At 46.4% G+C, this 142580-nt stretch overlaps 11 protein-coding genes across 11 annotated transcripts; 6 read left to right on the forward strand and 5 right to left on the reverse strand.

Annotated features, from left to right (window-relative positions):
* Nucleotides 1-1278: 1278 nt before the first annotated feature.
* On the reverse strand, nt 1279-2484 carry LOC119943295 (putative olfactory receptor 56B2). Its single transcript, XM_038764128.1, has 2 exons — nt 1646-2484; nt 1279-1393 (listed from the first exon to the last, which is right to left on the reverse strand). Exons 1-2 carry the CDS (start codon nt 2482-2484, stop codon nt 1279-1281), a joined length of 954 nt encoding a protein of 317 aa, XP_038620056.1.
* A 7323-nt stretch (nt 2485-9807) lies between these two features.
* On the reverse strand, nt 9808-10767 carry LOC119943299 (olfactory receptor 56B1-like). Its single transcript, XM_038764141.1, has one exon. The coding sequence runs from the start codon at nt 10765-10767 to the stop codon at nt 9808-9810; it is 960 nt and encodes a 319-aa protein (XP_038620069.1).
* A 13211-nt stretch (nt 10768-23978) lies between these two features.
* On the forward strand, nt 23979-24935 carry LOC119922816 (olfactory receptor 52K1-like). The gene has a single exon (XM_038742449.1). It carries the CDS (start codon nt 23979-23981, stop codon nt 24933-24935), a length of 957 nt encoding a protein of 318 aa, XP_038598377.1.
* Nucleotides 24936-34000: 9065 nt separating this feature from the next.
* On the reverse strand, nt 34001-34957 carry LOC119943307 (olfactory receptor 52K1-like). The gene has a single exon (XM_038764155.1). It carries the CDS (start codon nt 34955-34957, stop codon nt 34001-34003), a length of 957 nt encoding a protein of 318 aa, XP_038620083.1.
* A 25831-nt stretch (nt 34958-60788) lies between these two features.
* On the forward strand, nt 60789-62527 carry LOC119943311 (putative olfactory receptor 52P1). The gene is made up of 2 exons (XM_038764170.1): nt 60789-61699; nt 62401-62527. The coding sequence occupies exons 1-2, from the start codon at nt 60789-60791 to the stop codon at nt 62525-62527; spliced, it is 1038 nt and encodes a 345-aa protein (XP_038620098.1).
* Nucleotides 62528-62555: 28 nt separating this feature from the next.
* LOC119943313 (putative olfactory receptor 52P1) lies at nt 62556-73831 on the forward strand. The gene is made up of 7 exons (XM_038764186.1): nt 62556-62592; nt 64304-64322; nt 64831-64833; nt 68982-69069; nt 69578-69899; nt 69983-70458; nt 73751-73831. Exons 1-7 carry the CDS (start codon nt 62556-62558, stop codon nt 73829-73831), a joined length of 1026 nt encoding a protein of 341 aa, XP_038620114.1.
* A 4516-nt stretch (nt 73832-78347) lies between these two features.
* Nucleotides 78348-79286, forward strand: LOC119943314 (putative olfactory receptor 52P1). The gene has a single exon (XM_038764202.1). It carries the CDS (start codon nt 78348-78350, stop codon nt 79284-79286), a length of 939 nt encoding a protein of 312 aa, XP_038620130.1.
* Nucleotides 79287-88288: 9002 nt separating this feature from the next.
* Nucleotides 88289-89236, forward strand: LOC119943316 (putative olfactory receptor 52P1). Its single transcript, XM_038764216.1, has one exon. It carries the CDS (start codon nt 88289-88291, stop codon nt 89234-89236), a length of 948 nt encoding a protein of 315 aa, XP_038620144.1.
* A 9679-nt stretch (nt 89237-98915) lies between these two features.
* LOC119943326 (putative olfactory receptor 52P1) lies at nt 98916-99854 on the forward strand. The gene has a single exon (XM_038764227.1). It carries the CDS (start codon nt 98916-98918, stop codon nt 99852-99854), a length of 939 nt encoding a protein of 312 aa, XP_038620155.1.
* A 12031-nt stretch (nt 99855-111885) lies between these two features.
* On the reverse strand, nt 111886-116013 carry LOC119943332 (olfactory receptor 52D1-like). Its single transcript, XM_038764239.1, has 4 exons — nt 115076-116013; nt 114584-114653; nt 112226-112317; nt 111886-111925 (listed from the first exon to the last, which is right to left on the reverse strand). The coding sequence occupies exons 1-4, from the start codon at nt 116011-116013 to the stop codon at nt 111886-111888; spliced, it is 1140 nt and encodes a 379-aa protein (XP_038620167.1).
* A 15586-nt stretch (nt 116014-131599) lies between these two features.
* On the reverse strand, nt 131600-132541 carry LOC119922311 (olfactory receptor 52D1-like). Its single transcript, XM_038742263.1, has one exon. The coding sequence runs from the start codon at nt 132539-132541 to the stop codon at nt 131600-131602; it is 942 nt and encodes a 313-aa protein (XP_038598191.1).
* Between the last annotated feature and the right edge of the window lie 10039 nt (nt 132542-142580).

Genomic DNA, 142580 nt, shown 5'->3' on the forward strand with positions numbered 1-142580 from the left:
TTACCAGTGTGCAAGGGAGTGACACATACACACTCACTCCACCACCCAAAGGTCCAATACCAGTCTGTGGTCAAAGGAGCCCGTTCTGCCAAAGCATCTTCTTTCGGCTTCCAAGTACTGCTCTCTGCTCCTGATGCCCCCCACACCACTATTCTGTTTCCAGCTACCCCTCTTTCAGCATGCCTCCTTGCCAATTCAAAGCAACCACCTTTTATCTGCCTTAGATATTGCAGTTAGGGCTTTAAATAGCAGTCATTGATTGGTTCAGGCCCGTTACCTGGAATAAAAGGGAGAGAAAGCCTGTCTCCCTCCATGATCCACCCCCACAGGCCTGCAATCACCTGCTTCGAGTAAAGCCCATCAGTGCCTTTGCAAAGTCTCTTCCATGCTGTTCACAGGATCACGAACAGTTACTTACTAGGCAACTTGCTGTGTGCTCCTTCATTTATCCAGCCTGATCCAAATACTCAGAGACAAATCTACCGAGGCATTATGAAAGATAGGAATTCCTTCCTACTTCTGGCCTGATGTGGAAGCACATGGGTATTCAGAATATTGTAATGATCATCAACTTTGGGCCTGCCATGCTACTTACTCTCTTGAAAATTCCCAATCAACCAATCAATGAATGGAAGATTTTTGCTTAGTGTGTAGAGCACTGTATTGGGTGCATGGGGGAATGCAATACAGTAGAGTTGGTAAACACAGTCTCTGCTCTCAAGCAGCACACAAAGGAACTAAATCATTCTAGGGCTTGTCAGTTTCAATATAGAATGAAAGGAAAAACAGAAGAAACTACAGCCAGTTTTTTCTAAGCTATGACACAGTTATGGACAAACTTACCATGACTTCAGCCCTGATGAAAGGAAAAATGGAAATGTCTTTCTGGGCTGGGAAGAGTCTGGAGCCTTGACTTCATGGAAATCACTGCACTGAATCTCAGCTCAAGACGGAAGTTTTAGATGTAAAGCTAGAGTTGGAAGGGATTAGATCTTGACTATCAGGAGGTCTGTTCAATCAATCAATCAATCAATCAATCAATCATATTTATTGAGCGCTTACTGTGTGCAGAGCACTGTACTAAGCGCTTGAACATATCCTGGTGCCAGCTGGGAACTGGGCCAGCACAGCAAAGCTATCCACCTGACTTCCCCTTCAAGAGCAGCCAGGAACCAGGCTTAGAAACTGGATCTTACTCCTTCCTGTGCTCTCCTGGACCTTGCACTGACACTGGGTGATTGAGTAAGAAAGTTTGTTGCCGCCATGGTGGACTCAGGGTCACTTTCTTGTGCCAGCCATCCTGATCAGCTTCAGGATCCCCACTTTGATCTCCTGAGTCCTCAAGGCATACACAATGGGATTGAGAGCCAGGGAGATGACACAGTGCAGAACACGGGCTTGGGAGTCAGTGGTCATGGATTCTAATCCCAATTCTGCTGCTTGTCAGCTGTGTGACTTTGGGCAAGTCACTTAACTTCTCTGTGCCTCAGTTACCTCATCTGTAAAATGGGGATTAAGACTGTGAGCCCCACATGGGACAACCTGACCACCATGTATCCTCCCCAGCACTTAGAACAGTGCTTTGCACATAGTAAGCACTTAACAAATGCCATCATCATTATTATTATCATTATTATTATTATTATTAAGGAGGACTGGGATGAGGGGCAACTTCCTCTTTGCAGTGTGGGTAATGAGCAAAGTGGCAACTGCTGCGTAGAAGAAGAGGATGAGGATGATGTGGGAGCTGCAGGTGCTCAGGGCTTTGGAGGCGACTTTGGCCAAGTGTGACTTCAGTACAGCCCACAAGATCAGGGTGTAGAAGACAATTATGAGACCCACGTCACTGCACAACAAGAAGCAAGCCATGGTCAACCAGAAAATGCTGTTGGCCTTCCTGTCATCACATGCCAGGTTGGTGACAGACAGTTTGGAGCACAGACAGTGATCAATCTCGTTCCTTGAGCAGTAATGATGTCTTGTGTCCAGGACAGTCACCAGAACGGCTAGGAGATCAATCTTGAACACCATGAACAAGGTGGCCTTGAGGACAAAGCCTTCTGTGATTGACAGAGGGGTAACAGAGGGGGTGGAGATGGCCACATACCTGTCAATTGCCATGCAAAGGAAGATGCCAGACACCAGTCGCACGATGACATGAATAGCATAAATCTGAAAGAAGCATTCTGAGAGGCTGATAGTGCAGGCATTAAACCAGAGCCTGGCCAGGATCCTGGTGGACGTGCTAAGACCCGCGTCCACCAAGGCCAGGATAGCTAGGAAATAGAACATCAGCTGGTGCAGAACCATTTCCTGCCGGATGATGAGCAGGATCATTGCATTGGCCAAGAGGACTGAGTGGTAGAGCAGGGCTAGGGGCAGGGAAAGCCAGTGCTGCCAGCAGTGAATACCCAGGAAACACATTAGGATGAACTCAGTGATGTGGGGATTGGAGCCTTTGGAGGCTCCAGTGGTTACAAACATCCTTTTAGAATGCCCAGGCTGTTGACAGGAAGTCTCTGAAATAACTGTCTTTGTATTACCCAGCTGTTCTAATTTTTTTGCACCAGGGTCCCCACTGAGATCTCTGGGAAAAAATAAAAACTGTTTGGTTGCCTCTCTGATTCTTGTGGATTTGGGAGATACTACCTATAAGGTTCACTGCTGGGAAAATGCAGGTCTTCCCAGAATTTGGGATGAGTGGGAAACAAAACAAGGGAAGACAAAAACAAGAGGCGTCGGAGGAGTTTCAGGCTATGCCCTGTTGCCAGCAAAATGGTGAGCAGAAATATTTTCAGTGCCAGTAGATAGCTGAACAGAGTTTAGCCTTGCTAAAGATGGTTAAGATAGTCCTTTCTTGGCTGACCCCAAAGGTAGCAGAAATGATCTGGAAAAAATAGAAAGGAAACTTTTGGTGCAATTTCAAATGGACAAAAAACAAATCATTTTGCCCATAGAATAGTAATAATATTAGTATTTATTAAACACTGATTTTGTGCAGAGCATTGTACTCAGCCCTGGGAAAATATACAGACATGGAATGAAACTTGGCCCTTGTTCCTTAGGTGGGTTAACAACCTGAAAATACAAACCGAGGAGAGGAGCCAGGAGACAGACATATTAGGAGTAATAAAACAATAAACAGCAAAACAGGGTAAAACATAATGCCAAATTAATGTAATGAACACAATAATTGGAAAGGTTCTGTGGCTAGAGGATCATTATTTCAGGCTCCATGTGGCTCAGAGTCAAAGCCTCACCCATAGCCACAGTGGCTGCCAGAACGACCACCAGTCTTCCTGGGGTTTTGTGGAAATCTCATGCTGCAGGTGCTGTTGTATTTTCCTCCGGGTAGTTGAAGGCATGTTGGGGTGCATTCTCCTCTCCCCCCAGAAAATCTAGTGCTGAAAAATCATAGCTCTTTTCAACATTGAAGTACAAGTCTCGGAGGCAGTGGAGGAATCCCGGGAAAGGTACTCGAGTATTGACTTGCAACCTTTGTGTGTCTGGTTCCTTTTGGTTCCCTATGAACTTCCCTCCAAGTTGACACTGCTAACCCCTGTACTCTGAGGAGGAGTCTGATTCTTCCTCTCAGGACCAGTCCTCTCCAAGCCAATCCTACCTGGGTTGGCTACTCACCAGTGGTCTGCTGTGTGGCTGGGGCTTCCCCTCTCTGACAGGGGCTGCGGTGGGTCTCTGGCTCATTCTTCAGGCTCCATAAGGGCTGAATTTACAAAGCTCTGGGAATTTACAGTGAGGCAGGGCAGGGAAGAGCCACTTTACAGTTGAAGGGGGAGAGCAGGCTGGGCCTTGGACCTACTTGGAACCCCAGAGTAGCACCTGGTTCCCAGAGCACAAGGGAGAGGGTCTTTGGTGACATCAGTTTTGAAATCTGTCCCTCAAGCATTCCAATATGTGTCCTTTTTACCTAGTGCCTGAGATGTGTTTAATGTCTGTCTCCCTTTCTAAATTGTTAGCTCGTTGTGGGCAGGGAATGTGTCTTTTTATTGTTATACTCTCCCAAGTGCTTAGTACAGACCTTTGCACTCAATGAGAACTCAATATATATGACTGACTGAATGAATGAATGTATGAATGAAAGGAGACAAGCTGATTGAATGCTTTCAAGCTAATAATGAGGAGTTTCTTGTTGATACCATGGTGGATGTATAACCACTGCAGTTTGGAGGATGGGGTTGATTTGGACTAAACATTTTTTTTTTAGAAAAATGATCCAGGCAGTAGAGCAAAGTCGGTCTAGTAGCGGAGAAACAAAAGGCAAAGGAGGCTGATGTAAGTAGCCAAGATGGGTTAGAATAAGTGCCTGTGTTAGCATAGTAGCAGTTTGAATGCTGAGGAAAGGACAGGTATTAGCAATGTTGGGAAGGTAGAACCAACAAGATCTGATGACAGATTGAATATGTGGGTTGTATGAGAGAAATGAGTTGAGGATAATAATAACTGTAGTATTTTTCAATAAATTAATCCATGGATCAATGCCATTTATTAATAAAAACAGTAATAATAATGATGATATTTGTTAAGCACTTACTATGTGCCAAGCACTGTTCTAAGCACTGGGGGAGATACAAGGTAATCAGGTTGTCCCACGTGGGGCTAACAGTCTTAATTCCCATTTTACACATGAGGTAACTGAGGCACAGAGAAGTTAGGTGACTTGCCCAAAGTCATACAGCTGACAAGTTGTGCAGCCAGGATTAGAACCCACGATCTCTGACTCTCAAGCCCATACTCTTTCCACTGAGCCATGCTCCTTCTCATTTATTGAGTGCTTACTGTGTGCAGAGCAGTGTATTAAATGCTTTTGAAAATATGATATAACAGAATTAGCAGACAGATTCCCTGCCCATAAAAAGATTACAGTGCTACTATGCACCAAACACTGTATTAAATGTTGGGGTATATACAAGATAATCGGTTCTCACATACAGCACACAGTAAAGTGGGAGGTGGAAAAGGTATTGCATCTCCATTTTGCAAGTGAGGAAACTGAGATGCAGAAAAGTTAAACGACTCTGCAAAGTCACACAACAGGTACATGGCAGAGCCATAATTAGAAGCCAGGTCTTCTAACTTCCAGGCCCATGCTCTTTCCTTTACGCCATGCTACAGGCTTGTGGGATAGGGAGGATAGCGGTATTGTCTATGGTGATGGGGAAGAATGAGGTTTGGGTGGGAAGGTATGGAGTTCTGTTTTGGACATGTTTAGTTTGAAATGTTGGGGGGGTCATTGGGTTAGAAGGCAGGAGGAAATGCAAGCCTGCAGAGAAGCAGAGAAGTCAGGGCTGGAAAGGTAAATTTGTGAATCATCTCTGTAAAGATGTATTTGAAGCCAGGGGAGTGAATGCAATCTCCAAGGGAGTGGGGGTTAGCCTGGAGAACAGGAGACCCAGAACTGAGCTTTGAGGGACCTCTGCTGTCAGAAGGTCTTGCCAGAGGAGGAGCCTGAAAAGGGGCTGGAAAAGAGCAGCCAGGAGAGGATAATGCTAATGAGTAATATGTACATAAGTGCTGTGGGTTGAGGGTGGTATGAATATCCAGAGCTTAAAGGGAACAGATCTGAGTTCATAGCAACACAGAAGGGAGAGGGAGTTGTGGAAAAGGGGCAAGAAATTTCTTCTCCAGACTAGTCTAGCTAAACTGGCACAGGAGACCACTGAACCATTTAATGCTAGAAAAAAAACAATGATATCATTAATTCCGTTACTTGTTAAGGTCTTCCTTTGTGCTGAGCATTGAACTAAGTGCTGGGGTAGGTACAAGATAATCAGGTTGAACATAGTCACATCTCACATGGAGTTCACAGTCTAAGAGGGAGTAGGATTTAATCCCTGTTTTACAGATGAGGAAGCAGTGGCACAGAGAAGTTCATTCATTCAATCATATTTATTGAGCACTTACTGTGTGCAGAACACTGTACTAAGCACTTAAGAAGTTAAGAAACTTAAGCACTCATGTACTAAGAAGTTAAGAAATTTGTCCAAGGTCACAGAGTTGACTAGTAGCTGAGCCTTTTTTAATGACATTTGTTAAACTCTTATTATATGCTAGGCACTCTACTAAGCACTAGGGTAGGTACTAGCTAATCAAGTTGGACACAGCCCATGTCCTGCGTGGGGATTACCATTTTAATCCCTATTTTATGGATCACAGAGAAATTAAGTGACTTGTCCGAAGCTAATGAACAAGTGGCAAAGCTGGGATTAAAACCCAGGTCCTTCTGATTCTCAGGGCAGTGCCTTTCCACTAGATCATGCTATAATAATAGTGAATTCAATATCCAAATTGACATTATTTCTCCAAATTGGATTATTATTATTAGTGCAAGTTGACTCTGTTCGCTCCAGGACCCCAGATCTGCAGTAAATGTCCAAAGCAAGTTGAGCATTTGGTCAAAGGAATCTCAGATATGGGAAGAGCATTCATTCATTCATTCAATTGTATTTATTGAATGCTTACTGTGTGAAGAGTACTGTTCTAAGCTCTTGGGAAGTACAAGTCAGCAACGTATAGGGACGGTCCCTACCCAACAATGGGCTCACAGTCTAGGGGAAACAGGGGGGAAACAGACAACAAAACAAAACATGTAGACAGGTGCCATAATCATCAGAATAAATAGAATTATAGCTATATGCACATCATTAACCAAATAAATAGAGTAGTAAATATGTACAAGTAAAATAAATAGAGTAATAAATCTGTGCAAATATATACAAGGGCTGTGGGGAGGGGAAAGAGGTAGGGAAGGTGGGGGATGGGGAGGAGGAGAGGAAAAAGGGGGCTCAGTCTGGGAAGGCCTCGTGGAATAGGTGAGCCTTCAGTAGGACTTTGAAGGGAGGAAGAGAGCTAGTTTGGTGGATGTGTGGAGGGAGGGCATTCCAGGCCAGAGGAAGGATGTGGGCTGGGGGTCGACAGTAGGACAGGCAAAGAGTATCAGTAGTCTAGTTTGCTTACAGCTGACCATTCAGCCTTGGATCCTAGCAGCCTTTCCCGCAGCCTTAAACTGGATTAGAGAATCAGATGTTCAATGCCAAATCTGCCCAGGAATTAGGAAAAACATGAGCCAGTAAATGCAGCATACGGAAGCATGATCACTGTGATGACCATCAACGTTTGTTTGCTGAAACTCTGTTAGAGCCCAGTACGGGGCTGTGTACTTCTTACTCTCTCAGAGATATCAGTCAATCAATCAATCAAAGAAGCATGGGCCTGGGAGTCAGAGGGCCTGGCTTCTAATACCAGCCACTTGTTTGCTGAGTGTTCTTAAGTAAGGCACTTAACTTCTCTGTTCCTCAGTCACCTCATTTGTAAAATGGGAATTAAAACTGTGAATCCCAAGTGGGACAGGGACTGTGTCCAAATGAATATCTTGTATGAACCCAGTGCTTGTAACAGAGTTGGCGCAACAGCAAGCACTTAACAAATACCATCATTGTTATTATTAGTCAATCAATGAATCGTATTAATCATATTTTACTATGGGCAGAGAACTCTACTAAATGCTTGGGAGAATACAATACAGTAGGGTGGGTAGACATGTTCCTGGCCCTCAAGGAGAATTTGATGGACCTGAATGACAGCACCACTGTCCTTCCTGTCTCACAATCCCATATCCTGAGGATTGTCCTTTGACTCATATCTCTCATTCAACCCACATTTTCAATCTGTCACTAAATCTGTCAGGTGTACCTTCACAACATTGCTAAAATCCACCCTTTCCACTCCATCCAAACTTCTATGTTGATCCAGGCACTTACCCTATCCCTCCTTGATTACTGCATCAACCTCTTTCTGCAAACCTCCCTGCCTCCTGCTTCTCCCCACTCCAGTCTATATTTCGCTCTGCTGCTCAGATGATCTACAAAGCATGTTTCCCCACTCCTCAAGAACCTCCAGTGGTTGCCCATCCACCTCAACATCAAACAGAAACACCTTACTTTAAAGCACTCAATCACTTTGCCCCTGCCTATGTTACCTCAGTATTTTCATACCACAACCCAGCACATTCCCTTTGTTTTTCTAACAACAACCTACTCACTCACCTCAATCCTTTTTATTTCACTGATGACCTCTTGCCAACCTCCTGCCTCTGGCCTGGGACTCCCTCCCACTTCATATCCACAGAGAAGCAGCGTGGCTCAGTGGAAAGAGCATGGGCTTTGGAGTCAGAAGTCATGGGTTAGAATCCCAGCTCCACCACATGTGTGCTGTGTGACCTCGGGAAAGTCACTTAACTTCTCTGAGCCTCAGTTACCTCATCTGTAAAATGGGGATTAAGACTGTGAGCCCCACGTGGGACAACCTGATCACCTTGTATCCCCCCCAGCACTTAGAACAGTGCTTTGCACATAGTAAGTGCTTAACAAATGCCATTATTATTATTGTTATTATTATCATTGTTATTATTATTATCCAACAGAGGATTGCTTTCTCCACCTTCAAAGCCACATTAAAATCACGTCTTCTCCATGAGTCCTTTCCTGGCTAAGCTCTCATTTCCCCTACTCCTTCTCCCTTCTGCATCACCCTTGCACTTGGACTTGTACTCTGTATTCACCCCACTCTTTGTCCCCAACCCTTGGTCCCATAGCAGTTATGTATATGTTCATAATTTATTTTGATATCTGTCTCACCTTTCCAACTGAAAGCTCCTTGTAGGCAGGGAAAATACCTACCAACTCTGTTATATTATACTCTCCCGAGAGCTTAGTACAGTGTTCTGCAGGTACTAAGTGCTTAATAAATGTGACTGATTGAATAGACTTAGTGCATGTTAACTTCTATTTGCAATGAAGGGAAAAACACAGAATAATAATAATAATAATTGAATTTGTTAAGTGCTTGCTAAGTGTGAAGCACTGTTCTAAGCACTGTCCTATGTGGGGCTCACAGTCTTAATCCCCATTTTACAGATGAGGTCACTGAGGCACAGAGAAGGTAAGTGACTTGCCCAAAGTCACAAAGCAGACAAGTGGCGGAGCCAGGATTAGAACCCACAACCTCCGACTCCCAAGCCCAGACTCTTTCCACTGAGCCATGCTCCTTAGAGCCACTTCAAAAAGATATAGCATAATTACCGAAGCACTTACCCTACATCACATTCAACCCCAAGCAAATCAAAGGAATTTGTGGAGCTCCTACTAGGTGAAGAGCACCACATGAAGCCCTTGGAAAAGTATAAACAACATCTGTGCAGGTGACTTTCTAGGTTGGAAAGATTTGAAGAGCTTTGACCTCATGGAGTTTGCTGCCCTGAATTTCAGCTGAAGGAGGTGGGTTTGGGAGGAAACTTTAGGGTTAGAGAGGATTAGATCTCGTCTTTCTGAATAATAATAATAATAATAATGTATTGGTTAAGCGCTTACAATGTGCAAAGCACTGTTCTAAACGCTGGGGAGGTTACAAGGTGATCAGGTTGTCCCACTGGGGGCTCACAGTTTTAATCTCCATTTTACAGATGAGGTAACTGAAGCACAGAGAAGTTAAGTGACTTGCCCAAAGTCACACAGCTGACAGTTGGCGGAGCTGGGATTTGACCCATGACCTTTGACTCCAAAGCCCATGCTCTTTGCACTGAGCCACGCTGTCTGCTGAATGTGTCCCAGTGCCAACTGGGAACTGGGCTGACACTGCAGACCTATCAACTTGACTTCCTCTCAAAGAGGGCCCCGGGAACTAGACTTTGGAATACTGCTCCTGCTCCTTTTTGTGCTTTCCTAGACCCTGCATTGCTGACATTGCATAGTTAGGAAAAAAAAACCCATTGTAGCCACACTGGAACAAGGGTCACTTTCTCTCCCCTGACAGCCTGATGAGCTTCAGGATCCCCATTTTTATCTCCTGAGTCCTCAGGGCATACACTATGGGGTTAAGGGCCGGGGGGATGACATTGTGCAGAACATTGAGGAGAACGGGGATGAGGGGCACTTCCTCCTTTGCAGTGTGGGTAATGGACATGACTACGATCACCGTGTAGAAGAAGAGGATGAGGATGATATGGGAGCTGCAGGTGCTCAGAGCTTTGGAGGCGGCTTCGGCCGAGTGTAACTTCTGTACCGCCCTCAGGATCAGGGTGTAGGAGAGAATGATGAGACCCACATCACTGCCCATTAAGACCCAAGCTACAGACAGTTGGAAAATGCTGTTGACCTTCCAGTCATCACATGCCAAGCTGGTGACGGCCAGGTTGGAGCACAGACAGTGGTCAATCTCGTTCCTGGAGCAGTAATGACGCCTTGCGGCCAGGACAGGCACTGGAATGGCTAGGAGGCCAATTCTGAACACCATGAACAAGGTGGCCTTGAGGACAAAGCCTTCCGTGATGACAGAGGGGTAGCGGAGGGGGTGACAGATGGCCACATACCTGTCAATTGCCATGCAAAGGAAGATGCCGGACTCCAGCCCCACGAAGAGGTGAATAGCATAAATCTGAAAGAAGCATTCTGGGAGGCTGATAGTGCGGGCATTGAACCAGAGCATGGCCAGGATTCTGGGCATGATGGTGGTGCTCAGACCCATGTCCACTAGGGCCAGCACAGCCAGGAAATAGAACATCGGCTGGCGCAGAACCATTTCTTGCCAGATGGTTAGCAGGATCATCGTGTTGGCCAAGAGGGCCGTGAGATAGAGCAGGGCCAGGGGCAGGGAGAGCCAGTGCTGCCAGCTGTGAATGCCCGGGAAACCCATTAGGATGAACTCAGTTACCTGGAGGATGGAGCCATTGGAGGCACTTGTGGACATAAACATCCTTTTGGGATGCACAGGCTGCTGGCAGGAAGTGCCTGAAGTTACTATCCTTGTATTACCCAACACTTCTACTTCCCCTCTATCAGGGGCCCCAGTCTGATTTTTGGAACAATAGTGGCTCAAATGCCTATTTTTCTGATTGCCTTGTGTATCTGGAAGACATTAAATCAAATTTCCACGCCCAAAAAATGACACACTGCTGGGGAAATTAAGGTTTTCCCAGATAGTGGGGTGAGTGGCAAGCCAAAACTATAAAGAAACAAGGAAAGAGGCAATAAAAGATGCTGTGCCATCTTGCCAGCCAATTGGTGGGGTGAGATATGTCTACTGTTTGAAAGATACAGATCAGAGTTTATTCTGGTGGGAGATGGTTATGCGATTCCCTTCCTGGATTATCTGGAAAAAAAATAGAAAAAAAACAACTTTTCGTACAACTTCAAATGGACCAAAAATTAATAATTTAATCTTGAATTTGGTGCTATAAATCATAGCTCCTTTCCAATTATAATCAGAAATCGTGGGGGCAATGGTGGAATCTGTGTAAAGCCACATTACCGTTGACCAGCCAACTCAGCAGCTCTGGTTTAGTTCAGTCCACTGTGACCCTCCTTCCAAGTTTCCTCCCTCCTCTGAAGGGGAGAAATTGGCTTCCTTCTCACTTCCCAATGCCGTTTTCACACAGTTACACTTCGGTCCCTCTCCTTCCCTATCTTTGAAGCCCATATCATCTGCCTCTACGACCCACTCCAAATACTAGACACAATCATCTACCACCCACCAGGACCCACCTCCAGATTTTTGAACCATTTTGATCCCTTTCTCATGTTCCTTCTCTCTCCATCTCTACATTGGTCCTTGGGGACTTCACTATCCAAATAGATGTTCCTGATGACCCTTCTGCTACGAACTTGCCATTACTTCTCAACTCCACTGACCTCCTGCTCCATCCCACCTTGCCCATTCACCAGCTTGAACATACCCTAGTCCTCATTATCTCTAGTCACCATACAATCTCTTCCCTCACCAATTTGAAATGCCTCTGACAACAACGTCCTCTCCTACCTTCTCTCCCATACACTTTCACTCCACAAATCTGTCTTGTTCCCACACAGAGACCTCTGATCTTTTGACCCTATTCAATTTTCTCAAGTTAGCATGACCCATTCAGCCTCCATACTCAAACTGCCTTTCTTTGATGACCAAATTGAAACCCTCAACACCAACCTCTCCACTGAACTCAACTCACTCAATCCTCTATTCCGTCATGAATCAGGTACCAGTAACCCACAGTCCTGGATTCACTCATTCATTCATTCAATCATATTTATTGAGCGCTCACTGTTTGCAGAGCACTGTACTGAGCACTTGGGAAGTACAAATCGGCAACATATAGAGACAGTTCCTATCCAGCAACAGGCTCACAGTCTAAAAGGGGGAGGCGGACAACAAACCAAAATCACAGTCTGCTTCCTTCACTCCTATGAATGAGCCACAGAGTGCTGCTGGCAGAAATCCAGATATCAAGCTGACCTCATCTACTTCAAGTTCAACTTTGCATTCTTTAACTCTGCCGTCTCCTCTGCCCAGCAACACTATTTCTCCGTTTGTATTGAGTCCTGTGCCCATTGCTCTTGCCAGTTGTTTCAGCTGGTAAACTCCATTCTCAAACACCCAACCTCTCTGCCTCCAACTCTTGCCCCTGATGAGCTGGGCATCTACTTCACTGAGAAAATTGGAATCACTAACATGATCTCCCTAAAAATCTCCCCTGCTCTTCTCCATTCCCTCCCTCCTGCCCCTTCTTCAACCTTCCCATCTTTCCCAGCAGTATCTCAAGAGTAGATCTGCCTTCTCTCAAAATTCACCCCCTTCACCTATGCCTCTGACCCCATCCCATCTCACATTAACAAAGCACTCCCTACCCTCCCTCTCAGACTGCCACCATCAACTGTTCACTCTTTAGAAGCAGTGGGCGAGATATAGAATCATCTCTCTTATTCACAAGACCCCAGCCTGCACACTTCACTCCTCTAATGCCAACCTACTCAATGTACCTCGATATAATCTATCTCAATGTCAACCTCTCACCCATGTCCTGCCTCGGGACTGAAATGCTCTCCCTTTTTTATATCTTACAGACAATTACTCTCCCCACCTTCAAAACCTTATTGAAGGCACATCTCCTCCAAGGGGCCTTCCCCGGCTAGGCCCTCCATTCCTTTTTTCCCACTCCCTTCTGCATCACCCTTACACTTGGATTTGTACCCTTTATTCACCCCTCCCTCAGACCCACAGCACTTATGAACATATCCATAATTTATCTATTTATAGTAAACTCTATCTCTAGACTGTGGGTAGGGAATGGGTCTACCAACTCTGTTACCTTTAACTCTTCCAAGTACTTAGTAAAGTTCTCTGCACACAGTAAGTGCTCAATGAATACTATTGATTGATTGATTGATTGAGCTGACTCCACAAGCTCTTTCAGGAGGAGTCTGATTCTGCTTTTCATAACTAGTCCTCCCCGGGCCAAGACTGCCTGAACTGACATACTCACCAGTGGCCTGCAGATGGGCTGGGGTTGCTTCTCTCTGACAGGGGGCTAACAGCTGGAATCCAGCTCATCATTGGGCTCCATCAGGGCTGAAGCTGTAGTGCTCTGTGCCTTTATTGTGAGGAAGGGCAGGAGGGAGTCACTGTGCAGCTGTAGGGAGAGGGCAGGCTGGGCCTTGGGGATGCTGGGAGCCCCCAAGGAGCTTGTCAATGGTAATGTGCCTCGTACCCAGGGCCTTCCTGTCCAGCACAACCACTTGCCCAAGGGAGAGCGTCCTGGGTAACATCACTCTTGAAATCTGGCCCTCAAGCATTGAACTGTATGAATCTTTTTCCTGGTGCACGGGATGTGGTAGGAACTAATTCCATGTTCATCCTGTCCACAGCAACCTGGGTGGGATGGTTGGAATAGGGAACGAAGGAGGGTGTGGTTGGTGCTTCAGGTCTGGGAAGAGAACGGGTTGGGGAGGTTCCTGGGTTTCAGGCTCCCATCTTCACCCTGAATGTCCAGTGGCCCAGAGTGGGAATGGACTGTGGAGTAGGATGTTGGCAACCAGGAGGGGCCCAAAGGTGGGTGTGCTTGTCTGTTGTTTCCCTTTGGTCCTGGGACAAAAGCATCTTCACTTCCCAATGCAAGACCAGGCAGAGCTTGTCAACTGATGGTCTAGAGCTTGTCAGTTTTTGTTTCCCATTCACACCCTATATCCTCAATATTTATGATTAAAACTAGGTTTATGAAAGACATCTTTTCCTGGAAAAATGAAAGGATGGTAATGTTTCTTTTTCTCCCACTTTATCACAATGTAGGAACCGCTCTATTTGTAGATGTCAAAGTTGGTCTTAAAAGAGAAATCAGGCTTGAGAGTGGATGGTCAAAACAAAGAACAGATCTGAAAATATGGGCTAATAATAACAATAATTATGATATTTGTTAAGCACTTACCATGTACCAAGCACTGTTCTAAACACTGAAGGAGATGCAAGATAATCAGGTTGGACATAGTTCCTGTCCCACTTGGGGCTCACAGTCTTAATCCCCATTTTACAGATGAGGTAATTTAGGCACAGAGAAGTGTAGTGATTTGCCCAAGGTCACACAGCAGAAGTGGACATGTGGTGGAGCCAGGATTAGAAACCACATCCTCTGACTACCAGGCCTGTGGCTCTTTCCACTAGACAACACTGCTTCAATTCATATTGATTAAGTGGGGTGATAGATTGTAAGCTTAATGTGGGCAGGGCTTATGTCTGTTTATTGTTAAATTGTACTCTCCCAAGAGCTTAGTACAGTGCTCTGCATACAGTAAACACTCAATAAATATAATTGAATGAATGAATGAATTTTGCAGATATCCTCTTCAGAGCCTCCTACAGTACTCAGCACATAATGGGAATTAAATTAAAATTGATGATTAACTGACTCAGAGAGATATTGAAAATGGTCAAAAGAAGGGTGGTCTTCTATTAATTCCTATACAATTGGAAATGGAAAAAGAGCATTATTCAAGTATTCTTAAATACTCTTCCCCACTCTTCCTCCACCCACCTTACCTCCAAGTCTTTCCAGGTGATATGAGGTAAGTTTTAAAACCTCCCACTGCTGGGGAATTTTTCTTCTAGCTCGGTAAGCACCCCTCAGATTGCCATATTTAACAATTATGACGTCTATGCTACTCTCTGTTTGGGTTAGATAGATAGATTGAACACTTATTGCGTACCGAGCACTGTACTGAGCATTTGGGAGAGTACTTGGGAGAAGCAAGTCTCCCCCTTGTAGACTGTGAGCCCGTTGTTGGGTAGGGACTGTCTCTATATGCTGCCGACTTGTACTTCCCAAGCGCTTAGTACAGTGCTCTGTACACAGTAAGCACACAATAAATATGATTGAATGAATGAATGAATGAATGAATGAATGAATGAATGTGGAGGTGGTTGGGCAGCCACTGGAGGTTCTTAAGGAGTGACATGGACATGGACTGAATTTTTTAGTAAAATGATTCATGCAGCAGAGTGAAGTATGGACTGGAAGTGGGAGAGACAGGAGGCCAGAAGATCAGTGAGGTGGCAGATGCAGTAGTCAAGACAAGATAGGATAAATTTTTGGATTAACACAGTAGCAGTTTAGGTGCAGAGGAAAGGGTGGATTTTGGTGATGGCATAAAGGTAGAATCAACAGGATTTGGTGGCAGATTGAATATGTGAGTTGGATGAAAGAGATGAGTCAACAACACCAAGGTTATGGGCTTGTGAGATAGGGAGGATAGTGATATCTATAGTGATGGGAAAGACAAGAGGAGGTAAGTGCTTGGGTGAGAAGGTAAGTCATTCTGTTTTGGACATCTTATTTTGAGGTCTAGTGGAACATCCAAGTGGTGATGTCCCAAAGGCAAAAGGAAATATGAGACTGCAGAAAAGGAGAAAGATCTGGATTAGACATGTAGATTTCAGAATCAATCAATCAACTGTATTTATTGAGCACTTACTTTGTGCAGAGCACTTTAATAAGTGCTTGGGAGATTACAATGTAACAGATACATTCCCTGCCCACAACAAGCTTACAGTTTAGAGGGAATCATCCACATAGAGAGGGTAATTGAAACTATGGTTGTGAATAATAATAATAATAATAATAATAATAATAATAATGGCATTTGTTAAGCACTTACTATGTGCAAAGCAATGTTCTAAGCACTGGGGAGGTTACCAGGTGATCGGGTTGTCCCACAGGGGGCTCACAGTCTTCATCCCCATTTTACAGATGAGGTAACTGAGGCTCAGAGAAGTTAAGTGACTTGCCCAAAGTCACACAGCTGACAATTGGTGGAGCTGGGATTTGAACCCATGACCTCTGACTCCAAAGCCTGTGTTCTTTCCACTGAGCCATGCTGCTTCTGAGTTCTCCAAAGGAGTGGGTGGGAATGGAGAATAGATGGGGACCCAGAATTGAGCCTTGAAGGACTCCCACTATCAGAGGGTGGGAAGCAGAGGAGGATCCTGCAAAAGAGACCAAGAAGAAGTGGTCAGAGAGAAAGGCGGAGAACCAGGAAAGGACAGTGTCAGTGAAACCATGGTTGGATATAGTTTCAAGGAGAAGAGGGTGGTCCACAGTGTCAAAGGCAGCTAAGCGGTTAGGAGGAAGCAGGAAGGAAAACCAAAGCACGGCTTCTTTGGCTCCTTGGAAGTCTTGTGTGTTCCTTGCCTGTGTTGCCTGGGAGGAAGACTGACAGTTAGCTCCAGGAAAAAGATGATAGACATAATTTAAAGGAGGGCAGCTTCCTATAAATTAATTTCCATATAACTGAAAATGGGAGAAGAGAATAATTCTTAAATACTCCTCGCCACCCTTTCTCCACCCATCATTCCTTCCCATCACACCTTCAGTTCACCATGGGGCCACCCCATTTTGCAAGCAGAGAAGCAGCACGGCCAAGTGGATCAAGCACAGGCCTGGGAGTCAGAAAGACCTGGGTTCTAATCCCAGCTCTGCCACTTGTCTGCTGTGTGACCTTGGGCAAATCACTTAACTTCTCTGTGCCTCAGTTATCTCATCTGTAAAATGAGGATTAAGACTGTGAACCCCACGTGGGACAGGGATTGTCCTACCTGATTTGCTTATATCCAAATCTAATAGTGCTTGTAGTACAGTGTCTGGCACATCGCCAAAATCCACCCACATCACCAAAATCCTCCTCTTCCTCTCCATCCAAACTGCTACCACAGTAATACAAGCACTTATCCTAGTCCATCTTGATTATTGTACCAGCCTACTTGCTGACCTCCCTGCCTTCCGTCTCTCCCCTCTCTGGTCCATACTCCATTCTGCTGCCAGAATCTTTTCCCTTCAAAAACATTCAAACCATGTCTCCCCACTCCTCAAGAGACTCCAGTGGTTGCCCATCCACCTCCGCATCAAATAAAAACTGCTCACCATTGGCTTTAAAACACTTAACCACCTTGCCACCTCCCACCTCACCTCGTTACTCTCCTACTACAACCTAGCCCTCACACTTTGTTCCTCTAATGCTAACCTCCTCACTGTACCTCAGTTTTATCTATTTCACTGCTGACCTCTCGCCCATGTCCTACCTCTGGCCTGGAATGCCCTCCCTCCTCATGTCAGGCATATAATTGCTCTCCCCCACTTCAAAACCTTATTGAAGACACATCTCCTTCAAGAAGCCTTCCCTGACTAAGCCCTCCTCTCCTCTTCCCCCACTCCCTTCTGTGCCACCCTTCCTTGCTCCTTCATTCATTCTCCCTCCCATCCCCACAGTACATATGTATTTATCCATATATATATATGGATATATATATGGATATATATTTATCCATATATATATATAAATATTATTTATCTATTTATTTATGTCTCCCTTTCTAGACAGTGAGCTTGTTGTGGGCACGGCTGTGTCTGTTTGTTGTTATATTGTATTCTCCAAAGAACTGAGTACAATGCTTTACACACAGTAAGCGCTCAATAAATATGATTGATTGGCCCATAGTAAGTGCTTAATAAATACCATAATTATTATTATTACTTAACTTCTCTATGCCTCAGTTATCTCATCTGTAAAATGGGGATTGAGACTGTGAGCCCCATGTGAGACAGGGACTGTGCCCAACCTGACAGCCTTATCCCTTCCCCAGAGCTTAGTACAATGCATGGCGCATAATAAGCTCATAACAAATACCATAAAAAAGCCCTATGTAGAGGTCTCCAAGTTGGCCATGAGCCATGGGGTTGCCCTGATCCCTTCCCCCAGCATTGACCCCCACAGTGGGGGCAGGAGGCGCAGGACATCCAGAGTCCTCCCCAGGACAGCTCCATGACATAGGCTCAGGGGACTTACTCTGTGCCATGCAGTCTCCTCTGCTGGGGACCTAGGACACTTATGGATTGCGTCATATGATAGATTCCAGGGGTAGACACTAGGCCAGCCTCAGATTGCATCATATGCCTGGCAGATGTCAATCATAGGGGACTTGATGCCCAGGATCAGGGAGACCACTGCTGCATGGCCTTGACAAAGTTCAAAGTTCAGAGAGTCTGTTTCTTCTCCTCCCCATTTCCCCTCCCCACTTGTAGATTCCCTGACCCAGAGGGGACCTGGCTGGGGTCTAAGGGTCCCAGCTCTGCCACTGGTGTGCCATGTGACCTTGGGCAAGTCTGATCCGTTCCTGTTCAGGACAAGACAGGAGCAAACTGCATCTGGAGGAATTTCAGTGGGAGAGGGATGTTGGACTGGGACCTTCCCTACAGCACCTGTGTATATGTATATATGTTTGTACATATTTGTTACTCTATTTATTTATTTATTTATTTATTTTGCTTGTACATATCTATTCTATTTTACTTTGTTAGTATGTTTGGTTTTGTTCTCTGTCTCCCCCTTTTAGACTGTGAGCCCACTGTTGGGTAGGGACTGTCTCTATATGTTGCCAACTTGTACTTCCCAAGCGCTTAGTACAGTGCTCTGCACACAGTAAGCGCTCAATAAATACGATTGATGATGATGATGATGATGACCGTGTTAACAAGGGAATTTGAGGAGTTTCCTTGTATAGGAAGCTCCCATCTGGCTAGGCTGGGTGTGCTGCAAGAGGCTGAAGGGAGAAGATGGATGAGGCGACTTTGGGAAGTGCTAGTCTGGACCAGAGACCAGTGATGATGGGGGGATTCCCCTGGGGCACATAGCTGTGAATCAACCCGGTCTCCACTGCCCCCTGTCCATCCCTCCTGGGGTCTATGCACTCTCTCTGAGTGCTTAGTGGGATGAGAGACCTGGCCAGGGCCCAGGAATCAGTGGTCTCAGAGGTGCTGCCCACATTATAAAGATCCTTCATCCCAGTCCCGGGGCAGAGAGCTCCCTGCCCTGTGCCTGGCTGGCACACACCACACACCATGGGAACCTGCTTCCAGTAGAGGGTTCTCCAGTAGGTGCCTGGGGATGGGGATGGGTCTTGGGCTTGGCATACAGGGAACCGGTCTTCAACACAGCTACTGGGCGGGCCTAGGGAACCCGCGTGCTCAAACGCTGAGGTGAGTCTGTTCATGCCCAGAATGTTGTAAGCAACCACTTGCAGAGTGCTACTGGTATCACTGGAAAAGAGGGCTCCTGTGACATGGGAGGAACACTGATTCTGGACAGATCAATCAATCAATCAATGTTATTCATTGAGTGTTAGCTGTATACTGAGTGCTTGGAGAATACAGTACAATAGATTGGGTAGACACAATCCCTACTGCCAAAAAAATTGCATGTATAAGAATATGTGCATATGAGCTGTGGGCCTCTGGGTGGGGTGAGTAATGAAGTCAGTAGGGGCCACAGACACATATGCAGAGATGTTCCATGAGGTAGGATGAGAAGGGTGAGAGTTCAGTGAGGGACGGCTTCTGAGAGGAGATGTGATTTAGTAGGGCTTTGAAGATGGGAAGAGTGGTGGTCTAACAGATATGAAGAGGGAAGGATGTGAACTACAGGACAGTGGTGAGACAGAGGAGATCCAGGTACAGTGCATAGTTTGGTTTTGGTAAAGTGAAGTGTGCATGCTGTGTTGTAGTGGGAGACAGGAGAGTTCCTCTTTAAATCCTGGTGGGAGGGATGGGAGAGTTCCTTTTAGACTGAAAGCTAGTTATTGGCAGGGAAAGTGTCTGCTAATTCTGCTGTACTGTACTCCGCCAACTACTTTGTATAGTACTCTGCACATAGTGAGGCCTAAATAAATACTATTGATTGACTGAGAGTCAAGGAGGGATGAGGTGGTGGGTGGGTCTGGAGAACATCAGGTGAGATTTGAGAGAGAGCACACCTCTTGTGTTCAATTTTATGAACAGCATGGCTCAGTGGAAAGATCCCAGGCTTTGGAGTCAGAGGTCATGGGTTCAAATCCTGGCTTCTCCAATTGTCAGCTGTGTGACTTTCGACAAGTCACTTTGCTTCTCTGAGCCTCAGTTACCTCATCTGGAAAATGGGGGATTAAGACTGTGAGCCCCCCCGGGACAGCTTGATCACCTCGTAACCTCTCCAGTGCTTAGAACTGTGCTTTGCACATAGTAAGTGCTTAATAATGCCATTATCATTATTATCAACAAAACAGATGGTAAGGCCATTAGGGGCAATAGATGGGGTACATGGGGGTACCAAGGAATTTAAGGGGTGACTTAAAAGTCTGAAAAACCTGGTGTGGGCAGTGGGCATGAGAGTCAATAAGAGTAGAGTAGGATTGTCACTGGGTAGAGGCGGTAGAGTCTTTAGAGTCTGAATAGGCTTCCCAAATCTTTCTCCAACCCAGGAACTTCATCCTGGGGCTGTCCTCAAAAATCTCAGTATGCTCAGCTAAGGTTCTCTGCTGCAGACAGTACCATATAAAAACTGTCCTTGCCAACACCCATGTGACACTGGGCATCAGTTCTGTTTATTATGAGTGTTTCATGGGGAACTTCCTTGTAGCTTATGCGGTCACTGTTACCAATAAATCCATGGTAGCTGCGAACCCAATTGCATTTTCCAGGTGATGATCAATGCAATAGGAGAACCTCAGGGCTGGGTTTGAGGGCCAAGAGCATGTATGAGGGAATGGATTAAATTGAATGACTTACAGAATCAGCAAAGGAAAAGCACAACCTGATCAGTATGCCAGAAGAGTATGTGAGGCAGAATGTTGGAACCAAGTGTCAAATGTATTTGTGTTTTCCAATGACAGTCCAGAATCTTTCCCAAGGTACCATAAATCTAGTAGTCTTGACTTTATTTCATCAGCCACAGTCTTTCTAGTGTCAGGGAAATCTAAGAGCTTAGCCCTGCGGTTGGCAAGGAAAACTGTATTTCATGCGTTCTTTATCAACTCTGATTGCATATAACTTGCTAAGCAGCAAGTTTCCGGTGGGTTTGGCCTGACAACTTTATTTCACACAACTCACTGGAAAGGCTAAAAGTTTCAGTATGTACTGATGCAGACAGATATTTTTTCCCACCAGAGTTGGCAATCCAGTGGGCATGTCTCAGTGAGTCTGCATGATTGACTAAAAGCCTGATTCTGCCTGGTCAGCTCGGTCTGGACAACTCTACCTGGTCAGCTCTGTCCTGTCAGCTCTGTCTGATAGTCTCTGTCTGGTAATCTTTATCAGGTCAGCTCTGTCATGTTGCCCCTAGTTTTCTTTGTCTGGTCATCTCTGTGTGGTCAGCTTTATCCTGTCAGCTCTGTTTGGTCAGCTTTGTCTAGTCATCTTTGTCTGGTCATCCCTGTCCCGTCTGCTCTGCCTGGTCTTCTCTGTGTGGTTTGCTCAGTCTGGTTTGTTGGGTCTGGTCATTTCTGTCTAGTCATCTCTTTATGGTCATCTTTGGTAATGCTTTTGGTCTGCTTTGTCTGGTCAGTTCTGTACTGTGTGCTTTGTTTGGTCATCTCTGTCTTGTATGTCCAGTCATCTCTATCTGGAGTGTTCTGTCTGGTCTTTTCTGTCCTGTCAGCTGTCCGGTCATCTCAATCTGGTCTGCTCTGTCCAATCTGCCCTGTCTAGTCATCTCTGTCTGGTCTGCTCTGTATGGTCATCTCTATCCTGTCAGCTCTATTTGACCGGCTCTGCCCTGTCAGCTGTCTGGTCATCTCTGTCTAGTCTGCTCTGCCCAGTCTTCCCTGTCTGGTCATCTCTGTGTGGTTTGGTCTGGTCTGTTCTGTATGGTCAGCTCTATATTGTCAGCTCTATTTGGTCTGTTCTGACTGGTCATTTTCGTCTGCCATCTCTACCTGGGTCTGCTCTCTCTAGTCAGTTCCATGATATGAGCTCTGTCTGGTCAGCTCTGTCTGGTCTGTCCAGTAATCTCTATCTGGTCAGTTCTGTCCAGTCTGTTCTTTCTAGTCCGTTCTATCTGGTCTGTCCAATCATCTCTATCTGATCAGCTTTGTCTGGTCCGCTCTGTCTGGTCTGCTCTGTCCAGTTATCTCTGCCTGAACTGCTCTGTCTGGTTAGTGCTGTCAGGTCGACCTTGCCTGGTCAGCTCTGTCCCAGGGCTCTCCATTCTTCAGACTATCTGGATTCCCTGAAAGGTGGTGGGCCGGGGGCGTGGGGGGGAGGTGGGAGTAGGGGGCCGAGAATAGAGGGTTGAGGGTGGAAAAGAGACTCTGGAATGACACTCTATACCCAGCCAATCCAGGAGAATACCTCCCGTCATGAACCCAAGACACTTGGTGGATCTGTGCAATGACTTCTCTCCCTTATCCTCATGTTATTGACAGACCACCCAACACCCCTAACATTTCCCTTATATTCTTCAAACCTTCCCTCTAATAACCTAGGGTCACTCATAATAATAATAATTATGGTATTTGTGCCACACACTGTTCTAAGCACTGTGGTAGATACAAGGTAATCAGGTTGTCCCACATGGGGCTCACAGTCTTAATTCCCATTATACATATGAGGTAACTGAGGCACAGAGAAGTTAAGCAGCTTGCTCAAAGTCACACAACTGACAAGTGGTGGAGCAGGGATTAGAACCCACAACCTCTGACTCCCAAGCCTGTGCTCTTTCCACTAAGCCATGCTGCATTTCCTCCATGGCTGTATCCAGCTTTTCTGCAGGTGGTTGGAATTTTCCAGCTGTTCAACTAACCATGATTATGAATTCCACCCCCAGGGTGAAGTACATTTCTTTGTTTTTTGATGGAGCTCCTCACCAGGTCCTGGGGGAATCTGCTGTCCACGGCCCAGAAGCAGTAGTACAGTGGCAATAGCAATAAAAGGTTTCTGCTGTGTACATAGTTTGGATGTATAGGAAAGCCAATGGGGAAGATGATTGGGCAAAGCAGAGAAGGGCGTTCACAGGCTTTCTACCAGTTCTCCAAGCATGACCTCTTTGGGACAAGGACTTTGGGTGATTGATAATGTCCCGGACTGTGGGAAATGTGGCCTGGCCCTGGTAATTCACCTCTCCATGAGCCTAATTTTAATCCGGATTGATTTTGAATTGTTTACTACCAACCTTTGGGTGCTGCTCCCACATCAGCTCTACTGCATGGATGAAGAGAATGGGCTAGACCAAGTCTTCCCATTCTTCTATGGCAAACATCTCAACAGCATAGGATGAACACAGATCGAAGAGTACCTGGTGAATTTGTTAGCTTCTCCACTTTTCATAACCCATCATTTTAACCTGTAAGGACACTAAACTTAGTTTGGAGAAATGTTTCCCTAACATAGTCATTTTCTATACTAAGACAGTGTTCTGTTAATGTAGCTTGGGGAGATTTTAATTGAGTTGCACAATGCTGGGAAGTTCTTGGGTAAATGGATCGGAAATAGAAAAGTCAATTTTCTCTGGAAATCCAACTGGTCACATTATGTTTCATTATTCCTGCCCTTAGTCTAAGTCCTTGTGGGCAGGGAAGGTATCTACCAACTCTGTTATACTGTATTCTCCCAAGCTCTTAGTACAGTACTCTGCACACAGTAAGCGATCAATGAATATGATTGATTGACTGACTGATTGGTGTAGGGTTAAACAGTGATTACAATGGTAAACAGTGATTATAATGGTCCAGCCATCAGTCCATCAGTCCATATCCTGATGGCTAATGGCTTTACTTTTTCTTCTATTGTCATACATAGGCCAGGATCTGGTAATATGTTCTGAAGCTTAAGTCCAGGACACATCACTATGGCTGACAACACCACAGGACAGCCCCTTTCCTCCTTCTTCCTCATTGGCATTCCTGGGCTGGAAGAGTTTCATCACTGGCTCAGCATTCCTGTCTTCCTCCTGTACAGCCTGTCATTGCTGGGGAACTGCCTCATCATTCTCATCATCAGGCTGGAGTCGAGCCTCCACCAGCCCATGTACTTCTTCCTGTGCATGCTGGCATTCAATGACTTGGCTCTCTCCTCTTCCCCAGCTCCCAAGATGCTCAGCATCTTCTGGCTGGATGACCATGACATTGGTTTTGATGCCTGCTTGGTCCAGCTGTACTTCATTCACACCTTCTCCATCATTGAGTCAGCCCTTCTGGTGGCCATGGCCTATGACCGTTATGTGGCCATCTGCCAACCACTGCGCTACACCACCATCTTGACTAACAAGATGGTGGTACTGATGGGGTTGGTGGCATCTGTCCGGGCAGCCATCATGATGTTACCATGTGTTGTTCTTATCAAGGGTTTGACCTTCTGCACCCACAATGTCATCCACCACACATACTGCGAGCACATGGCTGTGGTGAAGCTGGCCTGCTCCAATACAATCATCAACCATATCTATGGCATCAGTATTGCTCTTTTTGTAGTGGCACTAGATGTGGGTCTCATCACTGTGTCCTATGTCAGGATCCTTCAGGCTGTTTTCCGGCTCTCCTCCAACAAAGCCCGGTCCAAAGCTTTGGGAACGTGTGCCGCCCATGTCTGTGCCATCCTAACAACTTATGTGCCTGCCCTCTTCAGCTTCCTCACCCACCGCATTGGCAAAAAGGTGTCCCCATCCATCCACATCATCTTTGCCAGCATCTACCTCCTGGTACCCCCTGCTGTGAACCCTCTGGTCTATGGGGCCAAGACAAAGCTGATCCGGGATCGGGTGATTTTCATCTTTTTTTCTAACAAGGAGACATTCTCCAAACAGTAGATCTCAGGCTTTGTTTTCCAGGGCACCTAGCATTGCTTGACTCCAAACACTATAACTAAACATGCATGCATACTTTTACAAGGTTAGATCTTGGTAAGGTCTTCATATTTATATTGACCCACACCTGTGCATTACTACTTGTGAACTGCTCCATTCAGGTTTTACTGACATCTTTGTGGGCATAGTATGTTTAGGGCTGCTGCCTCTCTGGCACTGTTCAGGGCTGAATCTAATGAAGAAGGGACAAATTCAGGGTGAAGAGTGTGGGGCAGGAAAGGCAGAAACTCCATGGAAACCAGGGGCTGTGGGAGCTGGGTTTGCAAGAGAGCGTAAGGATATTTCCCTGATGAATTTGCACTATTGAATAGACAAGCTTCCATCCATGTGGGAGGAAGTGATTTTGACCAGGGTGATGTGGATCCTTTCTGCAAGGCCCTGGGACCAGCCCGTTAAAAACAAAATAGTTGACCAAATGTCAGAGGGAAGGCCATTTGTATCCTCACAGCCTCCAGACCAATCAATCATTATTCACTTCAGGTTGCAGTTATGCACATCACAATTAATCAATCAGTGGCAATGATTAAGCACTACTGTGTGCAGAACACTGAAGTAAGAGCTCAGGTGAGTACAACAGAATTGGTAGACATATTCCCTGTCCACAAGGAGCTTACAGTCTATGGGGGGAGACAGAAAATAAAATTGATTAAACATAGCTAGGTTGAAAAAGAGATGTGGCATTAGAAGGACAACCAGGACTTCCCCCTCCCATTCTTCCTCCTGTGGCTGCCTCCCAGGTCACACTGTGGCAGGTTATCTGCCTGAGTTGAGCACCCTGACATCCTCTCCAAGCCTTGCAGCCCCCTAAGTCCTCCTCCCCAAACCCTTGCCCATTCCTCCCCATTTTCCCACCCCTGAACTGTGAGGCTGGAACAGCTGCAGGAGGCTGCAATGTGACTCCCAGATCATCCCTCAGTCTACTGTCTCCTCAGACTTTTCTTCCACTCTCCAGAGATCCCGCCCCACAGCAGGCAGCTGGGCAGATTCTTGGACTTCTTTCACTACCATTCCTGACTGATTTCCACTGGGCTGGTTTCATTTCTTTTAGGCCTTGAGCTGCTCACAATAGGCAAGCAGTTTGTTACCCCTTCTGTCATGCCTATGCTATACCTCTCTTACCCTCCGTGTTTTCTCTTTTCTTTCATTCATTCATTCACTCATTCATTCATTCAATCGTATTTATTGAGCATTTACTGTGTGCAGAGCACTGTACTAAGTGCTTGGGAAGTACAAGTCGGCAAAATATAGAGACGGTCCAAACCCAACAACGGGCTCACGGTCTCAAAGGGGGAGACAGACAACAAAACAAAACATGTGGACAGGTGTCAAGTTGTCAGAACAAATAGAATTAAAGCTAAATGCACATCATTAACAAAATAAATAGAATAGTAAATTTGTACTAGTAAAATAGAGTAATACATCTGTACAAACATATATACAGGTGCTGTGCAGAGGGGAAGGAGGTAGGGCTGGGAGGATGGGGAGGAGGAGAGGAAAAAGGGGGCTCAGTCAGGCTCAGTCCCTCTCCCTCTCCTCATTTCCCATTTTTCTCATCTACCTCCAACCGCCAGCCCCCAAACTTGAGGTAGAGACCATGCCCATAGCCAAATCATGTCTTAAGATAGTGGTAATTCTGGGTCCAGCCTGTACCCAGAAAGATAGATTCCACCTGGGAGGGATTCCCCCTCGTCCCCCTCTCCACCCCCCCATCTTACCTCCTTCCCTTCCCCACAGCACCTGTATATATGTATATATGGTTGTACATATTTATTACTCTATTTATTTATTTATTTTACTTGTACATATCTATCCTATTTATTTTATTTTGTTGGTATGTTTGGTTTTGTTCTCTGTCTCCCCCTTTTAGACTGTGAGCCCACTGTTGGGTAGGGACTGTCTCTATGTGTTGCCAATTTGTACTTCCCAAGCGCTTAGTACAGTGCTCTGCACATAGTAAGCGCTCAATAAATACGATTGATGATGATGATGATGATGCCTGTGGCATCCTGGGGGTGAGGGGGTGGAGCAGAGAGTTTCAGCTTTCCTGGGATGCAGGTGAGGGTCATCACCTAAGGGAGTGAGAGGGCAGATGTTGGTTTGTTTCCTGCAAGGTTCAGGATGCAGATAGTGGTGTATGGGGAGATGGTGCCGAGTCTGGAACATGGGTGGAAGTGATGGGGCTGGGGGGGGCACATGTTATGCAGAAAGTTTGGGTTACTGCTGCTTCTAATGCTGAGCTGATATCCCTCCCCTCTCTAATCAAAGATCAGACCCCTGATTCCAGCTCTCTTTCACCCACTTGTCCCACTTCATGAGAACCAGCATGGCATAGTGGCTAGGGCACAGGCTTGGGAGTCAGAAGGTCATGGGCTCTCATTCCAGTTCTGCCACTTGTCTGCTGTGTGACCTTGGGCAAGTCATTACACTTTGCTGTGCCTGAGTTGCCTCATCTGTAAAATGGGGATTGGGTCTGTGAGCCCTACATGGGACAGGGACTGTGTCCACCCCGATTTGCTTGTATCCACCCCAGTGCTTAGTAGTGTCTGGCATGTAATCAGCACTTAAGAAATGCCATAATTTCCACTTTTATTCACCCCTGCCCCAGACATTCTGGAGTTAAACAGAAGGTGGAGCTTGACCCAACCCTTCCCCGTGGTCCCCTCCTGCTCCCCAGCGGTCAGCCCCATGGTAGTGAGGACCTGTGCTCCAATCTGCTGTGCTCTGGAGTCTGGCAGAGATCCAACCCTGTTGCCTCACCTCCACCCAGCATTCAAGCCCTGTGACCCAGCCACATTCATTCATTCAGTCATATTTATTGAGCACTTACTTTGTGCAGGACACTGTACTAAGCACTTGGGAAGTACAAGCTGGCAACATATAGAGATGGTCCCTACCCAACAACATGCTCACAGCCCCTTGGGCTCCCACCTGGAGCCAGCAAACAAAGGATGGCAGGTCCCATCCGCCTCACCCAATGAAATGAACTCCAATGGCAGCCACCACTGATTGACTGTGGGAACAAATTGACAACCCAGCAGCTATCAAAGGCCATGGAGGATTTGTGCCTTGAGAATCTGGGGGAATATGTCAGTGGTCAAAGAAATAAAAGCCCAAATTTGCAGACAACAGGTGCTCAGTAATTTATTTATATTAATGTCTGTCTCCCCCTCTAGACTGTAAGCTCATAGAGACCTGAAACAAGTGGAAAGTAAGGGGTGGATTCTAGGAAAGTTGGTGGATTCTAGGAAAGTAGGGGAGGAATAATCAAAAGGAATTGTCAATCAACTAAATGGTGGGAGTGGAAAGGGGAAAGGAGTCAAAAGAAAGAGAGGAGTTAAGGATAAAACCAAGATTGCAGTTCAAGAAATGGGGAAGATGAGAAAATTAGGTATTGATGAGAAACTTAGGTAGAAAAGAGGATTCCAAAACTTCTGCTACGATTGATTGATGGATGATGGTGGACTGAACACTGGCAATCCTCTTGCTAAATTCCTCAAAGGGTTCACTTGTTTCATGTTTCTACCTCTAGAAACAGTCAGAAATTTTCCCCAGTTCAGATAATCAATTTATCAGGATCTTGAGATTCTCAGCTTTTCTCACTGCTATAGGAAGCATTCATTTATTCATTCAATCATATTTATTAAGCTCTTACTGTGTGCAGTGCACTGTACTAAGTGCTTGGGAAAGTACAATACAACAATGAACAGTGACAATCCCTGCCCTCAAAACGAGCTCACAGTCTAGATGGGTGGAGAGAGACATCAGTACAAACAAACGGATATAAATACAAATAAATAAAGTGACAGATGTATACATAAGTGCTATGGGGCTGTGTAGGGAAAAGAGCCAAAGGAGCAAGTCAGGGCAATGCAGAAGGGAGTGGGAGATGAGGAAAAGTTGGCTTAATCTGGTAAGGCCTCTTGGATGAGATGTGCCTTTAATAAGTCTCTGAATCAATCAATCAATCAATCAATCAATCAATCAATCGTATTTATTGAGCACTTACTATGTGCAGAGCACTGTACTAAGCGCTTGGGAAGTACAAATTGGCAACACATAGAGACAGTCCCTACCCAACAGTGGGCTCACAGTCTAAAAGGGGGAGACAGAGAACAGAACCAAACATACCAACAAAATAAAATAAATAGGATAGAAATGTACAAGTAAAATAAATAAATAAATAAATAGAGTAATAAATATGTACAACCATATATACATATATACAGGTGCTGTGGGGAAGGGAAGGAGGTAAGATGGGGGGATGGAGAGGGGGACGAGGGGGAGAGGAAGGAAGGGGCTCAGTCTGGGAAGGCCTCCTGGAGGAGGTGAGCTCTCAGCAGGGCCTTGAAGGGAGGAAGAGAGCTAGCTTGGCGGAGGGGCAGAGGGAGGGCATTCCAGGCCCGGGGGATGACGTGGGCCGGGGGTCGACGGCGGGACAGGCGAGAACGAGGCACAGTGAGGAGATTAGCGGTGGAGGAGTGGAGGTTGCGGGCTCGGCAGTAGAAGGAGAGAAGGGAGGTGAGGTAGGAGGGGGCGAGGTGATGGAGAGCCTTGAAGCCCAGGGTGAGGAGTTTCTGCCTGATGCGCAGATTGATTGGTAGCCACTGGAGAGTTTTGAGGAGGGGAGTAATATGCCCAGAGCGTTTCTGGACAAAGATAATCTGGGCAGCAGCATGAAGTATGGACTGAAGTGGAGAGAGACACGAGGATGGGAGATCAGAGAGAAGGCTGGTGCAGTAGTCCAGACGGGATAGGATGAGAGCTTGAATGAGCAGGGTAGCAGTTTGGATGGAGAGGAAAGGGCGGATCTTGGCAATGTTGCGGAGCTGAGACCGGCAGGTTTTGGTGACGGCTTGGATGTGAGGGGTGAATGAGAGAGCGGAGTCGAGGATGACACCAAGGTTGCGGGCTTGCGAGACGGGAAGGATGGTAGTGCCGTCAACAGAGATGGGAAAGTCAGGGAGAGGACAAGGTTTGGGAGGGAAGACAAGGAGTTCAGTCTTCGACATGTTGAGCTTTAGGTGGCGGGCGGACATCCAGATGGAGATGTCCTGAAGGCAGGAGGAGATGCGAGCCTGGAGGGAGGGGGAGAGAGCAGGGGCAGAGATGTAGATCTGGGTGTCATCAGCATAGAGATGATAGTTGAAGCCGTGGGAGCGAATGAGGTCACCAAGGGAGTGAGTGTAGATTGAGAACAGAAGGGGACCAAGCACTGAACCTTGGGGAACCCCACAGTAAGAGGATGGGAGGGGGAGGAGGAGCCTGCAAAAGAGACTGAGAATGAACTACCAGAGAGATAGGAAGAGAACCAGGAGAAGATGGAGTCTGTGAAGCCAAGGTTGGATAGCGTGTTGAGGAGAAAGGGGTGGTCCACAGTGTCGAAGGCAGCTGAGAGGTCGAGGAGGATTAGAATAGAGTATGAGCTGTTGGATTTGGCAAGCAGGAGGTCATTGGTGACCTTTGAGAGGGCAGTTTCCGTGGAATGAAGGGGACGGAAGCCAGACTGGAGGGGGTCGAGGAGAGAGTTGTTGTTGAGGAATTCTAGGCAGCGAGTGTAGACAACTCGTTCAAGGAGTTTGGAAAGGAATGGTAGGAGGGATATGGGACGATAACTAGAAGGTGAGGTGGGGTCAAGAGAGGGTTTGATGGGGAGAGTAATTGTCTGGCAGATTTGTGGAGGGAAGGCATTCCAGGCCAGAGGCTAGATGTGGGTCAAGGATTGGCAGCAAGACAGGTGAGATTGAGGCACAGTGAAAAGGTTAGCACCAGAGGAGTAAAGTATATGGGCTGGGTTGTAGAAGGAGAGAAGTAAGGTGAGGTAACAGAGGGCAAGGTGATGGAGAACTTTAAAGTCAATGTGGCCTAGTGAATAGAGTGTGAGCCTGGGTGTCATAAGACTCTGGGTTCTAATCCTGCCTCTGCTACTTGTCTGCTGTGTCCCCTCGGGCAAGTCATTTAACTTCACTGTGCCTCGGTCACCTCATCTGTAAAATGGGGATTAATACAGTGAGCCCTATGTAGGATGTGGACTGCATCCAACTTGATTAACTTGTATCTAACCCAGAACCTAGGACAGTGACTGGCACATAGTAAGCACTTAACAAATACTATTTTTTAAAAAAGAAATGTTTCCCAAGATTACTCAGGTAAATTAGTGCCATCATCCCATGCTTAACTTCCAGCCTCCTTCTGGAATTAGGTGGGGGTCTGCTAACAAACTCTTTGCAGTGGGCAGTAAATCAGTTTTCTGAAACCTAATCAGCCCCACAGATGGGTAATTCTAATATAGGAAGGTGGCTGTGGCAGCCCAGCAGGCTGGATCCATACAGAAATAAGAAGGAAGGTACCAGAAGCTTCTAGAATAGAGAAACAGCTCACTCCATAGGAAGGCCTAGTGGAAAGCACATGAGCGTGGGATCCAAAAGGACATGGCTTCTAATTCCAGCTCTGCCACTTGTCTGCTTCTTGATCCTAGGCAAATCCCATAACTTATCTGTGCCTCAGTTACCTCATCTGTAAAACTGGGATTGCCTGTGAGTCCCATGTGGGATGTGGATTGTGTCCAACCTGATTATCTCATATCTACCCCCATGCTTAGTACAGTGTCTGGCACATAGTACAATGCTTAGTACAATGCCTGGCACTTAACCTGCCATTAAAAAATACCATTAAAAAAAAATCCTTCCAGAAGGAAAGCTCTTTCTCATCGATGTCAACCTCTACCTGGTGATATCAGCTGGAGCTTAGCCTATCACAGAGGCTAGACAAGAAATAAAGGCCTGGAAAAATGGTAAGAAATCTCCAGGAGGAGAGGGACTCCCTTCCAGGCACTGGAGGAGAATAGCCCTGGGAAATGGAAGTTAGCACTGGAGCCTGAAAATCAACAGGTGACCTTCAGGGAAGGACAACAAAGAAGCTCACTGTGGGCAGGGAACATGTCTACCAACTCTGTTATATTGTACTCTCCCAAGTGCTCTGCACAAATAAGTGCTCAATAAGTACAATTGATTGAGTGACCTGATGATAGTGTGTCCATAGAAGTGCCCCTGAAGAAATTCTAGCAGGAGGTGGGGAGCCAACAACCCTTGCTTTAATAATAATAATAATTATTATTATTACTATTACCATTATTATTATTATTATTATTATTATTATACTGGTGAAGCCTTACCATGTGCCAAGTACTGTTCTAAGTACTGAGGTAGATACAAATTAATCAGGTTGGACACAGTCCCTGTCCCACATGAGACTCAGACTCTTAATTCCCCTATTACAGATGAGGTAACTGAGGCCTAGAGAAGATATGTGACTTGCCCAAGGTCACACAGCCGACATGCGGTGAAGCCAGGATTAGAAGTCAGTTCCTTCTGACTCCCAGGCCTGTGCTCTATCCACTAAGCCATGTAGGAAAAAGTAGTAGGTGTTACTCCTAGATCTAGTCTATAATGCTGTTTATACCAACTAACTATTCTGCTCTCCACTGGTGCTTCACAGAGCCATGGATGGCATGGGTGCTACTGCTGTTGAAACCTTCAAAAGGATAGTGGTTATCTTCTTATAACTAAAGGGTGTGCTGGAGTGAGCTGTGTAGGTGGAACCTGCAAATTCAAAGGCTCGCTATCCTTAGGGAATGGGACTGGACTGCCTGAAGACCAGATGCTTCCTGAGGCTTTAGGGCATTCCAAGTCCAGGAGTCACAGGATGGAAGCAGCAAACTCCAGGGCCAATCTCGAAGTGCACTAGTGTGGGGCCCCAAGAGAGTCCCTACTCTGGCTGCAAATTGTCACTAAATTGGTATTAGAAACTGGTCATTTGACCTCAAAACCTGAGTGAAAATACCACAGTGCCCAGAACTTGTAACTTAAAAGAAAGGAAACATGTATTTAAATAGAGATGAGGGAAAAGTAATCCAAGCAATAACAACGAAATTGCTATTGAAAAAGTTACATCAGATATCCAGGTTGACTCAGTATGAAAGAGCAGAAAACCAAATAGAGCATCAAATGGAAACCACCATCTAATTCTAAAAGGCTACATGAGCTAGAGACTGCTTCATAAACCTTCCAATTATGTGTCCATTCCTGAGCTTCTGCTGGGTCTTTGTGTTTTCATCTGCATATTTCTCTTTCCACATGCCTTCTCACAGTTCCTCCAAAGTGGACATCCTTGGCAGGTGACCTAATGGATGCTTCCCTTCCTGAGTTTTTTTTACAACTTCACCTGCCCTATTTCTATTGTTTGAACTCTTGAACTGGGGTTGGTTTATCCCTAGTGACATCATCAGGACTCTTTCCTTTTCATTGGTTTTGTTCCCTTTTGAGACAAGTGGTGATCACTTACAGCCCCTTAGACTCTCAGCTCCTTGTGTACTTGTACTTACCCAAATGCTAGGTACAGTTCTGCACACAGTAAGTGCTCAATAAATACCATTGATTAATTAATTGATTGATGTGCATAAGTGCTACCTAGAGTGAGTGATTGATTGATCAGTCTGGAGGCTGAGTGCAAATGGCCTTCACTCTACCATTTGGTCATCTACTTTGTTTTTAATAGGCTGGTCCCAGGGCCTAGCAGAGAGCTTCCACATCAGCCTGGTCAAAATCACTTCCTCCCAGAGTGACAGAAGCTTGTCCTTTCACTTGTGCAAATTCATTAGGGAAATATCCTCACCCTCTCTTGCAAACCCAGCTCTTTCAGTCCCTGGTTGTCATGGAGCTTGTGGCTTTTCTGTACCCACCTTCTGCATCCTGAATTTGCCCCTTCTTCTTTAGATTCAGCCTGAGCAGAAGCAGGGAGGCAGCAGCCCTGAACATATAACCTTCACAGAGATATCAATAAAACCTGATTGGAACATAGAAACAGTTCACAAGTAGCAATGCACAGGTGAGGCTCAATATAAACATGAAGGCCTTACCAATATCTATCCTTGTAAAGATATGCATGCATGTTTAGTTACAGTGTTTGGAGTCAAGCAATGCCAGGTGTCCTGGAAAAACAAAGCCTGAGATCTACTGTTTGGAGACTGTCTCCTTGTTAGAAAAAAAGGTGAAAATCAGCCGGTCCCGGATCAGCTTTGTCTTGGCCCCATAGATCAGAGGGTTCACAGCAGGGGGAACCAAGAGGTAGATGCTGGCAAAGATGATGTGGATGGATGGGGACACCTTTTTGCCAATGCGGTGGGTGAGGAAGCTGAAGAGGGCAGGCACATAAGTTATTAGGATGGCACAGACATGGGCGGCACAAGTTCCCAATGCTTTGGTCTGGGCTTTTTTGGAGGAGAGTCGGAACACGGCCTGGAGGATCTTGACATAGGACATAGTGATGAGACCCATGTCTAGCACCACTACCAAAAAAGCCACACTGATGCCATAGATACGGTTGATGATTGCATTGGAACAGGCCAGCTTCACCACAGCCATGTGCTCACAGTATGTGTGGTGAATGATGTTCTTGGTGCAGAAGGTCAGATGCTTGATAAGGACAATACATGGGAACACCAGGATGGCTGCCTGGAGAGACGCCACCAAGCCCATCAGTACCACCACCTTGTTAGTCAAGATGGTGGTGTAGCGCAGTGGTTGGCAGATGGCCACATAACGGTCAAAGGCCATGGCCACTAGGAGGGCCGACTCAGTAATGGAGAAGGTGTGAATGAAGTATAGCTGGACCAAGCAGGCATCAAAGCCGATGTCATGGTCATCCAGCCAGAAGATGCTGAGCATCTTGGGAGCTGGGGAAGAGGAGAGAGCCAAGTCATTGAATGCCAGCATGCACAGGAAGAAGTACATGGGCTGGTGGAGGCTCGACTCCAGCCTGATGATGAGAATGATGAGGCAGTTCCCCAGCAATGACAGGCTGTACAGGAGGAAGACAGGAATGCTGAGCCAGTGATGAAACTCTTCCAGCCCAGGAATGCCAGTGAGGAAGAAGGAGGAAAGGTGCTGTCCTGTGATGTTGTTGGCCATGTAATGTCTCCTTGATCTCAGCTTCAGAACATACAACTGGATCCTGCTCTGTGTATGGCAACAGAAGAAAAGGTAAAGCCATTAGCCATCAGGAGACAGATCTGGACCATTTTAAACACTGTTTAGTCCTATATCAATCAATCAACTAATCATATTTATTAAGTGCAGAGTCCTGCACTAAGAATGTGGGAGAATACAATATAACAGAGTTGGTAGACATGTTCCCTGCCCACAGTACTTTAGCCAGGTGTTGGAATAATATAACACAACATGACCAGCGAGAGTTCCAGGGAAAATCAGCTTTTCCATCTCTGTTACGGTACATCCAAACTATATTCACAGCAAAGTCCTCTTATTGCTACTGTCATTATATTGCTGCCTCTGGGCAGTGGCTGACAGATTCACCCCAGAACTGGTGGGGAGTGCCATCTAACAGCAAATGAAGGCACATACTTCACAAAGAGGGTGAAATTCATGTCCATGGGAAGTTGAGCAGGTTGACAGTTTCAGCCATTTGCAGAAAATTGTATAAAGACTTGGGTGAGTGATCCATGGATAGGTTATTAGAGGAAAGTTTGAAGTACATATGAGAAATGTTAGGGATGTTGGGTGGTCTGTCAGTAACCGTGAGGACTGGGAAAGAAATAATTGCATATTTCTTCCAAGAAACCTGAGTCTGTGGTGGGAGACAGACTCCTGGACTGGCTAGATCCAGTGTGTCATTCCAGAGTTTATTTTCCACCCTCAGCCCTCTCACTTCAGTCCACTCCCTGACGACTGCCCTTCAGGAAGTGCAGGTACCTTGAAGGAATGAGACCCCTGGGACAGAGGCAGTGTTGGCCAGATAGAGTTGACCAAACAGAGTGGACTAGATGGAGGTGATCAGACAGACATGACTGGGCAGAGCAGACCATATAAAGATGAACAGACAAAGCTAAAAGGACAGAGCTGCTGACTATTTAGAGCTGACCAGACAGAGCTAAGCAGACAGAGATGACGGGACAGAACTGAGCAGACAGAGGTGATCAGACAGAGCTGACAGGACAGAGCTGACTGGACAGAGAAGACAGAGATGACCAGACAGAACACAGTGGACATAGATGACTAGAAAGAGATAACCAGAAAGAGCTGACCAGGCAGAGCTGACCAGACAGAGCTAACCAGACAGAGACAGGCTCTCAGTCAATCATGCAGAACCAATGAGACACACCCTCAGGGTTGCAAGCACTGGGAAAACTCTGTTTGCATTGGTTCAGACAAAAACTTTCAGCCTTTCCAGAGAGAGATGTGAAACAAAGAACAGGGTCCAACTCACCTAACATTTGCTGCTTAACAAGTTATATGCAATCAGAGTTGATAAAGGACAGAGGAAACACAGTTTTCCTTGCCAACCCCAGGGCTAGACTCTTAGATTTCCCTGCCATTGGAAAGACAGTGGCTGATGGGATAAATAGTCAAGACTACCAGGCTTCTGATACCCTGGGAATGTTTCCAGACAGTTACTGGAAAACTCAAAAACATTTGACACCCGTTTCCAATGTTCTACACTCTCACTTGCTCCTCTGGCATTCTTATCAATTTGCTGATTCTGTAAATTATTCCCTTTACTCCCTTCCCTAATGCAGGCTCTTGGCCCTCAAACGCAATCCTAAGGTTTACCTGATGCTCATAGCTGGACACTTGCTCTGTCCATTGAGCATAACCTGGAGAATGGAATTGTAAAACTCTTTTTGGTTTGCTGCTTCTATGGATATATGGGTAACAGTGACCTCATTAGCTAAAGGGAGGTTCCCTATGAAACATTCGCAATGCACAGAACTGATGCCCAGTGCCACCTGGGTGCTGTCCAGTGCAGCTCATACATGATAGCTTTTGCAGATTTCATGAGTTTGACTCCAGGAAGAAGTGACCACAGCCTCAAAAGGGAACTAGGCTTCCCTCAGCTCTTGTTCTGATTCTCCCTTTCAGAGGCAAGACAGGACAGGGCTCCCCTCCACAGCTTTGCAGTAACCCATTTTACCTGTCCACAGCAGAGAACTGCAGCCAAGTGAAAGTCAGAGCTGCCAAAAAGCTCAGATTATTGAAGGGAACCCTAAGATGGAGGGCCTAGGTTGGAGAAAGACTTGGGAAATCTATCAAGACTTTAAAGATGTCTCATGAATTTCTTCCATCTCCTCTACCCAGTAACAATAATGCTCCATTCATATTGACTCCCATGCCCATTGTTCATGCAAACTTTTTCAGACTTTTAACTCCCTTCCTAAATTGCCTGTTCCCCATATAAACCACATCTCCTGCCCCTAATGACTTTACCATCTAGTTCATTGGTAAAATTAAAAAAACCAGATGTGATCTCTTTCAAATCTCACATTGTAATAATAATGATAATAATAATAATAATAATAATAATAATAATAATAATAATAGTATTTGTTAAGTGCTTACTATGTGCAAAGCACTGTTCTAAGCGCTGGGGAGGTTACAAGGTGATCAGGGTGTACCACTGGGGGTTCACAGTTTTAATCCCCATTTTACAGATGAGGTAACTGAGGCACAGAGAAATTAAGAGACTTGCCCAAAGTCACACAGCTGACAATTGGCGGAGCCTGGATTTGAACCCATGACCTCTGACTCCAAAGCCCGGGCTCTCTCCACTGAACCATGCTGCTTCTTCAGCATTGTATTCTTCAGACCCACTCCCCACCTCAAACTTCCTCGACTCTCAATCAATCAGTGATATGTACTGAGCCTTTGTTATGTGCAGAGCATTGAGCTAAGCGCTTGGGAGAGTACAACAGAATTAGATAACACTTTCCCTGCCCCTAATGAGCATTCAGTCTAGAGGGGACTCTCCCATCCTTCCCAGCAGTTTCTAAAAAGGAGATCTCTCATTTCCTCATAAAATCTACCCCCTTCACCCGAGCCTCAAACCCCATTCCCTCACACTTTTTTAAAACACTTGTCACCTCCTTATTCCTTCTAGGACTGCTATCTCCAACCCCTTGCTTATTCTCCAGTGGTTCCTTCTTTTTTAAAATGCTCATGCATCTCCTATCCGAAATAATCCCTCCTTCATCCCTATGGCATCTTGCAGTTATCCCATCTCCCTCAAACCATTCCTTTCCAAATTCCTCTAGCAAGTTGCTCAGACCTGCTGCCTCCACTTTCATTCCTTCAGTGCTCTAAATGATACCCTGTAATGTGACCTCTGCATCCTCTACTCCAAAGAAACAGCCTTCTCTAAAGTCACCAGTGACCTCCTTCTTGTCACATCCAGCGGTCCCTACCCCATCTTAATCCTTTTAAATCTCTCAGCTGCTTTCAACCGGAAACACTATCTAACCTTGGCCACACTTGAAGTGTACTATCTCGATTCTCAACTCTACGTTCTCTACTCAGCTTGCCTCACTCACTCCCCTTTCCCTTTGCCGCTCTCGTACCACTAACCCACAGCCCTTTATCACTGCCACTGTTCGCCTCCTTCGCTCTTATGCTCGAGCTGCGGAACGCTGCTGGCGAAAGGCTAAACACCATGCCAACCTCTTTCACTTCAAGTTTATCCTTTCCTGCCTTAACTCTGCCCTCTCCTCTGCCAGACAAAACTATTTCACCTCCCTTATTGACACTCATGCCCTCCATCGCTGTCAGCTCTTCCATACATTTAACTCCCTTCTCAGGCCCCCTGTTCCTCTCCTTCCTCCTTCCCTCACCCACAACGATCTGGCCTCCTACTTCATTAGTAAAATTAACTCCATCAGGTCTGAGCTCCCCAAAGTCACTTCTCCCCCTTCTCCAACCCCCCTGCTCTCAACCCTCTCCACTACTCTCCCATCCTTCCCAGCAGTATCCTCAGAAGAGATCTCCTCCCTCCTCTCAAGTGCTACTCTGGTCACCTGTGCTTCTGACCCGATTCCCTCTCATCTTATGAAATCTCTCTCCCCTTCCCTCCTCCACTCCTTAACTTCCATCTTCAACCACTCACTCTCCATTGGTTCCTTCCCCTCTGCCTTCAAACATGCCCATGTCTCCCCCATCCTAAAAAAAACCCTCTCTTGACCCCACCTCTCCTTCTAGTTATCACCCTATCTCGCTCCTACCATTCCTTTCCAAACTCCTTGAATGAGTCATCTACAAGCACTGCCTCGAATTCCTCAATGCCAACTCTCTCCTCGACCCCCTCCAATCTGGCTTCCATCCCCTACATTCCACCGAAACTGCCCTCTCAAAGGTCACCAATGACCTCCTGCTAGCCAAATCCAATGACTCCTACTCTATCCTAATCCTCCTCGACCTCTCAGCTGCCTTTGACACTGTGGACCACCCCCTTCTCCTCAACACACTATCCAAACTTGGCTTCACAGACTCTGTCCTCTCCTGGTTCTCCTCATCTCTCCGGCCATTCATTCTCAGTCTCCTTTCCGGGCTCCTCCTCCTCCTCCCATCCCCTTACTGTAGGGGTTCCTCAAGGGTCAGTTCTTGGTCCCCTTCTGTTCTCAATCTACACTCACTCCCTTGGTGACCTAATTTGCTCCCATGGCTTCAATTATCATCTCTATGCTGATGACACCCAAATCTACATATCTGCCCCTGCTCTCTCTCCCTCCCTTCAGGCTCGTGTCTCCTCCTGCCTTCAGGACATCTCCATCTGGATGTCTGCCCGCCATCTAAAACTTAATATGTCCAAGACTGAACTCCTTATCTTCCCTCCCAAACCCTGCCCTCTCCCTGACTTTCCCTTCACTGTAGATGGCACTACCATCCTTCCTGTCTCACAAGCCTGCAACCTTGGTGTCATCCTTGACTCTGCTCTCTCGTTCACCCCTCACATACAATCTGTCACTTTCCTTCTACAGCCCATCCTGCACCCTCCACTCCTCTGCCACTAACCTCCTCACTGTGCCTCATTCTCACCTATCCTGACGTTGACCCCTGGCCCACGTCTCCCCCTGGCCTGGAATGCCCTCCCTCCTCACATCTGCCAAGCTAGCTCTCTTCCTCCCTTCAAAGCCCTACTGAGAGCTCACCTCCTCCAGGAGGCCTTCCCAGACTGACCCCTCTTTCCTCTCCCCCTCCCCATCCCCCCCACCTTACCTTCTTCCCCTCCCCACAGCATCTGTATATATGTTTGTACAGATTTATTACTCTATTTATTTTACTTGTACATATTTACTATTCTATTTATTTTGTTAATGATGTGCATCTAGCTTTACTTCTATTTATTCTGATGACTTGACACCTGTCCAGTGTTTTGTTTTGTTGTCTGTCTCCCCCTTCTAGACTGTGAGCCAGTTGTTGGGTAGGGACCGTCTCAATATGTTGCCAACTTGTGCTTCCCAAATGCTTATTACAGTGCTCTGCACACAGTAAGCACTCAATAAATACGATTGAGTGAATGAATGAATGAATGATTCTTTCTATCTCCCTGACCCCTCCAACATTCTCTTTTACCAGTTCATGCTCTGCCTCCCCCTCCCTAACCATAGGGATCCCTCAAAGGTCAGTTCTGGGTCCCTGTCTATTCTCCATTTTCACCCACCCCCTTGGAGAACTAATTCACTCTCATGGCTTCAACTCTCATGTTTATGGAGATGATTCCCCAATCTTTCTTTCCAGCCCAAACCTCTCTCCTTCTCTACATTCTTGCATTTCCTCCTGGCTTCAGTACATCTCTAGTTTTATGATTATGATGATGGTATTTGTTGTCCCTCAGACACCTAAAACTTGACATGTCCAAAACAAAACTCCTCATCTTCCAGCCCCAACCATCCCCTTGTCAGCGTTTCCCATCAGTGTAGTCAAGACCACAATCCTCCCTCTCTCACAAAGCCATAACCTTGGCATCATCCTCAACTCGTCTCTCTCATTCAACACATATATTCAGGATATGACCAAATTGCTTCTGCCTTCACAGTATCTCTAAAATCCATCTCTTCCTCTCCATCCAATCTGCTACTATGATGATCTAAGCACTATTCCTTGACCACTACATCATCCTCATAGCTGACCCCTCTGCCTCTATTCTCTCCCCACTCTGCACTATATTTCACTTTACTGTCAGTATCATTTTTATAAAAACTAATTCTGCACATATCTTTCCACTACTCGTAAACCTCCAATGGTAAACTATGCAACTCTGCATCAAACACAGATTCCACACCGTTGGACTTAAGGCATTCAATCAGCTCTCCCCTTTCTCCTAAGCTTCTCTCAGATCTCACCACAACCCAGCACACCCTTCACTTTACCAATACCAAATTGTGCACTGTACCTGGATCTCCTCCTGTTGTTCACACCTTCCATTCGGCCTGGAACTCCTTCCCTCTTCATACCCACCAGATCATCCCTCTCCCCGTCTTTAAAGTGCTACTACAATCACATCTCCTTTCAGAATCCTTCTCTGACTGCCTCTCATCTCCCTACCCTATTTGCCTTTCTCAGCATGGATCAGCTATACCCTTGGGTCTGTGCTTCTTAAACACTTTTTAACTCACCCCACCCCCAGCCCTATAACTCGTATGCACAGAACCTTATACTATGCCATTTCTTGAAGATGGAGACTATGTCTATTCACTCTATTGTCTTGTACTCTCCAAAGCACTCTGCACTATGTGCTCTGTACATAGTAAATGCTCATGCTCACTAAATAGCATTTATGTTTTTACGGATTGATTGATCTGACCAAAATTAGTGATTCCCCCCATGTCACAGGATCTCTTTGGGCTCTTGTTTGGTGGCATATGTGGCACTATGCAAAACATTACCTACAATAGTCTGAGCATGAATAAACTGCACCTCAAGCCTTACCTCAAGTTCCCTAAGCCCACCCAGCAGCCATGTGGAGGACCGGTTCCCCTTTGTCCAAGTCCCATCCCCATCCTCAGCCCCAAGCACTTACTGGAGAACGTTCTACTGGGAACAGGTTCACATTGTGTGTATCAGCCAGGCACAGGGCAGGGGCTGGTGTGAAGGATCTTTATAATGTAGGCAGCTCCTTTGAGACCAATGCTTCCAGGGCTCTGGCAAGGTCTCTCATCCCACAGGGCACTCAGAGAGAAGTGCTTAGCCCTGGCAAGGGGTAGATGAGGGGCAATGGAGACCGGGCAGATGAATAACAGCTGTGCATTCCCTGGGGAATTTCACCCCCCTCATCACTGATCTCTGGGCCAGGCTGAGATTCCTTGCGGTTGTCTCATCCGTCTCCTCCCTTCAATGACTTGCAGAACAACCAGCCTAACCAGATGGGAGTTTCCTGTAGAAGATTCCACAAGGAGAATCCACAACTTCCCTCGCTAACATGGTCCCCACAAGGAGACTCCACAATCAATCAACCAATCATATTTATTGAGCACTTACTGTGTGCAGAGCACTGTACTAAGCACTTGGGAAGTACAAGTTAACACAACTTCCCTCGCTAACATGGCCCCAGTCAAGCAGCCCCCTCCCACTGAAATCCCTCCTGCTGCAGTTGTCCTGACTGGTAATGGAGCAGAATTGGCAGCTTGGTGGCAACTTTCTATGGGTATTGGCCCTTTGCAGAATCATCAGATACTGTCCCCCTTAAGCTGCCTCACTCAACCACCTGGACCCTGAGCCACACAGTGGGGCTATTGACTGGCTATCGACCAGTGCTCAGGTCGATGGAAGCTGTTGTTTCCATGAAGGAGCCAGGGATGTGGTGAGCTGCTGCTCAGTTGTGAACTGTCAGATCCTTGTAAAATGTTCCCTGAGCTTGTGGTTAGAGGCCACTACTGTCTGAATCCAGGCTCCTTTCTGGAGATTACTGGGTAGGCTGCTGGGCAAATGATCATTGCAGGGAACCCGACAGGTGTCTATGAGGTGGGCAGGGGAACTGAGGTGGGGGTGGGTGGGGGGGTGGAGAAGGAACAGACTCTCTGAACTTTGAATTCTGTCGAGACCATGTGCCAATGAGTTCCCTGAGACTGGGCATTATGTTTCTGTGTTGACATTGCATCCGTATAGGTGACTGAAAGATGTGATATTGCAGGGTACATATGTGATATCTCAGGTAATGGATGTAATTACACAGGTGTTTTAGGTGACATTGCAGATCATTACTGTGATATCACAGGGGAAATGTGTGATACTGCAGATGATGAATGTAATAACACAGGGGTTGTATTTAATCTGCCCCTGCTCTCTCCCTCTGCCCCTGCTCTCTCCTCTCTGCCCCTGCTCTCTCCCCCTCCCTCCAGGCTCGCATCTCCTCCTGCCTTCAGGACATCTCCATCTGGATGTTCGCCCGCCACCTAAAGCTCAACATGTCGAAGACTGAGCTCCTTGTCTTCCCTCCCAAACCTTGTCCTCTCCCTAACTTTCCCATCTCTGTTGACGGCACTACCATCCTTCCAGTCTCACAAGCCCGCAACCTTGGTGTCATCCTCGACTCCGCTCTCTCATTCACCCCTCACATCCAAGCCGTCACCAAAACCTGCCGGTCTCAGCTCCGCAACATTGCCAAGATCCGCCCTTTCCTCTCCATCCAAACCGCTACCCTGCTAATTCAAGCTCTCATCCTATCCCGTCTGGACTACTGCACTAGCCTTCTCTCTGATCTCCCATCCTCGTGTCTCTCTCCACTTCAATCCATACTTCATGCTGCTGCCCGGATTATCTTTGTCCAGAAACGCTCTGGACATATTACTCCCCTCCTCAAAAACCTCCAATGGCTACCGATCAATCTGTGCATCAAGCAGAAACTCCTCACCCTGGGCTTCAAGGCTCTCCATCACCTCGCCCCCTCCTACCTCACCTCCCTTCTCTCCTTCTACTGCCCAGCCCGCACCCTCCGCTCCTCCACCACTAATCTCCTCACTGTACCTCGCTCTCGCCTGTCCCGCCATCGGCCCCCGGCCCACATCATCCCCCGGGCCTGGAATACCCTCCCTCTGCCCATCCGCCAAGCTAGCTCTCTTCCTCCCTTCAAGGCCCTGCTGAGAGCTCACCTCCTCCAGGAGGCCTTCCCAGACTGAGCCCCTTCTTTCCTCTCCTCCTCGTCCCCCTCTCCATCCCCCCGTCTTACCTCCTTCCCTTCCCCACAGCACCTGTATATATGTATATATGGTTGTACATATTTATTACTCTATTTATTTATTTATTTATTTATTTTACTTGTACATTTCTATCCTACTTATTTTATTTTGTTGGTATGTTTGGTTCTGTTCTCTGTCTCCCCCTTTTAGACTGTGAGCCCACTGTTGGGTAGGGACTGTCTCTATGTGATGCCAATTTGTACTTCCCAAGCGCTTAGTACAGTGCTCTGCACATAGTAAACGCTCAATAAATACGATTGATTGATTGATTGATTGATTGATTAATATTGCAGGTGATCATTGTGATATCGCAGAGAATGTGTGTGATATTGCAGATGATGTATGTGGTATCACAGATGTGGTATGTGATATCAGGTGATCATTGTGGTATTTCAGATGATCATTGTGATATCACAGGTGATATGCATGATATCCCCCTTACAGGGTTGCATCTGGAGAGTTTCCAGTACTCTACCAGCCTTGACTATGGGAGGGAGAGTCAAGTAGAGCCATTCTCATTCCATTCCTATCTTGGGCTGTGGCTAGTGAGTGGAAGTCCTACAAGTCAAAACTCACCTGTACTAGGCAGCAGCAGCATGGGAGAGAGTTGAGAGCAGAGACTCAAGTTTACTGCTTGGAGGAAGGCAATGGTAAACCACTTCCATGTTTTTCCCAAGAAAACTCTATGGTTATAGTACCAGAACGATTGCAGATGGAGGTGGGCGCACTTTCAATCACCCCACACATCCAATCCGTCACCAAAACCTGATGATCTCACCTTCACAAAATCACCAAGATCCACTCTTTCCTCTTCATCCAAACCTCTACCTCATCATATCCCGACTGGATTACTGCATCAGCATCCTTTCTGATCTTCCAACCTCCTGTCTCTCCCCACTTCCATCTATATTTCATTCCGCTGCCTGGATTATCTTTCTACAGAAATGCTCTGGGCATGTCACCCACCTCCTCAAAAGTCTCCAGTGGTTGCCTATCAACTTTCATTCATTCATTCATTCAATCGTATTTATTGAGCGCTTACTGTGTGCTGAACACTGTACTAAGCACTTGGGAAGTACAAGTTGGCAACATATAAAGATAGTCCCTACCCAACAACGGGCTCACAGTCTAGAACTTTCATATGAAGCAAAAGATCCTTAATACTGGCTTCAAAACTCTCCATCACCTTGCCCTCTCCTACCTCACCTCCCTTCTCTCCTTCTACAGCCCAGCCTGCACACGCCGCTCCTCTGGTGCTAACCTCCTCACTATGCCTCGTTCTCACCTGTCCTGCCATCAACCTCTGGCCCACATCCTATCCCTGGCCCGGTATGCCCTCCCTCCTTACATCCACCAAACTAGCACACTTCCCCCCATCAAAGCCCTACTGAAAGCTCACCTCCTCCAGGAGGCCTTCCCAGACTGAGCCCCCCTTTTCCTCTGCTCCTTCTCCCCTCCCCATCACCCCATTTCCCTCCCTCTGCTCTACCCCTTTCCCCACCCCACAGCACTTGTGTATATTTGTACGTATTTATTATTCTATGTATTTCATTAATGATGTGCATATATCTATAATTCAATTTATTTATATTGCTGCTATTAATGCCTATTTACTTGTTTTGTTTTGTTGTCTGTCTCCCCCTTTCTAGACTATGAGCTCATTGTTGGGTATACTGTCTCTATCTGTTGCTGAACTGTACTTTCCAAGCATTTAGTATAGTGCGCTGCACACAGTAAGCACTTAATAAATATGATTGAATGAATGAATGAATGAATGAATGGCATCGCTATAGATCTGAAACGACTTGCGAGCATCAGACAAGACAAAGACACATGATATCACAGGTGATATTGAAGATATGTATGTGACATTACAGGTGATCTGCAGAATACTAAGAGGTGATGTTCACATGTCAGGAGACGGGAAATACACAACCTTTGTCTGAGGAGAAATTGCAAGCAGACAGAAATGTATAATGTCATTTTATTAGAACACTTGGCTTCTAATAAAGTCTTTTGAAGAGACTGGACTAAGGAGCTGGAGGGCTTAGAATTGGGGATTTAGTGATTAGGGAAAAAGCATATGATGTCTTTAAAAGCAGGGACCTGAAATTCCAGCTAAAACTTGCTCTGGGGATTAATAATGTAATGGGGAAAGCGTTGGAATGAAGAGCTGTTTTGAGACAGGCCCTAGGTTATGTGACTGAGTCTCCTTGGCAGGAGAGAAGCAGGTAATGAGAAGTTGGGGTTGAAAATGATGTTGATGATGATAATGATGATGGTGAGGTAGTAATGATGATCATGAAGATCCTGTTGGTAATGATTACCTAGAAAACTTTCTAAATGGTTGGGGGGTTCATTCAGAAATGGAGTGACTGAAGGTGTTTGAGCAGTCTCTTTCCCTGGAAAGAGGTAAGAACAAGGAAGAAGGAAGATCACAATCTGCCTGGTTTGGGGAGGACAGCTGGTATAGTCCTCATTTTCTCGGATTCCCTCTCTCTCTCCAAGGGAAAAACATAAGAGATTCTCCCTCCTCACATTCCAACCAATCATATTTCTTTAACACTTATTCTTGAGAAGCAGCATGGCTCAATGGAAAGAGCACGGGCCTGGAAGTTAAAGGTCATGCATTCAAATCCCAACAATGCCAATTGTCAGCTCTGTAGTAGTTTCAAGTTGATCAGATTGGACGCAGACTCTGTCCCACTTGGGGCTCCTGTTTCTCCGCATTTCTGTCTATACTTCACTCTGCTGCCCAGATTATCTTTCTATAGAAACGTTCTGGGTATGCCAGTGGTTACCTATCAACCTCCGTATCAAGCAAAAACTCCTCATTATTGGTTTCAAAGCTCTCCATCACCTTACCCCCTCCTACCTCCCCTCCCTTCTCTCCTTCTGCATCCCAGCCCACACACTCCATTCCTCTGGTGCTAACCTTCTCACTGGGCCTCGTTCTTGCCTGTCCCGCATCGACCCCTGGCCCACTTCCTACATCTGGCTTGGAATGCCCTCCCTCCTCAAATCTGTCAATCACGCTTCCCCCCTTCAAAGCCCTACTGAAGGCTCACCTCCTCCAGGAGTCCTTCCCAGACTAAGCCCCCCCTTTTCTCTGCTCCCCCTCCGCTCCCTATCGTCCTGCCTTGCTCCTTTTGCTCTATCCCCCCAGCACTTGTGTATATATATATATATAATTCTACTTGTTTGATGCTATTGATGCCTGTTTACTTGTTTTGATGTCTGTCCCCCCATTCTAGACTGTGAGCCCACTGTGGGCAGGGATTGTCTCTATTTGTTGCTGAATTGTACTTTCCAAGAGCTTAGTACAGTGCTCTCCACACAGTAAGAATTCTATTTATAGCTATAATTCTATTTGTTCTGATGATTTTGACACCTGTCTACATGTTTTGTTTTGTTGTCTGTCTCCCTCTTCTAGATTGTGAGCCCATTATTGGGTAGGGACTGTCTCAATATGTTGACGACTTGTACTTCCCAAGCACTTAATACAGTGCTATGCACACAGTATGTGCTCAAAAAATACAATTGAATGAATGAATAAATATGATTGAATGAATGGATGAATAAGTAGGAGGGAATAGGATTTAATTCCCAACTTACAGATGAGGAAACTGAGGCACAGACAAGTTAAGTGACTTAACCAAGTCACACAGCATAGCAACTGGCAGAGCCGGGGTTAGAACCTAAGTCCTCTGACTCCCAGGCCCGTGCTCTTTCCACTAGGCCATGCTGCTTTTGTTCTATGATGGCCCCGGGCTGACAACCAGTGGCCCTGTCCCTGCAGGAGCAGACCCCCCTGCAGGTTTATAAAGCAGCCGAGGTCAGTGAAGGCCAAAGTGAGGATGGCTAGCCTTAAGGGGGACCAACCAGTCATTTACCTGGATGGGGTCACAGAGAGGGGCCTGCTGGATTGGGAAGCCCCCAAACAGTCCTTTCCTCATTCCCTCCCTCCTTTCCAACCTCATTTGCTTTCCAAGGGCTTTCAGGAGGCAAACCGGGGGTCTCAGAGAAGCTGAGCTAGTGGCTTCAAACCCCAAAGATAACACTTTCTGATGCACCCGTGGGCGTGGGTGAGACTCTGGGCACCTCATCAAAGCTTCATCTCTTCAATCAATCAATCAACCAATGGCGTTTGTTGAACACATCTTCTCCCGGACTACCCACCTCAAGATGTGCCTGGTCTCTATTGCAGTCTCTTTCTCCAGTGTGGATAATTTTCTCCTGGAGATAAATTTGGGGAGAGACCTTTGATTTATGATAGTTTAATCCAAATGACCTAAACCCTAGTCCCTCAATCAATTATATTTATTGAGCATTTACTGCATACAGAGCAGTGTACTAAGCACTTGGGAGAGTACAATATAATCATATAACAGAGTTGGTAGACATATTCTCTGCCTACAGCAAGCTTACAGTTTAGAGGAGACTCCTCTTCTCTTCCTGCAGCATGGCTTAGTGTCAAGAGCACGGGTTTGGGAGTCAGAGGTCATGGATTCTAATCCCAACTCTGCCGCTTGTCTTCTGTATGGATTTTAGGCAAATCACTTAACTTCTATGTGCCTCAGTTGCCTCATCTGTAAAATGGGGATTGAGACTGTGAGCCTCATGTGGGATCAGGGATTTGACCAACCTGATAAGTTGTATCTACCCCAATACTTAGAACAGTTCTTGGCACATAGTAAGTGATTAAAAATACTATTATTATTATCATTATTACTCCCCTAGATGGTAAATTCCCTCCAAAGGTCTACTCTTCAATCCCCGTGTCTCCTGACAGGGCCTAGCCAGTGCCTGGGAGTCAGAAGGTCATGGGTCCTAATCTCAGCTCCTCCACTTGTCTGCTGGGTGACCTTGGGCAAGTCACCTCACTTCACTGGACCTCAGTTCCCTTATCTGTAAAATGGTCCCCACGTGGCACAGGGACTGTGTCCAACCCGATTTGCTTGTCTCCCTCCCAGCATTTAGTACAGTGCCTGGCACATAGTAAGTGCTTAACAAATATCATCATCATTACCCTTACCCCATCACAGGCAGCTGAAGATCTCTTGTCCTTCTAGATGTACAGAGAAAGGAGCTACAAGGTCTTTCTCCATCCCTCCTCCTTCTTGTTTGAAAATCTTCCCCAACTTTCCTGTCAATAAATCTTTCCAGCCCCTCTAACCTGCATCCCTCCTACTACAGTTCTCTGCTAGAATGGAACAAGCTTTCCCCAGCTCTCTGAAATCCTAGCAAAGACTCACAAAGCCCATCCATTGAAGTGGCGGTGATAACTGTGGGATGGAAGGAGTAGGAAAGGAGAGACAATTTGGGGAGCACAGGATTGCATGGTGGAATGCAGAGTTTAGACTCTATGTGAGACTCACTGTGACTGGAGCCTCTATCAACATGCCCTTTCTAGCTCTGCCTTCCTGTGTCCCTATAGAACCTCTTGATTGTACTGGGCCACCCACTGGGCCTCCCTAGGGGCTCCCCTCAACTCTTCAAAACCCCAGAGATCTTCTTCCATCACTTAGCCATCCTCTTGAACTTTTCCAGAAAGCCTGAGAGACCCAGCTGGTCTCTTGGGGTGTCATGAGCTCCCCCAACCTGTATCAACCAGGACCTTCCTGGACCGGGGGAGCCTCAGTGACACGTAGTCACCACCACACATCCACCAAGCTGGCTCTTTTCCTCCCATCAAAGCCCTAATGAGAGCTCACCTCCTCCAGGAGGCCTTCCCAGACTGAGCCCCCTTTTTCCTCGCATCCTCCTCATCCCCCCCACCCTACTTCCTTCCCCTTCCCACAGCACCTGGATATATGTATGTACAGATTTATTATTCTATTCTACTTGTACATATTTACTATTCTATTTATTTTGTTAATGATGTGCATTTAGCTTTAATTCTATTTATTCTGACGACACTGTCCACATGTTTTGTTTTGTTGTCTGTCTCCCACTTCTAGACTGTGAGCCCGTTGTTGGGTAGGGACCGTCTCTATATGTCACCAACTTGTACTTCCCAAGTGCTTAGCACACAGTAAGCGCTCAATAAATTCAATTGAATGAATGAATGTAGTAGAGTTCAAACCACACCTCTGATCACCAAGGTTACTGCAAAAGGTTTTTTACTTAGCTTTGCCAGCATGCACAAGAGTGACACATACATATGCTCATCACTCCACCACCCAAGGATCCAATACCAGTCTGTGGTCAAAGGAGACCATTCCGCAAATGCTTCTTCTTTCTGCTTCCAAGTGTTGCTGCCATCTGCTGCTTCCGAGTACTGCTCTCCTGCTGCTTCTGCTGCTCCAATGATTGCTTCTCTCTACGTTTCAGCATGCCTCTGTCTGCATGCTTCTGCTTCTGGTGCCCCCGTGCTGCCTTCAGGTGTCCCCTCTTTCGGCATGCCTCTGTGCTGTTTCTTTGCATGTGCCCCCATGAGATTCAAAATAAACGCCTTTTATCTGCCTTAGGTTTGACAGCTGGGGCTCTACTTAACAGTCAATGATTGGTCCAGGCTTGTTACTGGGTAGAACAGGGAGAGAAAGCCACACCTCCCTTCATGCTCCACCCCCACAGGCCAGCAATCACCTGTCTCAGGTAGATCAATCAATCAATCAATTGTATTTATTGAGCACTTACTGTGTGCAGAGCACTGTACTAAATGCCTAGGAAGTACAAGTTGGCAACATATAGAGATGGTCCCTACCCAACAGTGGGCTCACAGTCTAGAAGGGGGAGGCAGAGAACAAAGCAAAACATATTAACAAAATAAAATAAATAGAATAGATATTTACAAGTAAAATAAATAAATAAATAGAGTAATAAATACATACAAACATATATACATATATACTGGTGCTGTTGGGAAGGGAAGGAGGTAAGATGGGAGGTTGGAGAGGGGGACGAGGGGGAGAGGAAGGAAGGGGCTCAGTCTGGGAAGGCCTCCTGGAGGAGGTGAGCTCTCAGTTGGGCCTTGAAGGGAGGAAGAGAGCTAGCTTGGCAGATGGGCAGAGGGAGGGCATTCCAGGCCAGGGGGATGATGTGGGCCGGGGGTCGATGGTGGGACAGGCGAGAATGAGGCACGGTGAGGTGATTAATGGCAGAGGAGCAGAGGGTGCAGGGTGGGCTGTAGAAGGAGAGAAGGGAGGTGAGGTAGGAGGGGGCGTGGTGATGGAGAACCTTGAAGCCGAGGGTGAGGAGTTTCTGCCTGGTGTGCAGATTGAATGGTAGCCACTGGAGATTTTTGAGGAAGGGAGTAACATGCCCAGAGCATTTCTGGACAAAGACAATCCGGGCAGCAGCATGAAGTATGGATTGAAGTGGGGAGAGACATGAGGATGGGAGATCAGAGAGAAGGCTGATGCAGTAGTCCAGACGGGATAGGATGAGAGCTTGAACGAGCAGGGTAGCGGTTTGGATGGAGAGGAAAAGGCGGATCTTGGCAATGTTGCGGAGCTGAGACTGGCAGATTTTGGTTCGGCTTGGATGTGAGGGGTGAATGAGAGAGTGGAGTCGAGGATGACACCAAGTTTGCAGGCTTGTGAGATGGGAAGGATGGTAGTGCCGTCAACAGAGATGGGAAAGTCAGGGAAAGGGCAGGGTTTGGGAGGGAAGACAAGGACTTCAGTCTTGGACATGTTGAGTTTTAGGTGGCGGGCAGACATCCAGACGGAGATGCCCTGGAGGGAGGAGGAGATGAGAGCCTGGAGGGAGGGGGAGAGAGTAGGGGCAGAGATGTAGATTTGGGTGTCATCAGCGTAGAGATGATAGTTGAAGCCTTGGGAGTGAATGAGGTCACCAAGGGAGTGAGTGTAGATAGAGAACAGAAGGGGACCAAGAACTGAACCTAGAGGAACCTTCACAGTAAGGGGATGGGAGGAGGAGGAGGAGCCTGCAAAAGAGACTGAGAATGAACAACTGGAGAGTTAGGAGGAGAACCAGGATAGGACGGAGTCTGTGAAGCCAAGGTTGGTTAGCGTATTGAGGAGAAGGGGGTGGTCCACAGTGTTGAAGGCAGCTGAGAGGTCGAGGAGGATTAGGATAGAGTATGAGCTGTTGGATTTGGCAAGCAGGAGGGCATTGGTGACATTTGAGAGGGCAGTTTCCATGGAATGTAGGGGACAGAAGCCAGACTGGAGGGGGTCGAGGAGAGAGTTGGTGTTGAGGAATTTGAGGCAGCACGTGTAGACGACTCGTTCAAGGAGTTTGGAAAGGAATGGTAGGAGGGAGATGTGGCGATAACTAGAAGGTGAGGTGGGGTCAAGAGAGGGTTTTTTTAGGATGGGAGAGACAGGGGCATGTTTGAAGGCAGAGGGGAAGGAACCAGTGAAGAGTGAGCGGTTGGAGATGGAAGTTAAGGAGGAGAGAATCCAAGCACTGTACTAAGCGCTGGGGTGGGTACAAGCAAATCAGGTTGGACCCAGTCCCTTTCCCACATGGGCCTCACAGACATAATCTCTTCCTCCCTTCAAGGCCCTGCTGAGAGCTCACCTCCTCCAGGAGGCCTTCCCAGACTGAGCCCCTTCCTTCCTCTCCCCCTCGTCCCCCTCTCCATCCCCCATCTTACCTCCTTCCCTTCCCCACAGCACCTGTATATATGTATATATGGTTGTACATATTTATTACTCTATTTATTTATTTATTTATTTATTTTACTTGTACATTTCTATCCTATTTATTTTATTTTGTTGGTATGTTTGGTTCTGTTCTCTGTCTCCCCCTTTTAGACTGTGAGCCCACTGTTGGGTAGGGACTGTCTCTATGTTTTGTCAATTTGTACTTCCCAAGCGCTTAGTACAGTACTCTGCACATAGTAAGCACTCAATAAATATGATTGATTGATTGATTGATTGATAATCGCCATTTTACAGATGAGGTAATTGAAGCACAGAGAAGTTAACTGACTTGCCCAAGGTCACCCAGCAGACAAGAGGTGGAGCCAAGATCTACCCTTTCTCCATGATGATTCTGAAATCTACATCACCAACCCTGATCTCCCTCCATCTCTGCAGTCTTGCATTTCCTCCTGCCTCCAGGACATCTCTACTTGGATGTCCAGCTGACAAATCAAATTTAACATATCCCAAACAGAATTCTTTGTCTTCCCACCCAAACCCTGTTCTTCTACTGACTCTCCTATCACTGTAGGAGATACTTGTATCTCCTACAACTTGTACTTCCCAAGCGCTTCGTACAGTGCTCTGCACACAGTAAGCGCTCAATAAATACGATTGATGATGATGATGATGTAGACACCCTCTCTGTCTCACAGCGCTTAGAACAGTGCACAGTGCTTAAAACAGTGCTCAGCACTTAGAACAGTGCTTGGCACATAGTAAGCACTTAACCATTACCATTATTATTATTATTATTATTATTACAAGCCCATAACCATTATACTCCACTCATCTCCACTCAGATGGATGCATATCCCATCTGTCACCAAATCTTGTCAGTTCTACCTTCACAGCAACTCAGAAATCTGCCCTTTCCTATCCATCCCAACTGTTACCACCCTGATCCTCCTTATAGACTGTGAGCCCACTGTTGGGTAGGGACCGTCTCTATATGTTGCCAACTTGTACTTCCCAAGTGCTTAGTACAGTGCTCTGCAAACAGTAAGCGCTCAATAAATACAATTGAATGAATGAATGAATGAATGATCCAAACACTCATCATTTCCCAGCTTGACTACTTCATCAGCTTCCTTGTTGACCTCCCTGCATCCTATTGCTCCTCTATCCAGCCCATATTTCACACAGCTGCCTGGATTTTTTTTTAATCATTCAATCCATGTCTCCCCACTCCTCAAAAACCCATTCATCTAGGCATCAAACAGAAAGTCCTTACTATCGGCTTTAAATCAATCAATCAGCGCTCTCCCACAGAGACCTCTCATCTATACTGCCAATGGCTCCTTGACCACATTCTGCCTCAGGCCTGGACTGAGAGCTCACCTCCTCCAGGAGGCCTTCCCAGACTGAGCCCCTTCCTTCCTCTCCCCCTCGTCCCCCTCTCCATCCCCGCATCTTACCTCCTTCCCTTCCCCACAGCACCTGTATATATGTATATGTTTGTACATATTTATTACTCTATTTATTTATTTATTTATTTTACTTGTACATATCTATTCTATTTATTTTATTTTGTTGGTATGTTTGGTTTTGTTCTCTGTCTCCCCCTTTTAGACTGTGAGCCCACTGTTGGGTAGGGACTGTCTCTATATGTTGCCAACTTGTACTTCCCAAGCGCTTAGTACAGTGCTTTGCACACAGTGAGTGCTCAATAATTATGATTGATTGATTGATTGATTAATTGAATGTTGTTCCTGATGTTTAACTCCCTCCTCGAACCCCCTAGCCCCATTGTCTCCCCCCTCCCTCACCCCACTGACCTCTAACTAATAGAGGAGACAGGTATTAGACTAAACTACAGGTAAGAGATGCAACCAAATATTAGGATATGTTCATAAGTGCTGTGAGAGTAGGAGTGGGAGTGTTTAAAGGGTAGGACTAAGTGCATGGGTGAGAGTAGAGAGAGAAAATGTGGGGGGAAGAGATCTTAGGAATGGCTTCTTGGAGATGTCAGTCATTCCATTAATGGTACTTATTGAGTACTTACTGTGTGCAGGACACTGTGCTAGGTGACGGGGTGAGTACATAATAGAGTTGGCAGACATGATCCTTGTCCACATGTAGCTTACAGTTTGAAGAGTGAAAGACAGTGTTTCCTAATGGAAAGAGCATGATGAGCCTGGGAGTGAGAGGACCTGGGTTCTAATCTCTGCTCTGCCACTTACCTACTGTGTGACCTCGAGCAAGTTAATTAACTTCTTGGTGCCTCAGTACCCTCATCTGTAAAATGGGAAACCAATACCTATTCTCCCTCTCTTCTAGACTGTGAGCTCCATGTGGGACAGGGACTACTGTGTCTAATCTGAGTAATTTGTATTTACCCCAACACCTACTACAATACTTGACACAACATAAGCACTTAATTAATAACATAATTATTAATGATTATTAAAGGGGGAAACAGACATTAACATAAATCACAGATGGGGAAATAGTAGTCTATGCTGTGGGGCTGGGGTATCAAGATGCTTAAGGGGTACACACCCAAATAGTCAGAACAGAGGGGTTATGTCTTTAGTAGGGCTTTGAGAATGGGGCGTGGTGTTCAGGTGGATGTGTAGGGGGAGAGAGTTTACAGGGTGGGAGTTCCAGGCAGGCGAGAAGACATGAGCAAGGGGTTGATGGTGAAAGAGATGAGATTGAGGCAGAAGATTCACTTAGTCTGCTCTAACATGCATTTTCATTACTCGTTTTGGGTGAAATGTTATGTCTCTAACTGGACAAATACTTGATCCACAAGTTGACACAGAAAAATTTGGTGAGGGACAAAATGATTGTGTACAGAAGCACGGAACTTGTCAAGGACTGAGAACTGTCCATAAGGTGAGGTTGTTGGAGAATATGACTATCACGTGGTAGCAGAAATGACTGTAATCTAAGTACTAAGTATAAAGTACTTAGGATATCTGATGAGATGACATGCCCTGGATAGGGGAATGCCTCTTGGAAGAGGTAAAATTTTCAGCAGTATTTGGGGAAGGGGGAAGGTTGGAGCAGGAGGAGGTTCTAGATGGAAGGGCAGTGAAAGGGAGCATGTGACTTCTGAGGGAGGTTGGCTATTCCTAAGGAGATGCTGGGGTCTAGGGAGACATAGAAATTGCCTAGGACTTTGCGGAGCATCTGTGTTCCACCTCACCTCTGCCCCCTGGGAGCTCCTGCTGATTTGGACTCTGATCCATCCTTTCCATCCTGCCCTCCCTACCTGTCCTCCACCATCTGCTTGAGAGCCACAGATGGGCGGGGTTCCTCTCAAGATCATGATAAAGCATCCAGCTCTACTTGCCGGCCTGGAGAGTTGCAACCGCAGCCTAGGCAGCTGCAGATGGGGAAATCTGAGTGGCCAACACTCTCCTGAGCAGCCGGAGGTGGGCCAGCAGCAGAGGCTCTGTACCAGATGAGAGTGTGGAGTGGGCAGAGTGGCAAGGTGAGTGCGGCAGGATGCTGACCCTTGACCACATCCATTGGAAAGTTGGATGGGGTCCGCAGCTTTCCACAGTAATGGGGACCCAAGATTGGTCAAGGACTCAGAGACCAGATGATCTTTATAGGGGTCCCAGATTGATTAAAGTGATGGAAAAAAGTGTGATATAGTGGAAAGAGAAAGGATCTGGGTATAAGAAAGACCTGGGTTCTAATCCCACCTCTGTCATTTGCAAGTTGTGTTGACCTTGGTCAGTCACTTAAACTTCTCTGTGTCTCTTTCATTTCATCTGTAAAATGGGGATTAAATCCTCCCCACTCCAATTTAGAGTCTGAGTGCAATGTGAGAAAGGGACTTTGTCTAATCTGATGATCTAGCTACCCCACTGTGTAGTACAGTGAAGGTACACAGTAAGCACTTAAAAAAGTTATTTATGTATTTATCAACCAACCAATCAATCCTATTTATTGAGCTCACTGTGTGCAGAGCTTGGAAGAGTAACAATCTAGGACTATAACAGACGTATTCCCTGCCCACAGTGAGCTTTGTAATTATTAAAAGATTCCTAAAGAGAACTGAAGGTTTTTAGCTTACAAAAGGAAAGGATGAGGAAGGGATGAGGAACTGGAGAGCCCTCTTGAAGTTTAGGAAAGATTTTCCTTGGGTGGACACTGACCCATCCTTACCTCTGTTTGTAGCAGACTTAACAGACTGATTACTGAATCAGCCTCTTATCTGATGTCCCATCCTCCTGTCTCTCACCTCAGTCTATACTTCACTCTGCTGCCCATACTGCCTTTGTACAGAAAAGCTCTGGGCATGTCACTCCCCTCCTCAAAAGTCTCCAGTGGTTGTCTGTTAACCTATGAATCAAGCAAAAACTCCTTGTTCTCGGCTTCAAGGCTCTCCATCACCTAGCCCCCTCCTACCTCACCTCCTGTCTCTCCTTCTACAGCCCAGCCTGCACCCTATGCTTCTCTGCCGCTAACCTCCTTGCTGTGCCTCGTTCTCACCTATCCCGCCATAGAACCCCGGTCCACATCCTTCCCCTGGCCTGGAATGCCCTCCCTCCACACATCCGCCAATCTAGCTCTCTTCCTCCCTTCAAAGCCCTACTGAGAGCTCACCTCCTCCAGGAGACCTTTCCAGACTGAGCCCCCTTTTTCCTCTTCTCCTCCCTATCCCCCCATCTGCCCTACCTCCTTCCCCAACCCACAGCACTTGTATTTATTTCTTACTCTATTTGTTTTACTTGTACATGTTTACTATTCTATTTATTTTGTTAATGATGTGCATTGTACTTCCCAAGCACTTAGTACAGTGCTCTGCACAGAGTAAGCACTCAGTAAATATGATTGAATGAATATTGCTATAATTCTATTTGTTCTGATGATTTTGACACCTGTCTACATGTTTTGTTGTCTGTCTCCCCCTTCTAAACTGTGAGCCCATTGTTGGGTAGGGACCATCTCTATATGTTGCTGACTTGTACTTCCTAAGTGCTTAGCACAGTTCTCTGCACAGAGTAAGCGCTTAATAAATATGATTGAATGAATGAATGAACAGACTATAGCTGCAGTGGGAAAAATAAAGGATGGGTGAAAAGAGGAGCTTCCTGAATGCTCAGAGGGTTTAAACACTGGAGTAAGTGGCCAAGGGAGGGTGTAGAATCTCCATGCTCAGAGATTAATAATAATAATCATAATAATGTTGGTATTTGTTAAGTTCTTACTATGTGCCAAGCACTGTTCTAAGTGCTGGGGTAGATACAAGGTAATCAGGTTGTCCCCCGTGGGGCTCACAGTCTTCATCCCCATTTTACAGATGAGGCCCAGAGATGTTAAGTGACTTGCCCAAAGTCACACAGCTGACAAGTGGTGGAGTCGGAATTTGAACCCATGACCTCTGACTAGAAAGCCTGGGCTCTTTCCACTGAGCCACACTGCTTCTCTGTACTGAACAGATTACTGAACAGAGGAACAGCTAGATAGCCATCTCATCTGGGTGAGGGGAGGGACTTTCTATCTTGGATGCAGGGGAATGGAGAAGATGACCTCTGAGGGAATCCTGGTCATATGAAGAAAGCAGCCTTACATTCAGTAAGTGAAGAGGATTTCAGGAAGGAGAAAGGAGAGGGGGTTATGGAAGAAGAATGACAAGGTGTTCTCTGCCTCCTGCCAAGGCAGAAGAAAGGGAAAGGAATTAAAGTGAGACTGAAGGATTTAGGTGAGTTGTGAAGAAGAGCTTCTTGGCACTGGGGGTGGGAAACATTGGAATTAGTCATTGGAAATGGTTTGACATCTCAGCCCAATGACCAGGGTGGTGCTTTTAAAATCAATTGATCCATCAATCCTACTTATCGAGTGCTTATTGTGTACAGAGCACTGTGCTAAGAACTTGGGAGACTACTGGGAAACTTAGTTGATGGAAATATTCCCTGCCCACAAGAAGTTTAAAAACTAGAAGGGGAGACAGTTGTTAAAATAAATTACGTATATATAAGTGCTGTTGGTCTGAGGGTGAGGTGAATACCAAGTGCTTCAAGCAGCATGACATAATAATAACCATTCTAAGTGCTGGGATAGATACCAGGTAATCAGGTTGAATACAGTCCCTGCCCTGCATGAGGCTCACATTCTTAATCCCCATTTTACAGATGAGGTAACTGAGGCACAGAGAAGTGAAGTGACTTGCCCAATGTCACAGAGAAGACAAGTGGCAGAGCCAGGATTTTAATTCATGACCTCTAACTCCCAGGCCCGTCCTCTTAGTGGATAGAGCCCTAGCCTGGGAGTCAGACGGTCATGGGTTCTAATCACAGCTCCTCCACTTATCTGCCTTGTGGGCTTAGGCAAATCACCTCACTTCTCTGAGCCTCAGTTACCTCATTTGTAAAATGGGGATTGAGATTTTGAGCCCCATGTGGGACAGAGACTATGTTCAACCTAATTTGCTGGTATCTACCTCAGTGCTTAATTCAGTGCCTGGCACATAGTAAGTGCTTAACAAATACTGCTATTATTATTATTATTGTTGTTGTTATTGTTGTTGTTGTTATGAAAGGGGGCAAGTCTGAAGGCTTTAGAAATATCTGCAGTCCATCTGAAAGCTAGATGTCAGGTGGCACCGGCAGACCAGGCTGGCACACTGCCATCAAAAATGGACTGTAAGACTAAGGGGCATAAGTGGAATCAAGCCTAGGTACTGCAAACTGATTGAGACCTCCACTTTCACAGCCATGGCAGCCCCTCATGCTCTTTGGCATTCTTATGTACTTACCTGTTTAGGGTGATTGATTTATTCATTGTCTTAATAGTTCTTCTTTACATCTTCTCTCACTCATAACTAAGGAATTTGTGTCTATTATGCCTTCTTGTGCTCCCTATTAGATTGTAAGTGTTTTAAGGCAGGGATCACACCTTTCATTTCTTCTGTGGCCCCTCAAATTCTTTGAGGAGGGCTTTGGACCAAGGAGGTGCTATTGATGATGATGATGATGATGAAAGTTGTAATGATCATCACTGGTATATGCGTGCAGAGCACTACACTAAGCACATGGGAGAGTACAATGCAAAAATACAAGAGGGACTGGGGAAGGGGCATGTCTTAGTGGAAAGATCAGAGGCCTAAGAGTCAGAGAATCTGGGCTCTAATCCCGGCTCTCCCAATTGCTTGCTCTGTGACCTTGGGAAATTGACTCACCTTCTCTGTGCCTGTTTTCTTAACAGTTAAATGGGGAATTTAATGCCTGTTCTCCCTCCTACTTAGCCTCTGGGCCTCAAGTAGGACAGGAACTGTCTCCAACCTAATGAACTTGCACCTACTCCAGCTCTTAGAACAGTGTTTGACACATAGTAAGACTCAACAATACCATTAATATTAAAAAAACAACAGAGTTGGTAGAATGAAGATGATGAAGGTATTGCTGGTGATTGTCATTGTCATCACTTTCAGGGTGGACTGGGAACTTCTTGAGTGCAGGGAACTATGCTGGAAGCTTAGGAGAGTAGTCAAAATACATAAAAGATACAATACCAACCTCAGGATTTTTTTTTAAAATGGCATTTGTGAATCTCTTACTCTGTGCCGGGCACTGTACTAAGTGCTGGCATAGATGCAAGATAATCAGGTTGGACAAAGTCCATGTTCAACATTGAGCCTCACAGTCCTCAGAATTTTACTGATGAGGCACAGAGAAGTGAAGTGGCTTACCCATGGTCACACAGCAAACAAGTGGCAGAGGCTCAGGCCCTCTGACTCCTAGAGGGGGTATTCTATCCATTCTGACTCCTAGAAGGGGTAGTCTATCCATTAGACCATGTTTCTTACAGACTAAGTAGCATCATTGTTATCATCAAGTCCGTACTGGGTGTCCATTATCCTTTTCTGAGATGCTGGGATTCTCCCAGTCTGATGGGGAGGAGAAAGGAGACAGGACAGACATACAGACTGACCCCCAGCTTCCAAATCCAGGATACCTGAACAGGAATGTATGGTAAGCACAAATTGAAGGGGATCAAAGCCTCACAGGTTTTGTTGAGTGATAAGGGAATGGGTGGGCTAATTGGGGAGAGCTCCTTGGAGGAGGTGACCTTGAACTGCAGAGAGGCAAGAGGAGCAAAGGTGGACAGTTCCAGTGTCCAGGTACTGAGAAGTATTTCCATCAACAGTCCTCTCACAGGGGACCAGAGAGCTTCCCAAACCACGTTTGCCCAGAACAGCCAGACATGCCAAGGTTCAACCAGACCAGACCTGTAACCTTCATCCTGAAGGGCATTCCCGGCCTGGAGGACCTGTACCTGTGGCTGTCTCTGCCCTTCTCCTTCATGTTCATCGCCATTCTCCTGGGTAACGGCACCATCCTGTTCCTGCTAGTGACAGAGTCTACCCTGGACAAGCCCATGTACCACCTGCTGGCCATGCTCTTGCTGGCTGACCTGGTGTCGACCCTGTCCATGATGCCCCAGGTCCTCAGCCTCCTCTGGTTCGGCGTCCAGGATGTCAGCCTGGAAGCCTGCTTGCTCCAGATGTTTTTCATCCACAGCTCCTCAGTGGTTCGCTCCACCGTGCTGGTGGCCATGGCCTTCGACCGCTACGTGGCCATTTGTGACCCCCTGCGCTACACAACTGTGCTCAGCGGCTCCTTGGTGTGCCGTCTGGGGCTAGTGGCACTGTCCAAAGGGGTGGGGCTTATTCTTCCCTTCCCTCTGCTGCTTAGACAGCTGACCTTCTGCCGGACAGTCATCGCCCACACCTACTGCGACCACATGGCCGTGGTCAAGATGGCCTGTGGGCACACCGGGCCCAACCGTATCTACGGCCTGTTCGTGGCCGTCCTGGTGGTGGGCCTTGACTGTTTGTTCATCGGGGTCTCCTATGCTCTGATCCTGCGGGCCGTGTTGCGGTTGTCTTCCCATGGGGCCCGCCTCCGTGCCCTCAGCACCTGCTCCTCCCAACTCTCAGTCGCTGTCATCACCTATGGCCCTGCCCTATTCTCTGCAATCGTCCACCGCTTTGGCCACTCAATCCCAGTCCACAGCCATGTCCTCCTGGCCAACCTCTACCTCCTTGTCCCTTCTCTGTTCAATCCCATCATCTTTGGGGTGAGGACAAAGGAGATTCGGGACATGGTCACAAAGTACCTGGGCCACTGCCCTGGGACATATGCCCAGTGGAGAATGAAGGGAAGGGGCCAGAGGCCAGCCCTTTCTGCTCCATTTGCTCCCTGACTGAACTAATTCTTATAATGTGCCAACCTCTGGGCTAGACAGAGTAAGTCCTCATTTTCCCTTCCTCTCTTCCCCCTGTGTTGACTATGCATTTGGCTTTGTTCCCCTTAAGCACTTGCTACTCACCCCAACCCCCCAGCACTTATGTAAATTGCTTTCCACTCTATTATTTTCCCTCTCTGCAATTTATTTCAACACCTGTCTCTCCTTGTGATCTGTAAGTTTCTTGTGGGCTCAGATCATCTCTACCAACTCTATCGCATTGCACTTTCCAAAGCGCTTAGTACAGTGCTCTGTACAAAGTAAGCATTCAATAAATACCATGAATGGATTAATGGATTGATTGATTGATAGATCCTTGGGTCAAACAAAGCGGCTGTCCAATGTTGTACTCGTATGACTTCTGTGGAAGGTTGGCTATCCTTGGGTAGACGCTGGGTTGTTAGAAGATGAAGATAATGACCAGGAATGTAGGAAATAACTGAATGTGGAGATAGTAGGGGGCGCTGTTGGTTTGGAGTCTATTCCATTCTCTCTATGCAGCCCTCCCAACCTGCCCCCCAGCATTCTACCCGAGAGCAACTGTTGGGTATGGTTTCTTTCCCCCCAGGACAGGCCTTCCACTCTACCAGGTCCTGATCAAGTCTCCAGCTCTACTTGCCAGCCTGGAGAGCTGCAAACACAGCCTGGGCAGCTGTGGACAGGGGGACCTGAGTGGCCAGTGCTCTCCTGAGTAGCCGGGGGTGGGCCAGTAACAGAGGCCCCATGCCATCTGAGAGTGAAGACCAGGCAGAGTACCAAGGTGAGTGAGGCAGGCTAGTCACCCTGGCCAAGCTGGACTATGTCCATGGCTTCCCATGGTCCAGGGTTCCCAGGATTGGGTAAGGACTCAGAGAACAAAGTGTCCTTATCGGGGTCCCAGGGTGATTAAATAGATGGAAAGCAGTGTGGCGTAATGGAAATAGCATGGTCCCGGGTGTCAGAAAGACCTGGGTTCTAACCCCAGCTCTGCCACTTGCTTGTTGTGTAACGAGCAGTCATTTAACTTCTCTGTGCCTCAGTTAACTCATCTGTCAAGTGGGCATTTAATCCTCTTCCTTCCCACTTAGACTGTGTGTACCATGTGACACAGGGACTGTGTCTAATCTGATGATCTTCTATCTACCCCAGCGTGTATTATAGTGCAGATACATAGTAAGCACTTAACAAGTACTGTATTTAGTATTAATTATTAAGGGTAGGGTTTCCTAAAGGGAATTGAGAGTATTTAACTGGGAAGAGGAAAGGACAGAGAAGGTGTGATGGAACTGGATAGCCCTCTTCAAGTTTAGGAAAGGTTTTCCTAGGGTGGACACTGACCCATCATTTGCTTTGTTAATAGCAGACTTAGACTTGAGCTTCAGCGAGACAAAATTAAGATGGGTGAAATAAGGAATTTCCTAATGTTTAGAGGTTTTGAACACTGGTGTAAGTGACCAAGGGAGGGGGTGGAGTCTCCATTCCCAGAGATTACTGAAGAGAGAAACAACTAGATAGCCATCTCATCTGGGTGACAGAAGGGATTGTCCAGCTTGGAAGCAGAGAAATGGAAAAGATTACCTTCAGGGGCATCCTGATCATTTGCAGAAAACTGCCTTCTGTTGGGTAAGTGAAGGGTATTGCAGGGAGGGGAAGGGAGAGGGGGTTATTGAAGAAGATTGGCAAGCTGTACTCTGCCTCCTGCCAAGGCAGAAAAGATGGGAAGAAAACTGAAAGAGAATCTGAAGGATTTAGGTGAGCTGTCAAGAAGAGCTTCTTAGCCCGGGGGCTGGGAAACATTGGAACCATTCATTGATGATGTTTTGACATAGCCCAATGACCAGGGTGGTGCTTTTGTTTTAATAAAATCATGTATATATGTATATATGTTCGTATGCATTCATTATTCTATTTATGTATTTATTTTACTTGTACATATCTATTCTATGTATTTTATTTTGTTAATATGTTTTGTTATGTTCTCTGCCTCCCCCTTCTAGACTGTGAGCCCACTGTTGGGTAGGGACCATCTCTATATGTTGCCAACTTGTACTTCCCAAGCACTCAGTATAGTGCTCTGAACACAGTAAGCACTCAATACAGACGATTGATTGATTGATTGATTGATTAATGCATCAATCATACTTATTGAGTGCTTATTGTGTACAGAGCACTGTGCTAAGAACTTGGGAGAATATTGGACAACTTGGTGGAAATAGTCCCCTCCATAAAGAAGTTTAAAAGCTAAAGGGGAGACAGACATTAAATTATGTGTATGTAAGTGCTGTGGGTCTGAGGGTGAGGTGAATATCAAGTGCTTAAAGGGAATAGGTCCAATGGCTTCAGGCTTTGCTGCAGCCCAGCTGAAAGCTCGCAGTCAGGTGGCACAGACAGACCAGGCTGACATGTAGTCGTCAATAATGTATCTGGAGACAAGGAGACGTAACTGAAAATAGGTCTGGGGACTGCAAATTCATTGATGTTTCCACTTCCAGGGCCACAGCACAACTTCAGGTACTTCTATCAATCAATCCTACTTATGGAGTGCTTACTGTGTGCAAGGCATTGTACTAATCACTTCGGAGATTTGAATACAATAGGGTCGGTAGACATAGTCCCTGCCCACTCGAAGATTAGAGTTTAGAGGGGGAGACAGACACTAAAAAAGATATAAGGTACAAGCCACTGGGAGTCTGAGTTTGGGGTGAATATCTGGTGTTCCAAGGGGACAGGTCCGAGAGCTTCAAACACTGCTGCCGGCCAGTTGAAAGCTAGGAGTCAGGTAGCACAGACAGACCAGGCTGGCACACTGTCATCAGAAAGGGACTGTAAGACTAAGGGGCATAAGTGGAATCAGGTCTAGGCACTGCAAACTCATTCATCAAATCTTCCCGGCCATGACATTCTTCTGTATTTACCTTTTTAGGGTGATTCATTGTCTTGTTATTTCTTATTTACATCTATTCTCACACTCATAAGTAAGGAATTTATGTCAGTTGTGCCTTCTCGTGCTCCCTCTTAGATTGTAAGTGCTTAAGAGCAGGGTCCACACCTTTCATTTCTTCTGTGGCTATTCAAATTCCTAGAGGAGGGCTTATTAATAATTATTATTATTATTATGGTATTTGTTAAGAACTTACTATGTGCCAAGCACTGTCCTAAGAGCTGGAGTAGTCACAAGGTAATCAGGTTGTTCCACATGGGTCTCACCGTTTCAATCCCCATTTTACAGATGACATAACAGTAACAGAGAAGTTAAGTGACTTGCCCAAGGTCACACTGCAGACAAGTCGAGGAGTCGGCATTAGAACCCATGACCCCCCAACCCTTTTCCTCAATCTCCTCACCATGCCTCGTTCTCGCCCGTCAGGCCGTCGACCCCCGGTCCACGTCCTCCCCCGGCCCGAAATGCCCTCCCTCCGCCCATCCACCAAGTTATCTCTCTTCCTCCCTTCAAGGCCCTACTGAGAGCTCACCTCCTCCAGGAGGCCTTCTCACACTCAGCCCCCTCCTTCCTCTCCCTCTCCATCCCCCCCGCCTTACCTCCTTCCCTTCCCCACAGCACCTGGATATATATATATCTATATATATATATATCTATATATATATAGATATATATATATGTTTGTACATATTTATTACTCTATTTTACTTGTACATATCTATTCTATTTATTTTATTTTGTTAGTATGTTTGGTTTTGTTCTCTGTTTCCCCCTTTTAGACCGTGAGCCCACTGTTGGGTAGGGACCATCTCTATGTGTTGCCAACTTGGACTTCCCAAGCGCTTAGTACGGTGCTCTGCACACAGTAAGCACTCAATAAATACGATTGATTGATTGATTGATTGATTGATTGAGGCCTTCCCACACTGAGCCCCTCCTTGCTCTCCCTCTCCATCCCCCCCCAGCCTTCCCTCCTTCCCTTCCCCACAGCACCTGGATATATGTATATATGTTTGTACCTATTTATTACTCTATTTTACTTGTACATATCTATTCTATTTATTTTATTTTGTTAGTATGTTTGGTTTTGTTCTCTGTCTCCCCCTTTTAGACTGTGAGCCCACTGTTGGGTAGGGACCGTCTCTATATGTTGCCAACTTGGACTTCCCAAGTGCTTAGTACAGTGCTCTGCACACAGTAAGTGCTCAATAAATACGATTGATTGATTGATTGATTGACCTCTGGCTCCCAACCCCGTGCTCTTGTTACTAGGCCATGCTGCTTCTCACCCTGGCTTTGCACCCAGGAGGTGCCTGATGAATGCAATTGTTGGGGACGATGATGATGATGGAAGTTGCAATAGTCTCAATGGTATACACGTGCAGAGCACTATATTAGCTATATAGCACTATAATACTATATTAGCCCTCTCATTCACCCCTCACATACAAGCCGTCACCAAAACCTGCCGGTCTCAGCTGTGCAACATTGCCAAGATCCGCTCTTTCCTCTCCATCCATACCGCTACCCTGCTCATTCAAGCTCTCATCCTATCCCGTCTGGACTACTGCATCAGCCTTCTCTCTGATCTCCCATCCTCGTGTCTCTCTCCACTTCAATCCATACTTCACGCTGCTGCCCAGATTATCTTTGTCCAGAAACACTCTGGGCATATTACTCCCCTCCTCAAAAATCTCCGGTGGCTACCAATCAATCTGCGCATCAGGCAGAAACTCCTCACCCTGGGCTTCAAGGCTCTCCATCACCTCGCCCCCTCCTACCTCACCTCCCTTCTCTTCTTCTACAACCCAGCCCGCACCCTCCGCTCCTCCGCCGCTAATCTCCTCACCGTACCTCGTTCTCGCCTGTCCCTCCATCGACCCTCGGCCCATGTCATCCCCCGGGCCTGGAATGCCCTCCCTCTGCCCATCCGCCAAGCTAGCTCTCTTCCTCCCTTCAAGGCCCTACTGAGAGCTCACCTCCTCCAGGAGGCCTTCCCAGACTGAGCCCCTTCCTTCCTCTCCCCCTCGTCCCCCTCTACATCCCCCCCATCTTACCTCCTTCCCTTCCCCACAGCACCTGTATATATGTATATATGTTTGTACATATTTATTACTCTATTTATTTATTTATTTATTTTACTTGTACATATCTATTCTATTTATTTTATTTTGTTAGTATGTTTGGTTTTGTTCTCTGTCTCCCCCTTTTAGACTGTGAGCCCACTGTTGGGTAGGGACTGTCTCTATATGTTGCCAATTTGTACTTCCCAAGCGCTTACTACAGTGCTCTGCACATAGTAAGCGCTCAATAAATACGATTGATTGATTGATTGATTGATTGATTGATATTAGGCACCCAGGAGATTACAATACAGCAATGCAAGAGGGATTAGGGAAGGGGCATGACCTAGTGGAAAGATAGTAGGCCTGTGAGTCAGAGGACATGGGATCGAATCCCAGCTCTCTCAATTGCTTGCTGTTTGACCTTGGGAAAGTAACTTAACTTCTCTATGCCTCAGTTTCCTCAACAGTAAAATGGGGATTAAATAGATGTCCTCCCTCCTACTTTGCCTCTGAGCCTCAAGAGGGACAAGAATTGTGTCCAACCTAATTCACTTGCACGTACCCCAGCTCTTAGAACAGTGTTTGATACATAGTAAGTGCTTAACAAATACCATTAATAATAATAAAAAAGAGTTGGTAGAATGAAAATGATGAAGATGTTGCTATAGATTATCACTAGCACCATCTCCAGGGTGGATTGGGAGCCTCCTGGGTGCAGGGAACTATACTAGAGGCTGAGGAGAGTAGTCAAAATAAGTAAAAGATACTATCTCTACCTTGATGGGGCATTTTTTAAACAGTATTCATTAAGCTCTTACTACGTGCCAGGCACTACAGTAAGTGTTGGGTTCTTGTACCAATGCCTTCGAGTAATTTCCGACCCATAGTGATTCCATGGACACACCCTCTTCAAAATGACCCGTCTTCTATCATATGGTCATCTGGTATGTATACCTGTAGAGTTTCCTCGGTAAATCAATCAATCAATCAATCAATCGTATTTATTGAGCGCTTACTATGTGCAGAGCACTGTACTAAGCGCTTGGGAAGTACAAATTGGCATCACATAGAGACAGTCCCTACCCAACAGTGGGCTCACAGTCTAAAAGGGGGAGACAGAGAACAGAACCAAACATACCAACAAAATAAAATAAGTAGGATAGAAATGTACAAGTAAAATAAATAAATAAATAGATAAATAGAGTAATAAATATGTACAACCATATATACATATATACAGGTGCTGTGGGGAAGGGAAGGAGGTAAGACGGGAGGATGGAGAGGGGGACGAGGGGGAGAGGAAAGAAGGGGCTCAGTCTGGGAAGGCCTCCTGGAGGAGGTGAGCTCTCAGCAGGGCCTTGAAGGGAGGAAGAGAGCTAGCTTGGCGGATGGGCAGAGGGAGGGCATTCCAGGCCCGGGGGATGACGTGGGCCGGGGGTCGATGGCGGGACAGGCGAGAGCGAGGTACAGTGAGGAGATTAGTGGTGGAGGAGCGGAGGGTGCGGGCTGGGCAGTAGAAGGAGAGAAGGGAGGTGAGGTAGGAGGGGGCGAGGTGATGGAGAGCCTTGAAGCCCAGGGTGAGGAGTTTCTGCTTGATGCGCAGATTGATCGGTAGCCATTGGAGGTTTTTGAGGTAAAGATAGGGAAGTTGTTTACCATTGCCTTCTTCTGCACAGTGAAAACTTGAGTCTCTGTTGTATTTGATCTCAACGTTTTGATCACTTGCTCATCCACCTTTGACTCTTTTACAAGCTGCTGCTGCCCAGCACAGGTGAATTGACATGTATCACAGATACTACCACATAGCTTTAAGCTTCATCAACGTATGTAAACTTTCCTGCCACAATAGGGCATCGATTCATAGGCGAGAAGTGCTGGAGTAGATACAAGGTAATCAGGTTGGACACAGTCCATGTCCCACATCAGGCTCCCAAACTTAAGCCCCATTTTACAGATGAGGTAACTCAGGCACGGAGAAGTGAAGCGAGTTGCTCAAGATCACACATCTCCCATGTGGCAGAACCTGGATTAAAACTAAGGTCCTTCTGACTCCTAGGGCCGTGCTCTATGCACTAGGCCATGATGTTTCTCATGGGGTTTACAGAGTGGGTAGAATCATTGTCATCATCGAGTCTGTGCTGGGTATCCACTCCTTGTTTCCAGGATCCTGGAGTTCTCCAAGTCTGATAGGGAGGAGAGAAGAGACAGGACAGACTCACAGACTGTCATCCAGATATACCCAAAGAGAGGGGTGAGAAGCATGTGTTGGCAGGTTGTACTTTCCAAGTGCTTAGTATTGTGTTCTGAACACAATAAATGCTCAATAAAAGCGATTGAATGAATGAAAGGTCACTTAACTTCTCGGTGCCTCAGTTTCCTCATTTGAAAAATGGTAATTTAATACTGGTTCTCCCTCTCCTCTAGACTGTGAGCCCTACTGTGGGCAGAGAATGTTTGTTGTTGTATTGTATTCTCCCAAGCACTTAGTACAGTGCTCTGCACACAGTAAGTGCTCAATAAATATGATTGAATGAATGAATGAGTTGAAGGGGAGAAAAGCGACACAGGTTTTGTTGAGGGATCAGTGAGTGGGAGGGGTTAATCAGGGAGAGCTCCCTGGAGGAAGTGACCTTGAGCTGCAGTGGGGAGGGAGGAGCAAGGGGGAACAGGCCTAGTTTCCAAGTACTGAGAAGTATTTCCATCATCAGTCCTCATACAGGAGACCAGAAAGCTTCTCAAGGCAACTTTGCCCAGAACAGCTGGCCACGCCAAGGTTCAACCAGCCCAGCCCTGTGACCTTCACCCTGAAGGGCATCCCTGGCCTGGAAGACCTGTACCTGTGGCTGTCCCTGCCCTTCTCCTACATGTTTGTCGCCATTCTCCTGGGCAACAGCACCATCCTGTTCCTGCTGGCGATGGAGTCTGCCCTGGACAAGCCCATGTACCACCTGCTGGCTATGCTTTTGCTAGCTGACCAGGTCTCCACCCTGGCCATGATGCCCCGGGTCCTCAGCCTCCTCTGGTTTGGCATCCAGGACATCAGCCAGGATGCCTGCTTGCTCCAGATGTTCTTCATCCACGGTACCTCGTTGGTGCTCTCAGCCGTACTGGTGGCCATGGCCTCCAAACGCTACGTTTGTATTTGCAACCCCTGTGCTACACAGCTGTGCTCACCGGCTCCCTGGTGTGCCGCCTGGGGCGGATGGCGCTGGACAAAGGGATGGTTTTGTTTCTTCCCATACTTCTGCTGCTCAGAGAGCTGACCTTCTGCCGGACAGTTATTGCCCACACCTACTGTTACCACATGGCCGTGGTCAAGATGGCCTGCGGGCACAGCAGGCCCAACCGTATCTACAGCCTCTTTGTGGCCGTTGTGGTGGTGGGCCTTGACTGTCTCCTCATCGGGGCCTCCTATGCCTTGATCCTACGGGCCGTCTTACAATTGTCTTTCCGTGGGGCCTGCCTCTGTGCCCTCAGCACCTGCTCTTCCCATCTCTCGGTCGTTCTCATCATCTATGGCCCCGGCCTCTTCTCTGCACTTGTCCAACACTTTGACCACTCCATGCTGATCCACATCCACATCCTCCTAGCCAAACTCTATCTCCCTATCACCTCTCTGTTCAACCCAGTCATCTTTTGGGTGAGGACCAAAGAGATTCTGGACATGGTCACTGAGCACCTGAATTGCTGCCCTGAGACACAAGCCTGGTAGAGAATGTAGTAATGGGGATGGGGGACAGCTCCCTTTGTTTCATTTACTCAGTGATCAATTTGGTTCTTACTATGTGCCAACCACTGTGTTAAACTAGGTCTTTATTGTCCCTATCTGACCTCCCTGCTGTGTTGCACTTGGCTGTGTATCCCTTAAGCACTCTGTTATGTACCCCAGCCCTACAGTACTTATTATTTACATTAATGTCTGTTCTTCGCCCTAGACTGTAAGCTTTTTATAGGCAGGGAATGTATTTGTTTATTGTTATATTGTACTTTTCCAAGCTCTTAGTCCAGTGCTCTTCACACAATAAGTGCTCAATAAATACAATTGAATGAATGAATATTTATACTCCATTTCTCCTCTTTTAAATTTATTTTAATCTCTGTCTCTCCCTGTAGATTGTAAGTTCTTTGGGCGCATGGATCACAGAAGCGGCATGGCTTAGTGGAAAGACACTGAGCTTGGGAGTCAGAGGTTGAGGGTTTTAATCCTTATTTGGCCACTTCTCTGCTGTGTGACCTTGGGAAAGCCTCTTAATTTATCTGTGCCCCAGTTTACCTCATCTGTCAAATGGGGATTAAGACTGTGAGCCCCTCCTGGGACATCCCTGATTACCTTGTATCTACCCCAGCACTTAGAACAGTGCTTGGCACATGGTAAGCACTTAACAAATACCATTATTATTATTATTATTCTGCAAGCTCCTCATCTGTCCCCCATCCTCTAACTGGGAGCTAAGGATTAGCTCTTTGACACCTTCTATTCTACACTTACACCCATTCCCTTGAAGATAATAATAAAAATAATAATAATAATTCTGATAATTGTTAAGTGCTTACTATGTCCCAGGCACTGGACTAACCACTGGGGTGGGTACAAGAAAATCAGGGTGGACCCAGTCCCTTTCCCACACTGGGCTCACAAAGGGTTGGACCCAGTCCCTTTCCCACTCTGGTATCACAGACATAATCCCGGCTCCACCAACTGTCAGCTGTGTGACTTCGGGCAAGTCACTTAACTTCTCTGTGCCTCAGTTACCTCATCTGTAAAATGGGGATTAAAGCTGTGAGCCCCCCATGGGACAACCTGATCACCTTGTAACCTCCCCAGTGCTTAGAACAGTGCTTTGCACATAGTAAGCACTTAACAAATACTATCATTATTATTATTATTATAATCCCCATTTTACTGATGAGATAATCAAAGCACAGAGAAGTTAACTGACTTGCCCATGGTCACACAGCAGACAAGTGGAGGAGCCAAGATAATTTGCCCCCACAGCTTCATCTACACTTTCTGCATGGTGATTCTGAAATCTACATCACCAACCCTGATCTCTCTCCATCTCTGCAGTCTTTCATTTCCTCCTGCCTCCAGGACATCTCCAGTTGGATGTCCAGCTGACATATCTCAAACATAATTTTTTGTCTTCCCACCCAAACCCTGTTCTTCTACTTATTCTCCTATCACTGTAGACATCCTCTCTGTCTCACAGTGCTTAGAACAGTGCTCAGCACTTAATACAGTGCTCAGCACTTAGAACACTGCTTGGCACTTAGTAAGCACTTAACAAATGCCATCTTTACTGTTACTATTATTGTTACAAGCCCTTAACCATTATACTCTGCTCAAGCAGCATGGCTCAGTGGAAAGAGCCCGGGCTTTGGAGTCAGAGGTCAAGTGTTCAAATCCCGACTCCGCCAATTGTCAGCTGTGTGACTTTGGGCAAGTCACTTAACTTCTCTGTACCTCAGTTACCTCATCTGTTAAATGGGGATAAAGAATGTGAGCCCCCCATGGGACAGCCTGAGCAAGTCAATTAACTTCTTGGTGCCTCAGTACCCTCATCTGTAAAATGGGGAACCAATACCTGTCTCCCTCTCTTCTAGAATGTGAGCTCCATGCAGGGACTACTTCATCTAATCTGAGTAATTTGTATTTACCCCAATGCATACTACAGTACTTGACACAATATAGGCACTTAATAAATAACATAATTATCAATTATTATTACAAGGGGAAACAGACATTAACATAAATTACAGTTAGGGGAAATAGTAGTGTATGCTGTGGGGTTGGGGTATCAATGCACTTAAAGGGTACACATCCAAATAGTCAGCACAGAGGGGTTATGTCTTTAGTAGGGCTTTAAAGATGGGGCGTGGTGATCAGGTGGATGTGTAGGGGGAGGGAGTTTATGGGGTGGGAGTTCCAGGCAGGAGAGAAGACTTGAGCAAGGGGTTGATGGTGAGAGAGATGAGATTGAGACAGATGATTCACTCAGTCAGCTTTAACATGCATTTTCATTACTTATTTTGGGTAGAATGTTATGTGTCTGATTGGACAAATACATGATCCATAAGTTGTCACATGAAGATTTGGTGAAGGGAAAAAATGATTGTGCTTAGGAGCGCAGAACTTGTCAAAGACTGAGAAGAGTCAGGCAATTTTTCCATAAAGTGAGATTGTTGGGGAACACAACTATCTCTGTGGTAGCAGAAATGACTTTACCCTATGTACTAAATACTAAGGATATCTGTTGGGATGGCACACCCCGTTTAGCGGAATGCCTCCTGAAACAGATGAGGCTTTCAGTAGGATTTGTGGAATCGGGAAGACTGTGAGCCTGTTGTTGGGTAGAGACCATCTCTATATGTTGCCAACTTGTACTTTCCAAGTGCTTAGTACAGTGCTATTCTATTTATTTTATTTTGTTAGTATGTTTGGTTTTGTTCTCTGTCTCCCCCTTTTAGACTGTGAGCCCACTGTTGGGTAGGGACTGTCTCTATATGTTGCCAACTTGTACTTCCCAAGTGCTTAGTACAGTGCTCTGCACACAGTAAGCGCTCAATAAATACGATTGATGATGATGATGATGAGTGCTCTGCACACGGTAAGCGCTCAATAAATATGATTGAATGAATGAATTAGAGGAGGAGAAGGTTCCAGGTGGAAGGTCATTGACGGTGCATATGACTTCTGAGGGAGATTGGCTATTCCTAGGGAGATGCTGGGGTCTAGGGAGACACAGAAATTGCCCAGGGATGTGAGACGCATCTGTGTTCCACCTCACCTCTGCCCCCTGGGGACTACTGCTGATTTGGACTCTGATCCATCCTCTCCATCCTGCCCTCCCTTCCTGTTTCCCACCATCTCCTTGAGAGCCACAGTTGGGCATGGTTCTTCCCCCCTAAGTACGGGCCTTTCTCTCCTCAAGGTTCTGATAAAGCATCCCGCTCTACCTGCCAGCCTGGAGAGCTACAACCGCAGCCTGGACAATTGCAGATGGGGGACCTGAGTGGCCAATGCTCTCCTGTGCAGCCCAGGGTGGGCCAGCAGTAAAGGCTCTGTTCCAGGTGAGAGTGTGGATTGGGAAGAGTGCCAAGGCTAGTGAGGCAGGGTGCTGACCCGTGACCACAAACGTGGGCAAGTTATATGGGGCCCATGGCTTCCCACAGTAATGAGGAACCAGGATTGGGCAAGGACTCAGATAACAGAGGTTCTTTATAGGGGTCCCAGAGCGATTAAATGGATGGAAAAAAGAGAAAGGACCTGGGTATAAGAAAAAAATGGGTTCTAATCCTACCTCTGTCACTTACAAGTTGTGTTGACCTTAGTCACTTAGACTTCTCTGTGTCTCTGTTATCTCATCTGTAAAATGGGGATTAAATCCTCCCCACTCCAACTGAGACTCTAAGTGCAATGCAAGAAAGGGACTGTGTCTAACCTGATGATCTTCTAGCTACCCCACTGTGTAGTGAAGTGCAGGTACACAGTAAGCACTTGAAAAAGTTCTGCATGGAATTATCAGTCAACCAATCAATCCTATTTATTGAGCTCTTACTGTGTGGAGAGCACTGTGCTGTGCACTTGTGACAGTACAGCATAGTAATAAAACAGACATATTCCCTCCCACAACGAGGTGTTTAATTATTAAAAGATTCCTAAAGAGAAGTGGGGGTTTTTAGCTTGGAAAAGGAAAGGATGAAGAAGGGATGAGGGAACTGGAGAGCACTCTTCAAGTTTAGAAAAGTTTTTCCTGGGGTGGACGCTGACCCATCATTGCCTTTGTTTACAGCAGACTAAACAGATTTAAGGTGCAGAGGGAAAAATAAAGGATGGGTGACAAGAGGAGCTTCCTGAATACTTAGAGGGTTTAAATACAGGAGTAAGTGGCCAAGGGAGGGTGTAGAGCCTCCATTCCCAGAGATTACTAAACAGAGGAACAGCTGGATAGCCATCTCATTTGGGTGAGGGGAGGGACTTTCTATCTTCGATGCAGAGGAATGGAGAAGGTGACCTCTGAGGGAGCCCTAGTCATGAAAAAAGCAGCCTTCCGTTCGGTAAGTGAAGAGGATTTCAGGGAGGAGAAAGGAGAGGGGTTTATGGAAGAAGATGGGCAAGCTGTTCACTGTCTCCTGCTAAGGCAGAAGAAAGGGGAAGGAACTAAAAGTGAGGTTGAAGGATGTAGGTGAGATGTGAAGAGAGCCTCTAAGCACGGGGGGTGGGAAATATTAGAACCAGTCATTGAGGATGGTTTGACATCTCAGCCCAATGACCAGGGTGATGCTTTTGTGTCGATAAAGTCAATTGATCCTTCAATCATACTTATTGAGTGCTTATTGTGTACAGAGCACTGTGCTAAGAACTTGGGAGAATACTGGGCAACTTAGCTGATTGAAATATTCCCCGCCTGCAAGAAGCTTAAAAACTAGAAAGGGAGACAGACATTAAAATGAAGTACTTGCATGTAAGTGTTGTGGGTCTGAGGGTGAGGTGAATATCAAGTGCTTCAAGCGGCATGGCATAATTATAACTGTTCTAAGTGCTGGGATAGATACCTGGTAATCAGGTTGAACACAGTCCCTGTCCCACATGAGGCTCACACACTTAATCCCCATTTTACAGTTGAGGTAACTGAGGCATAGAGAAGTGAAGTGACTTGCCCAAGGTCATATAGAAGACAAGTGGCAGAGCCAGGATTAGAATTCATGACCTCTGAGTCCCAAGCCCGTTCTCTTAGTGGATAGGGCCTGAGCTTGGGAGTCAGAAGGTCATGGATTCTAATCATGGCTCCTCCACTTGTCTTCCTTGTGGATTTAGGCAAGTCACTTCACTTCTCTGTGCCTCAGTTACTTCATCTGTAAAATGGAGATTGAGACTGTGAGCCCTATGTGGAACAGGGATTGTGTCCAACTTAATTAGCTGGTATCAGTTTAGTACAGTATCAGGGCTTAGTACAGTGCCTGGCACAGAGTAAGCGCTTAACAAATATTATGATGATGATGATGATGATGACGATAATGATAATGATCAACGGGGCAAGTCTGAAGGCTTCAGAACTTTCTGCATTCCATCTGAAAGGTAGAAGTCAGGTGGCACAGGCAGACCAGGCTAACATGATGCCATTAAAAATGGAGCCGACAACAAGGAGGAATGATGGAAAATAAGGTTAGGACCTGCAAACTCATTGATGCCTCCACTTTCACAGACATGGCAACACCTCAGGCTCTTCCAGTAATCAATCACATTTATTGAGTGCTTACTGTATGCGGAGCACTTTACAAAGCACTTTGGAAATTTGAATACAATAGGGTTGGTAAACATAGTCCCTACCCATAAGAAGCTTAGAGCTTAGATGGGGAGATGGACATTAAAATAAATTATGGACCTGTACATAAATGCTGTGGATCTGAGTTTGGGTTGACTATCTCCCGTTTAAAGGTGACAGGTCCTAGGGCTTCAGACATTGCTGGAGCCCAGTTGAAAGCTAGGAGTCAAGTGGCACAGGCAGACTGGGCTGGCACACTGCCATCAAAAATGGACTGCAAAACTAAGGGGCATAAGTGAAATCAGGCCTAGGTACTGAAAACTCATTCATCTTCACCTTCCCGGCCATGGCAGCCCTCATGCTCTTCAGTATTCTTATGTACTTATCTGGTTAGAGAAGCAGCATGGCTCAGTGGAAAGAGCACGGGCTTTGGAGTCAGAGGTCATGAGTTTGAATCCCAGCTCTGCCACGTCTGCTGTGTGACCTTGGGCAAATCACTTAACTTCTCTGAGCCTCGGTTATCTCATCTGTAAAATGGGGATTAAGACTGTGAGTCCCACGTGGGACAACTTGATCACCTTGTATCCCCCCACAGTGCTTAGAACAGTGCTCTGCACATAGTAAGCACTTAACAAATGTCATTATTATTATTATTATTTTAGGGTGATTGATTTATTCATTGTCTTATTAGTTCTCATTTACATCTTCTCTTACTCATAACTAAGGAATTTGTGTCTATTATGCCTTCTTGTATTCCCTATTATATTGCAAGTTTTCTAGGGCAGCTATCACACCTTTCATTTCTTTTGTGGCCTCTCAAATTCCTTGAGGAGGACTTTGGACCCAGGAGGTGCCTGATCAATGTTATTGATGATGATGATGATGATGATGATGATGATGATGAAAGTTGTAATGATCATCAATGGCATATGCATGCAGAGCACTACACTAAGCACAAGGGAGAGTACAACACAACAATACAAGAGGGATTGGGGAAAGAGCATGGTCTAGTGGAAAGATCACAGGCCTACAAGTCAGAGGACCTGGGCTCTGATCCTGGCTCTCCCAACTGCTTGCTGTGTGACCTTGGTAAATTGACTTAACTTCTCTGTGCCTGTTTTCTCAACAGTAAAATCAAGTATTTAATACCTGTTCTCCCTCTTACTTAGTCTCTGGGCCTCAAGCGGGACAGGACCTTTGTCCAACCTAATTAACTTGTACCTACTCCAGCTCCTAGAACAGGGTTTGACACATAGTAAGACTTAACAAATACCATTAATAATAATAAAAAAAACAGAGTTGGTAGAATGAAGATGATGGAGGTGTTGCTGGTGATTGCCTTTATCATCACTTTCAGGGTGGACTGGGAACTTCTTGGATGAAGGGAACTATACTGGAAGCTTAGAAGAGTAGTCAAAATACATAAAAGACACAATCTCAACCCTCAGGAAGCTTCTTTTTTCAACAGCATTTTTTATTCTCTTACTCTGTGCCAGGCACTGTAAAAAGTGATGGCTCTAATAGATGCAAGATAATCAGACTGGACACAGTCCATGTCCCACACTGGGGCTCACAATTCTAATCATTTTACCAATGAGGCACAGAGAAGTGAAGTGGCTTGCCCACGGTCACATAGCAAACAAGTGTTTGCTGTTTTCTACCCCTTCTAGACTGTGAGCCCATTGTTAGGTAGGGACCAACTCTATATGTTGCCGACTCGTACTTCCCAAGTGCTTAGAACAGTGCTCTGCACACAGAAAGTGCTTAATAAATATGATTGAATGAATGAATGAAAAGTGGCGGCACTGGATTAGAATTCAGGCCCTCTGACTCCTAGAGGGGGGTGCTCTATCCACTAGACCATGTTGCTTACAGACTAGGTAGCATTATTGTTATCAACAAGTCTGTACTGAGTGTCCATTACCCTTTTCTGGGATCCTGGGATTCTCCCAGTCTGATGGGGAGGAGAGAGGAGACAGGACAGACACACAGCAGAGCAGCCAAATCCAGGAACCCAAACAGGGATTTACGGTAAGTACAAGTTGAAGGAAATCAAAGCCTCAAAGTTTCTTTTAGTGATAAGGGAGTGGGATGGGCTAATTGGGGAGAGCTCCCTGGGGGAAGTGACCTTGAACTGCAGAGAGGTGAGAGGAGCAAAGGTGGACAGTTTAAGTGTCCAGGTACTGAGAAGTATTTCCATCAACAGCCTTCTTACAGGGGATCAGAGAGCTTCTTAAACTACATTTGCCCTGAAAAGTGAGCAATGCCAAAGTTTAACCAGTCCAGCCCTGTGACCTTCATCCTGAAAGGCATCCCCGGCCTGGAGGACCTGTACCTGTGGCTGTCCCTGCCTTTCTCCTTCATGTTCGCCAGCATTCTCCTGGGCAACAGCACCATCCTGTTCCTGCTGGCGATGGAGTCTGTCCTGGACAAGCCCATGTACCACCTGCTGGCCATGCTCTTGCTAGCTGACCTAGTCTCCACCCTGGCCATGATGCCCCAGGTCCTCGGCCTCCTCTGGTTGGGCATCCAGGACATCAGCCTGGATGCCTGCTTGCTCCAGATGTTCTTCATCCACGGCACCTCGGTGGTGCGCTCCGCTGTGCTGGTGGCCATGGCCTTCGACCGCTACGTGGCCATTTGCAACCCCCTGCGCTACACAACTGTGCTCACCAGCTCCTTGGTGTGCCGTCTGGGGCTAGTGGGGCTGGCTAAAGGGGTGGGTTTGATTCTTCCCTTCCCCCTGCTGCTCAGACAGTTGACCTTCTGCCAGACAGTCATCACCCACACCTACTGCGACCACATGGCCGTGGTCAAGATGGCCTGCCGGCACACCGGGCCCAACCGTATCTATGGCCTCTTTGTGGCCATCCTGGTGGTTGGCCTTGATTGTCTGCTCATCGGGGCTTCCTATGCCCTGATCCTGCGGGCCGTGTTAAAACTGTCTTCCCGTGGGGCCCGCCTCCGTGCCCTCAACACCTGCTCTGCCCATCTCTCGGTCGTCCTCATCGCCTATGGCCCAGCCCTGTTCTCTGCAATCGTCCACCGCTTTGGCCGCTCCATCCCAGTCCACATCCACGTCCTCCTGGCCAACCTCTACCTCCTTGTCCCTTCTCTGTTCAACCCCATCATCTTTGGGGTGAGAACAAAGGAGATTCGGGACATGGTCACCAAGCACCTGGGCCATGGCCGTGGGACATAAGCCCAGTGGAGAATGAAGGGAGGGGGCCAGAGGCCAGCCCTTTCTGCTCCATTTGCTCCCTGATTGAACCAGCTTTCATTATGTGCCAACCTCTGGGGTAGACAAAGTAATTCCTCATTTTCCCTCCCACCCTTCCCCCTGTGTTGACTTTGCATTTGACTTTGTACCCCTTGAGCACTTGCTAGTCACCCCAACCCCCCAGCATTTATGTAAATATCTTCTACTCTATTATTTCACCTCTTTGCATTGTATTTTAAAACCTGTCTCTCCTGTGGTCTGTAAATTTCTTGTGGGCTCAGATCATTTCTACCAACTCTTTTGCCTTGCACTTTCCAAAGAGCTTAGTACAGTGCTCTGTACACAGTAAGCACTCAATAAATACCATAAATACCATGAATTGATTGATTGATTGATAGACCCTTGAGTATACACCAAGAAAGGGGTCAAACATAGTGCCTATCCAATGTTGTGCTCATATGACTTCTGAGGGTCGTTGGCTGTCCCTGGGGAGATGTTGGGATTTAAGGAGATGAAGAAAATGACCAGGAATGTGGGGAATAACTGTGTTCTGCTTCACCTTTGCCCCCTGGGAGGGCCCTGTTGATTTAAGTGCTATTCCATTCTCTCCATCTAGCCCTCCCAACCTGGGCCCCAGGAGTCTCCTTGAGAGCACCAATTGAGCACAGGTGCTTTCCTCTCAGGACAGGCCTTCCTCTCCCCCAGGTCCTGATAAAGCCTCCAGCTCTATTTGCCAGCCTGGAGAGCTGCAAACTCAGCCTGGGCAGTTGCGGGCAGTGGGACCTGAGTAGCCAGTGCTCTTTGGAGTGGCCACAGGTGGACCAGCAACAGAGGCCCCATGCCATCTGAGAGTGAAGAGCAGGCAGAGTCCCAAGGTGAGTGAGGCAGGCTACTCACCCTTGGCCATATCTCTAGCCAAGCTGGACTAAACAGAGAAGCAGCATGGCTCAGTGGAAAGAGCACGGGCTTGGGAATCAGAGGTCATGGGTTCAAATCCCGACTCCGCCGCTTATCAGCTGTGTGACTTTGGGCAAGTCACAACTTCTCGGTGCCTCAGTTACCTCATCTGTAAAAGGGGGATTAAGATTGTGAGCCCCACATGAGACAACCTGACCACTTTGTTTCTTCCCCAGCACTTAGAACAGTGCTTTGCACATAGTAAGAACTTAGCAAATACCAAAATTAATTCCATGGCTTCCCATAGTACTGGGTTCCCATGGTTGGGTAAGGACTCAGAAAACGAAGGGTCCTTATTGGGGTACCAGGGTAATTAAATGGATGGAAAGCAGTGTGGTCTAATGGAAAGAGCATGGTCCTGGGTGTCAGAAAGATCTGGGTTCTAACCCCAGCTCTGCCACTTGCTTGTTGTGTGACTTGAGCAGTCATTTAACTTCTCTGTGCCTCAGTTAACTCTTCTTTCAAGCGGGCATTTAATCTTCTTCCTTCCTACTTAGACTGTGCGCACCATGTGAGACAGGGACTGTGTCTAGCCTGATAATCTTCTATGTACCCCAGCATGTAGTATAGTGCAGGTACATAGTAAGCCCTTAGCAAGGACTGTATTTATTATTAATTATTAAAGGTTTCCTAAAGGGTATTGAGAGTATTTAACTTGGAAAAGGAAAGGACAAAGAAGGCACCATGGAATGGGATAGCCCTCTTCACGTTTAGGAAAGGTTTTCCTGGGGTGGACACTGACCCATCATTTGCTTTGTGAATAGCAGACTTAACTGACTTAAGGTTCAGGCGGACAAAATTAAGATGGGTGAAATAAGGACCTTCCTAATGTTTAGAGGTTTCAAACACTGGTGTAAGTGACCAAGGAGGGTGTGGAGTCTCCATTCCCAGAGATTACTGAAGAGAGCAACGTCTAGATAGCCATCTCATCTGGGTGACTGAAGGGATTGTCCAGCTTGGAAGCAGAAGAACGGAAAAGATTACCTTTGGGGGTGTCCTGATCATTTGAAGAAAGCCGCCTTCTGCTGGGTAAGTGAAGGGGATTGCAGGGAGGGGAAGGGAGAGGGAGTTATTGAAGACGATTGGCAAACTGTACTCTGCCTCCTGCCAAGGCAGAAGAGAAGGGAAGAAAACTGAATAAGAGGCTGAAGGATTTAGGTAAGATGTCAGGAAGAATTTCTTAGCGGTGGGGGGGGGGGTGGGCATTGGAACAGGACAAGGAGGTTGGTTTGGCATCTCTGCCCAATTAACAGGGTGGTGTTTATATGTTAATAAAGTCAATTGATCCATCAATCAAACTTGAGTGCTTATTGTATGCACAGCACTGTGCTAAGAACTTGGGAGAGTACAATGCACCTTAGTTGGTGGAAATATTCCCTGCCCACAAGACGTTTAAAGGCTAGAAGGGGAGACAGACATTAAAATAAATTATGTAGATTTAAGTGCTGAAGGTATGAGGGTGGGGTGAAAATCAAGTGCTTAAAGGGGACAGGTCCAGTGGCTTCGGGCTTTGATGAAGCCCAGGTGAAAGCTAGAAATCATGCAGCACAGACACTCCCCTTTCCCTTCGCCACTCTCGCACAACTAACCCACAGGCTTGGATCACTGCCACTGTCTGCCTCCTTCACTCTTATGCTCAAGCTGCTGAACGCTGCTGGTGAAAGTCTAAACACCAAGCCAACCTTGTTCACTTTAAATGTATCCTTTCCTGCCTTAATGCTGCCTCCTCCTCTGCCAGGCAAAACTATTTTTCTTCCCTTACTGAGACCCATGCCCATCACCCCAGTCATCAGCTGTTCCAGACATTTAACTCCCTCCTCCAGCCCCCTGTTCCTCCCCCTCCTCCATCACTCACCCCCAACGATCTGGCCACCTACTTCATTAGGAAAATTAACTCCATCAGGACTGAGTTCCCCAAAGTCACCCCTCCTCCTCTCCACCCCCCCACCCCCAACCCTATACTCTACTTTCCCATCCTTCCAAGCAGTATCTTCAGAGGAGATCTCCTACCTCCTCTCAAATGCCACCCCATCAACTTGTGCTTCAGATCCCATTCCCTCCCACCTTATAAAAACTCTCACCCCTTCCTTCCTCCCGTCCTTAACTTCCATCTTCAACCGCTCACTCTCCAATACCTTCTTCCCCTCAGCCGTCAAACATGCCCACGTCTTCCCCATCCTAAAAAAAACCCTCTTTTGACCCCACTTCCCCTTCCAGTTTTGCCTTATCTCCCCCCTACCCTTCCTTTCCAAACTCCTAGAATGAGTCACCTACTCTCGCTGCCTCAAATTCCTCAACTCCAACTCTCTCCTAGACCCCCTCCAATCTGGCTTCTGTCCCCTACACTCCACTGAAACTGCTCTCTCAAAGGTCACCAGTGACCTCCTTCTTGCCAAATCCAATGGCTCCTACTCTATCCTAATCCACCTCAACCTCTCAGCTGTCTTTGACACTGTGGACCATCCCCTTCTCCTCAACACATTATCCAACCTTGGCTTCACAGACTCTATTCTCTCCTGGTTCTCCTCTTATCTTTCTGGCCATACATTCTCCATCTCCTTCACAGGCTCCTCCTCCCCCTCCCATCCCCTTACTGTAGGGGTTCCTCAAAGGTCAGTTCTTGGTCCCCTTCTGTTCTCCATCTGTACTCACTCACTTGGTGAACTCATTCACTCCCATGGCTTCAACTATCATCTCTACACAGATGACACCCAAATCTACATCTCCTCCACTGTTCTCACTCCCATCCTCCAGGCTTGTATTAATTCATTCAGTCATATTTATTGAGCACTTACTGTATGCAGAGCACTGTACTAAGTGCTTAGGAAGTACAAGTCAGCAACATATAGAGATGGTCCCTACCCAACAACGGGCTCACAGTCTAGAAGGGGGAGACAGACAACAAAAGAAAACATGTAGACAGGTGTCAAAACCATCAGAATAAATAGAATTATAGCTATATGGACATCATTAACAAAATAAATAGAGTAGTAAATATGTACAAGTAAAATAGAGTAATAAATCTGTACAAATATATACAAGTGCTGTGGGGAGGGGAAAGAGGTAGGGCAGAGGTGGGGGGATGGGGAGGAGGAGAGGAAAAAATGGGCTCAGTCTGGGAAGGCCTGTTGGAGGAGGTGAGCTCTCAGTAGGGCTTTGAAGGGAGGAAGAGAGCTAGTTTGGCAGATGTGTGGAGGGAAGGCATGTGTGGAGGGAGGGAGGCCAGGAGAAGGAAGTGGGTCAGGGGTCGATGGTGGGACATGCAAGAACGAGGCACGGTGAGGAGGTTAGTGGTAGAGGAGCGGAGGGTGTGGGTGGGTTGTAGAAGAAGAGAAGAGAGGTGAGGTAGGAAGGAGTGAGGTGATGGAGAGCCTTGAAGCCGAGAGTGAGGAGTTTTTGCTTGATGCATAGGTTGACAGGCAACCACTGAAAATTTTTAAGGAGGGGAGTGACATGCCCAGAGCATTTCTGTACAAAGATAATCTGGGCAGCAGAGTGAAGTATAGACTGAAGTGGGGAGAGACAGGAGGATGGGAGATCAGAGAGGAGGCTGATGCAGTAATCCAGTCGGGATACGATGAGAGATTGAGCCAACAAGATGGTGGTTGGGATGGAGAGGAAAGGGCGGATCTTGGCGATATTGTGAAGGTGAGAATGGCAGGTTTTGGTGATGGACTGGTTGTGTGGGGTGAATGAGAGAGTGGAGTCGAGGATGACACCAAGTTGCGGGCTTGTGAGGTGAGAAGGATGGTGGTGCTATCTACATTGATGGGAAAGTCAGGGAGAGGCGAGCAGACATCCAGATGGAGATGTTCTGAAGGCAGGAGGAGACCCGAGCCTGAAGGGAGGAAGAGAGAGCAGGAGCAGAGTTGTAGATTTGGGTGTCATCAGCATAGAGATGATAGTTGAAGCCATGGGAGTGAATGAGTTCACCAAGGGAGTGAGTGTAGATAGAGAACAGAAGGGAACCAAGAACTGACCCTTGAGGAACCCTTACAGTAAGGGGATGGGAGGGGGAGGAGGAGCCCACAAAGGAGACTGAGAATGAATGGCCGGAGAGATGAGGAGATCCAGGAAAGGATGCATCTCCTCCTGCCTTCAGGACATCTTCACCTGGATGTCTGCCCGCCATCTAAAACTCAACATGTCCAAGACTGAGCTCCTTATGTTCCCTCCCAAACCCTGTCCTCTCCCTGACTTTCCCATCACTGTAGACGGCATTACCATCCTTCCCATCTCACAAGCCCACAACCTTCGTGTCATCCTTGACTCCACTCTCTCATTAACCCCACACACCGAATCCATCACCGAAACCTGCCATTCTCACCTTCACAATATCACCAAGATCCTCCCTTTCCTCCACATCCCAACCACCACCCTGTTGGTTCAATCTCTCATCCTATCCCGACTGAATTACTGAATCATCCTCCTATCTGATCTTCCATCCTCCTGTCTCTCCCCTCAGTCTATACTTCACTGTTCTGCCAGGATTGTCTTTCTACAGAAACGCTCTGGGCATGTCACTCCCCTTCTCAGAAATCTTCAGTGGTTGCCTATCAACCTTCATATGAAGCAAAAACTCCTCACTATTGGCTTCAAAGCTCTCCATCACCTTGCCCCTTCCTACCTTGCCTCCTTTCTCTCCTTCTACAGCCCAGCCCACACACTCCACTCCTCTGCTGCTAACCTTCTCACTGTGCCACCATCGACCCCTTGCCCATGTCCTACCTCTGTCCTGGAATGCTCTTCCTCCTCACATCTGCCAAACTAGCTCTCTTCCTCCCTTCAAAGCCCTACTGAGAGCTCACCTCCTCCAGGAGGCCCTCCCAGACTGAACGCTCCCTTTTTCCTCTGCTCCTCCTCCCCTCTCTACTGCCCCAACCCACCCTCTGCCCTTCCCCCTCCCCACAGCACTTGTGCATATTTGTACATATTTATTACTCTATTTATTTTATTAATGATGTGTATATATCTATAATTCTATTTATCTAGTTTGATTATATTGACACCTGTCTACTTGTTTTGTTTTGTTTTCTGTCTCCCCCTTCTAGACTGTGAGCCAATTGTTGGGTAGGGACTGTCTCTGTTGCCAAATTGTACTTCCCAAGAGCTTAGTACAATGCTCTGCACACATTAAGCGCTCAACAAATAATGAATGAATGAATGAATGAATGAAACCAGGCTAACATGCGGCCGTCAAAAATGTACATGGAGACAAGGAGGCATAATTGAAAACAGACCTAGGGACTGCAAACTCATTGGCCCTACTGAGAGCTCACCTCCTCCAGGAGGCCTTCCCAGACTGAGCCCCCTCCTTCCTCTCCCCCTCCTCCCGCTCTCCATCCCCCCAACCTTACCTCCTTCCCTTCCCCACAGCACCTGTATATATGTTTGTACATATTTATTACTCTATTTATGTATTTATTTTACTTGTACATATCTATTCTATTTATTTTATTTTAATATGTTTTGTTTTGTTCTCCATCTCCCCCTTCTAGACTGTGAGCCCACTGTTGGGTAGGGACCGTCTCCACATGTTGCCAACTTGTACTTCCCAAGCGCTTAATACAGTGCTCTTCACACAGTAAGTGCTCAATAAATGTGATTGATTGACTGATTGATTGATTGATGCCTCCACTTCCACAGACACAGCAACACTTCAGGCTTTTCAATCAATTAATCGTATTTATTGAGTGCTTACTGTGTGCAGGACACTGTACTAAGCATGTTGGAGATTTGAATACAATAGGGTCAGTAGACATAGTCCCTGCCCACAAGAAGATTAGAGTTTATCGGGGGAGACAGACACTAAGAAAGATATAAGGTACATAGCCACTGAGAGTCTGAGTTCGGGTTGAATATCTGGTGTTCCAAGGGGACAGGTCCGAGAGCTTCAAACATTGCTGCAGGCCAGTTGAAAGCTAGGAGTCAGGTGGCACAGACAGACCAGGCTGGCACACTGTCATCAAAAATAGACTGTAAGACTAAGGGGCGTAAGTGGAATCAGGGTTAGGCACTGCAAACTCATTCATCTCCATCTTCCCAGCCATGGCATTCTTATGTATTTACCTGTTTAGGGTAATTGATTTATTATTCATTGTCTTGTTAGCATTTACATCTATTCTCACACTTATAAGTAAGGAAATTGTGTCTGTTATGCCTTCTCATGCTCCCTCTTAGATTGTAAGTGCTTAAGAGCAGGATTCACGCCTTTCATTTCTTCTGTGGCTCCTCAAATTCCTAGAGGCGGGCTCAATATAACTACTACTAATAATAATGGTATTTGTAAAGTGCTTACTATGTGCCAAGCACTGTTCTAAGAGCTGGGATAGATACAAGGTAATCAGGTTGTCCCACATGGAGCTCACAGTCTCAATCCCCATTTTACAGATGAAGTAACAGAGGCACAGAGACGTTAAGTTGACTTGCCCAAGGTCACACTGCGGACAAATTGCTAAACCAAGATTAGAACCCATGACCTCTAGCTCCTGAGCCTGTGCTCTTGCCACTAGGCCTTGCTGCTTCTCACCCTGGCTTTGCACCCAGGAGTTGCCAGATCAATGTTATTGATGGGGACAATGATAATACTAATAGTAATGATGGTATTTTTAAGTGCTTACTGTTGCTTACTGTTCTAAGAGCTGGAGTAGATACAGGGTAATCAGGTTGTCCCATGTGGGTTCACAATCTTAATCCCTATTTTACAGATGAAGGAGCTGAGGCCCAGAGAACTGAAGTGACTGGCTCAAGGTCACACAGCAGACATGTGACAGAGCTGGGATTATAACCCATGACTTCTGATTCCCAAGCTCAGGCTCCTGGGCTCTTGCCACTACACCACGCTGCTTCTGATAATGCTGGTATTTGTTAAGCATTTACTATGTGCCAAGCACTGTTGCCCTACCTCCTTCACCTCCCCACAACACTTGTATATATTTATACAGACTTGTTACTCTATTTATTTTACTTGTACATATTTACTATTCTATTTATTTTGTTATTGATGTGCATATAGCTATAATTCTATTTATTCTGATGATTTTGACACCTGTCTACATGTTTTGTTTTGTTGTCTGTCTCCCCCTTCTAGACTATGAGCTTGTTGTTAGGTAGGGACTGTCTCTATATGTTGCCAACTTGTACTACCCAAGCGCTTAGTACAGTGCTCTGCACACAGTAAGTGCTCAATAAATATGATTGAATTAATTAATTAATTAATGAAAGTTAATCAGGTTGGACACAGTCCCTGTCCCACGTGGGGCTCACAGTCTCAATCCACATTCTACAGATGAAGTAACTGAGGCCCAGAGAAGTGAAGTGACATGCCCAAGGTCACAGAGCAGACAAGTTGGGGAGCCAGGATTTGAACCCCTGACCCCTGACTCAAAAGCCTGTCGTCTTTCCACTGAGCCACATTGCTTCTCTGTGCACTAGGCCATGTTGTTTCTCGTGGGGCTTACAGAGTGGGTGGAATCACTGTCATCATCAAGTCGATGCTGTGTATCCACTCCCGGTCAGATAGGGAGGAGAGAAGAGACAGGACAGACACACAGACTGTCATCCAGGTTTATCTAAACAGAAGGGTGAGAAGCATGCATTGGCAGGTCAGTCAACTTTTCGGTGTCTCAGTTTCTTCATTTGGAAAACGGGAATTAAATACTAGTTCTCCCTCTCCTCTAAACTGTGTGCCCCATTGTGGGCAGGCCATGTGACTGTTTGTTGTTGTATTGTACTCTCCCAAGCACTTAGAACAGTGCTCTGCACACAGTAAGTCCTGAATAAATACAAATGAATAAATGAATGAGTTGAAGGGGAGAATAACGACACAGGTTTTGTTGCAGGATCAGTGAGTGGGAGGGGCTAATCGGGGAGCGCTCCCTGAAGGAGATGACCTTGAGCTGCAGAGGGGAGGGAAGAGCAAGGGGGAACAGGCCTAGTGTCCAAGTACTGAGAAGTATTTCCATCATCAGTCCTCATACAGGAGACCAGAGAGCTTCTCAAGCCAACTTTGCCCAGAGCAGCACGCCATGCCAAGGTTCAACCAATCCGGTCCTGTGACCTTCACCCTGAAGGGCATCCCCGGCCTGGAGGACCTGTACCTGTGGCTGTCCCTGCCCTTCTCCTTCATGTTTGTGGCCATTCTACTGGGCAACAGCGCCATCCTGTTCCTGCTGGTGACGGAGTCAGCCCTGGGCAAACCCATGTACCACCTGTTGGCCATGCTTTTGCTAGCTGACCTGGTCTCCACCCTGGCCATGATGCCCCAGGTCCTCGGCCTCCTCTGGTTCAGCATCCAGGACATCAGCCTGGATGCCTGCTTACTCCAGATGTTCTTCATCCACAGCACCTCGGTGGTGCGCTCCACCGTGCTGGTGGCCATGGCCTTCGACCGCTATGTGGCCATTTGCGACCCCCTGCGTTACACAACTGTCCTCACTGGCTCCCTGGTATGCCGTCTGGGGCTGATGGCGGTAGCCAAAGGGATGGTTTTGATTCTGCCCATCCCCCTGCTGCTCAGACAGCTGACCTTCTGCCGGACAGTCATCGCCCACACCTACTGCGACCATATGGCCGTGGTCAAGATGGCCTGCGGGCACAGCGGGCCCAACCGTATCTGTGGCCTCTTTGTGGCTGTCCTGGTGATGGGCCTTGACTGTCTCCTCATTGGGGCCTCCTATGCCTTGATCCTGCAGGCCGTCTTACGATTATCTTCCCATGGGGCCCGCCTCCGTGCCCTCAACACCTGCTCCTCCCATCTCTCGGTCGTTCTCATCACCTATGGCTTCAGCCTCTTCTCTGTACTCGTCCACCGCTTTGGCCACTCCAGCCCGGCCCACATCCATGTCCTCCTGGCCAACTTCTACCTCCTTATCCCCTCCCTGTTCAACCCAGTCATCTTTGGGGTAAGGACCAAGGAGATTCGGGACATGGTCACCAAGCATCTGAATTGCTGCCTTGGGACACAAGCCTGGTAGAGAATGTAGGAACTGGGATGGGGGCAGCCCCCTTTTGTTTCCTTTACTCAATGATCAGTTTGATTCTATGTGCCAACCACTGTGTTAAACTAGGCCCTTATTTTCCCTATCTGACCTCCCCACTGTGTTGACTGTGCATTTGGCTGTGTACCCCTTAAGCACTTTGATATGCACCCCAGCCCTGCAGTACTTATTATTTACATTAATGTCTGTTTTTCACCCTAGACTGTAAGCTCTGTGTAGGCAGGGAATGTGTTTGTTGATTATTGAATTGTACTCTTCCAAGCTCTTAGTACAGCGCTCTTCACACAGTAAGTGCTCAATAAATATGATTGAATGAATGAATATTTGTACACTATTTCCCCTCTTTTAAATTTATTTTAATCTCTGTCTCTCCTGTAGACTGTAAATTCTTTGTGGGCATAGATCACAGAAGCAGTGTGGCTTAGTGGAAAGAGCCCAGGCTTGGGAGTCAGAGGTTGTGGGTTCTAATCCTAACTCACCCACTTCTCTGCTATGTGACCTTGGGAAACCCCCTTTATGTCTCTGTGCCTCAGTTACCATGTCTGTCAAATGGGGATTAAGACTGTAAGCCCCACGTGGAAAACCTGATTACCTTGTATCTACCCCAGCACTTAGAACAGTGCTTGGCACGTAGTAAGTGCTTAATACCATAATTATTATTGTTATTCTGCAGGCTCCTCATCTGTCCCCCATCCTCTAACTGTGAGCTAAGGATTAGCTCTATTCACCTACACCCATCCCTTGGAGACAATAAAATAATAATAATAATAATAATCCTGGTCATTGTTAAGTGCTTACTTTGTTCCAGGCACCGTACTAAGTACTGGGGTGGGTAAAAGCAAATCAGGTTGGACTCAGTCCCTTTCCCACATTGGGCTCACAGACATGATCCCCATTTTACTGATGAGGTAATCGAAGCACAGAGAAGTTAACTGACGTGCCCAAGGTCACACAGCAGACAAGTGGTGGAGCCAGGATCATTTGCCCCTACAGCTTCATCTATCCTTTCCTCATGGTGATTCTGAAATCTACATCACCATCCCTAATCTCTCTCCATCTCTGTAGTCTTGCATTTCCTCCTGCCTCCAAGACATCTCTACTTGGATGTCCAGCTGACAAATTAAATTTAACACATCCCACACAGAATTCTTTGTCTTCCCACCCAAACCCTGTTCTTCTACCTGTTCTTCTACTGACTCTCCAATCACTGCAGACATCCTCTCTGTCCCACAGCACTTAGAACAGTGTTCAACACATAGAACAGTGCTTGGCACATAGTAAGCACTTAACAAATATCATTATTATTATTATTATCATTGTTATTATTATCATCATTATCATTATTACAAGCCCATAACCATTATACTCCACTCATCTCTCTCATTCAATCTGCATATTCCATCTTTCACCAAACCTGTCAGTTCTACCTTCACAACTCAGAAATCAGCCCTTTCCTTTCCATCTCAACTTTAACCACCCTCATCCAAGCACTCATCATTTCCCAGCTTGACTACTTCATCAGCTTCCTTGTTGACCTCCCTGCATCCTATTGCTCCCCTACCAGGCCCATATTTCACTAGACTGCCTGGTTCTTTTTTTTTAATTCTTCAATCCATTTCTCCCTACTTCTCAAAAACTCATTCATCTAGGCATCAAACAGAAACTCCTTACCATCGGCTTTAAATCACTCAATCAGCTCTCTCCCATAGAGACCTCTCATTATACTGCCAATGACCTCTTGACCACATTCTGCCTCGGGCCTGGAATGTTGTTCCAGATGGTTAACTTCCTCCTCGAACCCCCTATCCCCATCATCTCCCCCATCCCTCTCCCCACTGGCCTCTAACTGCTGGAGGTGACAGATATGAAAGTAAATTACAGGTAAGAGAAGCAACCAAATGTTACTGTATGTTCACAAGAACTGTGGGAGTAGGAGTGGGAGTGTTTAAAGACTAGGACTAAGTGCATGGGTGAGGCAGTAGGGAGAGAAAATAATGGGAGAAGAGATCTTAGGAACGACTTCTTGGAGGAGATGTTGATCATTCCACTAATGGTACTTATTGAGTACTTACTGTGTGCAGAGCACTGTGCTAAGTGATTGGGAGAGTACATGACAATAAAGTTGGAAGACATGATCCTTTTCCCATGTAGCTTACAGTCTGAAGAGTGAAAGACAGTGTTTCCTAATGGAAAGAGCATGACGGGCCTGGGAGTCAGGGGACCTTGGTTCTAATCTCAGCTCTTCCACTTACCTACTGTGTGAACCTCAAGCAAGTCAATTAACTTCTTGGTGCCTCAGTACGCTCATCTGTAAAATGGGGAACCAATACTTGTTCTCCCTCTCTTCTAGACTGTGAGCTCCATGTGGGACAGGGACCACTGCATCTAATCTGAGTAATTCGTATTTGCCCCAATGCATACTACAGTACTTGATACAACATAAGCACTTAATAAATAACATCATTATTAATGATTATTTCAGTGGGAAACAGACATTAACATGTCACAAATAGGGGAAATAGTAGTGTATGCTGTGGGTCTGGGGTATCAAGGCGCTTAAGGGGTACATGCCCAAATAGTCAGCACAGAGGGATTATGTCATTAGTAGGGCTTTGAAGATGGGGTATGGTGGTCAGTTGGATGTGTAGGGGGAGGGAGTTTATGGGGTAGCAGTTCCAGGCAGGAGAGAAGACATGAGCAAGGGGTTGATGGTGAGAGAGATGAGATTGAGGCAGATGATTCACTCAGTCTGCTCTAACATGCATTTTCATTACTCCTTTTGGGTGGAATGTGATGTGTCTAACTGGACAAATACGTGATCTACATGTTGGCACAGGAAAATTTGGTGAGGGAAAAAATGATTGTGCACAGAAGCACAGAACTTGTCAAGGACTGAGAACTGCCAGGCAATTTTTTAATAAGGCAAGGTTGTTGGAGAACATGACTATCTTCATGGTAGCAGAAATAATAATAATAATAATAATAATGGTATTTCTTAAGTGCTTACTATGTGCAAAGCACTGTTCTTAGCACTTGGGAGGTTACATGGTGATCAGGTTGTCCCACAGGGGGCTCACAGTCTTAATCCCCATTTTACAGATGAGGTAACTGAGGCAGAGAAGTGAAGTGACTTGCCCAAAGTCACACAGCTGACAAGTGGTGGAGCTGAGATTAGATACCTTTGACTTCCAAACCCATAGTCTTTCCACTGAGCCAGGCTAACACTAAGTACTATGTCCAAGACTGAACTCCTTGTCTTCCCTCCCAAACCCTGCCCTCTCCCTGACTTTCCCATCACTGTTGATGGCACTACCATCCTTCACATCTCACAGGCCCGCAACCTTGGTGTCATCCTCGACTCCGCTCTCTCATTCACCCCTCACATCCAAGCCATCACGAAAACCTGCTGGTCTCAGCTCCACAACATTGCCAAGATCCACTCTTTCCTCTCCATCCAAACCGCTACCCTGCTCGTTCAAGCTCTCATCCTATCCCATCTTGACTGCTGTATCAGCCTCCTCTCCGATCTCCCATCCTCTTGTCTCTCCCCACTTCAATCCATACTTCACGCCACTGCCCAGACTGTCTTTGTACAGAAACACTCTGGACATGTTATTCCCCTCCTCAAAAATCTCCAGTGGCTATCAATCAACCTACACATCAGGCAGAAACTCTTCACCCTCGGCTTCAAGGCTCTCCATCACCTCGCCCCCTCCTACCTCACCTCCCTTCACTCCTTCTATAGCCCAGTCTGCACCCTCCGTTCCTCTGCCGCTAATCTCCTCACCGTGCCTCATTCTCGCCTGTCCTGCCGTCGACCCCCGGCCCATGTCATCCCCCTGGCCTGAAATGCCCTCCCTCTGCACATCCGCCAAGCTAGCTCTCTTCCTCCCTTCAAGGCCCTACTGAGAGCTCACCTCCTCCAGGAGTCCTTCCCAGACTGAGCCCCATCCTTCCTCTCCCCCTCCTCCCCCTCCCCATCCCCCCGCCTTATAGCACCTGCATATATGTATATATGTTTGTACATATTTATTATGCTATTTATTTATTTTACTTGTACATATCTATTCTATTTATTTTATTTTGTTAATATGTTTTGTTTTGTTCTCTGTCTCCCCCTTCTAGACTGTGAGCCCACTGTTGGGTAAGGACCATCTCTATGTGTTGCCAACTTGTACTTCCCAAGAGCTTAGTACAGTGCTCTGCACACAGAAAGAGCTCAATAAATACGATTGATTGATTGATTGATTGATTGATTACTAAGGATGTCTGTTAGGATGACAGGCCCCAGATAGGGGAATGCCTCCTGAAAGAGATGAGGTTTTCAGCAGGATTTGGGGAAGGGGGAAGATTGGAGGAGGAGGAGGTTCCAGGTGGAAGGGTAGTGACAGGGTGCATGTGACTTCTGAGAGAGGTTGGCTATTCCTAGGGAGATGCTGGGATCTAGGGAGACACAGAAAGTGCCCTGGGATGTGGGGAGCATCTGTGTTCCACCTCACCTCTGCCCCCTGGGGCTACTGCTGATTTGGACTCTAATCCATCCTCTCCATTCTGCCCTCCCTACCTGTCCCCCACCATCTCCTTGAGAGCCACAGATGGGTGGGGTTTTTCTCCCCTAAGCACAGGCCTTCCTCCCCTCAAGATCCTGATAAAACACCCAGTTCTACTTGCCGGCCTAGAGAGCTGCAACCTCAGCCTGGGCAGCTGCGGATGAGTACCTGAGTGGCCAACACTCTCCTGAGCAGCCAGGGGTGGGCAAGCAGCAGAGGCTCTGTGCCAGGTGAGAGTGTGGAGTGGGCAGACTGCCAAGGTGAATGAGGCAGGGTGCTGACCCTTGACCACATCTGAGGGCATGTTGGATGGGGTCCATGGCTTTCCACAGTAATGGGGACCCAGGATTGGGCAAGGATTCAGAGAACAGAGGGTTTATAAGGGCCCCAGAGTGATTAAAGGGATGGAAAAAAGAGAAAGGACCTGGGTATAGGAAAGACCTAAGTTCTAATCCCACTTCTGTCACTTGCAAATTGTGCTGACCTTGGTCAGTCACTTAAACTTCTCTGTGTCTCTGTTATCTCATCTGTAAAATGGGAATTAAATCCTCTCCACTCCAACTTAGACTCTGAGTGCAGTGTGAGAAAGGGACTGTGTATAACCTGATGATCTTCTAGCTACCCCACAATGTAGTACAGTGCAGGTACACAGTAAGCACTTAAAAAAGTTATGTAGGTATTTCAATCATTCATTCATTCAATCGCGTTTATTGAGCACTTACTGTGTGTAGAGCACTGTACTAAGCGCTTGGGAAGTTCAAATCAGCAACATATAGCGACGGTCCCTGCCCAACAATGGGCTCACAGTCTAGAAGGGGGAGACAGAAAACAACACAAAATAAGTAGACAAGTGTTAATACCATCAGAGTAAATAGAATCATAGCTATATGCACATCGTTAACAAAATAAATAGAGTAATAAATCATCAATCGTAGTTATTGAGCGCTTACTGTGTGCAGAGCACTGTACTAAGTGCTAAATATGTACAAATATACAAAAGTGATGTGGGGAGGGGAAAGGGGTAGGGTAGAGGAAGGGAGGAGGAGATGAGGAGGGGAGGAGGAGAAGAAGAGGAAAAAACGGGGGCTCAGTCTGGGAAGGCCTCCTGGAGGAAGTGAGTTCTCAATAGGGCTTTGAAGGGAGGAAGAGAGCTAGTATAGTGGATGTGTGGAAGGAGGGCATTCCAGACCAGAGGTAGGACGTGGGCCAGGGGTCAATGGTGGGACAGGCTAGAAAGAGGCATGGTGAGAGGTTTAGCGGCAGAGGAGCAGAGTGTGCTGGCTGGGCTTTAGAAGGAGAGAAGGGAGGTGAAGTCGAAGGGGCAAGGTGATGGGGAGCTTTGAGGCCGAAAGTGAATAGTTTCTGCTTGATTTGAAGGTTGATAGGCAGCCACTCAGGATTTTTGAGGAGGGGAGTGACATGCCCAGAGCATTTCTGTACAAAGATAATCAGGGCAGCAAGGTCAAGTATAGACTGAAGTGGGGAGAAACAGGAGGATGGGAGATCAGAAAGGATCTATTTGTTTATCAATCAATCAATCAATCTTATTTATTGAGATCTTACTGTGTGCAGGGCATTGTACTGAGCACTTGGGACAGTACAATGTAGTAATATAACAGACATGTTCCCTGCCCACAATGAGCTTTTTAATTATTAAAAGATCCCTAAAAAGAACTAAGGGTTTTTAGCTTGGAAAAGGAAAGTATGTGGAAGGGATGAGGGAACTAGAGAGCCCTCTTCAAGTTTAGGAAAGATTTTCCTGGGGTGGACGCTAACCCATGGTTTCCTTTGTTTATAGCAGACTTAAAGGACTTTAGCTGCAGAGGGAAAAATAAAGGAAGGGTGGAAAGAGGAGCTTCCTGAATGCTTAGAGGGTTTAAACCCTGGAGTAAGTGGACAAGGGAGGGTGTAGAGCCTCCATTCCCAGAGATTACTGAACAGAGGAACAGCTGGATAACCATCTTGTCTGGGTGAGGAGAGGGACTTTCTATCTTGGATGCAGGGGAATGGAGAAGATGACCTCTGAGGGAATCCTGGTCATATGAAGAAAGCAAAATTACATTTGGTAAGTGAAGAGGATTTCAGGGAGGAGAAAGGAGAGGGGGTTATGGAAGAAGATGAGCAATCTGTTCTCTGCTTCCTGCCTAGGCAGAAGAAAGGGGAAGGAACTAAACTTGAGGCTGAAGGATTTAGGTGAGATTTGAAGAAGAGCCTCTTATCAAGGGGTGTGGGAAATATTAGAACCAGTCACTGGGCTATGTCAAACCAGGATGGTTTGACATAGCCCAGTGACCAGGGTGATGCTTTTGTGTTGATAAAATCAATTGATCCTTCAATCGTACTTATCGAGTGCTTATTGTATACAGAGCACTGTGCTAAGAACTTGGGAGAATACCGGACAACTTAGCTTGTGGAAATATTCCCCACCTATAAGAAGCTTAAAAACTAGAAAGGGAGACAGACATTAAAACGAAGTACTTGTATGTAAGTACTGTGGGTCTGAGAGTGAGGTGAATATCAAGTTCTTCAAGCAGCATGGCATAATAATAACTGTTCTAAGTGCTGGGATAGATACCAGGTAATCAGGTTGAACACAGTCCCTGTCCCACATGAAGCTCACACTCTTAATCCCCATTTTACAGTTGAGGTAACTGAGGCACAGAGAAGTGAAGTGACTTGCCCAAGGTCATATAGAAGACAAGTGGCAGAGCCAGGATTAGAATTCATGACCTCTGAGTCCCAAGCCTGTTCTCTTACTGGACAGAGCCTGAGCCTGCGATTCAGACAGTCATGGGTTCTAATTGCAGCTCTTCCAGTTGTTTGCCTTGTGGACTTAGGCAAGTCACTTCACTTCTCTGTGCCTCAGTTACCTCATCTGTAAAATGGGGATTGAGACTGTGAGCCCCACATGGGACAGAGACTGTGTAAAGCTAATTTGCTGGTATCCACCCCCATGCTTAATACAGTGCCTGGCACATAGTAAGCACTTAACAAATATTATGATGATGATGATGATGATGACGATGATCAATGGGGCAAGTTTGAAGGCTTCAGAAATTTCTACAGTCCATCTGAAAGTTAGAGGTCAGGTGGCACAGGCAGACCAGGCTGGGATGATGCTGTTAAAAATGGACCCGGTGACAAGGAGGCATGATGGAAATAAGGTTAGGGCTTGCAAACTCATTGATACCTCCACTTTCACAGCCGTGGCAGCACATAGGGCAGCACCTCAGGCTCTTCAATCAATCAATCAATCAAATTTACTGAGTGCTTACTGTATGCAGTGCACTTTACAAAGCACTTTGGAGATTTGAATACAAAAGGGTTGGTAAACATATTCCCTACCCATAAGAAGCTTAGAGCTTAGATAGAGAGACAGACATTAAAATAAATTATGGATCTGTACATAAGTGCTGTGGATCTGAATTTTTGGTGACGATCTCCTGTTTAAAGGAGACAGGTCCAAGGGCTTCAGACATTGCTGGAGCGTAGTTGAATGCTAGAAGTCAGGTGGCACAGGCAGACCAGGCTGGCATACTGCCATCAAAAATGGACTGTAAGACTAAGGGGCATAAGTGGAATCAGGTCTAGGTACTGCAAACTCATTCATCTCCACCTTCCCGGCCATGGCAGCCCCTCATGCTCTTCAGAATTCTTATGTACTTACCTGTTTAGGGTGATTGGTTTATTCATTATCTTATTAGTTCTCATTTACATCTTCTCTCACTCAGAACTAATGAATTTGTGTCTATTAAGCCTTCTTGTGCTCCCTATTAGATTGCAAGTGTTTGAGGGCAGGGATCACACCTTTCATTTCTTCTGTGGCCCCTCAAATTCTTTGAGGAGATCTTTGGACCCAGGAGGTGCCTGATCAATGCAGTTGATGATGATGATGATGAAGTTGTAAAGGTCATCAATGGTATATGTGTGCAGCACACTACACTAAGCACATGGGAGAGTACAATACAACAACACAAGAGGGACTGGGGAAGGGGCATGTCTTAGTGGAAAGATCACAGGCCTATGAGTCAGAGGAGCTGGGCTCTAATCCTGGCTCTCCCAATTGCTTGCTGTGTGACCTTGGTAAATTGACTTAACTTCTCTGTGCCTGTTTTCTCAACAGTAAAATCAAGTATTTAATACCCGTTCTCCCTCCTACTTAGCCTTTGGGCCTCAAGCAGGACAGGAACTGTCTCCAACCTAATTAACTTGTGCCTACCCCAGCTCTTAGAACAGTGTTTGACACATAGTAAGACTTAACAAATACCATTAATAATTAAAAAAACAACCAGAGTTGGTAGAATGAAGATGATGGAGGTGTTGCTGGTGATTGTCATTGTCATCACTTTCAGGGTGGACTGGGAACTTCTTGGGTTCAGGGAACTATACTGGAAGCTTAGGAGAGTAGTCAGAATACATAAAAAGATACAATCCCAACCCTCAGGAGGATTCTTTTTTTTTTTTAAGTGGCATTTTTGAATCTCTTACTCTGTGCCAGGCACTGTACTAAGTGCTGGCATAGATGCAAGATAATCAGGTTGGACACAGTCCAGGTTCCACACTGGGGCTCACAATCTTCACCATTTTACTGATGAGGCACAGAGAAGCGAAGTGGCTTGCCCATGGTCACAGAGCAAACAAGTGGCCTAGCTGGATTAGACCTCAGGCCCTCTGACTCCTAGAGGGGGGTGCTCTATTCACTAGACCACATTGCTCACAGACTAGGAAGCATCATTGTTATCATAAAGTCTGTACTGTGTGTCCATTACCCTTTTCTGTGATCCTGGGATTCTCCCAGTCTGATGGGGAGGAGAGAGGAGACAGGCCAGACACATAGCCGCCAAATCCAGGATACCCGAACAGGGATGTATGGTAAGCACAAGTTGAAGGGGATCAAAGCGTCACAGGTTTTGCTGAGTGATAAGGGAATGGGCATGGCTAACTGGGGAGAGCTCCTTGGATGAGGTGACCTTGAACTGCAGAGATGCAGGAGGAGCAAAGGTGGACAGTGCCAGTGTCCAGGTACTGAGAAGTATTTCCATCAACAGTCCTCTTACAGGGGACCAGAGGACTTCCCAAACCACATTTGTCCAGAATAGCCAGCCATGCTGAAGATCAACCAATCCAGCCCTGTGACTTTCATCCTGAAGGGCATTCCCGGCCTGGAAGACCTGTACTTGTGGCTGTCCCTGCCCTTCTCCTTCATGCTCGCCACCATTCTCCTGAGCAACAGCACCATTCTGTTCTTGCTGGCGATGGAGTCTGCCCTGGACAAGCCCATGTACCACCTACTGGCCATGCTCTTGCTGGCTGACCTGGTCTCCACCCTGGCCATGATGCCCCAGGTCCTCAGCCTCTTCTGGTTTGGCATCCAGGACATCAGCCTGGCTTCCTGCTTGCTCCAGATGTTCTTCATCCATGGCACCTCGGTGGTGCACTCCGCCATACTGGTGGCCATGGCCTTTGACCGCTACGTGGCCATTTGTGACCCCTTACACTATACAACTGTGCTCACCGGCTCCTTGGTGTGTCGTCTGGGGCTAGTGGGGCTGATCAAAGGGGTGGTTTTGATTCTTCCCTTCCCCCTGCTGCTCAGACAACTGACCTTCTGCCGGACAGTCATCGCCCACACCTACTGCGACCACATGGCCGTGGTCAAAATGGCCTGTGGGCACAGCAGGCCAAACCGTATCTACGGCCTCTTCGTGGCTTTCCTGGTGGTGGGCCTTGACTGTCTGCTCATCGGCATCTCCTATGCCCTGATCCTGCGGGCCGTGTTGCGGTTGTCTTCCCGTGGGGCCCGCCTCCGTGCCCTCAGCACCTGCTCCTCCCATCTCTCGGTAGTTCTCATCACCTATGGCCCTGCCCTATTCTCTGCAATTGTCCACCGCTTCAGTCACTCCATCCCAGTCCACAGCCACATCCTCCTAGCCAACCTCTACCTCCTTGCACCTTCTCTGTTCAACCCCATCATCTTTGGGGTGAGGACAAAGGAGATTCGGGACATGGTCACCAAGCACCTGGGCCACTGCCCTGGGAGATAAGCCCAGTGGAGAATGAAGGGAGGGGGCCAGAGGCCAGCCCTGTCTGCTCCATTTGCTCCCTGTTTGAACCAGTTCTTATAATGTGCCAACCTCTGGGCTGGACAGAGTAAGTCCTCATTTTCCCTTCAGCCCTTCCCTCTGTGTTGATTATGCATTTGGCTTTGTTCCTCTTAAGCACTTGCTACTCACCCCAACCCAATAATAGCTTTCTACTCTATTATTTCCCCTCTCTGCTTTTTATTTCAATGCCTGTCTCTCCTGTGGTCTGTAAATTTCTTGTGGGCTCAGATCATCTCTACCAACTCTATTGCCTTGCACTTTCTGAAGATCTTAGTACAGTGCCCTGTACACAGTAAGCACTCAGTAAATACCATGAACTGATTAATTGATTGATAGACCCTTGGGTATATTCCAAGGAAGGGGTCAAACATAGTGCCTGTGCAATGTTCATTCATTCAATCGTATTTATTGAGTGCTTACTATGTGCAGAGCACTGTACTTGTTGTGCTCATATGACTTCTGAGGGAGGTTGGCTGTCCCTGGGGAGATGCTGGAATGTATGGAGATGAAGAAAATGACCAGGAATGTGGGGAATGACTGTATTCTGCCTCACCTCTGCCGCCTGGGGTTGGGGAGCACTGTTGATTTGGATTCTATTCAGTTCTCTCCATCCAGCCCTCCCAACCTGGCCCCCAGCAGTCTCCTTGAGAGCAACAGTTGGGCATGGTTTCTTTCCCCTCAGGACGGGGCTTCCACTCCACCAGGTCCTGATAAAGCATCCAGCTCTAATGGAAAGAGCATGGTCCTGGGTGTCAGAAAGACCTGGATTCTAATCCCAGCTCTGCCACTTGCTTGTTGCGTGACCTTGAGCAGTCATTTAACTTCTCTGTGCCTCAGTTAACTCATCTGTCAAGTGGGCATTAAATCCTCTTCCCTCCAACTTAGAATATGTGCATCATGTGAGTCGGAGACTGTATCTAACCTGATGATCTTCTATCTACCCCCATCATGTAGTATAGTGCAGGTACATAGTAAGCCCTTAACAAGGACTGTATTTATTATTAATTATTAAAGGTTTCCTATGGGGAATTGAGAGTGTTTAACTTGGAAAAGGAAAGGAAAAAGAAGGCACAATGGAAAGGGATAGCCCTCTTCAAGTTTAGGAAAGGTTTTCCCGGGGTGGACACTAACCCGTCATTTTCTTTGTTGATAGCAGACTTAACAGACTTTTTTAAAATGGCATTTATTAAGCACTTACTATGTGCAAAGCACTGTTCTAAGCTCTGGGAATGTTACAAGGTGATCAGGTTGTCCCACATGGGGCTCACAGTCTTAATCCCCATTTTACAGATGAGGTAACTGAGGCCCAAAGAAGTTAAGTGACTTGCCCAAAGTCACACAGCTGACAAGTGGTGGAGCTGGGATTTGATCCCATGACCTCTGACTCCAAAGCCCGTGCTCTTTCCACTGAGCCATGCTGCTTCCCCAAGACTTAAGCTTCAGGGGACAAAATTAAGATGGGTGAAATAAGGACCTTCCTAATATTTAGAGGTTTTTAACACTGGTGTAAATGACCAAGGAGGGTGTGGAGTCTCCATTCCCAGAGATTATTGAAGAGACGAACAACAAGATAGCCATCTCATCTGGGTGACAGAAGGAATTGTCTGGCTTGGAAGCAGGAAAATGGAAAAGATTACTTTCAGGGGTGTCCTGATCATTTGAAGAAAGCCACCTTCTGTTGGGTAAGTGAAGGGGATTGCAGGGAGGGGACGGGAGAAGGGGTTATTGAAGAAGATTGGCAAGCTGTACTCTGCCTCCTGCCAAGGCAGAAGAGAAGGAATGAAAACTGAGAGAGGCTGAAGGAGTTAGGTAAGATGTCAAGAAGAATTTCTTAGCAGGGGGGTGGTGGGAAACATTGGAACAGGACATGGAGGATGGCTTGGCATCTCTGCCCCACTAACAGGGTGGTGTTTATGTGTTAATAAAATCAATTGATTCTTCAATCATACTTACTGGGTGCTTATTGTTTACAGAGCACTGTGCTAAGAACTTGGGAGAGTACAATGCACCTTAGTTGGTGGAAATATTCCCTTCCCACAAGCAGTTTAAAGGCTAGAAGGGGAGACAGACATTAAAATAAATTATGTGCATTTAAGTGCTGAGGGTATGAGGGTGGGCTGAATATCAAGTGCTTGAAGGGGACAGGTCCTATGGCTTCAGGCTTTGCTGCAGTCCAGCTGAACTCAGGTGGCACAAACAGACCAGGCTGACACGCGGCCATCAGTAATGTATCTGGAGACAAGGAGGCATAACTGAAAACAGGTCTAGGGACTGCAAATTCACTGATGCCTCCACTTTCACAGCCACAGCAACACTTCAGGTTAGTTAATCAATTAATCATTTTTATTGAGTGCTTACTGTGTGCAGGCCACTGTACTAAGCACTTCAAAGATTTTAATACAATAGAGTCAGTAGACACAGTCCCTGCCCACAAGAAGACTAGAGTTTAGAGGGGGAGGCAGGTATTGAAAAAGACATAATATACTTAGCAACTGGGAGTCCGAGTTTGGGGTGAATATCTGGTGTTTCAAGGAGGCAGGTCTGAGAACTTCAAACATTGCTGCAGGCCAGTTGAAAGCTAGGAGTCAGGTGGCACAGACAGAACAGGCAGGCACACAGTCATCAAAAATGGACTGAAAGACTAAGGGGCAAAAGTGGAATACAGAAGCAGCGTGGCTCAGTGGATAGAGCACAGGCTTGGGAGTCAGTGGTCATGGGTTCATATCCCGGCTGTACCGCTTGTCAGCTGTGTGACCTTGGGCAAGTCACTTAACTTCTCTGTGCTTCAGTTACCTTATCTGTAAAATGGGGATTAAGATTGTGAGCCCCACATGGGACAAGCTGATCACCTTGTAACCTCCCCAGTGCTTAGAACAGTGCTTTGCACATAGTAAGCGCTTAACAAATACCAAAATTATTATTATTATTATTAATCAGGGCTAGGCACTGCAAACATTCATCTCCATCTTCCTGGCCATGGCATTCTTATGTATTTACCTGTTTAGGGTGATTGATTGTCTTGTTAGCTGTCATTTACATCTATTCTCACACTCATAACTGAAGAATTTATGTCTGTTATGCCTTCTCGCTCCCTCCTAGATTGTAAGTGCTTGAGGGCAGGGTCCACACCTTTCATTTCTTCTGTGGCTCCTCAAATTCCTAGAGGCGGGCTCAATAATACTAATACTAGTAATAATGGTATTTGTAAGGCGCTTACTATGTGCCAAAGACTGTTCTAAGAGCTGGGGTAGAAACAAGGTAATCAGGTTGTCCCACACGGTTCTCACAGTTTCAATCCCCATTTTACAGATGAGGTAACAGAGGTGCAGAGATGTTAAGTGACTTTCCCAAGGTCACACTGCAGACAAGTGGCGGAGTCAGGATTAGAATCCATGCCCTCTGGCTCCCAAGCCTGTGCACTTGCCACTAGGCCATGCTGCTTCTCACCCTGCCTTTGCACCCAGCAGGGGCCTTATGAGTGCTACTGATGGAGAGGATGACAATGATGGAAGCTGTAAGGGGCATCAATGCTATACATGTGCAGAGCACTACTTGAAGCACCTGAGAGATTACATTACAGCAATGGACGAGGGATTCAGGAAGGGGCATGGCCTAGTGGAAAGATCATGGGCCTGTGTGTCAGAAGACATGGAATCTGATCCTGGCTCTCCCAGCTGCTTTCTGTGTGACTTTGGGAAAGTAACTTTACTTCTCTATGCCTCAGTTTCCTCAACAATCAATCAATCAATCAATCATATTTATTGAGCGCTTACGGTGTGCAGAGCACTGTACTAAGCGCTTGGGAAGTACAAGCTGGCAACATATAGAGACAGTCCCTACCCAACAGTGGGCTCACAGTATAGAAGAAGTGGGCTCAACAGTAAAAAAGGGATTAAATACCTGTTCTCCCACCTACTTAGACTCTGAGCCCCAAGAGGGACAGGAACTGTGTCCAACCTGATTAACTTGTACCTTCCACAGCTCTTAGAACAGACTCTGATACATAGTAAGTGCTGAACAAATACCATTAATAATAAAAAAAAAAGAGTTGGTAGAATAAAAACGATGAAGATGTTGCTATTGATTATCAATATCACCACCTCCAGGGTAGATTGGGAGCCTCCTGGATGCAGGGAACTATAGTAGAGGCTTAGGAGAGTAGTCAAAATAAGTAAAAGATACCATCCCTACCCTGATGGGACTTTTTCTAAACAGTATTAGTTAAGCTCTTACTACATGCCAGGCAGTACAGTAAGTGCTGGGGTCTTCTTCAAATGCCTTTGTGGTGTTTCCGACCCATAGTGATTCCACAGACACACCCTCTTCAGAATTACCCATCTTCTATCATAAGGTCATCTGGTATGTATATAATAATAATGATAATGATGGCATTTTTTAAACTCTTACTATGTGCAAAGCACCATTCTAAGCACTGGAGGGATACAGGGTGATCAGGTTGTCCCACGTGGGCTCACGATCTTAATCCCCATTTTACAGATGAGGTAACCGAAGCACAGAGAAGTTAAGTGACTTGCCCAAAGTCACACAGCCATTAAGTGGCAGAGCCAGAATTAGAACACATGACCTCTGACTCCCAAGAGTCAGAGTGGCTTTCCACTGAGCCACGCTGCTTCTCAAGAGTAGAGTTTCCTGGGTAAAGACTGGGAAGTGGTTTACCATTGCCTTCTTCTGCACGGCAAAAACTTGAGTCTCTGTTGTTTTCTTTGATCTCAACATTTTGTTCACTTGCTCATCTGCCTTTGACTCTTTCCCAAGCCCCTGCTGCCCAGCACAAGTAAATCGACTTTTTATCGCAGATGCTTCCGCTTAGACCTTTCTATTATGTGTAGCCCTATAGAGCATAGCTCTAACCTTCATCAGCGTATGCAAACTTTCCTTCCACAATAAGGCATCAATTCATAGGAGACAAGTACTGGAGTAGATACAAGGTAATCAGGTTGGACACAGTCCATGTCCCAAATCAGACTCCCAAATTTAAGCCCCATTTTACAGATGAGGTAACTCAGGCACAGAGAAGTGAAGTGACTTACTCAAGGTCACATATCACTCAAGTGGAAGACCCTGGATTAGAACTAAGGTCCTTCTGACTTCTGGTTCAATGCTCTAATGCACTTGGCCATGCTGCTTCTCGTGGGGCTTACAGACTAGGTAGAATCATTGTCATCATCAAGTCTGTGCTGTGTATCCTCTCCCTGTCTCCAGGATCCTGGGGTTTTCCCAGTCATATAGGGAGGAGAGAAGAGACAGAACAGACACACAGACTGTCATCCAGGTATACCCAAACAGAGGGGTGAGAAGCATGTGTTGGTAGGTCACTTAACTTCTCGGTGCCTCAGTTTCCTCATTTGAAAAATGGGAATTAAATACTGGTTCTCCCTCTCCTCTAGACTGTGAGCCCCATTGTGGGCAGGGAATGTGTCTGTTTGTTGTTGTATTGTGCTCTCCGAAGCACTTAGTACAGTGCTCTACACACAGTAAGTGCTCTATAAATACAATTGAATGAATGAATGAATTGAAAGGGAGAAAAGCCACAAAGGTTTTGTTGAGGGATAAGTGATTGGGAGGGGTTAATCAAGGAGCGCTCCATGGAGGAGGTGACCTTGAGCTGCAGAGGGGAGGGAGGAGCAAGGGGGAACAGGCCTAGTGTCCAAGTACTGAGAAGTATTTCCATCATCAGTCCTCATACAGGAGACCAGAGAGCTTCCCAAACTACATTTGCACAGAAAAGTGAGCAATGCCGAAGTTCAACCAGTCCAGCCGATTCCCATTCTCCACTTTCCCCATCTTCTTTCCTTGGGACCCGACCCCTAGGGGAGCCAGAAGAAAAATTGAAACAGAGGAAAGAAGGAGCCAAGACTTTCATCTGTTCCTTAACTTTTTTGTGGACAATTGAGTTCACTTGAGGAACTTTCTTTCTAGGAAATCTGGTGGTCCTGATTATTGAACCCCAAGCTCCCAGTGCAGGAACGCAGACAGACAAAGTCAGTTAATGTCCGGTTATGTTGCCGTGTCCTAACTGATTAATTTGTATTTACCCCAGCACTTAAAACTGATCGACACATAGTAAGAACTTAATATATATAATAATAATAATCCTTGCCCCTGAAAGCCTGAGAGTCTGATGGGAGGCTACAAAAGGTGTGCGCGCACGTGTGCACACACATACACAAACACACACACACACTGTACTGGGCAATTGGAGGAGGGAAGAAGAAGAAGAAGGCATGGTTTCTAACCATAAGAAGCTGACAATCTCATGGTGGAGAAGGGTCAGAAGAGAAACCCAGACACATTAAACAGGGAAGTAATGTGAGCTCAAGGAAAGAACAAAGGAAGGCCTGAGCATTAGAGGACCTTTAGATAAGGCTTCAGTTACCTTATCTGTAAAATGGGGATTAACATTGTGAGCCTCATGTGAGACAGGGGCTGTGTCCAACCCAATTAGTTTGTATATACCCCAGAATTTAGAACAGTGCCTGGCACATAATAAGCATTTGAAAAGCCACGTGGCTTAGTGGAAAGAGCATGGGCTTGGTAGTCAGAGGTCATGGATTCTAACCCCGGCTCTGCCGCTTGTCAGCTGTGTGACTTTGGGGAAGTCACTTAACTTCTCTGTGCCTCAGTTGCCTCACCTTTAAAATGGGGATTAGGATCGTGAGCCCCACGTGGGACAACCTGATTATCTTGTACCTCCCCCAGCTCTTAGAACAGCGTTTGGCACATAGTAAGCGCTTATGGGCGCATATGGTGCCCCTCACCCTGGCCTCCCTGCTCTGCCCCACCACTCCGTGCCCCTCACCCCAGCCTCCCTGTCCCACTCCCACCCCATGGCGACACTTATGACTTGTAGCAGTGAGCAGCGGACACACCCCACTAGCTGTTGATGAGGGAGCCACCACAGAAGTGGTAGCCGATGTTCAGGGACACCTGATAGGGCAGGACATTCTTTGGGCATGTGTAGCCCCCGATGATCTTGTGGTCATCATCCATGGGTTGGGCCGCTGGGGGAGGAGCCAGGAGTGGGTTACTTGGGGCACAGTTTGGGGGGCCAGGAGCCTAACTGTTCTCTGCCACTTTGGGTGGTGAAAGGTGGGGGCAGAGGGTCCTGATCCCCAGGAAATGGGCCAGGGGAGGGAGCAGCTGGTAGGGCAAAATCCTGGGTACCAGGCCATGGAGGGGCCTGCTGGCACCTGGCTTCCTTCATTCATTCATTGTCATATTTATTGAGCACTTACTGTGTGCAAAGCACTGTACTAAGCACATGGAAAGTACAATTCGGCCACAAGTAGAGGTAATCCCTACCCAACAACAGGCTCACAGTCTAGAAGACTAGATGCTTCCTTCATCACAGTTGACTTATCTCTCTCTGTCTCTGTCTCTCTCTCAGCCACTGTCCCTGTCTCCCTTGGTCTGTTCCCTCTCACTGTCTCAGTACCAATCAGTGGTATTTATTGAGCACTTACTCTGTGCAGACCATTGGATTATGAGGTTGGGAGAGTACCATCCAACAGAGGTGGTAGTAAATACATCCCTGCCCACAACAAGCTTATAGTATAGAGGATCTCACTATGTCTCCCTAGCTCTGCCCCTTTTCTGTTCACTGTCTCTGAGTGTCCCTCACTATGTCTTCCTCCCTGACTTTGTTTCTGCCTCTTTTTGGCCTTCTCACTGTCTGTATCTGTCTCTTCCTTTCTCTGTCTCTCAGGCTGTCTTTATTTCTGTCTCTGTCGCTCTCTCTCTCATCTCTCTCCTTCTCATTCTCTCTGTGAGTCTCTGAATCTCTCTGTAAACCCTAGAAGGGATAGAGACTATGTCTGAACTGATTATCTTGTATCCACCCTAACATTTAACATATAGTGAGCACTTATCAAATACTACTGTTATTATTATTGTTATTATTAGTATCATTATTTTTGCCTATGTTTACCTCTTTTTCTCCTACAATAATAATAATTGTGTTACCAGAGAAGCAGCATGGCTCAGTGGAAAGAGCCCGGGCTTTGGAGTCAGAGGTCACAGGTTCAAATCTCGGCTCTGCCATTGTCAGCTGGGTGACTTTAGGCAAGTCACTTGACTTCTCTGGGCCCCAGTGACCTCATCTGGAAAATGGGGATGAAGACTGGGAGCCCCCCGTGGGACAACCTGATCACCTTGTAACCTCCCCAGCACTTAGAACAGTGCTTTGCACATAGTAAGCGCTTAATAAATGCCATCGTCATTATTTCTTAAGCACTTACTATTTGCCAGGCACTGTACTAAGCACTGAGATAAATACAAGATAATAATATTAATATTGATAATATTTATTAAGTGCTTACTATATGCAAAGCACTGTTCTAAGAGCTGAGAAAGTTACAGGGTAATCAGGTTGTCCCACATGGGGCTCACGGTCTTAATCCCCATTTTGCAGATGAGGTAGCTGAGGCACAGAGAGGTTGAGTGACTTGCCCAGGGTCACACAGCTGACAAGTGGTGGAGCCGGGATTTGAACTTATGACCTCTGACTACAAAGGCCTAAGCTCTTTCCATTGAGCCATGCTGCTTCTCTAAAATTGGGCTGGATACAGTCCCTGCCCCACACGGGACTCACAGCCTCGATACCCATTTTGCAGATGGGGTAGCTGAAGCACAGAGAAGTTGCCCAGTGTCACACAGCGGACACGTTTTGGAGCTGGGTTTGGATTACAAGTTCTCTGACTCCCAGGCCCATGCTCTTTCCATTAGGCCATGCAACATCTCTCTAGATTGTAAGCTCCTTGTGGCCTGGGCTCGTGACTACCAACTCTGTTGTACTATACTCTCTGAGCAGGCTCCGGAAGGGCCCGGGCAGTTCCCTCGGACGACGGAGGACGGAACCCCACAGTTGGCCCCCGGCGGCTCTAAGATCTTCCCCTTTGGATGATCGAGCCACTTCCCCGGATGACACCTCCCCTTCCTCCCCCTGGATGATGGAGCCTGGCGGATGCCACCCTCTCTTTTCGCTGCGTGGCAGACCCGGGCCCCAGGATCAAGCTTCTCCCCCCCTCCCTCCCGAGCCCCTGGATACTGAAGCTGCGAGGACATCTTTTAGACTGTGAGCCCACTGTTGGGTAGGAACTGTCTCTATCTGTTGCCAACTTGTACTTCCCAAGTGCTTAGTACAGTGCTCTGCACACAGTAAGCGCTCAATAAATACGATTGATGATGATGATGAGGATACTCTCCTACCGGCTTAGTGCAGTGCTGTACACACAGCATGTGCTCATTTCCCCTAGACAAGACTGTGAGCCCACTGTTGGGTAGGGACCGTCTCTATATGTTGCCAACTTGTACTTCCCAAGTGCTTAGTACAGTGCTCTGCACACAGTAAGCGCTCAATAAATATGATTGATTTCTTGATTGATTGACTGATTTCCCCTCCATATACAGCAGACACCACTCTCTCCACCTTCAAAGCCTTATTTAGGTCTCTTCTCCTCCAGGATGCCTTCCCTAATTAAGTCCTTTTTCCCCGTCTCCCTGTTCATTCTGCATCATCTATGCACTCGGATCTACACCCTTTCATCACTTGGGCTTTACTCCACGTTCAGCCCTACAGCACTTACATCCAGACCCAGAAATTATTTATTTATATTAAAGTCTGCCTCCCCATCTACACTGTAAGCAGGGTGGCTCAGTCGAAGCAGCGTGGCTCAGTGGAAAGAGCACGGGCCTTGGAGTCAGAGGTCATGGGTTCAAATCCTGACTCTGCCACTTGTCCACTGTGTGACTTTGGGCAAGTCACTTAACTTCTCTGGACCTCAGTTACCTCATCTGTAAAATGGGGATAAAGACTGTGAGCCCCACGTGGGACATCCTGATCACCTTATAACCTCCCCAGCCCATAGAACAGTGCTTTGCACATAGTAAGCACTTTAATAAATGCCATCATTATTATTATTTATAAATACCTTTATATATGTATATATATTTGTACATATTTATTACTCTATTTTACTTGTACTTCTTTATTCTATTTATTTTATTTTGTTGATATGTTTTGTTAGTTGTCTGTCTCCCCCTTCTAGACTGTGAGCCAGCTGTTGGGTAGGGACTGTCTCTATATGTTGCCAACTTGTACTTCCCAAGAGCTTAGTATAGTGCTCTGCACACAGTAAGCGCTCAATAAATACGATTGAATAAATGAATGAATGAATGAATGTAAGCTCACTATGGGCTCCTATGGTCCACTAGGAGAAGCAGCACGGCCTAATGGACACCTGTCTGCATGTTTTGTTCTTTTGTCTGTCTCCCCCTTCTAGACTGTGAGCCCGTTGTTGGGTAGGGACCGTCTCTATATGCTGTTGACTTGTACTTCCCAAGTGTTTAGTACAGTGCTGTGCACACAGTAAGTTCTCAATAAATATGATTGAATTAATGAATGAACAAATATCATTATTACAATTACCAATGGTACCTGTTCATCACTCTTGGTCCCTCCTCCAACAGGCCCATTCATCTTCACCTCATGGCAAGATCCGCCATTATGGAGCCACATGCCCTGGGATGGTAGGGGAGCATTCTTAATGTACCAAAGTGTAGGGTAAAGACAGGGTGGTACCATTAATGCCAAGCTGTGGTGGGATGGGTTTCGAGGTGTCATGAAGTGCACTCCAGGGTAGGGGCTGGAGGGTGCAACGTGGCACCTCCGGGTGTTGGGGTGTGGGGGGGAAGAGGGTTTAGACTGTGAGCCCACTGTTGGTAGGGACTGTCTCTATATGTTGCCAACTTATACTTCCCAAGCGCTTAGTACAGTGCTCTGCACACAGTAAGCGCTCAATAAATATGATTGATGATGATGATGAAGAGCCAGTCCCTGATCCTGGGACTAGTAGGTAGCCTGGATGGAATACAGATTTAACGGAGCAATCCCCTGGGAGGGATGGAGTGAGGGATCTCCCATCCTCTTGTCTCTCCCCACTTCAATCCATACTTCACGCCGCTGCCCAGATTGTCTTTGTCCAGAAACGCTCTGGGCATGTTACTCCCCTCCTCAAAAATCTCCAGTGGCTACCAGTCAACCTACACATCAGGCAGAAACTCCTTACCCTCGGTTTCAAGACTCTCCATCACCTCGCCCCCTCCTACCTCACCTCCCTTCTCTCCTTCTACAGCCCAGCCCACACCTTCCGCTCCTCTGCCACTAATCTCCTCACCGTGCCTTGTTCCAGCCTGTCCCGCCGTCGACCCCCGGCCCACGTCATCCCCCTAGCCTGGAATGCCCTCCCTCTGCCCATCCGCCAAGCTAGCTCTCTTTCTCCCTTCAAGGCCCTACTGAGAGCTCACCTCCTCCAGGAGGCCTTCCCAGACTGAGCCCCCTTCTTCCTCTCCCCCTGCTCCCCCTCTCTATCCCCCCCATCTTACCTCCTTCCCCTCCCCACAACACCTATATATATGTATATATGTTTGTACATATTTATTACTCTATTTATTTATTTATTTTACTTGTACATATCTATTCTATTTATTTTATTTTGTTAATATGTTTTGTTTTGTTCTCTGTCTCCCACTTCTAGACTGTGAGCCCACTGTTGGGTAGGGACTGTCTCTATATGTTGCCAACTTGTACTTCCCAAGCACTTAGTACAGTGCTCTGCACACAGTAAGTGCTCCATAAATACGATTGATTGATTGATTGATTGACAGTATGCCAGGGTCAAGAGCAAACCCCATGCAGTATCAAATTCTCCTTGGTGTGTATGGTCTTGGGACTCTCTTCCCCAAGTCCGGTGTGTATTCCCAGCTTATGACTTGCCTGGCTGAATAGGAGACCTGAATCTCCAGGGCCACAACATGCTCCCCAGAGAACAGAAGGGCAACAATTTGAATGGCAGGTGGGAGTCAGGGCAGGAACGCTGGAAGGCCAGAATGTCTCCACTTGTATTTTGGGACAGGAAAGGTAAGATTGGACTATCATCCTCCCTTCTTTCTCCTAAGCATTGGGTTTCAGTTCTTCCAACATTTGTGTAATCCTGGCAAGGGACCACAACCCTCATGAGTCATAGCCCCAGGTTCAGTGCAGGTCATGATTTCAAATCCCCACTCTACCCCTAATATCCTGAAAATCTCTTAGCTTCAGTTTCTTCATTGAAAATATGGACAGAAATGCTTCCTTCTACCAAGCAGAGGTGACTGGGACTTTGATCCTGAAGAGCCAAGTCGTATTGAGTGAGCCAACTCCTCTGGGACACCTTAGGTGCATGATGGCCAGAGGGAGAGGGGGAATGGAGCATCTCTGGGCTGTATTCCTCTCCCAGAGATAGCCTCCATACCTGCCATCTTTTGGCAATACTGGGAACCGGGCATTTTCAAAAAGCTGCTGAGTCAGATAGGAGCTGGAAGAGCAACTGAGCAGAAGATTGGCCTTGTAGTCAAGCAATGTGAGGAAGGAGCAAGGGCCTGAAAGTGGAACATGGACTGTGTCCAATTTGATTAGCTTGTATCTATCCCAGTGCTTAGTGCAGTGCCTGACACTGAGTAAGATCTTAACAAATACCATAAAAAAGAGTCGGATGATTAATCAAACAATCATTTTATGGAGCACTTACTGTCTGCAGAACACTGTACTAAGCACTTGGGAGAGTACCGCATAACAGACTTGATAGACGCATTCCTTGCCCACAGTGGGCTTACAGTCTAGAGGGGGAGGTGTACATTAATATGAATAAATAAATTGTGGATATGTAGATGTGTTGTAGGGCTGAGGGAGGGGTGAATAAAGGATGCAAATCACCCAAATCAAATTGAGGCTGCTCTGGGGAAATCCCCAGAAACTCCATTTAAGGGGTGATGCTAGTGATGGAGGGGCTGTTGTGGCCAATTAAATACACTGTAACAGCAGGGTGGAATGCTAATTGGCCTCCATCACTTCTCTCTGTCTTCCCCCCCAAGGCACCCTGCGACTTCAATAGAGAATCCCCAGGTGAGTGGGGCCTTCTCTTTCTCATCTGCTCCAGCCTTCTGCCTCTGGCACGGATGTAAACTAGGCTGTTACCATCCACACCATCAGTGGCATTTATTGAGCACCAACTGAGTGTAAAATACTGCTATAAGCACTTGGGAGAGCCCCACAGAAGCAAAAAACATGATCCCTGCCATTAGTTCCCATGAATCTTACAGCCTAATGAAGTGGACAGATTGGCAGATATTATTTTAAAATAGTAGCTGAAGGAGGAGAAGCAAAGATATAACAAAAGTTCACAAAGGTTTCATGAACGTCATTGAATGGGGTGTTGGAATTCTGATCTATTTTAGGCTCTTCAGGAAAAGGAGACATCGTAGTCTTTAGTCGTAGGTCCCAATTCTCACCTCTCCACCAGTCACTTGGAGGAAGTTCTGCATGAGGTCTTACTGAAGTCCCTCTTGCTGCAGCTAAAGACCAATTACTCTCATCCTGGTAACCTGCTGATCACTGTCCACAATTTAACCCCCTGAATCCTTTCCAAGGTCTCCATCACTACTTCCCCATACCCAGGAGAAAAGTGCCTGGACTACCCCCCATCCCCACGCCCACCCCTGCCCAGACATAACCCCGAGCACTTTGGGAAAACAACCCTGGATGTGCCCTTCCACTCCCTTCCACATTGTGTGCATGGACATATAACCTCTTGCTGGGCTGATGTATTTCCTTATGCAGGGTCTGCCTCTGTATCTGAGCCAGTCTCCTGGTGCCCAGATCATTGCAAAGACTCAATCTGCAGACAGCAATCCCTGCTCCAGGCTAGTCTGTCTGCTGTCATGGTTTCCCTGCTGTTTCCCACTGCTTAAGGCTCTGCTTTGCTGGGTCGTCTATTCTGCTCTTTTGGTTTGCATACGCCCCCTTGCCTCTTGAATAAAGGACACATTCCCTTTCCTTCCTTCTTTACATCTCTTTACCACACACCCAGCCACTCCTACCCTTTAGGGATACACTAATTAGACCCAGTCAGGTTCCACTTCCTCAGTTCCAGCTGAGTGGAAGAAAGGAGATGATGATGGGCCAAGTGGAAAGCTTTTAATAAAATAATAGAGGTATTTATTTAGCTTTTTATTAAATTTTATGTGCAAGCACTTTGGTTAGCTGAGACCCTGTCCTGTCTGGTACTCACCTTCCTAACTGAATCAGGGACAACAGGAACTTCCTCCCATCCTAATGGAACTACTGGGTTTGGGTGCTCACCAGGGGATCACTAGGGTCCAAGGAAGGCATACAGTGCTGCATGAATTTGGCCACAGCAGTGTTTGGGTCATTCAATGCTTGGTCCATAATAAGTGAAAGATTCCCCTCTGTGGTGGAGCCTACTGTGCACAATGGGATGAGGGAGAGGGCAAGAAAAGGGTCTCCAGACTATATTTCCCTCCCTGGAGTAATCGTCACACCTAAGCAGCATGGCTTAGTGAAAAGAGCATGGGCTTGGGAGTCAGAGGTCATGGGTTCTAATCCCGGCTCCTCCACTTGTCAGCTGTGTGGCTTTGGACAAGTCACTTAACTTCTTTGTGCCTCAGTTGCCTCATCTGTAAAATGGGGATTAAGACTGTGAGCTCCACGTGGGGCAACATGATAACCTTGTATCTACCCCAGCACTTAGAACAGTGTTTGGCACATAGTAAGCACTTAGCAAATGCCATCATGATTGTTATTAATATTTTACTTTTGCGGAACAGTTGTGCCCTGGGCATGCAAGAAAGGTGGCAGAGTCAGAGAGGAGCCAGCCCTTATGTCTACAAAAGTTAAATTGGAAAATGAGTCACAAATCAATCAGAGGAAAGGCCTAAAAATGATTCAGTCAACTTCTAGCTGTCTCGTTTCATTCCCAGTATTGGCTTGGGCATTCTAGACTGTGAGCCCATTGTTGGATAGGGATCGTCTCTATATGTTGTCAAATTGTACTTCCCAAGTGCTTAGTACAGTGCTCTGCAAACAGTAACCAATCAATAAATATGATTCAATGAATGTATGAGGCATCCATAAAGGGACAAGGATCAGCAGCACTTAGCAGGGCAGAGTGGTCAGACTTTAGAGACATGTCCATTTTTGCCCCTCAGCCACCTCAGGGGTCTCAGGTCTCCCAGTTGATGGAGTTTCCCTGGGGCCCTTTGCTGGAGCTGGTTGTAGCTGTGAGGAGTTGCGCAGGGCCCCCTACCTGTTCCCCAGTATTAGAGTCAGGATCCTCTGGCGGATGTGCTTGGTGTTAATGCCATACACCAGCGGGTTGAGCACAGGGGGCACCAAGAGGTAGAGATTGGCCACGAAAATGTGAACCTGAGGTGGCATCCAGTGACCAAAGCGGTGGGTGAAGAAGGAGAAGAAAGCCGGGATGTAGAAGACCAGGATGACACATACGTGGGCCCCACAAGTGCTGAAGGCCTTGAGCTGTGCATCCTGGGAGGGCAGGTGGAGCACAGTATGGAGGATGAAGCCATAAGAAAAGCCAATGAGCACCACGTCCATCCCTGTGACTGAGAGTGCAACCGTCAGGCCGTAGATGATGTTGATCTTGATGTTGGCACATGCCAGCTTAGCAATGCCCATGTGCTCACAATAGGTGTGGGGGATCACATGGTGCCCACAGAATGGCAATCTCTGGATCAGGACAACGAATGGGAAGACGAAGAAGAGGCCTCGGACTATGCAGGCCATTACAATTTTCCCAATGACCCCAGGGCTGAGGATGGATGAGTAGTGTAGTGGGCGGCAGATGGCTATGAAGCGGTCAAAAGCCATGGCCAGCAGGACAGCTGACTCGGTGGCAAAGACCATGTGGACAAAGAACATTTGGGTGAGGCAGCCATGGTAGGAGATGTGCTGGGCCCCAAACCAGAAGATGGCCAGCATCTTAGGTAATGTGGTGGAGCAAAGCACCACGTCTGTGAGCGAGAGGATGCCGAGGAAGAGGTACATGGGCTCGTGGAGGGTCTTGTCAGAGGCAACAATCAACAGGATGGTGCCATTGCCCAGCAGAGCCATGATGTACATGGAGCAGAAGGGGAGGGAGATCCAGATGTGCTGATCCTCCATCCCAGGGATGCCCAACAGGAGGAACGCGGAAGGATGGAAGCTGGTAGTGTTGGAAATCAACATAGTGACCTGGGAAGAAGAAGAAAAAATGGAGAGGGACAAACTCTAAAATTATCCCAAGAAGACTGATCAACTCAAGACCCAAATCCTTCTTACAGCAGTGCTCAGTGTTTAGAACAGTAAGCACTTAACAAACCCGAAATAATAAATATTATTATTCAGGAAGCTTTCCAGGTAAACCCCTTACCTTTTTTCCAGCTTTAGTAAGTCTCATCAACCCAGTGCCTTCTATACTTATTCATTTATTCATTCATTCACTCAATCACATTTACTGAGTGCTTGCTGTGAGCAGAGTGCTTTACTAAGCACTTGGGAGAGTACAATATAACAATAAACAGACACATTCTCTGCCCACACAGAGCTTACAGTCTAGATGAGGAAACAGACATTAATATAAATAAATTAAGATATGTGCATAAGTGATGTAGGACTGGGAGCCGGGATGAATGAAGAGAACAAGTCAGGGTGACCTAGAAGGGAGATGGAGAAGAGAAAAGGAGGGCTTAGTAAAGGAAGGCTTCTTGAAGGGGGAGAGAATAATTGACCCAGAGGGAGTCCTGAGGACTTGACACCTTGTCCACTTGTTTTGTTTTGTTGTCTGTCTCCCCCTTCTAGAGTGTGAGCCCGTTGTTGGGTAGGGACTGTCTGTATATGTTGTCAACTTGCATTTCCCAAGCGCTTAGTACAGTGCTCTGCACACAGTAAGCGCTTAATAAATACGACAATGAATGAATTAATGAATGAGTCAAGGAGAGAACTGGAAAAGAAGAACTGGAGAAGCGGTTGTAGACAACTCACTCAAGGAGTTTGGAGAGGAATGGTAGGAAGGAGATGGGGTGATAACAGGAGGAAGCCATGGGGTCACAGGAGGGTTTTTTTAGGATTCGGGAGACATGAGAATATTTGCAAGCAGATTTAAAGGATTTCCCGTCTCTCTAATCTATGAAAAATTTGGAGCAACTTCGTATAATTGCATCATGGCCTAGTGGAAAGAACACAGGTCTGGGTTCTAATCCCAATTACACTACTTGTCTGCTTTGGGACCTTGGGCAAATCACTTAACTTCTCTGTGCCTTGATTTCTTTATCTGTAAAAATGGATGCCTCAGGTATAGGGCCTGTATCTGACTTGAATATCTTGCATCTACCCCACTGCTTCTTTCAGGGGTTGTAAACACTTAACAAATGTCATTATTATTGCTATTATAATTATTAGTTTTTGCTTACTCTTTGTGTGTTACTCCACTGCTTTTCTTCCAATACACAACCCTCAACTCAAAGCAACACTAGGGTATTGTTGCTTTGGACAATCCAAATCCAATTTAGATTAGTCCAATTTTCTAGTCATTATGCCCCATTTAGCCTTCATATCCATACTACCATCCCTTACTGACCAAATTGATACTCAGCACCATGCTTTCTACTGAACTCAGCTCATTCGCTCCCTTATTCATTCATTCATTCATTCAAACGTATTTACTGAGTGCATACTGTGTGCAGAGCACTGTACTAAGCTCTTGGGAAGTACAAGTAGGCAACATATACAGACAGTCCCTACCCAACAACGGGCTCACAGTCTAGAAGGGGGAGACAGGCAACAAAACAAGACATGTAGACAGGCATCAAAATTGTCAGAACAAATAGAATTAAAGCCATATGCACGTCATTAACAAAATAAATAGATAGTAAATATGTACAAGTAAGTAATAAATCCATACAAATATATATACAAGTGCTGTGGGGAGGGGAAGGAGGTAGGGCAGGGGGTGGGGAGGAGGAGAAGGAAAAGGGGACTTAGTCTGAGAAGGCCTCTTGCCCTTTTGTCAAACTTATTCCACTGACACACAGCCCTGGATCCTACCCAAAACTTGTTCTCATCCTGACTTTCCCATCAATGTACCACCATCCTTCTTGTCTCACAAGTCCATAGCCTTGGCATTACCATTGACTTCTCTCTCTCATTAAACCCACATATTCAATCCATCACTAAATCCTGTGGGTTCTAACTTCACAGCACTGCTAAAATTCACACTTGACCCTAGTGACCTGGCTACTTATTTATTGAAAAAATTCACACTCTCAGGTGTGATGTCTGTAACATCTCCCCATCTCGTCCCCAGTCTCTCCCACACTCCTGCCCATTCTTCAACTCTCCCATATATCCCAGCAATATTTCTAAAGATCTGTCTTCTCTCAAATCCACCCCCTCCAACTGCATATCCGACCTCATTCCTTTGCCCCTTATCAAACACTTGCCCCCTCCCTTCTTCCCTTCCAAAACTGCCGTCTTCAACTGTTCACTCTCCAGTGGCTTCTCTCCACTGGTTTCAAACATTCTCACGTCTCCCTTATCCTAAAAAAAAGACCCTCACTTGACCCCATGTCTCCCTCCTTCCATTCTTCTCCAAACTCCTTAAGTGATTTGTCTACACCTGCTGTCTCAAGTCCTCTCCTCAATTCTCTCCTTGACTCCCTCCAATCTGGCTCCTGGCCCCTTCACTCCAGAAGGGATGACCCTCTCAGAGGTCACGAAGTATCTCCTTCTTGCCAAATTCAACAGCCTGTACCCCATCCTAATTCTCCTTTACCTCTCAGCTGTCTTTGACACTGTCGACCACCCTCTTCTCATGAAAACATTATCCAACTTCACATTCAGTGACTCTGTCCTCTCTTGGTTCTCCTCCTATCTCTCTGGCCACTCATTCTCAATCTCTTTCATAGGCTCCTTCTCTGCCTCCCACCCTCTAACTGTGGATGTCCCTCAGGGTTCAGTTCTGGGTCCCCTTCTATTCCCCATCTACACCCACTCCCTTGGAGAACTCATTCACTCACAGGGCTTCCCCTATCACCTCTGTGCGGATTAATTCCTAATCTATATCTGCTGCCCTGATCTCTCTCCCTCTCTGCAGTCTCACATTTCCTCCTGACTTCAGTATATCTCTACTTGGTTGTCCTGTGATCAGCTCAAACTTAACGTGTCTAAAGAAGAACTCCTTATCTTCCCACTCAAATCCTGTCCTCCCTCTGACTTTCCCATCACTGTAGTTGGCACCACCAGCCTTCCTGTCTCACGGGCCCTTGACCTTGGAGTTTTCCTTGGCTCTTCTCTCTCATTCAGCACACGTACTCAGTTCATCACTAAATCTTGTCAGTTCCACATTCACAACTTCACTAAAATCCATCCTTTCCTCTCCATCCAAATTGATACCACATTAATCCAAGCCTTTATCCTATTAATGTCTGTCTCCCCCTCTACTGTAAGCTACTTGTAGGCAGGGAATGTGTTACATTGCTGTATTGTACTCTCCCAAGTGCTTAGTATAGTGCTCTGCACACAGTAAGCACTCAATAAATATGACTAACTTACTGACCCTCATGGGGCCTGATTCTATAAAACAAGTAAGGTTGGTTTTAAACTGCTACCTGTGACAACAGACAGCTGTGATACTGAGGGTTCCTGAAGACATTTGTGTCATTTGCTGACACCAGAAATGAATATTAGTGAAAAAATATTTATCAAATTGACATTGTTATACTATAAATCCTAAGGGAATGTGGTTAAAGGCAGAATTCTACATTTTGGAAATTTTCAAATTGCAAACCTGAAGTTTAAAAGTAGGAAACCCCTGAAATTATATGATATTATATGCAGTTTTGAATCCCTCCATTCCCCAGTAACTCATGAAGAAAGGGGATCGGGGATTATATACCAAGGAGAAGAGAAGGTTTTGGGGAGGCCCATAAAGAGCCTTCAAGATGAAGATAGCTATCACTAGAAGAGAGTCAACCATTTTTCAAACTCAGCAAATCATGCTAAGTGCAAATGATTTCATATTGTAACATGAAGTGTTTAGATTAGACATAAGAAGACAGAGAGGGTGATGAGATGGGGAAGGGATACTTGAAGGGCATTGGGACACCTTTCCTGAGGATTGTAAAGAATAGGAGAGATACTCTTCTGCCTGGATGGAGTTCAGGGTGGTTTTGTCTAGAAGCAGGGAGATAAATGACATGAACTTAGGGAGGCAGTTTAGCCTAGTGGCCAGAATCTGGGTTCAACTCCCAAATCTGAGGATGGCCTGATGTTGGGCCTGTCATTTAACCACTGACAAGTCATTTAACCACTGACTTGTCAGTTAATTGACAAGTCATTTAACCACTCTGAACCTCACCTTCCTCTTCTGTAAGGTGGAAATAATAAGTGCTGTCTCTCCCTACCTAACAGGTTATGAGGGCACAATGAGATAAGCAATAAATAGTGCAATGAATACATTCAAGGAATTACTACTACTGCTAATAATAATGATGGCATTTGTTAAGTGCTTATTATGTGCCAAGCACTGTTCTAAGAGCTGGGGTAGATATAAAGTAATCAAGTTGTCCCATTTGGGGCTCACAGTCTTATTCCCCATTTTACAGATGAGGTAACTGAGGCACAGAGATGTTAAGCCACTTGCCCAAAGTCACACAGCTGACAAGTGGCAGAGTTGGGATTACAATCCATGACCTCTGACGCCCAAGCCCGTGCTCTTTCCAGTAAGCCATGCTATCACTATCATTAAGAAATCAGTGGTATTTATTGAGTGCTTATAATGTTCAGGGCACTGTACTACTGAGTAGAGTATGATCCAATATACTTGGTAGACAGAAACCCTGCCCATAAGGAGCTTACAACCTAGAGTGGGAGACAGAAGTTGAAATAAATTACAGGTAAGGAAAATTTCAGACTACAAGGATATGGTACATAAATACTGTGGGAGCTGAGGGTGGGGTGAATATAAAGTCATTATAGGGCATATTCACTTATTCAATCGTATTTATTGAGCACTTACTGAGTGCACTGTACTAAGCACTTGGGAAGTACAATTCAGCAACAAACAGAGGCAATCCCTGCCCACAACGGGCTCACACTCTAGAAGGGGAGAGACAGACATCAAACAGTTGCATGGGCAATGCAGAAGGGAGAGTTATTAGGAGAAATGAGAGCTTAGCTAGGGCTTAGTCACTCTTATCATGTCTTTTAGAGAAGCCAGCCAGCAAGAAGAGTCTATGAACAAGTTTCTTTTCATGTCCCTAAAATCAACAAATCAATCACTCAGTGGGATTTATTGAGTGATTACTGTGTGCAGAGCACTGTTCTCAGTACAATACAACAGAGCTTGTACACATGTTCCCTGCCCACAGCAAGCTTACAGTTTAAAGAGAAAGACATTTATATGAGTACATATTATACATCTGCCTGCATCTTTTCCTCTATCTGGTCTTTTCCATCCTCCTAGCCCTCCCTTCTCCTTAGCATTACTTCCCTCCCCAGCCCTTCTTAACCCACCACAGGGCAGATGCCTCCTACCTGGTTCTACTCTTCCCAGGGACACTCAGAGCACTGCAGTTGTGTGGTGAGAGTCAGGCCTGAGAGCAGAGGCCACAGGCTTTTTATCTTTCTCATCCTCTGGGGGACCGATGTTGGGAGGGGCAGGCCCAAGTCTCCAGACAGCAACCAGGTGGTAAAAATAAAGCAGGGACTACTAAAGGACCCCTCTCCTTTCAATCTCGCCTGCCCCAGTGACCTCTCTGGGACCTGCAAGGGGTAGACATGCACACTTGGGGGGCATCTGCTGGGACTGGGACCAGGATCTTTGGTACGAAGCTCTGGGTATTGGTGCCAGAATTACTGTGTGATTGCAAAATATAGCGGCTGCTTTGGGAAAGTCTCCTGAAACTCCATTTAAGGGACTGGTGTTGGTGAGCTCCAGACAGAATTCTCTGGCCAATTAGATGCATTGGAATAATTGGCCTCCATCACTCTTGCCTATCTTCCCCTTCTGAGCACCCTGGGGCTTGGATCCAGAACCAGAGAAGCCCCAGATGAGGGAGCCTTCTTCTTGTCATCTGGTCCAGCTTTCTGCCACCAGGCAGGGATGCAGACAAGACTGATATGATCAACTCTACCAATAGCATTTATTGAATGCCAGCTAAGTATAAAGCACTGTCCTAAGCACTTGGGAGAATGTTACAGAGGCAAGATACAGACTTACACCCCTTAGCCCCTCAGAAGCTTATAGTAAGCTTAAGTAAGGCGAGAGGGCAGTGAGGTAGGAGGCGGCGAGGTGATGGAGAGCCTTGAAGTTGAGAGTGAGGAGGTCTTTCCTCCTCAAATAATCTCCTCAAATTATCAAATTATCAAAAAATGCCCAGATTATCTTTGTGCAGAAACGCTCTGGGTATGTTGCTCCCCTCCTCAAAAATCTCCAGTGGCTGCCAGTCAACCTAAGAATCAAGCAAAAGCTCCTCACTCTCGGCTTCAAGACTCTCCATCACCTCGCCCCCTCCTACCTCACCTCCCTTCTCTCCTTCTCCAGCCCAGCCCGCACCCTCCATTCCTCTACCACTAACCTCCTCACAGTACCTCGTTCTTGCCTGTCCCACCATCGACCACTGGCCCACATCCTTCCCCTGGCCTGGAATGCCCTCCCTCCACACATCCGCCAAGCTAGCTCTCTTCCTCCCTTCAAAGCCTTACTGAGAGCTCACCTCCTCCAGGAGGCCTTCCCAGACTGAGTCCCCTTTTTTCTCTCCTCCTCCCCATACCCCCGCCCTACCTCCTTCCCCTCCCCACAGCACCTGTATATTCATTCATTCATTCATTCAATCATATTTATTGAGTACTTACTGTGTGCAGAGCACTGTATTTAGCGCTTGGGAAGGACAAGTCAGCAACATATAGAGACGGTCCCAACAATGGGTTCACAGTCTAGAAGGGGGAGACATACAACAAAACAAAACATGTACACACGTGACAAATAAACATGGTGTTTTTAGAAATAGGAAATGAATCAATTTAGAATATAACATTATAAAATATGTATACTATCCTCTGCATTCAAAGACACTAGTGGTGAAATTCACATTTGTGTGTGAGGCTGGAAAGATCAATGCAAGAACCCACTATACCAACCTCATTGTTCACAAAAACATCTGCTCGTTGTTTTAGTAAGTTTAATATTTCCAGCGGTTGGTGTTATTTTTTCTTTTGTCTCCATGTCTCTAACTCCCAAGATTTTTACTGAAAAGAGCCATTCCTTTCGTGTCTATTACAGTGTCATTGGCCAGTGTATGGCCTAGGTAACAATTCTGTGCCAGCATTTGACTCTCTGTTCCCAACATATATTTTTGGTTGTTTTTCTGGCTTCCCTGGGGTAAGCTGGTACATCGCCTCAGCTTTCTTTAGAATTATCATCAGTTCACAATGCCTGGCTAAATCAGTGAAACAGCCTACAATTTTCTTGGGTTTGTGCCTGCATGGGGCAGTCATCTGCATACGGTAATTTTGAATGACTTTTCCTATGACTTTTGATGAAGCACGCATTCTGTTGGGTTGGAAGAGTTTCCCAAAGGTGCAAAAGCATATTCGAACACCTACATCCAGGTCTCTTGGGTGTTTTTTAGTTTTTTGTTTCATTGGTGGGGGTTTTTTGTTGTTGTTGGTATGGGGGCGGGGGAGTGGGTGTTTAGTGGTATTTGTTAAGCCCGAGAAGCAGCACGGCCTAGTGGAGTGTAGACCTGGGTTCTAATCCCAGCTCTGCCAACTGCTCACTGTGTGACCTTGGGTAAGTCACTTCACTTCCTTTCCAATGCAGTTTCAACTGTAAAATGGAGATAGACTGTTCTCCCTCCTAACTTAGACTGTGAGCCCCATGTGGGACAGGGACTGTATCTCCCCAATTAACTTGTACCTTCCCCAGTGCTTAGAACAGTGCTTGAAGTGTAATAAGCACTTAACAAATAGAATAAAAAAGCACTATGAATATGTGTTTGTACAGATTTATTACTCTATTTTACTTGTACATATTTACAATTCTATTTGTTTTGTTAATGATGTGCATATAGCTTTAATTCTATTTGTTCTGACAATTTTGACACCTGTCTACACGTTTTGTTTTGTTGTCTGTCCCCCCTTCTAGACTGTGAACCTGTTGTTGGGTAGGGACTGTCTCCAGGTCCCTTATACTTCCAACTTGTACTTCCCAAGCGCTTAGTACAGTGCTCTGCACACAGTAAGCGCTCAATAAATACGATTGAATGAATGAATGAATGAATGAATGAAATCCATCAATTACTCTCCCCCAATTCAAAGGCTTATTGAAGACACACTTTTGAAGTTGGAGGGAGAAAAGTCTATCTCCATTTTACAGTTGAAACTGCATTGGAAAGGAAGTGAACCTTCTAGACTGTGAGCCTGCTGTTGGGTAGGGACCGTCTCTATATGTTGCCAACTTGTACTTCCCAAGCGCTTAGTACAGTGCTCTGCATACAGTAAACACTCAATAAATATGATTGAATGAATGAATGAATGAATCTTCTCCAAGAAACTTCTGCTTCCCCCTGACTTGTTCTCTTTATTCATCCCTCCTCCCAGCCCCGTAGCATTTAATACATATCTGTAATTTGTTTATAAATGATTCGTTTATTTATGTCTGTCTGCCCCTCTAAAGTGTAAGCTTGTTGTGGTCAGGGAATGCATCTGTTTATTATTATATTGTACTCTCCCAAGCACCCTGCACACAGTAAGCAATCAATCAATCAATCGTATTTATTGAGTGCTTACTGTGTGCAGAGCACTGTACTAAGCGCTTGGGAAGTACAAGTTGGCAACATATAGAGACAGTCCCTACCCAACCGTGGGCTCACAGTCTAGAGGGGGGAGACAGAGAACAAAACAAAACATATTCACAAAATAAAATAAATAGAATAGATATGTACAAGTAAAATAAATAAATAGAGTAATAAATATGTACAAAGATATATACATATATACAGGTGCTGTGGGGAAGGGAAGGAGGTAAGGCGGGGGGATAGACGGGGGAGGAGGGGGAGAGGAAGGAGCGGGCTCAGACTAGGAAGGCCTCCTGGAGGAGGTGAGCTCTCAGTAGGACCTTGAAGGGAGGAAGAGAGCTAACTTGGCAGATGTGGGGAGGGAGGGAATTCCAGGCCAGGAGTATTATGTGGGCCGGGGGTCGATGGTGGGACAGGTGACAACGAGGCACGGTGAGGAGATCAGTGGCAGAGGAGCGGAGGGTGCGGGCTGGGCTGTAGAAGGAGAGAAGGGAGGTGAGGTAGGAGAGGGCGAGGTGATGGAGAGCCTTGAAGCCGAGGGTGAGGAGTTTCTGCCTGATGCGCAGATTGATTGGTAGCCACTGGAGATTTTTGAGGAGGGGAGTAACATGTCCAGAGCGTTTCTGGACAAAGACAATCCAGGCAGCAGCATGAAGTATGGATTGAAGTGGGGAGAGACACAAGGATGGGAGATCAGAGAGGAGGCTGATGCAGTAGTCCAGACGGGATAGGATGAGAGCTTGAACGAGCAGGGTAGCGGTTTGTATGGAGAGGAAAGGGTAGATCTTGGCAATGTTGCGGAGCTGAGACCAGCAGGTTTTGGTGATGGCTTGAATGTGAAGGGTGAATGAGAGAGCAGAGTCGGGGATGACACCCAGGTTGCGGGCTTGTGAGACAGGAAGGATAATAGTGCCATCAACAGTGATGGGAAAGTCAGGGAGAGGGCTAGGTTTGGGAGGGAAGACAAGCACTCAATGGAGAAGCAGCATGGCTCAGTGGAAAGAGCCCGGGCTTGGGAGCCAGAGGTCATGGGTTCTAATCCCAGCTCTGCCACTTGTCAGCTGTGTGACTTTGGGCAAGTCACTTAACTTCTCTGTGCCTCAGTTCCCTCATCTTTAAAATGGGAATTAAAACTGTGAGCCCCACATGGGACAACCTGGTCACCTTGTATCCCCCCAGTGCTTAGAACAGTGTCCGGCACATAGTAAGCACTTAACAAATAATAATAATGATGGCATTTGTTAAGCACTTACTATGTGCAAAGCACTGTTCTAAGCACAGGGGTGGATACAAAGTGATCAGGTTGTGGGGCTCACAGTCTTAATTTGCTTTTTACAGATGAGGCACAGAGAAGTTAAGTGAGTTGCCCAAAGTCACACATCTGACAAGTGGCAGAGTCGGGATTAGAATCCATGACCTCTGACTCCCACTCCCGGGCTCTTTCCACTGAGCCATGCTGCTTCCCCTGCAGTGTGGGAAATACCATCATCATTATTATTATAAATAGGATTGAATGAATGAATGAAGAGTTGAGAGTTTAGGAGTAAACTGGAGGCTGGATTGATGTGAAGGTAGGCACTTTTGATATGTAAAAGTCATTGTCACATGGGTGTCAGACAGCCACACAGGTTCTGTGTTCTCTGCTGTGGATTCTGCAGGGAAGGGAGGAAGATAATAATAATAATGGTATTTGTTAAGTGCTTACTATGTGCCAAGCACTGTTCTAAGCACTGGGATAGATACAAGGCTATCAGGTCATCCCACATGGGGCTCACAGTTTTAATCCACATTTTATAAATGAGGTAACTGAGGCACAGAGAAGTTAAGTGACTTGCCCAAAGTCACACAGATGACAAGTGGCAGAGTTGAGATTAGAACCCATGACTTCTGACTCCCAAGTCCGTGCTCTTTCTGCTAAGCCAAGCTGCTTCACAGGCATAGCAGTTCGGGAACAAAATGTCAGAGCCCTGGAGGGAGGTCAATATCAGTAGTTCCTCAACTTAGTCCAGTTAAGTTAACGCCGCAGAGAGATCTCAGTGTTCTAGGGTAGGTCTCTGAAGCATGGCTCAGTAGGAAGAGCCCAGGCTTTGGAGTCAGAGGTCATGGGTTCAAATCCCGGCTCTGCCACTTGTCAGCTGTGTGACTTTGGGCAAGTCATTTCACTTCTCTGGGCCTCAGTTCCCTCATCTGGAAAATGGGGATTAAGACTGTGAGCCCCCTGTGGGACAACCTGATCACCTTGTAACTTCCCCAGCACTTAGAACAGTGCTTTGCGCATAGTAAGCACTTAATAAATGGCATTATTATTATTATTATTATCCAGGCGATGGTCGATAGCCCTCACTGCTTTGTGATCTCTCTGCAGAGAGATCTCAGTACCCTCAGTTAGGTCTCTGACCCACGTCATGGTCGATGGTCTGCATCGGGGTTTGTGCTATCTCGACAGAGAGATCTTGGTGTCCTCGGGCAATCTCTGTCCCGGGCAATGGTCAATGGTCCATGGTCCATGCTGGTTTGTGGCCTCTCAAAAGAAGAGGCAGAATCAGAAATTTTGGGGATGGTCAACTGTGCCCCTGAAGTAAGTCAAAGGGTAATAATAATAATAATAATAATAATAGTATTTGATAAGTGCTTAACAAGCCAAGCACTGTTCTAAGTGCTGGGGTACATACAAGGTAATCAGGTTGTCCCACATGGTACTCACAGAGTTTTACAGATGAGGGAACCGAGGCACAGAGAAGTTAAGTGACTTGCCCAAAGTCACACAGCTGATAAGTGGTGGAACCAGGATTAGAATCCACTACCTCTGACTCCCAAGCCCGGGTTCTTTCCACTAAACCACACTGCTTCTCAAAGGATAGTCAAAGGGTGTGCTTGGCGGGAATTCTCTAATGTTGTTTGCTCATATAGAGGGGCCCAGGTGGACACCTGCCTTGTTTGGAAGAAAATCATCACTGACTCTCTATTGTTTTCGAGCAGGTATATCAGAGACAAGTTTATTTGCTATTAGCACTTCTTCTAGCATTAGTAGGGTGTGGAAGTTAATGGGCAGAGGTTCCCCTGCTAGTCAAGGCCAGCTCAACTCCGAGTAATCCAGAGTTTCTTTATATAGAGTTAGTAGAGTTATATAGAGTTAGTAATTTAATCAGAGACTATAATACAGAATAAATAATGATGGTATTTGTTAAGTGCTTACTGTGTGCCAGGCACTGTGCTAAGCACTGGGGTGGATACAAGCTAATAGAGTTGGACACAGTCCCTGTCCCATGTGGGGCTCACAGTCTCAATCCCCATTTTACAGATGAAGTAACTGAGCCATAGAGAAGTAAAGTGACTGGCCCAAGGTCACACAGCAGACAAGTCATGGAGTCCGGATTAGAACCCATGACCTTCTGACTCCCAGGCCCAGGCTCTATCCAATACACCATGCTGACACATAGTAAGCGCTTAACAAATACCATCATTATTATTATTATTCAATACATCAGGAGAGGCAGCAATAACTCCATGGGATGAGGTTTTCCCATCCAGCTCCTGCCTTGTTCTCAAGGTGATTAAACCCCACCAGATGGCAGGGCCAAGGCTTCTGATTAGATCAAGGAGTAGATTCATCTTGTTTTCAGCTACTCTTATCAGAAGACCAGAGAACAAAGAGAAGATGTGGTGTGAAGTGCTCTCCTTGGTAACCAAGCACACCCAGAGGTGATCGAGCAGGTGTAGAGCTGAACTGGCTTGGACAGAATGAAGCATATGTAGGTCCTTGACCACTAGGTTTCCACACTTGGAAGGAGCTTCCTGCTGCAGGTGTGAGAGCACCTCTGCATCTTGCTGCTTTGGAGCCTCTGGATATTTTGCAGTAGGAAATTGTTAGCATACTGAAACTATGAGCTCCACCTTAATGATGATGATTGTGGTATTTCTTAAGCCCTTAGAGTCAATCAATCAATCAGTCAATCATATTTATTGAGAGCTTATTGTGTGCAGAGCACTGTACTAAGCGCTTGGGAAGAACAAGTTGGCAACAGAGACAGTCCCTACCCAACAGTGGTCTCACAGTCTAGAAGAGGGAGACAGAGAACAAAACAAAACATATTAACAAAATAAAATAAATAGAATAGATAGGTACAAGTAAAATAAATAAATAAATAGAGTAATAAATACGAACAAACATATATGCATATATACAGGTGGTGCGGGGAAGGGAAGGAGGTAAGGCTGGGGGGATGGAGAGGGGGAGGAGGGGAAGAGAAAGGAGCGGGCTCAGTCTGGGAAGGCCTCCTGGAGGAGGTGAGCTCTCAGTAGGGCCTTGAAGGGAGGAAGAGTGCTAGCTTGGCGGATGTGGGGAGGGAGGGCATTCCAGTCCAGGGGGATGACGTGCCAGCCACTATACTAAGCACTGGGGTAAATACAAGATAATTGGGTCAGATACAATCCCTGTCCCATATAGGGCTCCCAGTCTTAATCCCCCTTTTATAGATGAGGTAGCTGAGGCATTGAGAAGTGAAGTGACAATAATAATAATAATGCCATAATACTTATGGTATTTGTTAAGCTCTTACTATGTGCCAAGCACTGCTCTAAGTGTTGGGATAGATACAAGGTAATCAAGTAGGGCTCACAGTCTTAATCCCCATTTTACAGATGAGGTCACTGAGGCCCAGAGAAGTTAAAGTGATTGGCCCAAGGTCACACAGCAGACAAGTGGCAGAAGTGTCCAAGACTGAACTCCTTGTCTTCCCTCCCAAACCGTGCCCTCTCCCTGACTTTCCCATCACCGTTGACGGCACTGCCATCCTTCCCGTCTCACAAGCCCACAACCTTGGTGTCATCCTCGACTCCGCTCTCTCGTTCACCCCTCACATCCAAGCCGTCACCAAAACCTGCCGGTCTCACCTCCGCAACATTACCAAGATCTGCCCTCTCCTCTCCGTCCAAACTGCTACCCTGCTTGTTCAAGCTCTCAACCTATCCCGTCTGGTCTACTATATCAGCCTCCTCTCTGATCTCCCATCCTCCTGTCTCTCCCCACTTCAATCCATACTTCATGCCACTGCCTGGATTGTCTTTGTCCAGAAACGCTGTGGGCATGTTACTCCCCTCCTCAAAAATCTCCAGTGGCTACCAATCAATCTGCGCATCAGGCAGAAACTCCTCACCCTCGGCTTCAAGGCTGTCCATCACCTCGCCCCCTCCTACCTCACCTCCCTTCTCTCCTTCTCCAGCCCAGCCCGCACCCTCCACTCCTCTGCCACTGATCTCCTCACCGTGCCTCGTTCTCATCTGTCCCACCATCGACCCCCGGCCTACATCATACTCCTGGCCTGGAATTCCCTCCCTCCCCACATCTGCCAAGCTAGCTCTCTTCCTCCCTTCAAGGCCCTACTGAGAGCTCACCTCCTCCAGGAGGCCTTCCCAGACTGAGCCCCCTCTTTCCTCTCCCCCTCCCCCCCATCCCCGCCACCTTACCTCCTTCCCTTCCCCACAACACCTGTATATATGTATATATGTTTGCATGTATTTATTACTCTATTCATTTATTTTACTTGTACATATTTATTCTATTGATTTTATTTTGTTAATATGTTTTGTTTTGTTTTCTGTCTTCCCCTCCTAGACTGTGAGCCTAGTTGGGTAGGGACCATCTCTATATGTTGCCAACTAGTACTTCCCAAGCACTTAGTACAGTGCTCTGCACACAGTAAGTGCTCAATAAATATGATTGATTGATTGATTAAAACCTACGTCCTCTGACTCTCAAGCCTGTGCTCTTGCCAATAAGCCATGTTGCTCTCTAAAGTCTAACACCTGAGACTGTGAGGCTCATATGGGATAAAACTTGTGCCTGACCTTATTATCCCATAACTAACCCTGTGTTTAGTAAAGTTTTGACACAGGTTTAGCACTTAACCGATATTACTATTATTATTGTTAGCATTATTCTGAATAATAATACTAATCAGAATAATCAGAATAATAATATTCTGAGAAGCAGCATGGCTCTGTGGAAAGAGCACAGGCTTGGGAATCAGAGGTCATGGGTTCAAATCCTAGCTCTGCCGCTTGTCAGCTGGGTGACTTTGGGAAAGTCACTTAACTTCTCTGTGCCTCAGTTACCTCATCTGTAAAATGGAGATTAAGATTGTGAGCCCCACATGGGACAAACTGATCACATTGTATCCTTCTCAGAGCTTAGAACAGTGCTTTGCACATAGTAAGTGATTAACAAATGCCATCATTATTATTTTTATTATTGTTATAGTGGAGAACTACAGGTGCTATGCCTGAGGAAGCCTGGGTGGAACACAGATTCATCAGAGCAATGCCATGTGAGTGATGGAACCAAAGACAGGGTCTGGCCAATATTTCAGTGCCAAGGGGGAATCCCACAAAGGTTCAAATTCTTCTTGGCTGCATCTTGGGACTTTTCCCCAAGACAAGTCCGTATCCCAGTTGATGGTTTGCCTACTTGAGTGGGAAAAGAGAAGCTCCAGGACCACTGCACCTCTCCAGGGACAGAAGGTCAACAACTTGAATGACAAGTAGAAGGAAAGGCAGGAAGTTTGAGAGATAAAAACTTCTCCATGTATATTTCAGGACAAGAAAGGTAAAACTAAACCATTCTACCACAGCACAAAGTAAGCAATTAACAAATACCACAATTCTTCTTATTATTATTTCGCAACTGTTGACCCAGCAGGCAGATCTGCAAAAGAGAAATCTGACAATGAGTCGCAAGTCACTCAAAAGGAAGGTCATTGATTCATTCAACCACTAGCTGTTTTGTAGCTTTCCCATTGTTGGCTTCACAGAGCATCTGGAAGACAGCTACAAAGAAACAATGCCCAGTGGAGTGGCTGATTGGATGTGTCTGTGTTTACCCTGCAGCCTCCTCAGGGGTCTCAGGTCCCCTGGTTGATGATGTCTCTCTGGGGCCCTTTGCTGGAGCTGGTGGTAGCAGAGAGGGCGGGTGCAGGGCCCTATCTCTTCCCCAGGATTAGAGTTAGGATCCTCCAGCGGATGTGCTTGCTGTTAATGCCATACACCAGTGGGTTGAGCACAGGGGGCAAAAGGAGGTAGATGATGGCCATGAAAATGTGAACCTGAGGTGGCACCCAGTGACCAAAGCGGTGGGTGAAGAAGGAGAAGAAAGCCGGGATGTAGAAGACCATGATTACACAAACGTGGGACCCACAGGTGCTGAAAGCCTTGAGTTGTGCATCCTGGGAAGGCAAATTGAGAACAGTATGGAGGATGAAGCCATAAGAAAAGCCAATAAGCACAATATCCATCCCCATGAGCCAGAGTGCAACCGTCAAGCCGTAGATGATGTTGATCTTGATGTTGGCACACGCCAACTTGGCAATGCCCATGTGCTCACAATAGGTGTGGGGGATCAAATGATGCCCACAGAATGGCAATCTGTGGATCAGGATGATAAACGGAATGACAACCATTAGGCTTCGGGATAGGCAGGCCACTATGATCTTTCCAATGACAGCTGGGCTGAGGATGGACGAGTAGTGTAGCGGGCGGCAGATGGCCACAAAGCGGTCAAAGGCCATGGCCAGCAGAACACCTGACTCAGTGGCATAAACAGCGTGGATGAAGAACATTTGAGTGAGGCAACCATGGAAGGAGATGGGCTGGGCACCAAACCAGAAGATGGCCAGCATCTTGGGCAATGTGGTGGAGCAAAGAACCAAGTCTGTAAGTGAGAGGATGCAGAGGAAGAGGTACATGGGCTCATGGAGGGTCTTGTCAGAGGTGATGACCAACAGGATAGTGGCATTGCCCAGCAGAGCCATGATGTACATTGAGCAGAAGGGGATGGAGATCCAGATTTGCTGATCCTCCATCCCAGGGATGCCCAACAGGAAGAACACGGAGGGATGGAAGCTGGTAGTGTTTGGAATTGACATGGTTACCTGCGAAGAAGAAGAAGTGAGGAGAGACAAACTCTAAAATTATCCCAATGGGACTAAACTGCTAAAAGCTAACTGAAGACAGAACTTTACCAGGAAGCTTTTCCAGATAAGACTCTCACCTCTTTTCTACCTCTGTTCAGTTTTGTCATTCCAGTCCCTTTAAGTACTTATATATGCCTAGGTTATCATGTGGAATAGTTTCTGTTTGTGATCTGAGGTTTCAGTTACACTTCCTATTCTTATTATTATAGCTGTATTTGTGTCTTCACTTGGGCTTAGTTGGTGTCCACTGGTCTCCTATCCTGTCTCCCTTTTCAGACTGTTGGGGCCTTGAGAACAGGAATCACTGAATCATCTGCCACCTCTCCAGGTCCTTCTTCCCAGGACCCAGCTACAAGTGTGTGTGTTTGGAAGAAATTCCTCCTTAGTTTCTTTTGCTGGCTCCTCTTTTATCAGCAAAAGCAGCAGTGTGGCTCAGTGGGAAAAGCACGGGCTTTGTAGTCAGAGGTCATGGGTTCAAATCCCGGCTCTGCCAAGTGTCAGCTGTGTGACTTTGGGCAAGTCACTTAACTTCTCTGTGCCTCAGTTACCTCATCTGTAAAATGGGGATTAAAACTGTGAGCCCCCCGTGGGACAACCTGATCACCTTGTAACCTCCCCAGCTCTTAGAACAGTGCTTTGCACGTAGTAAGCGCTTAACAAATATTATTATTATTATTATTATTATTATTATTATTATTATTATTATTATTATTATTATTCTGCCTCCTACCCTCTGACAGAGGGGAGCACCCGACGCTCAGTTCTAGGCCACTTTCTAAATCTCCCCTTACATCACTCCTTTGGAGAATTTAGTCACTCTCTTGGTTTCAGCTATCCTCTCCATGTGAATGATTCACAAATCTACATATCCAGCCCTGACCTCTCCTTCTCTGCAGTCTTGCATTTCCTCCAGGACATCTCTACCTGGATGTTACATGAACATGTCCAAAGCTGAACATCTTATCTTCCTGACCTTCTGCTCTCTTTTCCATCACTGTACACAGCACCACCATCCTTCCTATCTCTTAAGCCCATAAACTTGGCTTTGTTCTCAACTCGCTTCTCTCATTCTATGCACATATTCAATCTGCCACCAAGTCCTGTCAGTTATACCTTCTCTACATTGCTAAAATTCTTCTTTTCCTCTCCATACAAACTGTTACCACACGGATCCAAACACTTATCCTGCCTTGCCCTGACTACTCCATCTGCCTCCTTGCTGACCTTTCTGCCTCCTGTCTCTTCCTGCTCCAGTCCATACTTCCCTCTGCTACATGGTTCATTTTTCTAAAAAAAAGTTCAGTCTTTCTCTCCCAACTCTTCAAACAGACACTCCTTACCACTGCCTTTAAAGAATCAGCTTACCCCAACATACTTTACTTCACAGATCCCCTATTATGGCAACCCACACGCTTCGCTTCTCTAGCACCAGGTCACTGACTGTACCTGATATAATCTATCTCACCGCCAACCCCTTTCTCATGTCCTCCCCCTTGCCTGGAGTTCTCCTGTTCTCCATATATGTTAGACCACTACTCTCCCCACCTTCAAAGTCTTATTAAGGTTACATCTCCTCCAAGAGGCCTTCCTCAATTAAACCTTCTTTTCTCTGGCTCCCTCTCCATTCTGCATCATCTATGCATTGGGATCTGTGACCTATGAACATTTGATAATTGCCCCATCGTCAACCCCATGATACTTATGTACATATCTTTAAATCATATATTTTAGATCACTCATTTACAATAATGTTCATCTCCTCCTTCCTTCATTCAATCATATTTATTGAGCACTTACTGTGCACCAAGTACTGTACTAAGCAGTTGAGAGAGTACAATACAACAACAGACACATTTCCTGCCCACATTGATCTAACAATTTAGAGGGGGAGACAGACATTAATGTACATACATATATAATAAATGAATTAATAAACAGATTGTAAGATCTAGATAGTAAGCTCATTGTAGGCAGGGAGCATCTCTGCTAACTCTGTTGTACAGTACTCACCCAGGTGCTTAGTACAGTGCTCTGCAAATAGTAAGTGCTAAATAAATACTATTTATTTATTATCTATTATAGTACTGTTAAGCACTTACTATGTGCAAGCCACTATACTTAGTGCTGGGGTAGATATATGTTAATCAGGTTGGATATAGTCCCTTTCCCACATAGAACTGTCTTAATCCCCATTTTACAGATGAAGTAACTGAGGCACAGAGAAGTGAAGTGATTTGCCCAAAGTAACCCAGCAGACAAGTAATAATATTAATGGCATTTGTTAAGCACTTACTAGGTACAAAGCACTGTAGTAAGCGCTGGGGAGGATACAAGGTGATCAGGTTGTCCCACATGGGGCTCACATTCTTAATCCCCATTTTAAAGATGAGGTAACTGAGGCCCAGAGAAGTTAAGTGACTTGCTCAAAGTCACACAGATGACAAGTGGTGGAACCAGGATTAGAACCCATGACCTCTGGCTCCCACGCCTGTGCTCTTTCCATTGAGGCATGCTGCTTCTCTTAACCAGTATTAGAACCGAGGTCCTTCTGACTCCCAGGCCCATGTTTTATCCACTAAGCAACATTTCTTTATGTGTGTGTGTCCATTTTCGTGCTCTTGTGTTTCTCTCAGACTATCGTTTCCTTGAAAGCAGAAACCACTGCACCTTCATCTCTCTGGGTCCTTCCCCCCAGCATCAAGTGCAGGTTCTAATCCCGACTCTGCTACTTGTCTGTTGTGTGACCTTCACTTCTCTGGGCCTCAATTTCCTCATCTGTAAAATGGGGAGTGAGACTGTAAGCCCCACATGTGACAGGAACTGTGTCCAACCAAATTTTCATGCATCCACCCCAGTGTTTAGTACGGTGCCAGGCACATAATAAGCACTTAATACCACAATTATTATTATTATTATTTGGGGAGCAGTCAGACGTTGGGGTTCTCCTTTCCCCCTGCTCTTGTCAGACTGTCAGCCCTCTGAGGGCAGAGCCTGTTCCTTTTAAATTGCAAGCACCAAACCATTCTTACATGAGAGATCTGTGTGCTGAAAGCTGATTCTTAATGCCCCCAATGAAGAAGTTCCTGATGATGATCAGAAAACATCTCTGTTCTGTTTTAAAGTACTGAAAACATCGTGTGAATGTGGGATTGGGCGCACCCTCCTCTTTGAGTAGGAGTGTGGACGTACAGAGTGTTCTGCTATGAGTTGAAATGATTGCATGAACAATACCCCCTCGCATTTTGTGTGCATAGAATGGAGGACGTTCTGGGAACGCCGAGTAGTTGAGATTTGAGGTGATGCCTATAGATAGATTATGTATATGGCTGTGGGTGGAGCAGGAACGAAAAAAGACTTAGGCATTTGTCCTGAACGTGGGTGGAAATTCATTCATTCATCCATTCAATAGTATTTATTGAGCACTTACTGAGGGCAGAGCAGTGTACTAAGCGCTTGGGAAGTACAAGTTGGCAAAATATAGAGACGGTCCCTATCCAACAGTGGGCTCACAGTTTAGAAGGAGGAGACAGAAAACGAAACAAAAGATATTAACAAAATAAAATAAATAGAATAAATATGTACAAATATAATAAATGGAGTAATACATATGTACAAACATATATACAATATACAGGTGCTGTGGGGATTGGAAGGAGGTAAGGCAGGGGGATGGGGAGGGGGATGAGGGGGAAAGGAAGGAGGGGGCTCAGTCTGGGAAGGCCTCCTGGAGGAGGTGAGCTCTCAGTAGGGCCTTGAAGGGAGGAAGAGAGCTAACTTGGCAGATGTGCGGAGGGAGGGCATTCCAGGACAGGGGGATGACATGGGCTGGGGGTCGACGCGGGACAGGTGAGAACGAGGCACGGTGAGGAGATTCACGACAGAGGAGAGGAGGGTGTGGGCTGGGCTGTAGAAGGAGAGAAGGGAGGTGAGGCAGGAGGGGGTGAGGGGATGGAGAGTCTTGAAGCGAGGGCGAGAATTTTTTGCCTGACGCGTAGGTTGATTGGTAGCCACTGGAGATTTTTGAGGAGGGGAGTAACATGCAATGAGCGTTTCTGGAAAAAGACAATCCGGGCAGCGGCGTGAAGTATGGATTGAAGTGGGGAGAGACAGGAGGAAGGGAGATCGGAGAAGAGGATGATACAGTAATCCAGACAGGATAGGATGAGAGCTTGAATGAGCAGGGTAGCGGTTTGGATGGAGAGGAAAGGGCAGATCTTGGCAATGTTGCGGAGCTGAGACCGGCAGGTTTTGGTGACGGCTTGGATGTGAGGGGTGAACGAGAGAGCGGAGTCAAGGATAACACCAAGGTTGCGGGCTTGTGAGACAGGAAGGATGGTAGTGCTGTCAACAGTGATGGGAAAGTCAGGGAGACGGCAGGGTTTGGGAGGGAAGACAAGGAGTTCAGTCTTGGACATGTTGAGTTTTAGGTGGCGGGCAAACCCGGGCCTGGAATGCCCTCCCTCTGCCCATCCGCCAAGCTAGCTCTCTTCCTCCCTTCCAGGCCCTACTGAGAGCTCACCTCCTCCAGGAGGCCTTCCCAGACTGAGCCCCTTCCTTCCTCTCCCCCTTGTCCCCCTCTCCATTCCCCTCATCTTACCTCCTGCCCTTCCCCACAGCACCTGTATATATGTATATATGTTTGTACATATTTATTACTCTATTTATTTTACTTGTACATATCTATTCTATTTATTTTATTTTGTTAGTATGTTTGGTTTTGTTCTCTGTCTCCCCCTTTTAGACTGTGAGCCCACTGTTGGGTAGGGACTGTCTCTATATGTTGCCAACTTGTACTTCCCAAGTGCTTAGTACAGTGCTCTGCACACAGTAAGCTCTCAATAAATACGATTGATTGATTGATTGATTGACTGATTGATCCAGATGGAGATGTCCTGAAGGCAGGAGGAGATGCGAGCCTGGAGGGAGGGAGAGAGAGCAGGGGCAGAGAAGTAGATTAACATCTACATCTAGATGTAGATGGATGTAGATCTAGATGTAGATGGAATTAACATCTTGTTTGATACGGGGGAATTGGCTTTACCCCTGAGTCGGTGTGAAAGTGTGTTTAGGATGTTATGTTTGAATGAATTGGCCAGTGTTGTGAAAACGTGTATTGTTCATTGAAGATAAATTCCTAGTTGAATTTGGATAGCTCCGCAGATTGAGAGTCATTTTATTGGCCTGGGGTTTTTAATTCTTCTCCCTTCTCTCACCTATTCATGAAATCACCCAGTAACTTGCAACAAATTTGCAAGTTAAGGCTTGGGGGTAGGAAATTTAACTAATTTGCCTTCAGGGCCAGAGCTATCAGTTTGGAAGATCAAAAGGGAATTCCTTCGAGAGAAGGCACCTCCCTCAAGTGAATGGTTGCCTCCTCAATCTAAGCCACCTCCCTCTAGAAAATACTACGGTAGTAATTGGGAGTGAATTTGCCATTGTCCTCCCAGCATAGGAATAACGTAGGCGTGGCGATTTAATCATTATTTCTAAAATTGTACTGCATCAAATTTTGCTAAATTGGTAAAAGAGGTATATAAGCAAAGTTATCTTGATATACTTGAAATATATATTCATTCTTTCATTCAATCGTATTTACTGAGCACTTACTGTTAAGCGCTTGGGAAGTACAAGTTGTCAACATATAGAGACGGTCCCTACCCAACAACGGGCTCACAGTCTATATATGTATACCAGCCAGATATATATACCAGCCAGATATAGATCTGGCTGGTATAAATGTGATGGTTTGAATAAGGAAGCCTGTCTCTGTGAGCCAGGTAGGGTAGGACTGTATATGTTGCCGACTTGTACTTCCCAAGCTTTTAGTACAGTGCTCTGCACACAGTAAGCACTCAATAAAGACGATTGAATGAATGAATGAATGGTCACTATGGAATTAACCGAATGCGTGATGAAAAGAAAATGTACGGAAGACATGTGGTCATTTGTATAATTTTTTCCAGCGTGGTTTAGTGGCAAGAGCACGGGCTTGGGAGTCAGAAGACGTGGGTTCTAATCCCTGATCCGCCACTTGTCTGCTTTGCGACCTTAGGCAAGCCGCTTAACCTCTCTGTGCCCTCAGTTACCTCATCTGGAAAATGGGGATGAAAATTTCGAGCCCCAGGTGGAACAACCTGATTCTTTTGCATCTCCCCTGGCGCTTAGAACAGGGCTTGGCGTGACGTCAGCACTTATCAACTACCATTATGGGAAGCAGCGGGGCTCAGTGGAAAGAGCCCGGGCTTGGGAGTGAGAGGTCATGGGTTCTAATCCCGGCTCCACCGCTTGTCAGCTGTGTGCCTTTGGGCAAGTCACTTAACTTCTCTGTGCCTAAATTACCTCATATGTAAAATGGGGATTAAGACTGTGAGCCCCCCGTGGGACAACTTGATCATGTTGTATCCTCCCTAAGATCTTAGAACGGTGCTTTGCACATAGTAAGTGCTTAACAAGTGCCATTATTATTATTATTATTATATTATTCCCTCTTTGCCACTCCCAAAAGCATTAAGTGCAGAGCCTAGGTACGAGAGGCCACTGACCAACTTGACGTCTAGTAACCCGGTATGTTGGTCTCCTGGTCCCCGATGATTTTTTCTCTGAAAGACTTTCCACTGCAGCCTGCCTCCAGGGTAAAGAGCCCGGGCCTGGGAGTCAAGGAAGCCAGGGTTCTAGCCTGTTGTGATGACCAGGGTTGATTGATTGATTAGCCCTCACACTAAGGAGGGGCAGGAGGCAGGTGGGGCAGTGTAGTTTAATGGAAAGAGCTCCGGCTTGGGAGTCAGAGATCGTGGGTTCTAATCAGCATGGCTCAGTGTAAAGAGCACAGGCTTTGGAGTCAGAGGTCATGGGTTCAAATCCTCGCTCTGCCAGTTGCCAGCTGTGTGACTTTGAGCAAGTCACTGAACTTTGCTGTGCCTCAGTTACCTCATCTGTAAAATGGGGATTAAGACTGTGAGCCCCTCGTGGGACAACCTGATCACCATGTAAGCTCCCCAGCACTAAGAACAGTGCTTTGCACATAGTTAGCACTTAATGAATGCTATCATTATCCCTTCTAGACTGTGAGCCCGTTGTTGGGTAGGGACCATCTCTATATGTTGCCAATTTGTACTTCCCAAGAGTTTAGTACAGTGCCCTGGACACTGTAAGCACTCAATAAATATGATTGAATAAATGCATCAGTTGTGTGACTCTGGGCAAGTCACTTAACTTCTCTGAGCCTCCGTTCCTTCATCTGTAAAAGGGGGATTAAAGCTGTTACCCCATGTGGGACAATCTGATTACCTTGTATCAACCCTAGTGCTTAGAACAGTGCTTATCACATAGTAAGCACTTAACAAATACCATTATTATAAAGAAGCAGTGTGGCTCAGTGGAAAGAACATGGGCTTGGGAGTCACAGGTCATGGGTTCTAATCCCACTCCACCACTTGTCAGCTGTGTGACTTTGGGCAAGTCACTTTACTTCTCTGTGCCTCAGTTCCCTCATCTGTAAAATGGGGATTAAGACTGATTACCTTATATCCTCCCCAGCGTTTAGAACAGTACTTGGCACATAGTAAGCACTTAACAAATACCATTATTATTATTATTATTATTATTATTATTATTATTATTATTATTATTATTGTTACTACTATCTCCCTAGTCTTAGCTAAGCCATTCAGAGAGAAGGATTGGGGAGGAAGTAAAGGACCCAGATAATAATAATAATCAATCAATCAATCAATCGTATTTATTGAGCACTTACTGTGTGCAGACCACTGTACTAAGCTCTTGGGAAGTACAAGTTGGCAACATATAGAGACAGTCCCTACCCAACAGTGGGCTCACAGTCTAAAAGGGGGAGGCAGAGAACAAAACCAAACATACTAACAAAATAAAATAAATAGAATAGATATGTACAAGTAAAATAAATAAATAAATAAATAGAGTAATAAATATGTGCAAACATATATACATATATACAGGTGCTGTGGGGAAGGGAAGGAGGTAAGATGGGGGGATGGAGAGGGGGACGAGGGGGAGAGGAAGGAAGGGGCTCAGTCTGGGAAGGCCTCCTGGAGAAGGTGAGCTCTCAGTAGGGTCTTGATAATGGTATTTGTTAAGCACTTTCTATGTGCCAAGCACTGTTCTAAGCACTAGAAAGATACAAGATAATCAGGTTGTCCCATGTGGGGCTCACGGTCTTAATCCCAGATGAGGTAACTGAGGCACAGAGAAATTAAGTGACTTGCCTAAAGTCACACAGCTGATAAATGGCAGAACTGGGATTAGAACCCACAACCTCTGATTTCCAAGCCCATACTCTTTCCAGTAAGAAGATCCACTTTTTTATGGTATTTGTTAAGCACTTACTATGTTCCAGGCACTATACTAAGTGTGGGGTAGATAAAGATAATCAGGTTGGACACAGTCTCTGACCCACCTGGGGCTCACAGTTATTCATTCATTCTTTCAATCATATTTGTTGAGCGCTTACTGTGTGCAGAGCACTGTACTAAGCGCTTGGGAAGTACAAGTTGGCAACATATAGAGACGGTCCCTACCCAACAACCTGCTCACAGTCTAGAATGGGGAGACAGACAACAAAACAAAACATGTGAGTAGGTGTCAAGTCTTAATTCCCATTTTACAGCTGAGGTAACTGAGGCCCAGAGAAGTTAAGTGACTTGATGAAGGTCACCCAGAAGACAAGTGGTGAAGCTGGGATTAGAACCCCAGTCCTTCTGGCTCCCAGGCTAGTGCTGTATCCACTAGACTGTGCTGTTTCTCCACTTGCTCTGTGCCAAAGAAACCTCACATGACAAGGTTTACCTGGAAGAACAGAATATCCCATCTATTTCCCTTGCAGCCAATTTCCTCTCATTTTCCCCATAGTAGACAGGGAGGCATTAGCTCCCTAGCCTCCATGTAAATGATGTAAATGACACTTCAGAGCCTTGAAGGCACAGAGGATTGGATAGGATGACTTCTCCTCAGGGGGATTGTCAGACTGAGGAGATCAGGTCAAGGGCAAGTACTGTTTTAGAGATGGGCAAAGTGGGAATCTGGGCAGGGATTATATATCTAGCACCTCTATTGAATTATACTCTCCCAAGCACTTATGAGGAAACTGAGGCCCAGAGAAGTGATGTAACTTACCCAAGGTCACACAGCAAACAATAGAGAAGCAGCATGGCCTAGTGGCAAGAACACGGGCTTTGGGAGTCAGAGGTCATGGGTTCTAATCCAGCTCTGCCACTTGTCAGCTATGTGACCTTGGGCAAGTCACTTCACTTCTGTGTGCCTCAGTTACCACGTCTATAAAATGGGGATTAATAATAATGATGGCATTTATTAAGCACTTGCTATGTGCAAAGCACTGTTCTAAGCGCTGGAGAGGTTATAAGGAGATCAGATTGTCCCATGGGGGGCTCCAGTCTTAACCCCCATTTTACAGATGTGGTAACTGAGGCACAGAGAAGTTAAGTGACTTGCCCAAAGTCACACAGCTGACAACTGGCAGAGCTGGGATTCAAACCCATGATCCCTGACTCCAAAGCCCATGCTCTTGCCACTGAGCCACTCTGTGAACCCCACGTCAGACAACCTGATTACCTTGTATCTAACCCAGCACTTAGAACAGTGCATGGCACTTAGTAAGTGCTTAACAAATACCATTATTATTATTATTATTATTATTATTATCATTATTATTATTATTATTATTAAGTAGTGGAGCCTGGATTAGAACCCCAACCCTTCCAAATCCTGTGTTCTATCCAATAGGCCAGGGTGTGACGATGGTATTTATTAAACACAATAAAGCATTGTACTAAGTGCTTGAGAGAGTACAATACTACATAATTGGCAGACACATTCCCTGCACATCTCCAAAGTGTCCGGAGAGGGAAAGATCTGGGAGCTATGAGGAACACAGGAGACCCAGAGAGGACTCAAGGGAGAGAAAACTGCCCAGAAGTTGGCTCAGAAAATCAGACTAATG

This window comes from Tachyglossus aculeatus, chromosome 2, assembly GCF_015852505.1.
Source record: "Tachyglossus aculeatus isolate mTacAcu1 chromosome 2, mTacAcu1.pri, whole genome shotgun sequence".
NCBI lineage: Eukaryota > Metazoa > Chordata > Mammalia > Monotremata > Tachyglossidae > Tachyglossus > Tachyglossus aculeatus.

What these genes read in the sequence shown, in the direction of transcription:
- LOC119943295 (XM_038764128.1), bottom strand. Translation starts at nt 2,484, where the DNA reads ATGTTTGTAACCACTGGAGCCTCCAAAGGCTCCAATCCCCACATCACT. An exon ending in CTCATCCCAGTCCTCCTTAA is followed by an intron (nt 1,394 to 1,645) that starts TAATAATAATAA and finishes CTCCCAAGCCCG; the next exon opens with TGTTCTGCACTGTGTCATCT.
- LOC119943299 (XM_038764141.1), bottom strand. Translation starts at nt 10,767, where the DNA reads ATGTTTATGTCCACAAGTGCCTCCAATGGCTCCATCCTCCAGGTAACT.
- LOC119943311 (XM_038764170.1), top strand. Translation starts at nt 60,789, where the DNA reads ATGCCAAGGTTCAACCAGACCAGACCTGTAACCTTCATCCTGAAGGGC. An exon ending in ATTCGGGACATGGTCACAAA is followed by an intron (nt 61,700 to 62,400) that starts GTACCTGGGCCA and finishes CTTTCCCCCCAG; the next exon opens with GACAGGCCTTCCACTCTACC.
- LOC119943326 (XM_038764227.1), top strand. Translation starts at nt 98,916, where the DNA reads ATGCTGAAGATCAACCAATCCAGCCCTGTGACTTTCATCCTGAAGGGC.
- LOC119943314 (XM_038764202.1), top strand. Translation starts at nt 78,348, where the DNA reads ATGCCAAAGTTTAACCAGTCCAGCCCTGTGACCTTCATCCTGAAAGGC.
- LOC119943316 (XM_038764216.1), top strand. Translation starts at nt 88,289, where the DNA reads ATGCCAAGGTTCAACCAATCCGGTCCTGTGACCTTCACCCTGAAGGGC.
- LOC119943307 (XM_038764155.1), bottom strand. Translation starts at nt 34,957, where the DNA reads ATGGCCAACAACATCACAGGACAGCACCTTTCCTCCTTCTTCCTCACT.
- LOC119922816 (XM_038742449.1), top strand. Translation starts at nt 23,979, where the DNA reads ATGGCTGACAACACCACAGGACAGCCCCTTTCCTCCTTCTTCCTCATT.
- LOC119922311 (XM_038742263.1), bottom strand. Translation starts at nt 132,541, where the DNA reads ATGTCAATTCCAAACACTACCAGCTTCCATCCCTCCGTGTTCTTCCTG.
- LOC119943332 (XM_038764239.1), bottom strand. Translation starts at nt 116,013, where the DNA reads ATGTTGATTTCCAACACTACCAGCTTCCATCCTTCCGCGTTCCTCCTG. An exon ending in ACTCTAATACTGGGGAACAG is followed by an intron (nt 114,654 to 115,075) that starts GTAGGGGGCCCT and finishes TAACTTTTGTAG; the next exon opens with ACATAAGGGCTGGCTCCTCT. An exon ending in GTATTGCCAAAAGATGGCAG is followed by an intron (nt 111,926 to 112,225) that starts GTATGGAGGCTA and finishes GTCCCTTGCCAG; the next exon opens with GATTACACAAATGTTGGAAG.
- LOC119943313 (XM_038764186.1), top strand. Translation starts at nt 62,556, where the DNA reads ATGCCATCTGAGAGTGAAGACCAGGCAGAGTACCAAG. An exon ending in AGATATACCCAAAGAGAGGG is followed by an intron (nt 69,070 to 69,577) that starts GTGAGAAGCATG and finishes TGCCCAGAACAG; the next exon opens with CTGGCCACGCCAAGGTTCAA. An exon ending in CCAGATGTTCTTCATCCACG is followed by an intron (nt 69,900 to 69,982) that starts GTACCTCGTTGG and finishes TGTGCTACACAG; the next exon opens with CTGTGCTCACCGGCTCCCTG.